We start from the raw sequence: 144,179 nt of genomic DNA on the forward strand, positions 1-144,179 counted from the left end.
GGCGCAGTGGTTAAGAATCCGCCTGCCAATGCAGGGGACACAGGTTTGAGCCCTGGTCCGGGAAGATCCCACATGCCGTGGAGCAACGAAGCCCGTGTGCCACAACTAATAAGCCTGCGAGTCACAACTACTGAGCCCGTGCACCTTGAGCCCATGCTCCGCAACAAGAGAAGCCCAGCACCACAACGAAGAGCAGCCCCCGCTCTCCGCAACTAGAGAAAGCCCACGCGCAGCAATGAAGACCCAAGGCAGCCAATAAATAAATAAAAAGAGTAACTATATTCCCAAACCACAAGGCCACGAAGTAGGTGGGCATGCAGGTCCCCTGAGTCCTGATCCAGCACTCTGGTTTCTGTACTATGCTGCCTCAACTTATCAAATCACTCCTAAATTAGTACCTCTCCTTGATTACTCCTTTCTACAAATCTTTCCTTCTCCACACGCTTGCTAGCTTTTTCTTTGAATGGAGTCCCCATTCTATACTAGGTTCTTTCTAGGTTCCTTCCACAAGAGGGACCTGACTGATGCAGGGTGTTCTAGAAAAAGTCCTGGAGACATCAGAAATTCACCTGTCAAACCAAGAACTAGTAGGGCCTCAACATTCAAACATGTCTCCATTTTGTCTGGTACCCACTTTGGTTACCCAGAAATAATACTTCCTCACATCCTTCTGAGAGAGAGGGAGAATATGAATATGAATCAAAAAATCATCCACACACAGGACAGATGAAAAAGATTAAAATCCTCCCAACAAGGACAAAAAACACGTATTAGGCTTTCCCCACCCATAGGCTGCTGTCCTCCACCACCGCCCCCATCTCCATTATCCAAACACTGTGGCTATACTGAAAATTTCTAGCAAAACAACATAAAAGGTAAGGTTTGGAGGTCCTCCACACATACGTGTTTAGAACCAGCCACTTGCTTAACTCTGGGGGGTTGACGTCTGAAAGCCAGTACATCTTATTTTTACAAAAATATCCTGTGCGTACATATGCACAGGGGCCAAAAAAACAAAACATAACAAACCCCCAAACCAACCTTAACTGAGTTTATCTCGGGAATCCTCACTCACTTCAGAGAGTGGAAGAGGGGATGTTTACTAAGGTGCTAGCCAAGGGTCAATAAACGACTCTCGTCCTACGCTTTTGGGCACTTTTGTTTTTACAAAGAGCCTGTATGATTCTCATACGAAAAGAGCATTTAACTTTTAAATCAACCCATCAGTCAGTAGGAGGCGGGTCCGCGGGGGCCGCACAGACGCTCGCGGCGAGAGGGGTAGGAGGAAACAGGGGGCTCCCGCGGCCCCAGGCCGACCTCTGGGCCGCAGCTCCGCAGTCGGGTGTTGAAGGGAAGGGGTGTCAGCAGCGGGGCGGCGGGGAGTCTTCGCGCCCCGACCGCCAGCCCGCCCGGGCCCCACTTCCTCCCAAGGCTGCGCGGCCTCCCTCCCGGCCGCGCCCCGGCTCGGCCCGCCGGGACCGCCCGGGAGGCGGAGGCACCGCCCAGCTCGGCCCTTCCGCCCCGCGCCGCGCTCACCCGCAGACCCGGCCGCTACTCTCTCCACCTGCGGTCGCATTCTTCCTCGCGCCTCGCCTCCCTTGCTGGCTCCTTCCGCCCCAGACACCGGTTCCGGCTCCAGGACAGTTTGAAAATGGCGCGGAGAGACTATCGGGGCCGGCGCGGAGGAGGCGCCGCGGTTGCCTCGGTAACGGGAGCGGCAGTCGTTTCGCCGCGCGCGGCGGGGACGCGCCCGACAGAGATGGCGGCGCTAGGCCCGGCCCGGAAACGCAACGGCCCGTACGGCGCGAGGCCGCGGCACCCCCTAGCGGCGGGCGAACCCCGAACCTCAGCGGGCGCCAGAAACTGTGTCATTCTCTCCGTCGTGTGCCTTAACCTTCTGGACGCGGGGTTAAAACCCTGCCCAGCCCTGGTCCCTGCTGCGGATTAGCCTTCACCTGCTAGGGGGACGCCTACTCACCACGTAAACTCCAGCTTAAATAGCCAGTTGTCTGTGCAACTTTCCCTGAGAACCACCCACACCCATGTCCCCGATGCGTAGACCCTTATATTATATTCATCCCATTATGATGAGTATAATATCACTATGTTTTAATCCCGTGAGTTATAACTCATCCCGTCAAAAGGTAATTATTTGTTTATATGTCTCTCCCTGCCTCCTCCAATTTTGAATTCCTTGAGTCAAGATTATTTTACTCAGCTAGTTTCTCTGGCACCGACCGCAGTAAACATGTGTGAATGAAATTACATTTAAATCAACTGGTTATAGAGAGCCTGCTCATATATAGAAAACACATGGTCAAATCCTAGAATTCCATTTCTCGCGTGAAAACTTCTAGATGATCAGAGAGAAGCTCATTTCCTCCTTTCTATTTACTACTCTCCCAAGTAGGACTTCCATTCTGAAAATGTACCTAATCTTTGGGTATCACCTAACTACTCTGTGGGTTGTGAATACTTTGTACTCATATTGCTTTAACCATTTTCATTGTGTGTGCCTTGTCTGTTTTCCCACGTGCTTTAATAAGTTGTTTTATGAATTGTGGGGCAATCCTGTTGGGGCCACCCTCAAAACTGATAACTGGGGGGAGGGAGAGCCAGATGCAGAGAGAAAAAAAATAACCTTTCACTGAAAGTGCGCTTACAAACCAAAAACAATGAAGAAATCTAATGCTAACAAGGATAGCCAACAAAATAAAACATCAAAACATGAATTCTCTCTAGATGAAAGAGTCTGATGAAGCCTTTAAAATGAATATGTGTAAGGTGATCTAGATCGAAGTTTCTCGACCTTGGCACTTTTGACATTTTGGGCTGAATAATTCTTTGTTTTAGAGGGCTTGTCCTGTGTATTGTAGAATGTTTAATAACATTCTTGGCTTCTACCCACTAGATGCCAGTAGCATCCCCCAAGTTATGACAACCAAAAATCTCTCCAGACATTGCCAGCTGTCCCTTGGGAGGATAAATCACTCCTGGTTGAGAAGCACTGGTCTAGACAGATAGAAGGAATAACAGCCATTAGAAAGAACAAGAATTGTTAAATGAAACAAGAACAGATGCATATGAAAGGGAGTCAATCAGAAAAATTGGAAATTAAAAATACAGTCATCAAATTTTTTTTTACATTACATGGAATGAACTGTAGATTAGATATAGTGAAAAGAATTAGAAAATTTACCTAGAGCCTAGTGCAAAGGAATATATTTAGAAAGCAATTAAGAAATACAAATAATAGCTTGAGAGACTCAAAGAAGGCCCCAGAGCTGTGAAAGGCAGACGCCCCCCGCAAAGGTGTCCACACCCAAATTCCTGGAACCTATGAATATTACATGGTAAGAGGGATTTTGCAGACATAATTGAGGTCGTTAAAGGCCTTAAAACCAGGAGATTGTCCTGGATATTCCAGGTGGGCCCAATGCATTTGCACAAACCCTTAAAAACAGACAAGTGTGAGCAGGACTTGACAGCTGTTGGGGGTTTGAAGATGGAGGGTGCAGTGTGATGAGGAATGCGGGGATCCTAGGACAGCTGAGGGAGGCTAAGAGCCTGCAGAGAATCATGAACCTCAGCCCTCCAGGAACAAGGAACGGAATTCCTGCCAACAACCTAAGTGAATGTGGAAGCAGATTTCCTCCTTTATTCTCCTACCTTGAGATAAAAGCCAGGCTACTGACACCTTGATTTTGGCAGCAGGGCCTACCTAGACTTCTGACCTACAGAACTATGAGATAATCAATTTGTATTGTCTTAAGCTGCTATGTTTATGGTGACTTGTTACAGTAGGAAGAGAAAAACTAATTCAGCAAAGAAGCACTGTTTGAAGAGATAATCGCTAAGAATTTTCCAGAACTGAATCAACATACAAATCTTCAGATAAAAATTTTGCATCACTTTAATTAAAGATGGCAGATTAAATGTACACATTAGCTTCAGCCTTCCTCTCGCCCTCCCTCCTTCATCCTTTTAAAATGACAGTAAAGATACTTTCATTAATTAATTAATTAATTTTTGGCTGTGTTGGGTCTTCGTTGCTGCGCATGGGCTTTCTCTAGTGGCGGCGAGCGGGGGCTACTCTTTGTTGCAGTGTGCGAGCTTCTCATTGCGGCCGGAGCACAGGCTCTAGGTGCGCAGGCTTCAGTAGTTGTTGCACACGGGCTCAGCAGTTGTGGCGCATGGGCTCAGTTGCTCCGCGGCATGTGGGATCTTCCTGGACCAGGGCTCGAACCCATTTCCCCTCATTGGCAGGCCGATTCGTTGTAGTGTGCGAGCTTCTCATTGCAGTGGTTTCTCTTGTGGAGCATGGGCTCTAGGTGCATGGGCTTCAGTAGTTGTGGCTCTTGGGCTCTAGAGCGCAGGCTCAGTAGTTGTGGCTCAAGGGCTTAGTTGCTCCGCGGCATGTGGGATCTTCCTGGACCAGAGACCGAACCCTTGTCCCCTGCATTGGCAGGTGGATTCTTAACCACTGTTAAGTCCAAAAGTACTTTTTAAAAGCCTTTAGAACCAAGAGAATAGTGGAGGAGACAAGATCAGTAAAATTTGGGGACTGGCAAGCAGTTGGACAGCAGAAAACAGACTTCTCAGCCTTGAAAAATCTGAATCCCAAACAGCAGTGGTAAAAGCTAAGAAGTAAGCTAACTGCTCTGCAGAAATCCCAAAGGCCCAGGAACTGGTAGTATCAGGTAGCCCTGAGGGCGCTAACAGCAGCAGACTTGTTCTTGGTAGTTTCCTACTGTCTTGCTCTGTAGGCAATCTGGAGCTAGTTCCATGTAGCTCCACCTTCATCAGGAGTAGATGCTTTGCCCCCTCACCTTCATTACTTCATTACAGGTCCCCCAGCAGGATGGATCAGATGCAGGCTGAGCAAACTCTGTGGGTACAGACAGGAATTATTCATGCCGGCCCTCAGCAAGCTATTTGCTGGCTGCTATCAATGTGGGGTGCTCTCCAGATAGTAATGAGAAAGGCAACTGAGAAAGCTCCTAGACACAGTGATATACACGCACAGCCTAACCTGTCTCCCAGAAGCTCCTTGGCACTTGCTTGTTCAGTGTGTGGGGCTGTGGAAGGCAGGGATTTCCTAGGCTCTGGGCTTTGATATTGACTCTATTAAGTCCATCTGATCCCTCCCCTACTTTTACTCCCTGTATTAGTTTCCCGGCTGCCATTATAAATGATCACAAACTGGGTGGCTTACCATGACAGAAATGTAACCTCTCACGGTTCTGGAGGCCAGAAGTCCATGTGTGTCTTTTATAAAGGCACTTATCATTGGATTTAGGGCCCACCCAGATAATCCAGATGATCTCTTCATCTCAAGGTCCTTAACTTTTCACATCTGCTAAGATCCTTTTTCCAAATAAGGTAACATTTGCTGGTCATGGGAATTAGGATGTAGACATGTCTCTTGGGGGGGCTACCATTCAACCCACCACACTCCCCTAGTTTTTGACATTTTTATTTAGTCTGGGTGAAGGGAAAGACAAAATACCATGTCATGTATTCTACAGAGCCTCACACTTCCATAAGGTTTTTCATCTTTTGTTTCCTTCCTTTCTTCCTCCCTCACTCTCTCCCTTTCTGTTTCACTTAAAAGCTGAGAACTTTCCATATTTGCTTATTTGTTTAGTTATGGCTGAGGTGGGAGAGGGATGGAGAGAACTGTCCAGGTAAAAGTGAAAGAATTCAGTGAAGTGTAAAAGCATTATTCTGTCATTGCTGTATAGTGAAATAGAGCAGCCCAGGAAAATAGGAGATAGCATCTCAATGGAAGTGAGATTATAAAGCCAGACTATAGGGCAAATATCACATATTATCAAATACATATTTTTAAACACTAGATCACATTCAGAGTGACTAGATGCTGACTCTCCAAGAAGCAAAACGAAATTGCATCTGACTGAGTGAATAGCAGAATCTCATCTTGCATCTCAATTTCCCCTGGGGAGCATAAAATAAAATAGTGGGTAAAGCTGCCTAGATTATTCAAATTGTGCTTTTCCTTTCTTCCTATTTTTATAGTTCTTGGCTGAGAGCATTTTGCTGAATTTAAACGAGTGCTTTGTGTTAGAACTTTATATATTGTTATGGGTTGAATTGTGTCCTCCCCAAAATTCATATATTGAAGTCCTAACCCCCTCAGAATGTGACCTTATTTGGAAATTGGGTCATTGCAGATATAATTGAATAAGATGAATTCATATTGGTGTAGGATGGGCCCCTAATCCAATATGCCTGGTGTCCTTATGAAAAGAACACACTATGTAAAGCGAAAGAGACACATACAGAGAAAAAACAATATGAAGACAGGGAGAATGCTGTCTACAAGGAATGCCGAATATTGCCAACAAACCACCACAAGTTAGGAGAGCAGCATGAAGCAGATCCTCCCTCACAGCCCTCAGAAGGAACCAACCCTGCCAACACATTTATCTCAGATTTCTAGCCTCCAGACAATAAATTTCTGTTGTTTGAGCAACCCAATTTGTGCTACTTTGTTACTGCAGTCTTAGCACACTAATACATATATGTTTAACTACCAGTTGATGGCACAGAATAAGTGTCTCAGGAATTCATAAAAGAAAAAAAATCCTTTGAGGAAAAGAACAACCAAAATTTTATGGATCAGATAGAACTTGGAGTTGAACCTTGAAACAGTTAGAACTTAGATGTATAGAGAACAGGAACAGACCACTTCCAAGCCCTCTCTTTGTGGCTGTTGGCAGCATGGCTTAGTTTCTTCCCATGTGGGTCTCTCTGTAGGGCAGCAGGAGTGTCCTCACACCATGGCAGCTGGCTTGCCGCCAGAGAGAGAGAGGTCAAGGAGGAATCTGCACTGCCTTTTATGACAGTCTCCGAAAGCACTCACGGTCACTTCTTCCATTTTCATCATCGTCGTCACCAACATCGTTGTCATCATCATCACATCATCATGTATTCCATGGTAGCAAGCCACTAAGCCAGCCTATACTCAAGAGGAGGGGAATTATACCCCACCTACTGAATGGAGCAGTGTCAAACAATTTGTGGATATATCTTAAAACCATCACATTCCCAATAGAGGATGAAACCAGGTCAACAGGGGTAGGTTTAAACCAGACGATACACTGAGAGATATGTTGGTACATCTGCCTGACTGCCAGCAGCCCGAAGATGCTTATTTGCTAGTCCTTGGCTTGGTGTCTCTGAGACTCAATTATTTGCTGTCTCCCTTAGAAGGAATTGACAAAGAAAGGGAATTGGATCCTTCTAGCTGAGCCACTAAAGCTGATTTAATTGGAGTAAGGATTTGTCAAGCAAAGGGAGTAAATGTGAATTAGATATTAGGTTACTGGGCTGAAGAAAAGTTCAGAGTTCAGATTCAGGGTGAAATAGATGATAGTATCTGGAAGTCAGGTCCCCACCAGAATCGATGCTGGGTACTTAATCCCTCCAACCACACTAGCTTAAACAGACTTGAGCAGGCTCTCCCATCCAAGAAGCCACTTCTCAATAAAGTAGGGAACATCTGGGAATTAGAAATGTCTGTCTGTGCTTGACCGCTCCTTTAAATCCAGTGTGCAGGTTAAGTCTATGGGGTCCCCTTGTCCTGGGCTTCCTGATGGAAATGTGTTCTTGAAGAGAACCAGTCCTGTCTTCACCCTCAGGAGAAACTTATATGAGGCTTGTCAGTTCAACACATTCTTAGTGAATGTCTACTGTATTTCTGGCACCCATGACCAACCAAGTTTTTAGAGCTTTCAGGCATCTTCAAGACGCAAATTTCTGTTTAGATTTATGCTCTGCCTCTTCCTACCATATTCTTATCTACAGCCTTGCTCGCTTTAGAATATACATGAATAAGAAGCATTGCTGCTGAGACAGCTTGTTCAAAAAAAAAAAAGTACTTCTTCCACAAGTCAAGAGCTCATCTTTAAAGCACCTTTAAATAAATTTTGTTTTTCCTTCTGATTTTGAGATGGAGTCAAAATAGATGGTCTTTTATTTATTTATTTATTTTAACTGTTTGGGTTACCAGTTTTTTGGGACTCTCAGAATTTACTGTCTCAGTTCAAACATTTCCATTAGAATGCAGCCTGCTAGCACTGTTTACAACAGCCAAGACATGGAAGCAACCTAAATGTCCATTGACAAATGAACGGATAAAGAAGATGTGGTACATATATACAATGGAATATTACTCGGCCAATAAAAAGAATGAAATAATGCCATCTGCAGCCACATGGATGGACCTAGAGATTGTCATACTGAGTGAAGTAAGTCAGACAGAGAAAGACAAATATTGTATGATATCGCTTATATGCAAATCTAAAAAAAAAGATACAAATGAACATATTTACAAAACAGAAACAGACTCACAGACATAGAAAACTTATGGTTACCAAAGGGGAGGGTGCGGGGATAAATTGGGGGTATAGGATGAATAAATGCACACTACCATATATAAAATAAACAAGGATTTACGGTATAGCACAGGGAACTATATTAAATATCTTGTAATAAACTATAATGGAAAAGAATCAAAAAATATAGATACATATATATGTATAACTGTATCACTTTGCTGTACACCTGAAACTAACACAATATTGTAAATCAACTATATTTCAATTAAAAAAAAAAACAAAAACTCTCACCCTGCCATCTTTCTAAGAGTGGGAGGCTGGCAGAGAGGAGCTGAAATGCTTGATAGTCATTTGGCCACACTGAGATTTCCAAAGGGAGCACTTGCCAGTGCTTGAAACCAAAATCCCTGGACACTTCAAACTTAGAGAATCCCATGAATCTAGCACAGAATATCCATTCTTGCTCCAATGTACCCACTTACTCTCTATCTTAATGTTAAAATAAAACAAAACAAAGCAAAACCTCTAGCACAGACCAAGGGTAATTTTACGGGAAACCAGGACAGCTGGGCAGGGACACTGTAGAGGTAAGGGGCAAGCAGTGTGGTGAGCCATCCTGCACCCATTGTCTGTATCCAAGTCACTGAGGACTGGGAGCCAGTGCCTCTCCTTCACCTGAAGATGGAGCTCATCTTTTTCCACCTGGGTGAGGAGACCCTCTGCTTCCCCAAGGATCAATCCGAAAGGTGTCCTGCAGAGCCTAGAGGACACTCATTTGCAGGTGTCCATTTAAAGCATCTTTTAAATATTTTATATATATATATATATATATATATATATATTTTGGCGGTATGCAGGCCTCTCACTGCTGTGGCCTCTCCCGCTGCGGAGCACAGGCTCCGGACACGCAGGCTCAGTGGCCATGGCTCACGGGCCCAGCCGCCCCGCGGCATGTGGGATCTTCCCGGACCGGGGCACGAACCCGTGTCCCCTGCATTGGCAGGCGGACTCTCAACCACTGCGCCACCAGGGAAGCCCCATAAATATTTTATATATTTTTAAACACCCTTTCCTGTCTTAGTGCCACCAGTGGCCCAGTTCCATCCATTCTGAATGGAAAAGCAGAGACTGCCAGTACTTTCCTTGGTCTTCTCTTCATCTCTGTTGATCTGGAAGTTCCCCTACCTGTCCCATTCATCTCTCTGTTGTGGACGGATAGCAGAGGGCACCAGGCAGTCCTGTGTGACTCCTCCATGATCAGTTTTTTTGTGTCTTGTTTTTGTAACTGTCCTTCAGAACCAGCAGGTGTTTGGAAATTAGGGAAAAAATTAAATTCTCACCAGTAGTTGCTGTTATAGTTAAATCAATAAAGATCTTGAGTATTAAAAAAAGAAGAGTGGGAGAGAGAGATTTGGAGAGGGGAGAAAAGGAGGAGAGGAGATAACATGATGAGAAAGATACTTATGGGGAAGATGACTATTTCAGTAATAACAAAGGCAGCAAACTGATGGGGGCAAGGACGGGCAGAGTGGCATAGATGACAACACTGGAAATGAAAAGTGATATCAGGTGGTGGTGGGATGAATTGGGAGATTGGGACTGACATATATACACTAATATGTATAAAACAGATAACTAATAAGAACCTGCTGTACAAATAAATAAAATAAAATTTAAAAAGACATGAAAATGAGCACTGAATTAAAAAAAAAAGTGACATCAAAAGACTAAAACAGTCACCGAATGTTAGATTTCAGAGCTTCAATTTTATCCAGTATATAATGGAGAATTACTGAACATCTTTAAACTGGAAAATTGCACAATGAAATTAGTTTGGGGAAGGTTAATTTGGGTAGTAGAAGGATGGAATGGTGAATGGTGCAGAAAGCAATATTATCTAGGACAAGAGATTATTTTAACGATGAGATAAAGACCTGAGGGAAATGTGAGAAATATTACAAAGGAAGAATGGGCAGGGCATAGTGAGGGGGCAGACTCTACAAGAGAAGGAGTGGAAGGAATCCAGGTAAATGTCAAGGTTTTGAGTTTCAGAGACTGAAGAATGTGCTGTCGTGCAGACCCCTGGGTGTATAATCAGGAGGCCATCTTGAAGTGTGCTGGGGCAGGAAGGGGACAAGGTGTGGATGGTAAGCGTGGCCTGTAAGATAAGGGGCTTGAGGTGATATTGCAGAAGTGTCTTGGGGTGGCATTATAGGAGAGATGTTTGGTCTTTTTCCTCAGTCCTGGAAGAGAGCATCTAAAGTCCTTGGAACTTCCTGAGTGACAAGGGTGAGAGGTACATCTTTTGTTCTAATGAGATGACTCTCAACAGGGCCCTGGATAGCTTCAGGATGGGGCTGGTCACCAGAAAGACCAAGCCTTGATTAGAAGCTTGGAATTTTCAGCCCCACCAACAATCTCTAAAGAGGACAGAGGGACTGGAGCTTGAGTTAATCACCAATGGCCAATGACTTAAACAATCATGACTACCTACCAGAACTCTGTAAAAAACCCTAAACTAAGGGGTGGGATCAGGAGGGTGGGAGGGAGGGAGACATAAGAGGGAAGAGATATGGGAACATATGTATATGTATAACTGATTCACTTTGTTATAAAGCAGAAATTAACACACCATTGTAAAGTAATTATACTCCAATAAAAATGTTAAAAAAAAAACAAAAACAAAAAAACCTCCCTAAGCTATGGGAATCAGAAAGCTTCCAGGTGGGTAAACACATCAGGTGCTTGGAAGGTGGTGCACCTGGTGAGGACTCAGAAGCTCTGTGCCCCTTCCCGCTTCCTTGCCCTGGGCATCTCTTCCATTTGGCTGTTCCTGAATTCTATCCTTTTTAATAAACTGGTAATAGTAAGTAAAGTGTCTTCCTGGGTTCTGTTCTAGTAAATTATCTAACCTGAGAGGGGGTTACGGGAACATCCAATATATAGCTGGTCAGTCAGAAATATGGGAGGCCTGGGACTTGTGACTGGCATCTGAAATAGGGACAGTCTTGTGGGACTGAGCCCTTAACCTGTGGGGTCTGTACTAACACAGTAGTAAGTAGTTAGTGTCAGAAATGAATTGAATTCTGGGGACTCCCCTGGTGGTCCAGTGGTAAAGCATCTGCCTTCCAACGCAGGAGACACGGGTTCAATCCCTGGTTGGGGAACTAAGATCCACATGCTGCGGGGCAACTAAGCCCGCACGCCACAGCTATTGAGCTTGCGTGCCCTGGAGCCCACACACCACAACTAGAGAAGAGAAAACCCACACGCTACAACTAGGGAGAAGCCCGCATGCCACAGCCCAAGGGCCGCGGTGAAGAGACCACATGCCCACATGCCGTAATGGAAGATCCTCTATGCCTCAGTGAAGATCCCGCATGCTGCAACTAAGACCTGAGTCAGCCAAAAAAATAAGGAAAATAAATAAATATTTTTTAAAAAGGAAATGAGGGGCTTCCCTGGTGGCGCAGTGGTTGAGAGTCTGCCTGCTGATGCAGGGGACGGGGATTCGTGCCCCGGTCCGGGAGGATCCTGCATGTTGTGGAGCGGCTGGGCCCGTGGGCCATGGCTGCTGAGCCTGCGTGTCCAGAGCCTGTGCTCCGCAACGGGAGAGGCCACGGCGGTGAGAGGCCCGCGTACCACAAAAAAAAAAAAAAAAAAAAAGGAAATGAGTTGAATTTGGACCAGTTGGTGTCCAAGAGAGTTGGAGAAGTGGTTTTGGAAAAGACACCACGTATTTGGGTGTCAGGAGGAAAAAATCCTCTCATTTGGTGTTTAAAGTGTTGTGAGTAAAGAAAATTCACCAGGAAACAGCTGGGTGTATGCAGATAACATCTAGGAGAAACTGAGAGATAACTTGAGGTTCCTTTTTCAGGTTTCTGCTCTGTGTATTCAAAACATATTCTGTGTATCTGGATGTTGCTAACTCACTCTACTGTAGTCACAGATTATCCTGTTTCCCCTTTTAGACTGTGAGCTCCTGACAGTACACAGAAGAGTAATGTGTTCTTTTTTGTGCCTATAACCCAGGCAGAGTGTCTGGCACTTAACAAAAGATCAGGATGTATGAACTGAATCGAATGGAACAGAACTGAACTGAATGAACCAGGCCTTCTGATACAAGTCCAGTACAACAGAGCTGCCTCCTTTCAGTGACTGGCCTAAAGATGGGGCTGAAATATCAACATTACTGTCAACGAATTCAGGTCCTTTTATTTAAACAGCAGGGACTCAATTTCCCTATTGCCAGAGGTGTATAGTTTGGCTGGCAAGTTCACTATTTACCGGCAGATAAGGATAATGGTTATGATAGTTCCAGTCTGTCTGCAGCCTTGCAGTGGAGCCTCTGTAGTGACTTGGCTACAAAATAATCAGGTGCTATGAAAAGCTATTCTTTAGCAGCAGAGACACTGGAAAATTATTGGCAAGAAAGGGCGAGTCCCTTTTAAAAGCACAGTGCTGAAGCATCTTGATGATGGAGTAGTTTATTTTGTGTGTCTACAAAGACATCAGAATGTTCATTTCATAATTTTAATGCAAGGAAGTACACCTTTAATCACCTTTTGGAGTCAGTAAGCATAGAGATAAGAGCGGGGGCTCTGCATGAATCAAAAGATTAATAAATACTAATATATATGTTAAAAACCTTCTACATGCTCTAACCTTCAAAGGAAACTTTAAAAGTTCTATGGCCAAAAGACAAAGGATAAGCTGGGGAAAATGTTACAACTATTATCATAGACCTAATATATAAAAAGCTCCTGCAAATTGCTAGTAAAATGACTAACACATGATAGAATATATCAGGAAATTAATTTTTAAATGAAAAAGGTATGAAAATGTAATTGCTCAAATAGCTCTTTATCATGTGACAAGAGACTCAAACTCACTGAAAATAAGAGACATATACATTAAAACCAACAGAGACTTGAAGGATGAGTAGGTAGCCAAGTGAAAGGTGGAGAAAGACAATAGTGAAGATGCTAAGAAACTAATAACAACCATTGGGTATTGAGTGCTTGTTAGGTTCTATTTTAAGTGCTGTGCATGCTGTACAGGTACTATTTCATTTAATCACCATACTAACCCTATGAAGTAGGAAGTACTGGTATCCCCATTTTACAGATGAGATTGAGTAATTTACCAGGAGTCACAAAGTAAGTGACAGAGCCTTGACTTTAACTCTGGAAGTTAAAACAACTCTGAATTTGGCAGACTATCAAGGAAGGGAACGCTATAGGACAACGGCTAAAAGGAGAATATTCAGATGATGATCAGTTAAACTTGGTGGAGACAGAGAGTTGTCAGGGTCCTAAAATGTCAATTAGACCAACTTCCCACATCAAACACAGATTTCTTCCGCAACGCCTCCAACAGATGGCCATCCCAGCTGCCACCTGACAATGACAAGAGGACTCACTACTTTTCAAAGCAGCTCATTTTATTGCTGAAATCTTTGTTAGAAAAAGACTTCTTTATATGATGCCAAAATCTGCCTCTCCTTGTGTGTGAGCAGTTTGTTCTGAGCAATCAAAAGAAAGTGAATCTTTTCCCTCATACGTGAGATGACCTTTCAGAATACTCATATCCTTCCACCTTTGCTCGCATGACAGGGTCTCCAAGCCCATCACTTATCTGGCTACTTCCTCTGGAGTAGAAACACTGTAGTTTCTCAGTTTTCTTATTGAGATTTATACCCAGAAATGGTTGCATCAGATTAGGACTGAAGCTTGGGATATATTTGTTTCCCTTGTGATATCTGCACAGTACATTCAACGTATCCTAATACTGTCTTAGTATCACAGTAGTCTTTTTAGCAACTGAGTCACATTCTCCAGTGAAGAACCATGCACGAGCCTCTTTCTACAGCTGACCGGTTTTTAATATCTATATTTATGTATATTATCCTGAATGCAAATATGAGGTTTCTGGTGCAGAGATCAGTTTTTATTACTTACATCAATAACTATCCTTGCCCAAGCCCCCAGGGCGAGGTGAAGGGAGTCAGATGCTGCCATATATGTACCGGGTTCTGTACTGCAGGAGAGGAACTCCCCCCGCAAATAAGAATCTGAGAGTTTATGTATGAGAGGAATAGCTCTCTTCCTTCCTCTCTTGAGAAAGGGAGAGAAAGCTTTGCTGCCTAGTTAACACCAATTTTCCTTGGGAAGATAAGGGAAAGGTCCTGGACTCTGACCTTCTGGAATATAAATAGATGTCTCGGGGAAGACAAGAGAAACCTCTCCTGGTTTACATATCCTGGGAGGTCTCCTTAGTTCCAGGTTTTGCCCCCATTTGAAATGTAAACACATACCTCCAGGGAGGTAACTCTTTCCAGAATTTTCTCACTATCTATTCTGTCATAGTCATAATTAAACTTCCAAGCCTTGTTCTTTAACCCGGGTTCTGGTAAATCTTACTCAGAAAGTCCTGACTGTGCAGAAACATGAAAATACTCACTTGCTGACTTGGGCTCCAAATCACTCTCTCTCTCTCTCACTTATCATGGGTTCCAGTGATTCACCCTGAGTGTCAGTCAACATGCATTTGGCTGCAAGTATCAGAATGCCTGACTAAGAACTGGTTAACTAATAAAAGCATTTCGTGGTCTCACTTGACAAAATACCCGACAGAAGTGAGTCCTGTCCTGGTTTGTCGTTCAATGGAGCCATCAAGGACCTGACCACTTTTCATGTTCCCACTCTCTCTCCTCAGTGGATAACTTTCATCCTCAGACCATTTGCCCCATGGTCACAGGATGGCTGCCACAAGTCTAAGTAACAGGTCCACATGCATCAGCACCCAAAACAAGAATCGAGGGCAGAGAGCAGGGATTTCATGGCAAGAAAATAAAAGGTTTTTCCTCATAGGCCTTTTTCTCATCAAAGAGAAATGTCTCCCAGAATCCACTGGTAAAGTTCCCTTTAACTGGCCAGAACCGGGTTCCAGGCCCCCTCCTAGAGCGGTCACTGGCAAAGGCCTGAATAATTTATGACCTATTCTCATACCAAATTAGGGTTCTATTAACAAGTGTAACCAAATGTTAGAAGTGATCCAGGAATTTTTGGAGGACTTCTCTCTTCATCTCAAATCAAGAGAGAGGGCACTTAAAGAGACCACTTAATTCGTGTCCCCTGAACAAAGGAGAGAATCCTGACTTAAGGGCACCCTCTCAGACTTTGCCGTATCTTTTCCACAATCAGGTATGAGCCTCATGTGAGAGATCTCTGTTCCTGTACCAGATCCTGTGAATTGGGTCCCTTGGCATCAACTCCAGGCTCCTGGCATGCCTTCCTGTCTGAGAGGCTGGAAAGCTGAGTGTTGTTTTTCCTGGATTGCCTGCAGCTGAAGTTCCACCATCATCTGCACTCATGTGAGACACATTAGGAATAGGATAAAGGAAGGAGAGTGGGGGACCGGAGGCATCCACTTGGCTGGGATGGGTCGTGGAGCAGGTAGCTTCAGGAGCTGCCGGGAGCATTGGTGGAAGCTTTCCTGACCACAAAGGAGATGTGATCTTGGGAGTGAGAGCTGTTTCTAGAAGCTTTGCCTAGACCCTGTTCCTCTATCCCTTCCAAACAATTCTGTAAGCCTCCTGCAACCTGGTTGGAAGTCCATTTCCATTGAAACAATCTAGAGGGGTTTCTCTAGTCTGCAACTAAACCCTAACAGAAGAAGGTCCTGTCTAGGAAGGCCCGCAGGAAGACGAGGCGTCTTCTGCTGAGGGGAGCTGGGGCTGGTGCCAGTTCGGGAGGCAGAGAAGAAGTAAGAGCCCGCTGGGAATTGAGATGCACTGACTCTTGGCAAATGAGCTGTAGGTGAGAAACCCACAGAGCAGGGACGAGGGTCTCCAAAGCATCTGCAGCAACAAAGAAAGAGTCAGGTTTAAACACCTGAGAGCAGACGTTGGAGGACAGAAACACTGGTCAATTAAGAACTTCCCTGCCTCTTCCCTCCTCTCCCTCCTGTAGCAATTTGGGTAGAGGAGGAATTGAAGTTGGAATGGGAAAAGAGGAAAACAAGGGACCACTTCCCTTTGTTTCTCTGCCAGCAGCGGACCCAAGCTGGAAAAGGGTGAGAACATTGACCACCAAACCACGTTTAATGTTCTGCTTATGACAGGGAACTGCTGTGGGTATTTTAATTACTAATCAAGGACTTCTTCTTCTTCAGAGACACCAAAAAAGTCATGGGATCTGCCTGAGTTATTATCCAGGGGCAAGAGGAAGAACTGGACGTGAGGAAATAAAACTTATGTTTGGAGCCATTCTGAGCAAACTATGCTTCCTATCTAAACCTCAAACATAAATAAACATGGTGGCTTCCTTTTTTCTCAAAGTAGGGGAAAAGCCATCTGAAGAGGAAGATGCTGATACACAGAGAACCTGCCTTGCCTCACTCTTCCTAACTCACCAAAATTGGGTGATGATGAACAGAACTTTCCAAAATAGCCTCTAAACAGAGATTTAAAGCCTCCAAGAAATGGTGCAGATGTATAAAAATGTTCAAGGAGAGTTGTAGAAATCACTGGATGCCAAACTGGTGATATTTTAAGGAATGCCCTTAAGTTTCCAGTTAATGAAATGCCGAGTCAAAATCAACCACACTCCCTCGCTCGGCCCCTCAGCCCATGTGCGCTGGTTCCCCTGGGAGGACCGAATCCTGGGTGGGATGCTCTATGGGTCTGATCTAATACATTAATTACTTCTGCTGCATAGAGCTCCCATAGCAGCTTCTTTTCATAGCATTTAATACCCTGAATTGTAATTGATTTTTAGACTGACTTAGCAGGATTGTGAATTTAACTCACACCACATCTCAGAAGTTTGGAGAAACTGTGGTCCCTTTGTTAACTGATCCAGCCTTCTTCCCTGGTCCGCACCTGCTGGTAAGGAGTAAAAACAATTAACGTTTAGATCTGACCCAGTAATTTAAACACTCCCTTTAAAGGGGGTTGTTAGTATGTCTAGGAAAATAAAAGCTCAGTCTGTCAGATTTCTCACCCTTTGGGCTCCAAGACGTGAACTGGGTGTATGCATGTGGGGAGGTGTGGAGTTGCCTCACCTTGTAGCTGAGGGAAGACTGTGGGCCTTGGGAACCTCTTCTACCCTTGTCTACCTGGTTGCTCTTACCATCGCCGGCATTGCAGCTGCCTGTGGCTGGTGTGAGGCATGGGTCTCTCTTTGTCTCCCTGGTGGCGCTCTCTCTCTGCCTCCCTGGGGCTCCTCCTAACACAACTTATTCCTCTGACTTCTGGCTGTGACTCGTCCCAGCCCACGTCGCAGCCCCTCACACACCTCACTGGCACTATGAGTCCCCAGCCAGATTCTTGGAGAGTCTTGGTCACAGGGGCGCCATGAAGAGAGTATAGCTGACTCTAAAGTTAAACCTCATGACCTCCCTCTGCCTGGTCATGCTGGCCCCACTAGGGTTGATATGAAGCAGGCTGGAATGAGGCCTCTTCTCCCAATCTCAAATGGGGAGTGGAGATAAGCGCCCCCTTCCGCCTTTGACGTCTTCCCCAGCTAATACTACATGCCAGGATGCTTGTCTGACCACTCTGTTCCTCTCTTGCTCTTTCCTTCCCACAATCCTGGGGCTGAAGGGGAATGGCTCCCCTTCCCATCCCTCTGTATCACACCTTCCTTCCACCATAATTAGACCCTCTCTAAGGGGTGTCTTCTCTACCCCAGGTGAGAACTCTCTGAGCCAAGGCATCCAGGCTTAGTACCTAATGGATAGGGGCTGAAGGTGAATAAAAGGATTTAGAATGTCCCCTCCCAATACAATAGCCTGGCTTTTGAACTATTGTTTGGCTGTGCAATCTTATTTTGAAGGCCAGAAGCTGAGTATTAATTCTTTCTCCTTGCATTACATGTAAACTGCTTACAGCAGTGTCTGGCACCCAGTAAGCAATCAGTGTTCTCATTCTGTAACAGATCTCTTTGTCTCCTTCTGAGACTGGTTGATATCTTGGGCCAACTAGAAAAATATGTGCTAGGAAAAGCAAAAGAGAGCCATTATGTTGATGATGTCTAAGATATTAACCTTATTCACATTTCATTTTACCATGTTTCAAATTTATCAACTAGTATATGCTTGTAGAGGAATTCAAACCATACAGGAGACTACAAATCAAAAGTCACAAGAGGGGCTTCCTTGGTGGCGCAGTGGTTGAGAGTCCGACTGCCGATGTAGGGGACGCGGGTTCGTGCCCCGGTCTGGGAGGATCCCACATGCTGTGGAGCGGCTGGGCCCGTGAGCCATGGCTGCTGAGCCTGCGCGTCCGGAGCCCGTGCTCCGCAACGGGACAGGCCACAGCAGTGATGAGGCCCGCATACCACAAAAAAAAAAAAAAAAAAAAAAAAAAAAAAAAAAAAGTCACAAGAAACTTCGAATATTTTCCCTGCTCTGGTCCCCCATTTTACTCTTTTCTCTAAAGATAATGACTGTAAGCATTTGGGTTGGATATTTTTACTTGCCCATCTCTACCATTACGCTATGCGCTTTTTGATCTTGTCTCTGTAGCCCCACAGGCCATTAGTAAGTGTTTGATGAATGAATAAATGATTGAATAATGAATTATCAAATAATATAAGTAAATGAAACGTCTTAAAATTTTGCTGTTATGTAAACTTGTTAAGATGCTAGTCTGGGCTTCCCTGGTGGCGCAGTGGTTGAGAATCTGCCTGCCAATGCAGGGGACACGGGGTCGAGCCCTGGTCTGGGAAGATCCCACATGCCGCAGAGCGACTAGGCCCGTGAGCCACAATTACTGAGCCTGCACATCTGGAGCCTGTGCTCCGCAACAAGAGAGGCCGCGATAGTGAGAGGCCCGTGCACCGTGATGAAGAGTGGCCCGCACTTGCCACAACTAGAGAAAGCCCTTGCACAGAAACGAAGACCCAACACAGCCATAAATAAATAAAATTAAAAAAAAAAAAAAAAAAAAAAAAAAGATGCTAGTTTAGTTACTTTTTGGGCTTTCTTCATAGGATTACATCTGATTAAAATAGAACAGCAATTAAATTATGATGCTTCATTTACAGTTTTCTTTTAAATGCTTCTCATTATACTTAAGGAACCTTACACTGAGTAATAGAATGAGGAGTTTGGATGATGACAAGGCAATTCATCAAGGCTTTTGGGTTTTTGTGTGAATACCTGATACCATAGCAGTAATGTCCACAGCTTCATGGTTTATTTTATTTTTGATGTGTTATAAAGTATAGCCAGTATATACTCTGCTATCTAATGTGCTCAAGTAAAATGAACTGTGGCGACTGATCAATTGGATTCATCAATGTTTTAAAAGGTAGTAATATAATTCTTTTTTAAATTAAAAAGGATGTAACTTTGGCGGTATGATTAAAATGGCAGAAGAGACATACCAATCTAGTGAATAGATTATTGGTGTAGGAATAAGAAACAGGACCCAGTTCACATCTAGTTTCCAGAATCTGTGAATGAACCTCTTTTCCATGTCACTGGGGGGAATTCGAAACCACTTTCTTGGTAGTCTGGTTGAAGCTAGAAACTTTCTCCTGTGCTTTGTCTCACAGGTTTGCGAAAGGCTAATGAAATAACATTAGCAAGTTACTGAAGACTTTGTGGGTAATGGCTTCACAGACAAAAGACTTGATGAGACTCCCTCTGTCCTGAGAACGTATGTGAGTGCGTCATCCACTCACCCTGGAGAGATGAGTCCGATTTCTCAACCATTGCAAAGAAATGCATGATTGATTTGTTTCTTTTTAAAATTGAATTTTTATTAGTACTGTGCTAAACATCTTACAAACATTATCTGGTTTAATCCTTACAATGAACCTATGAGAGGAGTACTACTCTTTCCATTTTACAAATAGGGATAATGAGGCACAAAGGCTGACTTACTTGAACAAGATCATACAGCCAGAGAGAGGAGGATTTGAGCCCAGTTCTCTCTGACTTCAGAGCCTGAGCTCTTAGCTCAGTGTTACACTGCTATTTATCTTCATGGGTGCTGCCCGATGGGTGGGTGAAGGTAACTCAGTGATGCATATCCCAATTTCTTTATAAAGTCTTTCTTGACTTTATCAGACCACAGATATATCTAAGTCCTCTGAGCTATTACAACACTTACTGTCTGTATCGTACATTTGGCATCTATCATTTATTGTCTTATATAGTTGATTTGATTTTGTGTACATACATGTTTCAGTCTGCATTAATTGGGGATCTTTGGTTGCAAGCTACAGAAACTAACTTCAGCTAACTTAAGGGCTCCCTACCACTCCCTGACTGCAATATGGAAAGAATATTGGGTGATTCACAGACTCAGAGGAAAACAGAACCACTTGATCTTGGGAGGAATAGAAACCAGGACAACTTTGGAGATCTTTATAGAAGACATTTATGGGTGGTCTCTTTTGGTGTGACCATTGGAATGATTTAACTCTAAGTGCCTTCATCCCACTCAGGGTCACTCTGCCCAAGATTCAGATTCCTGGCAGAGGAAGACAGCCTGATTGGTCCAGCTAATATAGTCATCTGCCTAATCTTTGCAGAGCATGGAGACTGTGATGGATAGTCTTACCAGGATCCAGAATGATTCTACTACGATATAGAAGGAGAAACAGTTCAATTCATTTCTAGATTATTTTGATAAATTGTACACCCCCTGATGAACAGCAATACTATAATATTTCAGGCAGGAAAAAAAAAATCTGTGGTCCAAAGACAAGGCTAAGAGGCAGGAAATTATTTAAAAGACAAGGGGCCCTGAGAATAAGAAGAGAAATCACAATTCTTAAGGTGATGCCCTAGGGAGAGGTGCATAATTTCAGGCTGCATCAGTAAAGGTTAAAGTATTCATCTATTACACTCATTAACTGTTGCCCCTCTCTCTTCTGCTTAGAGAACTGTTCCCTGTGCTAAATGTTATGGTTTGAGCAATCTTACAGCAGATTACTCCTCCTGAATAAACAAATATGGGAATGACTTTTTATGAGCACAAGTTAGATATAGTACATTTATAGCTGTAGTTAATAAGTAAACTTGGCTTAAAAAAAGTAAGTAAAATTATAATGAGTAAATTTTAATACAAACCACTTCAAGATTTTTTGTGTTTTCAAATTAAATTTAGGGCCTACCAACTGTCTTAGAAAAGCATGTGGTGTTTTGGATTAAATGTGGTATTATTCCACTACTTAGAAATCCTTTTAGAAAGTTCTCTTTCCCTAAGTGCTACAATATTGACTGTCAACCTGACCTCAAAGTAGTTGCAGAGAATCGATATTGGCTTAGTTACAGCTTGGCAAAGTCTGGGGGAGTAAAATGAGAACTGTTGGTCCAGAAAGATATCCAAAGATAAAGGGCTCTTTTAAACTATAGCAAATGAAAGAAATATTAAATTCTGATAAAACAACATAAAATTTCTTCCAAAGAACTCTCAGACCTGTTTGCAATACGATTATTTAAATCATCTACAAAGCTAAAAGGATCATGATTGTGCAGTGAAAATTAAATAGAAACCTCTAATGATTAATAGTAACATTTAGATAATCATTAAAGAAATTAAATTCAATACCCTAAAATTTCAAATAATTGTACCTACTCTCTCTACTGTTCATATACATATTATTTTTGGACATGTATCATTCCATGATTTACATTTTCTTTGATGGCTCAGGTAATCCTCCTACCTTCATGATCCTACCTCATGATCTCTTCATATCACAACATACCAAGAAGGAAGAAGACATAGAGGATAAAGACCCTGCATATCTTATGAACTTCCTCTTATGTCAGGGTGGAAAATCTTTTCTAGGACCCCTTAGCAGATTTTTCTCTTACATCTCACTGACCAGAACTGGGTCGCATAGATGCATATTCCTAAATTAACTACAGGCAAAGGAGAGCTGGATAGTCATGGCAGGCTTAGACCAGGGCAAACATGCTGCCCATTATAATCACCCGGGAGGTTTGTAAAAACTTGGGCTCCACCTTCAGAGATTCTTATTTATTTGGCCGGGGTGGGGTACAGATATCAGTATTTTTAAACGTTTCCCCAACAACTGTAATATGCAGCAGGTTGAGATCCAAGGGTTTACGCCAACCTTGATTTTTCACTTTTTCTGGCATGTTCCTACTCTGTAAAAAGCAGAGCTCTGTTAGCAAGGAAGAGTAGGCAGACGCCATAGCCCACAGTATCTATCAGAGGAATTGACAGTAGATCTAGAAAACCCTCCTCCCAAAAAGAGCATATCTGAAATCTACAGAAGACATTGTTTATTTAGGTCCTCCATGAATTTAATTCATCAAGTCTTTGTTGAATTTATATCACTGTGCAAGACCCTGTATAAAAACAGGGAGTAGGGCAGTTTTTCTTTTTGCTTTATCTTGTGGCTCAATTTCCTTATAACAGTTCCTTCACTCAGCACCTAGAATGAACATTATCTTCCACATCTAGTTACTGAGCACTTAAAGCAAGGTGGCACATTAAGTGCTGGGCTCAAGCAGTGAACACAGCAGGCAGAGCCTCTGCCCTAATGCAACTTACTTTCAAGGATATGGTCGTACTGTAAACATGGAAGAGAATCGTAAAGAAATACACGTGAAGGTTTCCTCCTTTCATGCATTAACAATTCAGGTCTCCCTGTTCACTTTTTACTTTTTTTTAATTTATTGTTTTGAAAATATTTTTTATCTGGCTGCATGGGGTCTTAGCTGCGGCACATGGGATCTTCGTTGCCGCATGTGGGATCTTCCTTGCGGCCTGTAGGATCCTTTTAGTTGTGGTGTGCGGGCTCTTTTTTTAGTTGTGGCATGTGAACTCTTAGTTGCGGCATGCGGGATCTAGTTCTCTGATCAGAGATCAAACCTGGGCCCCCTGCACTGGGAGCTCAGAGTCTTAGCCACTGGACCACCAGGGAAGTCCCACTTTTTACTTTTTAAATTCAACATTTATTAAGTACTTACGTGTGCTAGATAGATACTGGTAAACAGAACAATCTTGATTCTAGTCATAAAGACTGCAGGCTAAGTAGGGGAGATAAGACACTGAAGAAGTAGAAAGACAAATAAACATATTTCATGTTATGGTAACTGCCATGAAGTAGAAGAATAGGCTCTTAGGAGAGAATTACAGGGCAATGTAATTTACAGGGGATTCAGAAAGGCTAACTGTTTAAAATTAAATGGAGACAAGTATAAAATTCAGATTAGAGCACATTCCTTCAATTTCTTAATTTCTTTTCCACTACCTTCTCCTCTAGCTAACTAGGCTGGAACTTCTTGAAGGACTCACCATCTTGCAAGTGAAATTGATTGAGATGCTGATCTCACAGAAGCTGCTTTCTAAAGATTGTGGGGCAAGTGATTTGCTCATAGATCGACGTTGCTTTGTCTTGCTTGCTGTATTCTCCATTGTTAGCACCTGCTTTCCCTGCCTGTTTTCATATATACCTCTCCCCGTTTCCATCTACCCCACTGTCTTTTGAATGCTCCCCCTCCTAAGTGCATTTAGTACTATACTCAGTCAGGGATTAAGTGAGCATTATACCATGGTATCATGGTGCCACCAAATATTACAAACTGAGAACTCTTTTAAAACCACAAGCATAAATGTCAGCTATCTCCCAAAGGTGAAAAAACTCAAATTATCCTGATTTGTTCAGAGGTATGAATGATGTAACTCTACATCACTGTTAAGCTTTGCAACACAAACTGTGGGCTGTAGACCAGCGGCATTGATATTACCTGGGATCTTGCTAGAAATGCAGAATCTTGGACCACACAAAATCTGCTGGATCAGAAACTACATTTCAACAAGATTCCTGGTTGTTCCCTATGTACATTAACATTTATTTGAGAAGTGCCGATGTAGAGGATCCCAAAGCAGATAGTTATGAGAAAATAATCTTACTTCTTTGACACCACTCTAATATTGCATATTTAACCTTCCTGGCATAGCCATTTTTACTTTCTCAGCACTTTTTCATTTATTTATATTCTCTAAGTCAGCGGTCTCCAACATTTTTGGCACCAGGGACCGGTTTCGTGGAAGACAATTCTTCCATGGACTGGGGTATGGGGGGATGGTCCAGATGGTAATGCTAGTGATGGTTCTGGCAGTAATTCGAGCAACGGGGAGAGGCAGATGAAGCTTTGCTTGCTTGCCCACCGCTCACCTCCTGCTGGGCGGCCCGTTTCCTAACAGGCTGCAGACTGGTACCGGTCCACAGCCTGGGCGTTGGGGATCCCTGCTCTAAGTTATCATCTTCAGTAGTTTGTTTAAAAGTTCTCTGTTTCTCCTTCCCTATCCCATCTAGCATACAATAGTATAGATCTTTAAGATCCAGAAGACTATAGCTGATGGGAGTCATCCACTGCCTTTTCTTTCTTTTACCTGCCACACCACCTCAGGTAAAATTAACCTTTGCCTGTTAATGGAGATATTAGATAGCGTTTGGTCCTTAGATGTAAGCATATTTATACTTGTATCATTCCTGCTATCAACAGGGTAAAAGAAAGGCCAGCACTTTGAGAGGAAGGTTATTGTTGTGTGGAATATCAGCTCTGTTATTATTTGGCTTAGACCCTGAGCAAGTCACTCGATCTTCTTTGGCTCCAGATCACCATCTATAAATGTTCAAGTTTTATTATATATCAATAAAGATATATACACACATATATGTGAGTTTGATTTTATGTTTTTAAATTAAATGTTGAACTAATATAAGATTTATAAGATATATGTAAGGTATAAAGTGTCATGGTACAATGAAATCCATGTAGCCACTACCCAGTTAAGTAAAAGAACATAACAATATGCCTTTAACATCCTGTCCCCGGGGCTTCCCTGGTGGCGCAGCGGTTGAGAGTCCGCCTGCCGATGCAGGCGACACGGGTTCGTGACCCGGTCTGGGAAGATCCCACATGCCGTGGAACGGCTGGGCCCGTGAGGCATGGCCGCTGAGCCTGCGCGTCCAGAGCCTGTGTTCCCCAACGGGAGAGGCCACAACAGTGAGAGGCCCGCGTGCCGCAAAAAAAAAAAAAAAAAAAAAAAAAAAAATCCTGTCCCTGCTAGGTACCATAAACTTCCCTTCTTGGTCCCTAATCACTCTCCAGAATTTTATGATCATTTCCTTGCTTTTCTTCAGTTTTACCACATTTGCAACTCTAAACAACATATAGTTTAATTTTGGGTTTTGAACTTTTATAATAATAGAATCATACAGTATGTATTCTGTGATTTTTTTTTATCTGACATTATTTTCCTGGCATTTATCTGCACTGTTGTATGTAGATAAAATTCACTATTTTTCACTACTGTATTGCCATATAAAGAAGATACCTTAATTTATCCATCTACTGTTAATGGACATTTGGGGTATTTGCAATTTTTTGCTATTACAAACTGTACTGATAGGGTCTTTGTTAAGACTTTGTGCTAATGCCTAAGTACATGAGTCTCTTTATGGCAGTGATTCTCAATCCACACTGAGTACCAGAATCACTGGGGAGCTTTGAAAAACTATAGATGCCTGCCCTCCACCCTGGCTCAGCTGAAATTTAATGTCCCAGGCATCCGTATTACACAAGCACACCAGGTGATTCTAACATGTAGTTTGGATTCAGATTGACTGCGCTGGAGCACAGACTTAGGGGTGGAATTGCTGAGTCATAGGTTACACTCATCTTTAACTTTACTAGACAGTGTTAAATTGTTTAAGTGATTATACCAACTTATGCTTCCTCCAGAAGCATTTGTGTTCTGTTGACCTCACATCCTTTTAAATTTAATTTAAATTCAATCAGGGAAAACATTTCCCTAATGTCAAGTGAACACTTCATGTGCTTATTAGTCATACTGTCACTTTCTTCTGTGAAATGCCTGTACGTTTTTTTTTTTTTTTGTCCTTTTTGTCTATTGGTTTGTCTTTTTCTATTTTTGCGCACCGTGTGGCTTGCAGGATCTTACTTCCCGACCAGGGATGGAACCCTTCCCCCCTGCAGTGGAAGCTCGGAGTCCTAACCAGTAGACTGCCATGGAATTCCCTGGTTTGTCTTTTTTGTTTTAAACTGATTTTTAGGAGTTCCTTATAAGTTTTGGATGCTGATTGTCATATGTGTTGCAGTTATCATCTCTCAGTTTGTGGTCTGTTGTTTCATTTTCATGAAAGATGAACACAAGTTCCTAATTTGGACATAGTCAAATCTATCAACTTTTTTTCCCTTATGATTTGCATTTTTGCATCTTGTTTAACAAAATCTTTCCCATTCCTGAGGTAAAAAGATACTCTCTTAAGTTCTATAGTTTTACATTTCACAATTAGGAATCCAATCCATGTGGAATTCATTTTGTACATGGTGTGAGATAAGGGCTCGATTTTTACCTCTTCTCTTATGAACAACCTGTTCCAGCACTATTTATTCCAAGCCTATCTTTCCCCCATTGATTTGCCATGCCACATCTGTAATAAAGCAAGGGTCTCTATTTGTATGGGTCTGTTTCTGGACTCCTGGTTTTGTTCCACTTGTTTATTTATTTATCTTTGCACCAATACAATGCTGCTTTAATTATAATTCTTGATAAGGAAATTCCTTCTACCTCATTCTTCAGGAGTGTCTTGGCTATTAGCCTTTTGTTTCTCTGTATACATTTTAGAAACAGCTTGTTGGGTCCCACGAAAAGCAACCGAACCAAAACAGTTGTGACTTTGACTGGAACTGCATTGAGTCTTTAATCTCCAAATATTTTGGGGTTTTCCCGTTATCTTTCTGTTTTTGGTTTCTAGTTTAATTCCACTGTGATCTGAAAGCAGACATTAGATAATTTATATTCTTTCAAATTTATTCTGAACCATTTTTTATGGTCCAGAATGTGGTCTATCTTGGTGAATGTTCCATATGATCAGGAGAAGAATGTGTACTCTGCTGTTGTGGATGAAGTAGTCTATTGATGTCCATTATCTCCATTTGATTGATGGTACTGTTATGTCATGTCCTTACTGATTTTCTGTCTGTTGGATCTGTCCATTTCTGATAAAGGTAAACTGAAATCTCCAACTATAATAGTAGATTCGTTTATTTCTCCTTGCAATTCTATTAGTATTCGCCTCACATATTTCAGTGCTCTGTTGTTAGGCATATACCCATTAAGGATTGTTAGGTCTTGCTGGAGAATTAGCCTCTTTATCATTATGTAATGCCCTTCTTTATCCCTGATAACTTTCCTTACTCTGCAGTCTGCTCTGTCGAAAATTAATATATCTACTCCTGCTTTCTTTTGGTAAGTGTTAGCATGGTATATTGTTTTCCCATCCATTTGCTTTTATTCTGTATATGCCTTTATATTTAAAGTAGATTTCTTGAAAACATATGGTTGGTCTTGTTTTTTGATCCACTCTGACAATCTCTGTCTTTCAATTGGTGCATTTAGACCATTGACATTCAAAATGATTTTTGATATAGTTGGATTAATAGCTACCCATATATGTTACTGTTTTCTATTTGTTGCCTTTGTTCTTTGTTCCTAGTTTTGTCATTCTTTTTCTGTCTTTTGTAGTTTTAACTGTGCACTTTATATGATTCCATTTTCTCTCCTTTCTTAGCATATCAGTTATACTTCTTTTAAAACTTTTTTATTGTTTGCCCTAGAGTTTGCAATATACATTTACAACTAATCCAAGTCTTTCAAATAACCCTACAATGTGTCATGGATAGTAAGAGTAGCTTATAGTAATAAAATAATCCTAATTCCTCCCTCTCATCCTTTTTTATAACTGCTATGATTCATTTCACTTATACATAAGCATATTTATATATGCATACATAATTGAATATTGTTGCTATTGTTATTTTGAACAAACTGTTATCTGTTAGATCAATTAAGAATAAGAAAAATAAGTTTTAATTTTCCCTTCAATTATTCCTTCTCTGATGTTCTTCCTTTCTTCATGCAGATCTGAGTTTCTGAACTGTGTCATTTTCCTTCTAAAGTTCTTTTAATATTTCTTGCAAGGCAGTTCTACTGGCAGCAAATTCCCTCAATTTTTGTTTATCTGAGGAAGTCTTTCTCTCTCCTTCACTTTTGAAGAATAATTTCACAGGATACAGAATTCTAGGTTGGTTTTTTTCTCAACACTTTAAATATTGCACTCCACTTTCTTCTTGCTTGCATGGTTTCTGAGAAGTGGGATGTAATTATCTTTGTTCCTCTATAGCTAAGATGTTTTTTTCCCCTCTGGCTTCTTTCAGGAGTTTTTTATCTTTATCTTTCATTTTTCTGTAGCTTGAAAATGATATGCATAGGTATAGTTTTTCAGGCATTCATCCTGCTTGTAGTTCTCTGAGCTTCCTGGATCTGTGATTTGGTGGCAAACGTTGATTTGGGGTTAATTCTCAGTCATGATTTTTTCAAAGATTTCTTCTGTTCCTTTCTGTATTTCTTGTCCTCCTGGCATTCCCATTACAAGCACATTATACCCTTTGTAGTTGTCCCATAGTCCTTGGACATTGTTTGTTTTTTTTAAAAAAAATCTTTGTTCTCTTCGTGTTTCAGTTTTGGAGGTATCTATTGTGAGATCCTTAAGATCAGAGATTCTTTTCTCGACTGTGTCCAGTCTGCCAGTAAGCCTATCAAAGGCCTTCTTCATTTCTGTTCTTGCATGTTTTCTACTTTATCCATTAGACCCCTTAGCATGTTAATCATAGTTATTTTGAATTCCTGATCTGATAATTCCAACATTCCTGCCACATCTGAGTCTGTTCTAATGCTTGTTTTGTCTCTTCAAACTGTTTTTTGCCTTTTAGTATGTCTTATAATTTTTTCTTGGTAGTCAAATAATGATGTACTGGGTAAAAAGAACTGTTGTAAATAGGTCTTAGTAATGTGGTGGTGAGGTGTAGAGGGAGAGGAAGCGCTCTATAGCCCTAAGATAAGGTCTCAGTCTTTTAATGAGCCTGTACTCTTGACTGTGAACTTTACCTGTGCTTTTCAATGCCCTCTCCCCCTTTACGTGGAAAAGGATGACTAGAGTGGGCTGAAGTTGGGTATTTCTCTTCCATTCTATTTGGAAGGCTTGAGCCAACTGGATTTGGGTATTTCCCTTCTCCCAGATCAGTTAGGCTCTGGTTAAATAATTTCTCCTGACAGCAGACTTTGTTAAGAGTAGAATATTCTGGCATATTTCAAATTGGTTCCTTTTTCCCTCCCTTTGCTAGAAGCACAAGGGAATTTTTCTCCAGTATTCCATGTGAGAACTTGGTAGAGCTATAGGAGGTAAAACTCACAAAAGTTTTACCCCCAAAGACTGTGTTCCCCCAGAGTTTTTCTCTGACTTATCCACACTCATCTCCAGCAAGCTGTCAATTACAGTTCTTTTTCCTACTTTAGCACTGGTTCCTATGGAGGTTTCAATAAGTTGTAATTCTCCCTGTTCTCCTATTAATCTCTCCAACTGTGGCAGTGGTTTGCCCTGTGACCTTGCTTCTCTTACAGATCTAAGAAGTTGCTTTTAAGTTTTTTCAGCTTTTCACTTGTTGTTAGGATGGAGAGGTGACTTTCAAGCTTCTTACTTGCTGGACTGGAAACTGGAAGTTTGCACTGAATTTTTAAATTTGGGAATAACTCTCATTTCTACCAAGTTATGTGTTCTTACCTGGAAACACGAAATAATCCTCTACTTATTTAAGCCTTTTAAAATATCTTTTAATAATTTCATAATTTTCTCCATAAAGGTCTTATACTCATCTTGTGTTAGTCAGCTCAGGCTGCCATAACAAGATACCAGAGATCAGGTGATTTAAACAACAGAAATTTATTTTCTCATGGTTTTGGAGGCTGGAAGTTTGAGATCAGGGTGCCAGAATGGCTGTGTTCTGGTGGTCTCTCTCTTCCTGCCTTGCAGATGGCTGCATTCTTGCTGTGTCCTCACATTGTAGAGAGAGGGCTCTGGTGTCTCTTCTCATAAGGGTACCAGTTCTACTGGATCAGGGTCCACCCTTATGACCTCATTTAACCTCAATCACCCCCTTAAAGGCCTTATCTCTAATACAGTCACACGGCAGGGCATGGTTAGGGCCTCCATATAGCAATTTTGAGGGGACACAGTTCAGTCCACAGCACATGTTTCATTAGACTTAGTCCTAAATACTAAATGTTTTTAATGCTATTATAAATGCCTTTATTTTTCTTATTATTATACTTTTAAGTGGTTTATGGTAAATGGACATGTAATTCATTTTTATATACTGATTTTATAAGAACTTGCTTTTATACAAATGATAGCATGATAGATCTAAGAATAATACTACCAAATTTTAATTTTTTTGAAAACTTCTGTATTTTAGATTCACTGCTACACAGAGTCACATAATCCTCAAATTCCAAGTTTACAACTGATCATCACAAGATCCCTATCCATATATACATTAGTTAGAGGGAAAAAGTTCTATACAAAATTTTAGTAGTTACATTTGTAAGCAATACTGAATTAGTGAAAGCTGAAGAACTCCCAATGCATTACACATAGGATAACCACTCTTTTTTTTTTTTTTTTTTTTTTTTTTTTTTTTTTGCGGTACGCGGGCCTCTCACTGTTGTGGCCTCTCCTGTTGCGGAGCACAGGCTCTGGATGCACAGGCTCAGCGGCCATGGCTCATGGGCCCAGCCACTCTGCGGCATGTGGGATCTTCCTGGACCGGGTCACGAACCCGTGTCCCCTGCATCGGCAGGCGGACTCTCAACCACTGCGCCACCAGGGAAGCCCAGGATAACCACTCTTAAATATAAGAAGCGAGGCAATACAGGAAAATTTCCTGGACAGTCTGGAAAAATGATAAAGGCATTTATGATGAGATAAATGCTTTAATTAATTAATTTATTTTTGGCTGCGTTGGGTCTTCGCTGCTGCATGTGGGCTTTCTCTAGTTGCAGCGAACAGGGTCTACTCTTCGTTGTGGTGCACAGGCTTCTCATTGAAGTGGCTTCTCTTGTCGCAGAGCATGGGTTCTAGGGTGTGCGGACTTCAGTAGTTGTGGGAAACGTGCTTAGTTGCTCCACGGCATGTGGGATCTTCCTGGACCAGGGCTTGAATCCACGTCTCCTGCATTGGCAGGCGGATTCTTAACCATTGCACCACCAGGGAAGCCCGAGATAATGCTTTTAGTACACAACCTATTGGGCAAATTAAACTGCCACATAGATTGGTACTTTCGCTTTTGAATATTTGTGGTATGGTATTACCCATTTATCTGACATTCATACATAAAATTTTAAGTCTGGTTCTCAAAACGGTTGCTTGATGTTTTTGAATAGTGTCTGGTGTACTCAGAGTGCTTTTTTCATTTATCTTTTCTTCTTTTATAAGGTTTAGTGGGACTGCGCAATGCTGGAGCAATAGTCCAGAATGTCCTGAATAGTGAATTCCATTGTAACACCAGATCCAGGATAACAGCGAGCTATCAAACCTTCAAAATGCTTGTACTGGCGTATAAATTCATCCTGCATGGAGTGCCACACCACCTATAATAAAAATGAAAATAAGAGTCGTTAAACTATGAATGGAAATAATACAGTCAAGTATGTAGAAATAATGTCAGGATATATTCTAAGGATTTAGAATAATAGTTAAGAACATACATTCTGGAGATAGAAACTGGTTCCTTCCACTTATAAGCTTTGTGACCTTGAGTACATTACATCATTGCTCTGTGCCTCAAGTTCCTTATCTGTAAACTGGGGTAATGATAATAATACCTTCCTCACAAGCTGCAGGTGAGGTTAAATGAGTGGATACACGTAAAGTGCTCAGAACAGTGTGACACAGTAAGCACTCATTACGTTTAGCTGTTATTATATTTACTCCAATATCCAACACCGATGAGGATATGCACAACTATGTATGAAACTAAGACTAATGATTAAATGAAATGCAACACTGAATGCCTAAATTTCATTTCATATGAAAGTTTAACAATTTCTTTATCTAAAATTGATGATGCAAAACACTGCTTGATGCCATGGAGGACACCAAGATGAGTCAGACCAATCATCTGCAATCAAAGGAATTTATAATCTGGAAGTGGAAATCACGATGCAGACAACTATCAAGACAGAATCTGATACACACATTGACATAATAGCTAATATTAATAGGTTATATTTATTGACTTATTTCATATCAGCACAGTACAAAGTGCTTTATGTATACATTATCCTTTTTAAGTCTCATGACAACCTGGTGAGGGTGGGTACCATGAAATCATCCCTATCTGCCAGTTGAGGGGATTTTTCCTTATAAACCCTAAATCTCATAAACCCTGAATTCCTAATAGACAACTTAAGACTATTTACTAAAGTTTTACTTACACTTTTTTGCTTCTCATCTTTTAGCTCATGGTATTTCATCCACCTGGAAGGCCACTTCTCCTACTTTATCTGTTAAGTTAGTATCTGACTTTCAGAGGCTAACACAAATGCTTTCCTTCATGAAGCCTTCCATGGTGTTAAAATCAGAATTATTCTCACTCATCTCTGGGCCTTTTAGTATGGCTTATAAAGAATGATGGCTCAGTTGGCAGTTTAAATCTGACTCTACCATTCATTAGCTATAGGATCATGGTCATATTACTCCACCTCTCTAAGCTTTGATTTTCTCATGTATAAAATGGCAATGACAGTAATAGTAGTGCCCAGTATACAGGAGAGGTATTATTTTTACTTTTCAAATAAGGAAATTGAGGCTCAGAGATGTGAAGTAATTTGCCCCAAACCATGAAGCTTTATCTGGAGCCAGATTATGAAACCATTTCCAGCTCCAACCCCTATGCTCAGAATCACTCCACTGTACTATACACCATTCCATTTCCTTGCCACCCTCAAAACTAAAACAAAACAAAAAAGCAACGAAAAAACCCATCCCCAAACAAAAGAAAAACAACTTAATGCCTCAAAACAATAAAAAAGAAATACAAAATAAACAGGAATAGTCATATAAACTTATATAAATATTATTCCTTTCTTCCCCTCACAATTCATTAATCTGGTCTGTACCTTGTGGAACTTTCCTCCTACACTAAAATTAGAAAATGCATAGTATTTCTAGAGGAATATTTTGGAGAAAAGCGACATATGTAAGGATGTGCAATCTAGGATGGTTCAAAGAACTAAAGCATACCTGAAGTAAATTCTCCTCTTCACATAAATGTTTGTCAACCTTCTTGTAGAGGTTATCTAGACCTTTCTTTACTTCCTTTCCAGGATACTCTTTAATAACTTTTCGGAGTTCTTGTTTGTTAAATGCAAGTTGATAGCTTACTTCCTCTTCTCTTATACCCTGTGCTACCCGAGCTTCAACGCCTTCAAAGAAATGCTTTGAGGAAATGGAAAGAAATAATGGCTAAGAACTGCTTTCATTACCACTTAAATTAAAAAAAAAATCTGATTATAAAATAGTATATATTCATTATGTAAAAATCAGACAATGTGTGAAAATATAAAGGATCAAATAATAATCAGCTATTATCATGCCACTCAGAGATAACCACTATCAACATTTTAGATTTCCTGCTAGTCTTTTGATGTGAGTACATAAATGAGATTATAATTTTGCACGCTGCTTTTCCACTTAATATTTTATATGTTTTCCCAAAGTATACATTTTAATGGCTGCATAATGTTCCATCCAATGACTGAACTACAATTTGTTTATTCATTCCTCCAGTATTGGGTATTTAATATTTTTCACTCTTTTTTCTTGGAGTTGGAAAAATCTACTCATCAAAAAAAAAAACAAACTCTTATAAATACAGTTGTCACAAATAACTTTTATACGTATTTACCCACATTACTGATTACTACCCAGCATAAATTTCTACACTATAATTCTAGAAATTATAGAGTATAATTGTTAAGCATTCTGAAGACTCTTCATATACATACACAAATTGCTTCCCAGAAAAGTTTATATTTATATATCAATCAGTTTATATTTCTGTCAACAGTAATATGAGACTTTTATCTTACCATACTATCATCAGCATTAGCACAATTAAAAAACAAATCTTTGCCACTTTAAAAAGTGAAAAAAGTTTGTCATTTTATTTCACAATTCTTTGGCTATAAATGAAGTTAACCTGCTTTTCAGATGCTTAGTGGTACATTCAGAACCCTTGCCCATTTATATGTTGAGGTCTTAGTGCTTTCCTCATTGATTTTAAAAAGATCTTTTAGATTAAATATACTGGCATGGTGTTACAAATATTCTCCTCAGGTTGTCTTTTAATTATAATTGGTCTTTTAATATGCATATTGATTGGCAAGTCTTTATTTGAGCACAATATGACTTAATACCGACAAGCCAAATCCAGTCATTACTTTTCTCTAAAATTTTCTTAGCAATTATTAATTACTTATTCTTATAAATTATTAATTTTTTGACAGTAATTTTTGACAAGTCTATCCCTGGTACTTTTAAAATTTTGTTTCTACAGAGACTTTTAATTGGTTATTATAACATACAGGAAATAAACTATTTTTTGATATATTTATCTTGAATCCTATTACTTTACCAGATAAAATAATTCCAACATATTATATACAGGTAATTATAACCTTGACTCTCCTTTGTATATCTTTATGTTTCGGTCTTATTGCATTGGCTAGATCTTCCATAACGATGTTAAATAATAAGGGGTCTATCAATGTTTCTGCTTTAAATTTGATTTCAAAGGAAGTGCCTCTATGTTGCAGGTAAGTATTATGCAGGCTTTAGGTCTGAGACCAACCTTCTACCCTAAAGGAATATCTGTCTGTTCTTAAGTTTTAGAAAGAACTGGTTCTGCATCTGATTAAATGTCTTTTAATCAAAACAATTATTTGAATTATTGACAACAGATACATAATTTTTATTTGACTCATTTCAAGTTAAAAACTTACAGAAGATGACTAATCATACTGTGGACAAAGTTAGTTAGAAGGGTCTATTTAAGCTTCTACTATGTTGCACAATTCTCTAAAACTATCATTTCTCACTTTTTAAATATGTTTATTTTGTTTATTTATTATTTTTTGGCTGTGTTGGGTCTTATTTGTGATACGCGGGCTCTTTTGTTGTGGCGCACAGGCTCCAGAGCGCGTGGGCTCTTGTAATTTGCGGCACTCGGGCTCTCTAGTTGAGGTGCACGAGCTCAGTAATTGTGGCATGCGGGCTCAGTTGCCCCGTGGCATGTGGGATCTTAGTTCCCTGATCCCATGACCCCTGCATTGGAAGGCGGATTCTTTACCACTGGACCACCAGGGAAGTCCCTCATTTCTCACTTTTAATGATCAGACTTGCTCTGGGGAATGAGAAGTCAAGAAAAGAAGCGAAAAGAAAAGGCAACGAACCAAACAATTTTTGGTTTTCCTTTTATCTTGATAAAGTTTTCAAAATCTTCATGTGAACTAGGGATAAAGGTTAGCCATTTATGAGGTAAGAAATAAGAGTCTGGTATAATGGAAAAGCCTAAATCTACGGTTCACCCCCCAGCTTTGCTACTTTCCAGTTATTATAACTTTTCATTTACTTTCAGTTTCTTTGTTTGTAAAATGGGGATAATACCATCTTACTCCACATCACTGTTCATAGGAATTAAAAGAAATAATGTATATAAAACATCTAGCAGTGTCTTGGCACACTGGCAGCTTAAGTATCTGAGTCTCTCCTTCCTTATCCTCCCGCATCAATATATGAGCAAATTTAAAACATATGTCTATTGTGTTATTCATATGTACACATGTTCAAAACCAGGAAATATATACTGAATGAAAATATACTTACATTTAGTTTTTCAAGAGGTTGTCCTAAAGAGTAAATGACGTAAGACTGAAGGTGATCTGTGTATTTTTGTTTGGCTTCTTTTTTTTCAGCTTCTAGACATGAGATTTTCAAACGAGAAAGTGTTGCAAAAATATGGTGGAAGTTTTCCATCATGACTACATCCCTGGGCGTCTTCTGGCTTTCGTTAGCTACTTTCTCCACTAAAATGAAAACAGAAAAAACATATAACATCCTGATATAAGTATAACCATATTTAGCTAGGAAAAATTTACAGGATTTTTTTCATTTGTAAGTTTAAGAAGTAAGCACATTTCTGGACTTAATAGAATAAAATATACTGTATTGAAGGATTTTCACATCTACCTAAACCTAATGAAAAATCATTCTAAAACAGTCCCAAATATATATATATATATGGAAACTTAGTATAGAATAAAGGTGGCTTTTCAAATCAGTGGGGAAATGATGAATTATTCAAAATGTTTAGGACAACTAGCTGGTCCTTTTGAATATACTAAATTTGGATTCTTATTTCACATCTTTCAGACAAACAAATTCTAAATTGCTCAAGTACTTAAAATGTTAAAAGCAAGTAAATAAATGAATATAATCGTAAGTACTAAGAAAAATAAAGTAAATTAAAGAAATAATTTTGTGATAGTATGAACTTTCTAATAATGGCACAAAACTTAGGATCATAAAGAGAAAGACAAATAAATATGATGAATAAATATTTCAAATAAAATTTGAAAGCTCTTGCATGGTAAAACATACCATAAACAAAACTGATTTATAGTCTTTCAGGTTTACAAAGAATAAAAAGATTGATAATACCTAGTAATATTGGGCTTTGATGCAGATGTGATAGAAACTTTCACCAAATGCTCAAAGCACTAAACTGGTATAATCTTTCTGTGTGGCTATTTGGCAAAAGCCTCAACACAGACCCAAAATTTTTGACCCAGTAATTCCATTTCTAATAATTGATCCTAAGGAAATTATTGGACAAGTATACAGAAATCTATGGAGGAAACTGGAAACAAACTAAATGCCTATTAACAAAAGATCTGGTAAATAAATAATGCTACATGGAATACTATGCGATCATTAAAAATGATTATGGTTATCTATATTAATAGACAAGGAAAGACACTAGAAGTACAGAGTCTAGTAGGTTCCAAAACAGTGTGTAAGGTATGATAAAACTTTTTAAATTAGAGAACACACACACACACACAATATGTACATATACACCAGTGAGAGAGATATACTCAAAAGTTTAGCAGGGAAAAAATTAAATGTTATCTTTGCATGATTAGATTACAAATTATCCTTATTTTCTTCTTGATTTTTAAAATCAGTTTGCTGATATTTGGGGGTATGTAATGAGCATATATTACTTTACAATTAGAAAAAGCAAAGCTACTTTGAATTTTAAACGAACTATCAACCATACAAACATTCAATCATATAATTTATCTATCTTTCCCCTAAACCTGTTTCCACTGAAAATATGTTATCTATAACTGGTGAGATCATTCCATTTCCTGTCAATCTTTTAGCTTTAAAAATTCCTGAATAGATGCAGTCAGATCATTTATTTCAAATTAAACAACACATCCACACTGTTTCTGTAACTTAATTGTGTGATCTGACATAGGAAGACGGTGAATTATAGTATTTTAGCATTAATCTACCTTATGTGACACATATGAAAACAAGCCTAAAGAAGTGAATTGATTTGTTTAAGGTTACACAGACATCACTGCTGATCATCTCTGGAAGACTCTTGCTAAAAAGCAATGTAATCCGGGAGATCACTTTTTGTGTTTAAACAATGAATTTCAATTTTGCATAGTGATAAGCACATATGAACCCTAAAATATAAGTGGTTCCTGGTGAATACAAATGGGTTTTATGTATTGTTTATTTTTCAAATTTAAGAAATCTTTAATTTCAGAAAACTTTTAAAAAAGACTATAGAACATGGAAAATAATGAACATATCTGTCCCCAACTTCTAACTTACCAGAAATAATGAAAACCAACCAAAAAATTCTTTAGAATGTAACAAAAGCTTACCATTAACAAACACTCCTCTGATAAGTTTAGTATATGCTTTATCTAGATCTCCACGACGCTCAGCATTTTTAAAGATTGATTCTGCAAGTCCAGCAAACTCTTCAAATTCAGCAACAAATGGGAGAATTCCTACTTTACTCTTCTTTGAGATCTTTACTTCCTCCATTTGCCTTATTTGGTTACTCTAAAGATAGGCAGAACGCAAGGGAGAAAAATAGCCAAGCAACTTAGAAACAGCATATAATTTAAAGCAAATGTATACATCATAGAGACAGGACATAATTTAATACCTAGAACATTTTGAATGTTTACTAAATAAAGATGAATACAATACGGATAACTAAGAAAAACTATTTCTACAGATTAAAAAGTACATATATTTTACATAAGAAAATAAAGTCAAAAAAATATACAAATTATTTAAAACAAGATGCAATCAAAGCTTGTGAACCTCAGGTCTTTGTTTAAAGTAAAAACAACCAATAAACATTTTTATCATTTACAAAAGATAAGTATACAGTGATTGCCCATTCTGGGGCAGAGCAGATATCAGAGCACACACGGGATTTCTCAAGATTATTTCTGGTTGGTGGCTATGCAGTCAAGTTTGAGAACCATAGCTTACTTCCAAATCATAGCAGCCTAAAACTTGTTTGGATAGAGAAGTTCTGTATTTTTGGGGTATGAGGACAGAGAAGGAGAACAGGCATTTCTACCATGGATTTGCATTATATCATTTTCCATGTATCTATTAGTTACTTATTCTAAATTTGTAAGCAAAGTGCTTCTGTATGATGGTGACAAAGTGCAAAAGGGATGTTTCATATAGACAGAATCTAGACACTTGGGTTCAAAATGATCCCTGGGTTCAATTACGGTTCTGTGCACTTCTCAGGTTATCTAGATCTATTCACAGTAAGAATTACATTGCCAAGTGGTGTTGGATCATTTTCAACTCTTACCTAAAATTTCACTGTGTTGAGGTTTTGGGGGTAAAACCTGAAAACCATACGACATGTGGATTAGAAAAGTAATTGTTCTTTTATTCAATATGTTATTGCAAGTCCCAGTCACAGCAATCAGGTAAGTAAAAGAAATAAAAGGAATCTAAATTGGAAAGGAAGATGTAAAACTCTCACTATTTGCAGATGACATGATAGTATACATAGAAAATCCTACAGATGCCACCAAAAAACTATTAGAATAAATGAATTCAGCAAGATTGCAGATAACAAAGAAATCTTGTTTCTGTATATTAATAAGGAACCATCAGAAAGAGAAATTAAGAAAACAATCCCATTTATAGTTGTAACAAAAAGAATAAAATACCTACGAATAAATCTAACTATGGAGGTAAAAGACTTGTACTCTGAAAACTGTAAGACACTGGTGAAAAAAACTGAAGACAACACAAACAAATGGAAAGATAAACCCTGCTCAACAACTGGAAGAATTAATATTGTTAAAATGACCATACTTCCCAAGGCAATCAAGGGAGTCAATGCAATCCCTATCAAAATACCAACGGCATTTTTCACAGAACTAGGACAAATAATTCTAAAACTGGTATGGAAACACAAAAGACCATAATAGTCAAAGCAATCTGGAGAAAGAAGAACAAAGCCAGAGGTATTATGCTCCTTGGTTTCAAACTATACTACAAAACTATAGTCATCAAAACAGTATGGTACTGGCACAGAAACACATACATAGATTTATGGAACAGAACAGAGAGCCCAGAAATAAACCTGTGCTTATATGGTTAATTAATCTATGACAAAGAAGGCAAGAATAAACAATGATGAGACAGCCAAATCTTATCATTTTCAAAGGTTTAAGAGTGCAAATCCACGTCACTATAGTGTGAGGAATCCTGAAAAGCAAACTAAATGCAGCTAAGAAATGTACCGGATTGCAAAGTCCAGCTTGGTAGTACTTGATGTGTCAGTTACTTTCTAATTTTATCTCTGGTTCTTGCTAGGCTAACATTTTTAGCACTGTTCCTTGAAGAATAGTTTGGGCTTGGCCACCAGATGAAAGTGCCAAACTCAGGTGCTATCTATTCCACTTTCTGCAGTCATCTGACATTCATGTTTCTGTCTTAATACACAAAGACCCATTCATTACCCATTCATTATGCCCTAGGTTCTGATCTTGTCCCATGTACCAAAACATGTAACACTGAGCAAACACAATCAACCAGACACTGAGAAGATGTGAGTTAAAATAAGAAACAGAGAGTGATGACAGTCAGCAGAAGGAACCATCCTTCTCCCTTTGGTGATAAGAGGTATATCCTTTAGAAATACACGCAATTTAGGAGAAAATGAGTTTATACGTTTGTCTAGGTTAATTTTGCTTAATTTCTTCACTTCCCGCTCTTGAGAGTAACATGAACATTCTTTAATAAACTATTATTAATTACTAGTACTATTATCACCACCACCATTGTAAGTGATCCATTAGTAAGCTCTTATTCTGTGCCAGGCAATGTGCTAAGCACTTCTTTTGAACCCATGTCTACATCTACCTGATACTACATCTTATGCTTTCAACAACTATGTTCTATTGGGTTGAGAGGTATTATATAAAGTTATATTTTCCTGATAAAAGCAGCAGAACCTTCATATTCTGTAAATATATAGTATCCTCATGATTCAGTGTTCCAGTTATGTTAAATGGGACTCATTATCTTAGCCTTTGGTAGTTCTTCCTTTTCCTTTTGGCTATCAGCTTGCAATCAGACCTTCCAGGTTTATCATCACCTCTGGAGAAGGCAGGGTAGGGAAGAGGATAAGCCTTAAATGGTTAAATTTCATAATACTTCAAATGCCAAGTGAAATCACTTGGTAGGGAAGGAGGATTAACAAGACTGTTGAGGTGACATTTAAGGTTCTACAGTGGACACAGACTGTTTTTAAACTTTTAGAATCTCAATAAATATTTTTAGAAAGTATAAAAAATAATATGGATTTTAACTGCCCTTAATATTTTTATTATTCTCCCATTCTTCTATGGCTATTCAAAAGCTGGATTTAACTTAGAGGTTACATAGTAGAAAATTTCAGATAATAAATATCCACTTTTATATACTAAATATATTAATAAAATTAAACTTTCTTTTTAGAAACTGGCCCAGTCCAGTTCATACCTACAAGCTTACCAAAACCTAACAGAAAAAAAAAGTTAATGATCTTTTTTCCCTATTAGAAGGAGGAAAATGGTGATTGCCAAAAGTTAACATAAGAACAATTCTTAAAATAAAGTAACATGATTATTAATTAAAGCTATTAAACTAATAAACTAATTTAAATAAGCAATTAAAATAATCCAGTTATTAATTATCTTATTGGAGTATATTAAAAGAAGCAAAACAATAAATTCAAGTGATAGTTTCAATTGTTTCATTAAATCTATGGTCATTAATAGTCAACTGAAATTTCAGTTACTTAGTGGATCTCTTATGCAGCTGCTGCCTCTATGCCACCTACTCCAGAACTTGCCAAGATTCACAGTGTGGATGGGAAACTAGATGGCACAGCACCATCCAACTAGCTCTGTTCATGTAAATTGTAGCCAACACTCTGCTTCAAGGCTTTGGGCAGTAGATCCCACAGTGGAAAGCTGGAAATCTCTTGGTTTAAATACATTTTTTTTGCAACGATTAGAATTCTAAGTTATTAAAAAACAAACAAAAAAAAGAACTTACAATACATTTATCAAAGTTCCTTTTGACAGTCACCAAAACATTTCCCAATGTAGTACTTAGAAAAGAAGCAGGGTCCACATTTTGTGCAGTCCACACATGATGACTCATTTTGACTAGCATGTAAAGGGAGTTAAAGCTATCAATTTTGTCTCCTAACGCAATCAGGTTGTTCAGTTCTGGCTCAATGCAGCGAAATATTTTAATCATCATTTGGCGAATCATATCTTTCCTGTTCAGAAAACATACAAAATATAGAAAAGTTATTACAAGCTTCAGGTGTATTCATCTTCAACTTTATCCCCTGGGTATACATAAAATGACTAAAATTTGGTATTTCAACTAACACTGTCCAAATATGATGAACTAATTATCCTATAGTGGTTTCCAATATAAACATATTTTTTTGAAGTGAAGTTTTATCACTCAAAGTAACTTGGTCATTTGTAAAACTGGGTTCTGAAATGTACTTTGTGAGTTCTGAGAAATACACTGCAATTCAAATGCTACTTCCTACCAGCAAATATCAAAATTGATTGCATTTCTGTGATTGCTATAGCAAAAAGAGCCGAAGAGCCATAAATAGGACCAATTTTACTTCAGTAAGATGTTCGATAAGACACTGGGCACACAGGCTGATGCTCTGAGTGCTGTCAGTTATGGAGAGTCATGTGAACTCTTCACTGAGCAGCACTCCTTTCTGCTCAATTTAAAGTTTATTTTTTTCCAAAATAAACAACAGATAGTAACAAACACATACTCAGATGAAACAGGCAGTGGTGTGCCAACATTATGTTGCCGTGACGACGTTCCTCCATCTAGGTCCTCTGCTTCAGTCTGCAAAAATTATTCAGGTACTTTACATAATAAAAGACCAACAATTTGACTAGTTTATATAGCAATAGCCTGCTCAGTCTTAAAATTCCTAGGAGAGAATATATTATGAGAAATAATGATTTTTAAAGGCAATATTACCGACAAAACTATACAATTTAGGATGCTGTTTAAGAATGTTCAGGAAGTGCTATGTTCTTAGATTTTATCTTAGAATTACTGTGGCATGAGAAGTTGTCTTTGTGTGTGTGCAATGAGGGGAAAGGAGAGAGAAGGTTGAGGAGGCTCAGAGGAAGCATGGGAATGGAAAGGCAGCTCAACAAAAACATCCAGAAACAACTTTCAAGAGAGAATTTTAAAAATTAAAGAAATCTCAATGATCATTTTAATAAAATTTTGGTATTAAAAAATGCTATCGAAAGTTCTTACAGAAGCTAACGAGTAAACATATTAACTACCTGGACCACCTACAACAACAAATCCCTAACCATTTAAAATAATTAATTTGTTATTCATTTTAGGCCTGCTTTTGATATGTTGGTTCTCTTTTTTAAGATGACCTTAATCTAAAAAAAAAACTCACTCAATTTGCACTGTGCTTTTAAGTTCTTCAAAATATTCTTACAAATCTCTCATTTTACTTTCTTACACTTATGCCATCAGAGAGGCATGATGAGTAGGTACTATTATACCTATTGCACAGATGAGGAAAAACAGGGATTAAATAATTGCTTTAAGGACTCATAGCTAGTTAGTAACAAAGCCATAAGATTCAGATTTGAGGCCTCCACATTTTTTTTTCTTTCTTACTTTCTTTTTTATAAAGACCATGGTATATATATGCAAACATCTTTTTTATTTTTTTAATCCTATTTTTTCTTGATGATTACTAAAACTGTTTTTTAAATAATGTTTTGTTGTGGGAACTGCCTGGCAGTCCAGTGGTTAGGACTCCACACTACCACTGCACGGGGCCTGGGTTCCATCCCTGTTCCGGGAAGATCCTGCATGCCACACAGCACAGCCAAAAAAAAAAAAAAAGTTTTTGGCAAAGTAAATTCAGACATTCTCCCCCCTTACTAATTTAGACAATGCTTAGGCCTAAAATAGTCTGGAATATTAGATTAGATGCCCAAACTGTATCACTGTTTTTAGTATCTTGTATGGCAAAATGTATTTTAAAAATCCTTAATTATAAATTTTGTCTTTTTCTGTTCTGACATTGAAATTGTGGCAATATATTAATTAGGCTAATTATGCTACAGGTCATAAATACTAGCCAATAAATAAATGTGAGCCATACCATAGTTCCAGGCATGCTTTGATGTTGCTGTAGTTTGAAAAATTTACTTATGAAGTCCTGTTCTGCCAGACACAGGGGCTCCAGTTCACTTAGTACCTGTTCAAAGATCTGAAGAAAACCAAAATGATCCTACAAAGAACTGAACAAAAGTGCTTAAAATAACATTCCACATTTAATTACTTTTCTGCAGGGACCAGGGATGCTTCATCTATAATCTCAATAGAATCCCCAAAGCAAACACTTTCAAGATCAAAAGGACAATACAGTATTATCAAGGCATAACAGGGCCAGAACACACTTAAAATAAAACTCACAACAATTATTTACTCAAAATCTGGAAAGAGGAACACAGAGATAAACTTTTTTTTTTAACATCTTTATTGGAGTATAATTGCTTTACGAGATAAACTTTTTAAACTTATTTAATGCATTGCAGAGAACAGTTTAGCTTCATAACAGCTATTTCCTCTTTACTCTGTAGTTGCTCAAATAACTGGATTTATGATTGCAAGCACTTTATGATTTATAACAAACTTTAATAAAACTGTTATGTCATTTAATTGATAAATCACATTTCAGTTGACATGTGACAATATTTTTTTCAGATTCAGAACTGTAAAGTAAGATATGGTTAATTAAAAGAGCCAACGGAGCCCAAATCTTTGAACACAATTAAAGGAATAACAAACTGATGCTAGAAAACTAATAGTAATGTTTAAGAAGTACTTGTTATTTTATTTTACCTTATCAAATTTGGTTCTGTCGGCAACATCAAGATCAGAGGCTGACATGTTTCCCATATCCAACAAGGAAGATGACTGAGATCTGCGATTCCCTGAACTCTGAACACTGAGTTTATTTAGACTAGAAGTAGATCCAGTTAATTTCCCGGAACTTCCATGAAGACCTAAGAAATAATACAACTTTAAAAGTTGTGAACTTCATGAATAAAAGATCCATAGCATAAATCAGGGCTATCTTCTACTGTCTTGGTCTTCTGGGGCTCACACTAGTTAGGGCACGAATCTACCACAGAGGAGAGATTGTAGGCTGTCCTTCTCTTTCATTAACATTTGTGTCCTATTCCTGAATATACTGTAAAGAGTAGTGAAACTATACAGAATCACAGAATAGGACTGAACAAGATCTTAAAGATCACATTATGCCCCGTCCAGTCTCACCATAAAGATTAAGCTGCCTGATGATTTCTCTAGACTAAAGTAGATGAGGATTTCTTTCCCACTCAAACGACATGACTATGGATGAAAGTCACTGGCCCCCTAGTGTACTAGTTAACATGACAGTTGTATTTCCAAAAAACACTGCCATATCCCAAAATTACTCACCTCCACATCAAATCAACACATTAGGTGGAACTATATCAAATTAATCTTGCCCTACCAAAAAAGTCAATTACACACGATTCAACTTAATACACTCCTGAACCCAGAAACTCTGCTTTTACAGTAAGTAAACTGATTAAAGTTCTTTAAAAACTAAACAAAATGAAGAGAAAAAAAAAACACCCTGAAAATTTGTTATATTTAAAATACAACTAAAATATAATACATACATCATTAACTACAGATATACATTTTAATTTTTTAATTTGATTTTTTATGCAGCAGGTTCTTATTAGTCATCCATTTTATACACATCAGGGTATACATGTCAATCCCAATCGCCCAATTCAGCACACCACCATCCCACCCCCACCCCGCCACAGCTTTCCCCACTTGGTGCCCATACGTTTGTTCTCCACATCTGTGTCTCAACTGCTGCCCTGAAAACTGGTTCATCTGTACTATTTTTCTAGGTTCCACATATATGCATTAATATACAATATTTGTTTCTCTCTTTCTGACTTACTTCAATCTGTATGACAGTCTCTAGATCCATCCACATCTCAACAAATGACCCAATTTCATTCCTTTTTATGGCTGAGTAATATTCCATTGGAATATATGTACCACATCTTTATCCATTCGTCTCTCGATGGGCATTTAGGTTGCTTCCATGACCTGGCTATTGCAATGAACATTGGGGTGCATGTGTCCTTTTGAATTATGGTTTTCTCTGGGTATATGCCCAGTAGTGGGATTGCTGGATCATAAGGTAATTCTATTTTTAGTTTTTTTAAGGAATCTCCATACTGTTCTCCATAGTGGTTGTATCCATTTATATTCCCATCAACAGCGCAAAAGGGTTCCCTTTTCTCCACACCTGCTCCAGCATTTGTTTGCAGATTTTCTGATGATGCCCATTCTAACTGGTGTGAGGTGATAACTCATTGTAGTTTAGATTTGCATTTCCCTAATGATTAGTGATGCTGAGCAGCTTTTCATGTGCTTCTTGGCCAGCTGTATGTCTTCTTTGGAGAAATGTCTATTTAGGTCTTCTGCTCATTTTTGGATTGGGTTGTTTGTTTTTTTAATATTGAGCTGCATGAGCTGTTTATAAATTTTGGAGATTAATCCTTTGTTGATTTGTTTGCAAATATTTTCTCCCATTCTGAGGGTTGTCTTTTGGTCTTGTTTATGGTTTCCTTTGCTGTGCAAAAGCTTTGAAGTTTCATTAGGTCCCATTTGTTTACTTTTGTTTTTATTTCCATTACTCTAGGAGGTAGATCAAAAAAGATCTTGCTGTGATTTATGTCAAGCAGTGTTCTTCCCATGTTTTCCTCTAAGAGTTTTATAAGTGTCCGGTCTTACGTTTAGGTCTTTAGTCCATTTTGAGTTTATTTTTGCGTATGGTGTTAGGGAGTATTTTAACTTCATTCTTTTACATGTAGCTGTCCAGTTTTCCCAGCACCACTTATTGAAGAGACTGTCTTCCCTTCATTGAATATCCTTGCCTCCTTTGTCATAGACTAGTTGACCATAGGTGCATGGGTTTATCTCTGGGCTTTGTATCCTGTGCCATTGATCTATATTTCTGTTTTTGTGCCAGTACCATATTGTTTTGATTACTGTAGCTTTGTAGTCTAGTCTGAAGTCAAGAGTCTGACTCCTCCAGCTCTGGTTTTTTTCCTCAAGACTGCTTTGGCTATTAGGGGTCTTTTGTGTCTCCATACAAACTTTAAGATTTTTTGTTCTAGTTCCGTTAAAAGTGCCATTGATAATTTGACAGGGATTGCACTGAATCTGTAGATTGCTTTGGGTAGTACAGTCATTTTCACAATATTGATACTTCCAATCCAAGAAAATGGTAAATCTCTCCATCTGTCGGCATCATCCTTAATTTCTTTTATCAGTGTCTTACAGTTATCTGCATACAGGTCTTTTGCCTCCCTAGGAAGGTTTATTCCTAGGTATTTTATTATTTTGTTGCAACGGTAAACGGAAGTGTTTCCTTAATTTCTCTTTCAGATTTTTCATCATTAGTGTATAGGAATGCAAGAGATTTCTGTGCATTAATTTTGTATCCTGAAACTTTACCAAATTCATTGATTAGCTCTGGTAGTTTTCTGGGGGCATGTTTAGGATTCTCTATGTATAGTATCATGTCATCTGCAAACAGTGACAGTTTTACTTCTTCTTTTCCAATTTGTATTCCTTTTATTTCTTTTTCTTCTCTGATTGCCATGGCTAGGACTTCCAAAACTATGTTAAATAATAGTGGTGAGAGTGGACATCCTTGTATTTTCCTGATCTTAGAGGAAATGCTTTCAGTTTTTCACCATTGAGAATGATGTTTGCTGTGGGTCTGGTGTATATGGCCTTTATTACGTTGAGGTAGGTTCCCTCTATGCCCATTGTGTGGAGAGTTTTTATCATAAATGGGTGTTGAATTTTGTCAAAAGCTTTTTCTGCATCTATTGACATGATCATATGGTTTTTATTCTTCAATTTGTTAACATGGTGTATCACATTGATTGATTTGCATATATTGAAGAATCCTTGCATCCCTGGAATAAATCCCACTTGATCATGGTTTATGATCCTTTTTTTTTTTTTTTTTTTTTTGTGGTATGCGGGCCTTTCATTGCTGTGGCCTCTCCCGTTGTGGAGCACAGGCTCCGGACGCGCAGGCTCAGCAGCCATGGCTCACAGGCCCAGGTGCTCCGCGGCATGTGGGATCTTCCCAGAACGGGCACGAACTCGTGTCCCCTGCATCGGCAGGCGGACTCTCAACCACTGCGCCACCAGGAAAGCCCTATACGATCCTTTTAATGTGTTGCTGGATTCTGTCTGCTAGTATTTTGTTGAGGATTTTTGCATCTATATTCATCAGTGATACTGGTCTGTAATTTTCTTTTTTTGTAGTATCTTTGTCTGGTTTTGGTATCAGGGTGATGGTGGCCTCACAGAATGAGTTTGGGAGTGCTCCTTCCTCTGCAATTTTGTGGAAGAGTTTGAGAAGGATGGGTGTTAGCTCTTCTCTAAATGTTTGATAGAATTAACCTGTGAAGCCATCTGGTCCTGGACTTTTGTTTGTTGGTAGATATTTAATCACAGTTTCAATTCCATTACTTGTTGATCTGTTCATATTTTCTGTTTCTTCCTGGTTCAGTCTTGGAAGGTTATACCTTTCTAAGAATTTGTCCATTTCTTCCAGGTTGTCCAGTTTATTGGCATAGAGTTGCTGGTAGTAGTCTCTAAGGATGCTTTGTATTTCTGCGGTGTCTGTTGTAACTTCTCTGTTTTCATTTCTAATTTTATTGATTTGAATCCTCTCCCTCTTTTTCTTGATGAGTCTGGCTAATGGTTTATCTATTTTGTTTATCTTCTCAAAGAACCAGCTTTTAGTTTTATTGATCTTTGCTATTGTTTTGTTTCTATTTCATTTATTTCTGCTCTGATCTTTATGATTTCCTTCCGTCTGCTAAGTTTGGGTTTTGTTTGCTGTTCTTTCTCTAGTTCCTTTAGGTTTAAGGTTACATTGTTTATTTGAGGTTTTTCTTGTTTCTTGAGGTATGCCTGTATAGCTATAAACTTCCCTCTTAGAACTGCTTTTGCTGCATCCCATTGTTTTGAATCGTCGTGTTTTCATTGTCATTTGTGTCTAGGTATTTTTTGATTTCCTCTCTGATTTCTTCAGTGATCTCTTGGTTATTTAGTAACTTAGTGTTTAGCCTCCACGTGTTTTTCACGTTTCTTCCTCTGTAATTCATTTCTAATCTCATAGCGTTGTGCTCAGAAAAGATGCTTCATATGATTTCAATTTTCTTAAATTTACTGAGGCTTGATTTGTGACCCAAGATGTGATCTATCCCGGAGAACGTTCCATACGCACTTGAGAAGAAAGTGTAATCTGCTGTTTTTGGATGGAATGTCCTATAAAAATCAATTAAATCTATCTGGTCTACTGTGTCATTTAAAGCTTTTGTTTCCTTATTTATTTTCATTTTGGATGATCTGTCCATTGGTGTAAGTGAGGTGCTAAAGTCCCCCACTATTATTGTGCTACTGTCAATTTCCTCTTTTACAGCTGTTCGTAGTTGCCTTATATATTGAGGTGCTCCTACGTTGGGTGCATATATATTAATAATTGTTGCATCATCTTCTTGGATTGATCCCTTGATCATTGTGTAGTGTCCTTCCTTGTCTCTTGTAACATTCTTTAAAGTCTGTTTTATCATATATGAGTATTGCTACTCCAGCTTTCTTTTGATTTCCATTTGCATGGAATATCCTTTTCCATCCCCTCACTTTCAGTCTGTCTGTGTCCCTAGGACTGAAGTGGGTCTCTTGTAGACAGTATATATATGGGTCTTGTTTTTGTATCCATTCAGCAAGCCTGTGTCTTTTGGTTGGAGCATTTAATCCATTCACGTTTAAGGTAATTATCGATATGTATGTTCCTATGACCATTTTAAAAATTGTTTTGGGTTTGTTTTTGTAGGTTCTTTTCTTCTCTTGTGTTTCCCACCTAGAGAAGTTCTTTTAGCATTTGCTATATAGCTGGTTTGGTGGTGCTGAATTCTCTTAGCTTTTGTGTGTCTGTAAAGCTTTTGATTTCTCCATCGAATCTGAATGAGATCCTTGCCGGGTAGAGTAATCTTGGTTGCACGTTCTTCCCTTTCATCACTTTAAGTATATCATGCCACTCCCTTCTGGCTTGTAGAGTTTCTGCTGGGAAATCAGCTGTTAACCTTATGGGAGTTCCCTTGTATGTTATTTGTCGTTTTTCCCTTGCTGCTTTCAATAATTTCTCTGTCTTTAATTTTTGCCAATTTGAGTACTATGTGTCTTGGCGTGTTTCTCCTTCGGTTTATCCTATGTGGGACTTGCTGTAGTTCCTGGACTTGGGTGGTTATTTCCTTTCCCACGTTAGGGAAGTTTTCGACTATAATCTCTTCAAATATTTTCTCGGGTCCTTTCTCTCTCTCTTCTCCTTCTGGGACCCCTGTAATGCGAATGTTGTGTTTAATGTTGTCCCAGAGGTCTCTTAGGCTGTCTTCATTTCTTTTCATTTTTTTTTCTTTATTCTGTTCTGCAGCAGTGAATTCCACCATTCTGTCTTCCAGGTCACTTATCCGTTCTTCTGCCTCAGTTATTCTGCTATTGATTCCTTCTAGTGTAGTTTTCATTTCACTTATTGTATTGTTCATCTCTGTTTGTTTGTTCTTTAATTCTTCTACATCTTTGTTAAACATTTCTTGCATCTTCTAGATCTTTGCCTCCATTCTTTGTCCGAGGTCCTGGTTTATCTTCACTATCATTATTCTGAATTCTTTTTCTGGAAGGTTTCCTCTCTCCACTTCATTTGGTTGTTTTTCTGGGCTTTTATCTTGTTCCTTTATCTGGTACATAGCTCTCTGCCTTTTCATCTTGTCTATCTTTCTGTGAATGTGGTTTTTGTTTCACAGGCTGCAGGACTGTAGTTCTTCTTGCTTCTGCTGTCTCTCCTCTGGTGGATGAGGCTATCTAAGAGGCTTGTGCAGGTTTCCTCCACCGTTAACTATATTAATATGGGACATGTGAGTTTAGGTATAAAGAAAGATATCTATCGTAGCCATGGGGAAAAATGATAACAATGTGTCTGGACAATATCCTACATACATAAAAGAATTAAAAGATTCCATTTATAAGAAAATGCGATGTTTTTACTGTAATTAAATTTAAACAATAAAAACATTTTATTCTTCTTGAATATTTCTCAGCTAACCTGCATTATCTACTTATGGTCAGGAGGGACAAATGATATATTAAGTGATAAAAAGGTATAAGGACAATTAGAGATAAACTTTGGTTTCATTATGCAAAATCTGACCATACCTACAAGAATTTTTATAGTTTCTAAACACAGCCTGAAAACAAAACTATAATGGTTAAGACTTTTATAAATTTCTGACTACCCACCAAATATTTTTGATTATATTATGTATTTCTTGGATGTAGTCATACCACTACCATTATGTTGTTTTTCTTTCACCAATACCTGACAACTCAGAGAAATCAGTATTTTTGGTGTAACTTTTTTCAAGAAAAATAACTAATTTCTAGACAAACAAACATGCATTGAGAATACCTACTAATACACTAAGCATACTCACTCTCTGTTTCCTGTTTGACAGCACTTTCTTTTCGAGGCAGTGTAGCTGTGATGGATTAGGTTGCAAGCATCAAAGACAAAGACAAGTTAATAAACTGCAATTTGCACAAACCATGCACAAGAGGAAGTTAAAGCTCTAGTTTTAAAGACACATGCAAAGAACCATGAGCATCAAGTAACGAGAGATGCAACGTATGTTTAGTTGGTCAGCTATTGTTTGAAAAATTATATGAGAGAAAATACTTTACTAGTCTTTTAATGTACTGTTTTATGCAAATATTCAGGTAACAATATCTACATCTGTAAGCCTCCCCCACACTTTTAAAGGATTTTTTTTAAGTTTATTGAGCTGATGTACTTAAATTTAAAGACTATATTTGCAAGTATTGTTTTCTGAAGAAAACAGAGTTCAAGTAAATAATTTAATACAGTGAAAATTTATCAGAATGAAGTTGTAGATTTAGACTTTAAGTGCATTAACCCTCTTGTATTCACTGAAAGCTCCTGAAAGGAATCTCCACTGTACTAAATAATTGTATACTCCATCTGACAGAACATTATACGAGTGGGGCTTTAAAACCATTTTAGAATAACAACCTGAACTACTAAGAAACTTAAACTGGCTTTGTGAACACCTAGAATGAAAGGTATGTATAAAAATACTAATTATTAGGAGATGGGTAGATGGAAGGGTAAAGCTGAGGGAACAGGTTTAATGGAGGAACTGGAGCTCTTTTAGGGTCATCTGGCATTTCTTTTAACTAAAATCTCTCTCTAATATTTATTACATCAATTGTAGAGATCATCTTGTGAAACATTCTAAACCCAAATTAGAAATTAATTTGAAAGGCAAAGAAAGAAATTACAGAATGAAACAGAAAATTAAAGAATATAACTCTAATCTAGAAATATTTAAAAAATAGAAAACAATGTGTCAACTGTCACTATTCCTGCCAAACTTCAAGGCAAAATCCCAAGTATGAACTACTAACTTGCCACACCAGAGACATGTGAATGTTCCCAGCCTTGGCTACCCGAAGCTCAAGGGAATATGAAACAATAAGGCTGGACATTAAAGTGGCAAGCAAGGAGGGATGTGCTGGAGCTACTAGTTGGCCGTCCTGAATAGTACCTTCTGGTGGTCTTAAGTTGTCACTCTACTAAGTTCACCAATTCCAGAGCAAAGCCTAATGCTTAATATATCCACACACACATACATATTTTAGTAGTCAATAAAGAATACAGAGTTACTAGTAGTGCCCCATTTGGGGCTCATAAAAACTGTATATTATCACCAAAAAGCAACAATATGCTGGTAAACTTTTAAATATCTTTAAATAATTCCTGCTAGACTATAAGCTTCAAGAGGGTAGGGTCTTTGCTCATTGCTGGATTCTCAGTACCTAGCAGTGCTTATTACATAACAGGTAATTAATAAACATTTATTGAATGAATCTTCCAGTCAGGACTAAATTCAGTCTTTCATTCAAGACTCCCTTTGGAATCAACAAGATTTCTTAATTTAGTGGAGAAACAATGAAAAAATGTTTCAGGCATATCAATTTAAAATTTTGCATTATAAATATGAGGAAGTAATTATGTAAATGTATATGTTAATGGGCTTAAATAATGTATGTATCTGTGTCTATTTCAGCTGCAGAAAGAAAAAAACAAGCAAATTAAAAAATAATTACTAAATTTCGTTTTCCTGACTTTTCATTAAGTACATCTGTAGAATACAAAGGGAAAACAAAACACCAAAGTATCAATCTTGGGGGGAAAATTCACCTTTGAGGAAATCAAAGTAAACCTACAGATCAAAAAATGCAGACCTACAAAAAGTCCTTATCACAAAGAAAAAGTACTTTACTGGCATTTTAACATTATTTTAAATTATTTGAACTAAGTAGATGTTAAAGACTTGAGTCAAGAGTGATTGAAAAAGAGAGAATTCCCCTGAATCTCCATGACTATACTGACTACAATTTCCTTTTGTAAAACACATTCAATCTGACTTCCTACTCTTATTAGTATCTGTGACCCAGCATTTTCACAGCAAGTCAAAAACAAAACAAATTAAAATTTTACTCATAATTACTTAATTTTAATTCATTGAAAAGTTATCTTCCCAAAGTTTTAGATGTTCCTTTTAATTATAATTACTACTAAAAACTAATTTAAACATAATTTATATCACTGAAAAGATACCTTTAGAAAGTTTACATTCTACCTATTTAAGAACTTCTTAAGCCATTTATATTTAACTGGGAATTTATTTTTAAATGTTGACTAACAAGTTAGATCTTCAAAGATGAACAAAACCGTTTTTATCTTCTGAATTGTTTATTATTTAGTTTTTCTTCTCTTGTAACTGATAATATCAAAGTAAAAGAAACTATAATTTTTTGATTACATCAACTGTTACAAATTACTCTCCTATTCTTTATTATTTAATACATAGAAGAGATATAATTTTAATGCTGTTTTAAAACTATAAAAGTATCTTCTGTATCTTGTATTAGGTTAATTTAAAAAAATTTTTAACAAGATAATTAAAGAACTTCTCAAGGGGTAAGAAAAGTAAAAACGTAATGTTTCAGGTTAATGCAATGATACCATTAAGATACTACTGTACTTGATTTAAATTAGATTTCTATTATGTCATTTATCTCAATGAGAATCTTAGGCTTGATAAACTATTATGATATCGGCATTAATGACCTCCTGAGGAGATAATTTTAGAAAGATTTCTCTTTTACTTCAGTTTTCACTGTAGAAGAGTTCTCTCAAAATAAAATGGTTCACTAACAAGTGGTGACAAATATACTAAATGAAAACATTAAACATGTAACTGTATTAATATGTCATTTACTAAAAAAAAAAGTATAACATACCCATGGTGAAACATTAACAAGGATATAAACACACTGCTTTTTAAGAACAATTAACCTTTAGGATGAGTTAGCATTTCTGTTTCCAAAAGCCTATTGTCCCAAGATTCTTATCAGTGTCTTTACCAAGTGTAATTAATGCATTTGTACACAGATTCAAACCATTTAAAGAATCTGGACTAGTATCATCAATATATTAGTGTTGGATTTAAAAAACAACCACAGGGCTTCCCTGGTGGCGCAGTGGTTGAGAGTCCACCTGCCGATGCAGGGGACATGGGTTCGTTCCCCGGTCCGGGAAGATCCCACATGCCGTGGAGTGGCTAGGCCTGTGAGCCATGGCCGCTGAGCCTGCGCATCCAGAGCCTGTGCTCCACAACGGGAGAGGCCACAACAGTGAGAGGCCCGCATACCGCAAAAAAAACCCACCACAAATCAGTGTGATTCACACGAAATAATTACCCACTAAAGATAGTCTTCTTTGTCCTAAAGAAAAGAATGGAAAGATGAGCTATCAATTTCAATCCTATCTCCTGATTACGGAAGTTGCTTAGGGCATAGGCTCCTTTCAACAAGCAAATGCTAAACTCATGGTTCTAAAGGGGAGCTATGCAGACACACTGAGTACACACTGTAGCCATTTAAGGCCAGGTTTTGACTTGAGTAGGCACAGAACTCCATCCAAAAGGAAGTCCAGAGATGGGTACATGCAAGAGCAGAATGTGGCCTCGGCAAATCACTTCCTCGCAACTTGATACTTTCACTGGTTATCCTTTTAAATCATATTTTTGATTGTTTTAACATATTTAGAAGCAACAAAAACCAACTTGTTTCAAAAATATCTCTTTGGAAAAATAAGGTATAATTACAGGAGAAATTTTGGTGACATTTTTATAGCCCCTTGGCAGGGGAGAAAACACTTAAAACCTTCTTTTTGATTCAAAATAGCCAGTGAGAAGTAAGAAGCCAGGAATCACTTTCACTTCCCTGTGGAGAGCAATGACTTAAGAGATCACAGACTTGCCTCCAACTGTTATGAAAGGTCTTTTAGGAAATCAGAAACTGAACTTTCAATATGTGTCTCTTAGTTTAGTTCTTTTCTCTACCAGACTGCACTTCGTTTTCTGGTCAACTGCTTCTCCTATGAATATACACAGTTATCCCTTGGTTACTGTGCAGGATTGGTTCCAGCACCCGTCGTGGATATCAAAATCCATGGATGCTCAAGTCCCATAGGTGGTCCTCCATATCTATGGGTTGCACAGCTGCGGATATGAGGCTAATTGTACTTTTAAACATAGCATGAATACACAATTGCTGTCAGATTCACATACTGCAGAATTTTAATTAGTAAAAAAACGTATTTACAGACATAAATATTTTTTCTATGAAATACCTATAAATTAAACCAATGCATTAGATTTACTCTTTCATTAATTCTACTGTATCTCCTTCCACCTTGCCTAAAAAGTCTCAGAATTATTTGTCATAAATAAAAATAAAACCATTTTTAATAGAATAGAAAACAAGGGACTGAGGTGCCTAAGCTTACCAAACTTCTTGCTTTCTTTAGTTGTGCCAGTCATCTTGATCTTTGCAACTTCAAAGAAATCTTTAATTTCTCTCTCATAGAGTCGTGATAAATAATCCATGTAATTCTTAAAAAGAAAAGTAAGACGTACTTATTAATAAAACAAACATAACAATTTCCATTTTCCACCCCCCTCCACCAAGTCCTTTGTGCTTATTCTGAATTTTGTGGTCTTAAAATTTTTTTTTGAATTTTATTTTATTTTTTTTAATACACCAAGTTCTTAGTAATACATATTAGTGTATATATGTCAATCCTGATCTCCCAATTCATCAACCCCCCACCGCATCCCGGCTTTCCCCACTTGGTGTCCCTACGTTTTTTTCTCTACATGTGCTCTTAAAATTTTGATGCATTTCATAGGATATAAAAAGAAGGCTATTTTCTGTCCTTTAAAAAAGTTAAACACATAACATTAAGAATTTACAAAAATATGAAGTTGAACATAACCACACTTACATTTTCATTTTTACGTATTACCTTTCACATACTTTAAATATAATTGCAATCATACTGTATAGGGTATTTGGGTTACAGCAATTATGTTTCTCCAGTCTCACACTCTAATGACTGCACAGTATTACGCTTTGTTGATGTGCCACAATTTAGTAAACCAATCTCCTAACACAGGTCACTTAAGTGGTTTCAATGTTTTGCTATGATAGACAATGTTACAATAAGCTTTTCATCTCTAATGAATTGTTTCCTTGGAATCATTTCCTAAGGGTGGAATTACAGTGCCAAAGAATAAGGGAATCTTTATAACTCTTCCTCCATACTGCCATGTTGCTTTAAAAACAATTATACCAATAGACAGTGTCAATGGCAATGAAGGAGTACACTGAGTTTTACCATACCTTGCCAGCATGGGGTATTACATTACCCCCAAATAGGTTACTTTCAACAAGAATTTAATTAATACATCTTACAGTTTTCATAATTAAATAATTTATTTTTTAAAAAGCAAATTTAATTTATTCTAGTTCAAATAAAAAAATTATTATTTAACATGAAAACTCATTTCTTCACCATATTTGCTTATCATCACATAAAAACATCTTATACCCTTACGAAAGATTCTTCAACAGTGGGAGACCATGTATTTTTCCAAGTCCTAAGTTAAATGCCATATGTAGAGTTTCACTAAATTTAAATAAATCTACAGCAGAAAAACTGTTGTACCTAGCTATTCTTTTAAATTTATTATGGAATCTACGCTTCAACTTCCTTTATTATTTCAAATTAACATACCCAGTTTTAGAGCAGGTTTACTTTGCTTTAAACATCAGATGCACCTTTCAAAAGTATACATTATTTAAATATTTGTATACTGATTCATAGTCCACCACTGATTTTTTTAGATATTTTATAGATATATCCTTATAAAACAATTTTTGGATAAAACATAATATAGATCCTGCTTTTGTCTATCTGTAGGCCATATACATTCTCACAGTCTCTGTAAGAAAATTAGTCAAACAGGAAATTCTTTCCTGTGGTCTTTGTGTAACTTTAAACGGAAATATAAATTAAAATATACCGTAAAATTATTCCTATTTCATTGGGCTGTTTCACATTTTCAGCATCTCATTTTTTCAAGTTTAAATTCTCATAAAAATATTGATCACTGCAAATAATTGTAAAGGACTGACAAATGGGAAATTGGCTTCTTACAATTCATAAAATCTTCATTAGTGGTTTCTACTCAAATCACTCAATATTACAGACTGCATTCCAATACCCCAATTGTTTAAAGAGCAAATTATGACCCAAGCAATTTAAACAGTTTCAAAACAGCTATTTTGGTATTTTGAAAACAGTGATTTGAGCAGACTACTGAAAATCATCTTCGTTTTCAATGCAATTCAAATGACTGAATAGCTTCCCCCAGGTCCTCAACAGAATTCACTGGTGGGAAAGGCCACAGACAGTGTGACTCTCAGTTCATTCATTTACCAAATTCTGACAGATATCTCTCACTGTGAGTACGTATTCTTCTTAGCACCTTGTATACAGCACCTTGCTTAAAATTTAACTATTATGAGTATAAATACTGTTATTTCAGGTAGTGTTTTCAACTTTATTTTGTGCTGACTGTAGAGCCTTACAGATAACTCCGTGTTTTACTTTCTCTTTACACAAAAAGAAAATTCCACAAATGTAAAACTCAGGTTAAGAGAAGATGTCTGAGCAATCTTCAAGACTGACTGCCAACCTCAGGGGGCTAATTAGGAGAGGAAAGCTCATTTCCTACCTAAGCATGGATGGACCATCTCCATTATGAATTGCCCTACATGCATAACCCAGAGCCACCATTGGCGAGGAAGGACTCTGACAGCAGAGCTCATTACATGACCAAGGCACCTCTATTTTCCTTAAGTTCTAATTATGTATACCAAAAATCAGGGCTTTGTTTAGATTCAGCCATAAGTAGAGTTGGGGCAGGGTCTAGTGATTCTTATCCCTCAAGAATTTAAAACAGGTATTTCCTGGTCCTGCCAGAAAGTGTGAGCTGTGTACACCCAACCAAGTGCAAATAGTACCTGGATTTAATTATTTCTTACTAAAGAAACACTGGTTTAGTCTGTTTCCTTCTTTCATTCCTTTCTTCCTTCTTTCTTTTTAATAAAATCCTGTTTAGGAAAACACTTCAGCTACCAAATTAGATTATGAGGCATAAAATACATGGTCTGTCAAAAGTTCAGAACACAGGATCAAGTAATATTCCTAGGAAATAAGTCAATTTCATTTAAAAAATCATATTAATATTGTCAGTTAAAAATATTCTGTGAGCAGAAAATGATTCCATAATTCAGTGCTAGATTGGCTATCGTCATGTTTCTTCACTTTAAATTACATTCATGAATACATTATATATAAAGATAGGGCAATAATACTCACTGAGAACACAATTAGGCAAAAAAGCTTACTGAGTATTTTACTCATTTGAATACTCACTAGGGGACAAAGCACTTGTTGGCACCAAACTCTTAAGGAGATGTAACCATGTTTAATTATCCAAAATATTAATCCTCTTACAACTTCAAAAGGCAAAGATTCCAGTAATGCAAATATTTTTCTTTAAGCTATCTACATATCAGAACTCTGCTGAATCAAAACAAAACAAAACAACACGCAACAGTAGAGTACTGAACCCATGGGTTCCTGCTACGATGGCCATGTATCTAAGTCAGATCGTGTCATTCCACTACTCAAAGCCCACCAACACCACTCCCCCATCTCCCTCAAAGTAAAAGCCAAATCCTTACAATGGTGCACAGTCTCTTCCAGATCTGCCCTGCCACACCCACCTTACCTCTCCCACCTGCCCTTCTAATCCTGAACCTGGCTCACTGTGCTCCAACTACACTGGCCTCCTCGGGCTCCTCAAGTGCTCCAGGCTGCTCTTGCCTTGGGGCACTTGCACTGTGCTGGGAAAGCTTTCCCTAGGAACTCCTGCTGCTCACCCCTCCTTGTTTTTAAAATCTGTGCTCAAATGTTGCCTTCTCATGACACCTTCTGTGACCATCCTTTTTGAAACTGCAAACCTTTCTGACATCCTGGCATTCCCTGCTTTATTTTCTCTAGAGTCCTCAGCAGTACCTTCCAACAGGCTATACAACTGACCTTTGTGTCAGTCCTTCTCCACCGGCATATGCACTCTGAACAGGCAAGTGTTCACCTACTTCCTTCAGCGCTGCATCTCTAGAGCTTACCACAGTGTTAGCACATAACAGGTGCTCAATTCATTTGCTTAATGAATGTATGAATGACTCTTATCTTGTCCACTTGCTGATATTTAGTCAGTGGTATATACCACTGTTCTTCTAATCTCCAAGTCTAGCAAGTTTGGCATCATCCTGTCCGTCCCTTGTCTTTGGATTTTCTCTCTTTCGGTTTATATTCTCTATTCCTATTATCATCTTTCTGGTTCAAGATTTCATTTCATTTCAGTTATTACATTAAGTTCTAAATTAGTTTCCCCCATCTAGGCTTTTCCCATGTGTGAAGAATGCTGTTAGGTCTCAAGGCTCAGATTCTTTAACCTAACTTCTCACTCTTCCAGAATACGGAATTTCCGCTTTAATCAGGCTTGCCTTCTTATAGTCCTGGGAAAAGGGCATATTTTCCCACTTTTGTCTGCACATCTTGCTCCTCATCCCTGGAATGCCCTTCCTCTTATTTCTGGCTAATTTAATTCCACTCATTACTTAAAAGTCAATTCAAGTCCAATGTTTTCCATTAAGTTTTCCCCCGTGGCTTCCGTTCACGGATTTCCCTTCTCTAAACTGCCACATATTTAAACTCATTTCCAGTTTAGCACTTAATTTTTTGCTGATTGTTTTAATTATAATTGCTCTTCCCAGTTGTCCCACAACCAGGAATAGAAATACCATGTTTCTGTGTGCCTAGAAGAGTGGAATGTTTGCTTAATAAAGAGGCACACTGCACTTGCTTAAAAGAACAGATTATAGATTCTTAGAGGGCAAATGTCTCACAGCATCTTCATACTCCCTAGTTTCTATATTGTATATAAAGAAATTCAGGAAATAATTATAGCATTTAACTAAACTGAATGATGCTTCAGGCTACAGTATGGCCTAAAACTACATTATATTGGAAGTTCAAAATCTAGCTCTTCTCCACCCAAGTAAATAAAATAAATGTTCTCCCTGGCTAATGAGCACTTAGAAATTCAATTATTTCCTACTTTGCCAAGAATATACAATAGTATTTCAAATGTCACCTGGGGAACTGAACACATGGCCTCTTGATTCTAAAAGATTATGCTCTATACTCAGTAATTGGCATCAAATCCATACCTTTGTTAGTCCCTCATATTTTCCATAATCGGTACTCTTTAGCCACTCCATCAGCTTGGCATATCGGAGCAAGTCTCTATGAAATGGATGATGATTAGGTAAAGTCAGTTCAACAGAGTGCTGAGCAAGAGTTGAACTCTGATCATGGCCCTAGAATGAGTAAGTAAGTAAATAAATATCATAGACAGTATAAAGAAACACTGTTGTAACTAAAAATTCTAAACAGTGATCAAATATGGCCAAGCAAAACCAACAGCACATAGAAAAATAAGAACTGAGTACTTACTTGGCTTCTTTTATCATCCTGTGTATGTGAACTGAACACCACCACCATTAACAGTCATAAACACACAAGAGTGGTTCTCTGATAAATCAACTATTTGTTTTATCTTCTAAAGGAGTTGAGAATGAATGTTTTAATCAAGCTTGCCTGTCCCATATCATTTTACAATTTACTAAGCAAATAAATATCATGATACAAACAGTATTAAGAAACACAGCAAATAAGGAAGTCATTCAAAACAAACTGTCTACATCTATGGTATTTCCATTGGAGTCTACAATATTTAAAGCAACAAATGAAAATATATAGGATATAGGATTTCGGAACTAGGAAGGACTACAGATGACTATAACCTGGGCTTTCCAGGATAACCCCTAATCATAATGTAATTTTAATTTTCCCAATGATCTGTTAAGCAAATAAATATATGATTTTGTTTTTCATCCTTGACATGACTTATATAAATTAATAAGTTTTCAAACAGCCTGAGACAGATAATGCTTTCTGACTTTTGTTTTAGAGTATATGGAACTAGTAGATCATCTGATCCAACAGAAAAATTGAAGAACAAATTGAAACTCAAAGAGTTAAGTGATTTGCACAGGTCACACAGGAGGAAAGCTAGAATCTGAACCTTAGTCATCTGAGTCTTCTGTTTTCTTTTAAAAACATGTCAAACAAAATCATTTTAACCAGACTCAAAAATTGCCAAAGGTCAATACAAATATTACATTACAGAAATGTTTTCTAATGGCCACATCAGAAGGATGACTGGGATTCCATTAAATCACAGATATTAGACACTAAGCATAAGTAGATATTATAGTTTTAAGTCTGCTAAGGTCTCCAAATTGTCTTAACTAGTTACACTGACTAAAAGCAAAGAACATTTGACAAAACTGTTATAGCTTATAAATGTTTTTCAAACATTGTCTTTATTAATAACAATATTAGATATCTTTTCATTATCCCAATCTTCCTCATTAATTTTTCTCAATGACTTAAGACTCAAAATCATTGTTTATGTTCTTCTACAACTGTGTACTCAGACCATTACATGTTAAGTTATATTATTTAATTTAATATCAGGAAAGCTCTTCAATTAAAAACCTTCACTTCTCCTGCAAAATGGAAGAGTTAACATTTATAGAGGATTTTACAGTTTACAAAGATCTTTCACATATATTACTATTCAAAGCTTTCTTTTGCAACAGCATTTTAAAGATCACCATCATTTGAAAATTCACTGATATAAAGAACATCATTACCTTCAAACTATTACTATTAAGAATAGATTAAATGTTATTAGTGTTAACAGAAAGATTTTAGAGAAAATGGTTCCAAAATACCTATAGGAAACAGGAAAATCAAATACTTAAATTGTTTAGTTCAATCAATAATATAGAGGGACTTCCCCCGTGGTCCAGTGGTAAAGAATCCACCTTCCAATGCAGGGGACAGGGGTTCAGTCCCTGGTAGGGAAACTAAGATCCCACACGCCGCTGGGCAACTAAGCCAGTGTGCCGCAACTACTGAGCTTGTCCGCCTCAACAAGAGAGCCCATGTGCCACAAACTACAGAGCCTGCACGCCACAACTACAGAGCCCATGTGCGCTGGAGCCCGTGAGCCATAACTAGAGAGAGAAAACCCACAGGCCACAACTACAGAGAAGCCTGCGTGCCACAATGAAGAGCCCGTATGCCTCAACAAAGACCTCACGTGCCACAACTAAGACCCGACGTGGCCAAAAAAAATAAAGAAAATAAATTAAAAAAAAAATAGAAAACGATCACATCTAGAACTCAAATGTGCTAAGAATTTTATTCTTTATATATTTTTAAAATTAAGACATCGTTTAAAGTTTCTTATTATAAATAAGTAAATTAGTAACAATAACAATACCATGCTAGGTTCTTTATATATATAAATTCTAATCCTTATAATAACTCTGCAGACTACTTTTCTCCTCATTTAAAAAACAGCAAAACCCTATTATTAACATACTTTTAAAATAATATACTAGATTTTTTCCAAATTAAGCTAAAACAAATATGTTTTCTAGGAACTTAGTGAATTATAAATTTTCATTAGTGTGTATGTATATATAATATATATTATACTATAACAATATGTATTATTATAATATATATTAATATAATATGTAATGTATATATAATATATATACATATACTTAGAATTTATAATAAAATTAGCTAATTTTGAACACTTTACTAAAACCAAGCACTGTTCTAAGTGCTGACCATATAACAACACATTAATCCTCATACCAACCCTATGAAGTAGGTATTTTTTTTTTTCGAAGTAGGTATTTTTATTACCCCCATTCATTTGATAGGGCAACTAAGATGGCACAAAGAGGTTCACTTGCCCAAGGTCACCCAGGCAGCAGAATCAGGATTTGGAATCCAGGAAACTTGGCTCCAGCATCCATACTCTTAACCACTTTGCTTTACTGACCTTCTAACAGAAATGACACATTCATGTTAAATACTGAGCAAATTTTCAAGATTTGGGAACTCCTTCTATGTTATGGCATGTGTATTTTTATTTTCTTAAAGGAAAAAGAAAATATGAGCAAAGTTTCAACAAACATGATAACCGATCTTAAGTAATCACAGTCCTTTCTAAGTTTTTAACCACATCAACCTATGTTTAGAAGATTGTGAAATGTGCTTAAGGAAATAATTTTTGTGGCATGAACTGAATATTGTTGGTTTATTACACAGGTTTTATTTTGCTATATGATGTTTCTGTAAATATATGTTGAAAGAAAAATTTCCAAATTTAAGCATATAGCAAAACCTCCCACAACTTCAGTTTTTTCCTGGCTGTACTTTTAGCTCAGTGCATAATTGGTCTTATCATGTTGCTAAAAGTGGAGCACAGAATCATGAGGTCTCTGTAGAAACAAAGGGGGAAAAGGGGCAGAGAGTTATCCTTTCAAGACAAATCTTTCAAAAAACCAAAAAATTTTTTTACAATGACATATCCCTTCTGCAAATATTTCCTCAATTTTATTAGCCTTAATTTGATTGCCTGCTTCCAATATCAGAATCCTAATTAGTGTAACTGGTCTGATTCCCCCAGATGAATATATTTCTAGATACATGAATCCCTAGTAAATGTGTAAGTTATGGGTAAGAGTCTATCATTTCAATGGAATCTGAGTATGTAAAAAGATCTAAAAGAGCCCAAAAATCTGCCAGTTGTTAAAAATATTACTCTTATATTACAGTAAGAAGTGAATATTAAAAACACATTTCAAGTTTCATTAAAATATAGCTACGTGGACGTATTACTGTGAAAGTTGCATCACAGAGAGTGTGTTCTGAATCAGTGATTCCCAAATATGAAGATGTTCTCACTGGCCCGCAGCAATAAGAAAACAAGAAAAGGATGGAAGCCAGTTTCTCATAAAGGTAAATGTATTAATTTAGAAAGTCTGAAATTATGTTCTTCCTTTTCTTTTAGTACCAAATGTCATTTTAAAAATAAAACGATAGTGAAAGCAGATGGAGATATTTCTTTTTTAAGGTTTTTACTTGGTAAAATAAATTGGTGACTTGGTCAGTCTCCAAATTTAATTTTATTGATGTGTGAATTTTTAAAAAGACCAGAAATCAGTGCTCTTAAACCGCTGTTATGTTGTGGTCATTAGATTATTTCCACCAGATTCTTCTGTACAGTAGTTATAATATTATACCTATACATTTGCTATAAATTGCATTGCAAGAACTCTGTTCAAGACTTGTCTTAATCTGTGATGCCATATCTGACTATTTAAATCCTCAGTAAACTCACTTTTGATTAAACCTCTTTAGCACTTATACATATGAATATTATGTATATGTGGCTATACAATTAGCAATTTAATATACAAGCGTATCTCATTTTATTGTGCTTTTACTGCGCTTTGCAGAAATTGCATGTTTTACAAATTGAAGGTTTATGGCAACGCTGTGTCAAGCAAGTGTACTGGCGCCATTTTTCTAAGAGCATTTACTCACTCCATGTCTCTGTGTCACATTTTTTTTCTTTTTGCGGTACGCGGGCCTTCACTGTTGTGGCCTCTCTCGTTGCGGAACACAGGCTCCGACGTGCAGGCTCAGCGGCCATGGCTCACGGGCCCAGCCACTCCGCGGCATGTGGGATCTTCCCAGACTGGGGCACGAACCCGTGTCCCCTGCATCAGCAGGCGGACTCTCAACCACTGCACCACTAGGGAAGCCCCTTAAGTCTTATTATTTAAGAAATAACATTTTGTAAGGCCACAGCTGCCATGGATATAGTGATTCCTCTGACAGACCTGGGTAAAGACCACTGAAAACCTGTTGGAAAGGATTCACCACTCTAGATGCCATTAAGAACATTCGTGATTTATGAGAAGAGATCAAAATATCAACATTAACAGGAGTTTTGGAAGAAGCTGATTCCAACCCTCATGAATGACTTTGAGGGGTTCAAGACTTCAGTAGAGGAAGTAACTACAGATGTGGTAGAAATAGCAAGAGAACTAGAATTAGAAGTGGAGCCTGAAGATGTGACTGAATTGCTATAATCTCACTTAATGGATTTTAACGGATGAGGAGTTGCTTCTTATGGCTGAGCAAAGAAAGTGGTTTCGTGAGATGGAATCTACTCCTGGTGAAGATGCTGTGAAGACTACTGAAATGACAACAAAGGATTTAGGCTATTACATAAACTTAGTTGATAAAACAGCAGCAGGATTTGAGAGGACTGACTCCAGTTTTGAAAGAAGTTCTACTGTGGGTAAAATGCTATCACCAGCATTGCATGCCCCAGAGAAATTGTTTGAGAATGGAAAAGTCAATCATTATAGCAAACTTCATTGTCTTATTTTTTTAAATTGCCATAGCCACCCCACTCTTCAGCAACCACCACCTTGATCCCTCAGTGCCGTCAACATCGAGGAAAGACCCCCCACCAGCAAAAATATTATGACTCATTGAAGGCTCAGATGATGGTTAGCAATTTTTAGAAATAAAGTATTTTTTAAATTAAGGTGTGTACATTTTGTTAGACATAATGCTATTGTACACTTAATAGGCTACAATATAGTGTAAACATAAATTTTACATGCACTGGGAAACAAAAAAATTTGTGTGACTTGCTTTATTGAGATATTCACTTTATTGTGGTGGTCTGGAACTGAACCTTCAATGTCTCCAAGGTACTCTGTACACACACTGCTGTAGAGCTTTAAGTACATTACTTTTAACACCTCCTCACAAGCATCTTGAGGGTGGGAGTCATTTCTTATTCTTATATATGGATGACAGTGAGTACAAAACAGGCATGCAATAAAAATCTGGTGACTGACAAAGAGATAAACCATAATACAGTAATCAAATTTTCCCAGCTAGTGTGTCCCACAACCAGGAATAGAAATACCCATGTTTCCCAACTCTTTTGCTAGGTGACCCAATGCATTAAATTTAACACACAGAAAATCTCTTTCCTATACTTGGGACATTGTCCTCCACCTTCTTCAGCACATGCTAGGTTGTTGCAACATTCTGGTTTTCAACATGCATTACTCACATGTAACAATACATATTAGATTTTCAGAACTCGGAAGCATTCACTTTAAACAAAGCCATTAGTTTATAAGGCAAGGAAGCAAAATCATAAACAGTAGCATGTTACAACAAACAATTAAGGGTACAGAAAGGATTATCGTTTACTGACTAGTATTTTCAGTACCATCTACAAGTGTGGCCTGTATCACTGTCAACAGGATTATTTTTAAAAACTAGGGAACTGTGTAGAAATAGATATTATTGAAATAATAGTTTAAGTAAAATGTGCATTAGTATTTCCTACGTGATTTCTAGGTTTACTTTTTTCTTGATGCTTTTCACGTCAAGTAAAATGTTAAGAGAGTCTTCCCCAATTTCCCCCTTGCATGCTTAGTTAGATGGTCTTCCTTTATGCTCCCACAGTACCACTATCTTAACATATACCCCCCCTCAGTCCATCAGTCTATTATATCTCCCTTCTCTAGACTGTGAGTGACCTGAGGGCAGAATCAGCCTCTCATCTATTCCAAGTGAATGTCTGGTATGCATCTCTAATCACTTGGCAAATGATTTCTAAATATATGAAGGAGAAAGTGAGTGACTAATAGAATGACAGGAAGAAAGGCAAGCAGACTGAGATTAAATGCTTTTTTGGCCTAAATAAACTTTTTGTTATGGGACATTAAAAAACTGCTATAAATATGGTTAACAGGTAGCTTAAATCAGTAAATTATAATCTATAAAGATTCTGCTGCTGTTAAGTTTAGTAAACTTTACAGAAAAAAGAAAAGAATCAACGAAGCTGGAGCCAAAGTTGATGTACTCACAGGCACCGAAAGAAAGTAGGACCTGTTATAGAGTTGAAGAAGGGCCTGAGTAAACTAATCAGAAATAAAATATAGTAAATACAATTGTTTTAGAATACTACAAAGTGAAAACAAAATAAGAATCTAGTATTTCAGACAGCATTTCCTGATGAACAGAATTTCCCTCAATTTTTTTTTTGCCCAATAACCCTATTAAAATAAAGGAGATGAAAAATATACGAAACCTAATTTATTAAAATGCCCAGATATTAAAATGCCTTCTATTCAAATCCCTCTAAGGTACCCTTAATAATATTATTAGCATTATTATCATTGCCACAACCTTAATTATAACATCCCTTTCCATATAAAAATGCAAAGGGTTTATATAAGATTAAATCAACTGGAATTTACAACTGACTTAGTCATTTTTCTCATATATGTAAGTACATGAAGCCAATGAAACACTTCAAACATGGAATCAAGTCCTAGTTCTCAGTATTCAAAATACTGAAAAATAAAACAAGCCAAACAGTAAACATGTTAACAGGTTTGGACTTATTTTTATAAATAAGAATGTCTAAATGGTATATGCAACATGTAAGCATAGTTATTTAAAACTCAGGGAGTTTTAGCTAAAAGGAACTAGACTGTCTTCCTAAGGAGGCCACTGAGGCCCCAAATACATCTACGAGAAAATATGTGCATATTTGTTCGTAGATGTACTTAAAAATATTAAAATCAAAGAAATGTGTGCAGGAATATACTGTGATCCCAATTAAACACACTAAAATTTTTTCTGGGAATTTAGTTTTAAGCTAATATATATTAATTTTAAGTTAATATATATATAAACAGGTTACAGGAACATGCCAGTATTAATAATAAAATAAAATTACCTGTTGAACAAAAACATTGTTGAGGTGACTGGCTAGTCTCCGGGCAAAATGCTCTCGCAAATCACTGAAACGCTGCTGTTGCTGTTTGACTGCCAGAAGCATGTCATGGCCTGAAATCATAACATTTTTTGACTTATTTAATGCGTAAAAAGAGTTCCTCAATGTTTAATGAATACCTTTATAACAGTATCCATATTTCAGTTTTGAAGAACCCAAAGTTTTACTGGTTTATTCGTATGCTTTGTAAAAGAAAGGTAAAGGGAAAAAAATAGTATAGCACAGTGTGGTCCTGCCTCAGCATCATCTGGGAACTGTTAGAAATATGGATTCCAAGGTCTCAGCCCAGACCTACTGATTCTGGAGGTGGCACCTGGCAATCTGTATTTTCGTAAGCCTTCTAGGTCAGTGGTCCCCAACCTTTTTGGCACCAGGGACCAGTTTCGTGGAAGACAATTTCTCCACAGATGGTGGTAGCGGGGATGGTTCAGGCGGAATGCGAGCGATGGGGAGCGGCAGATGAAGCTTCGCTCACTCGTCCGCCACTCACCTCCTGCTGCGCGGCCCAGTTCCTAACAGGCCGCGGCCCAGTACCAGTCGCAGCCCCAGGGGTTGGGGACCCCTGCTCTAGGTGATTCTAATGCAAACTCAAGTTTTGGAACTGCTGGCATAGCAAAACCTTATGTCATCTACTTTGTGCTAGGTTCTATGGACAGTACTGAAGAAAAATCCTGGTGTTAACCAGTCATTGATGGTCAATCAGAAGGAACTGAAATGAAAAATTTCTTAGTGCTAATATGAATTATGTTTGATAATAAGTGAAACTTGTTTTAATAGCTAAGAATGTAACCCTAAACCACTTGCCCCATGCACTTCTTGTCAAAAGCTTTATACTAAGTCACAGGCTTAGTCTCAGGTTCTTGGGCAGATTTTGTTGTCATACCTGGTCGAAGAGCCACATTCATGCACTGCAGAAGGGCATCCGCGGCGTTGGTACAGGCCTCGATGCCCCTGGAGGAAGCAAGATCTCCTTCCTGAAGGGCCTTTATATGACCTTTGGCCAAGTCCATGTGGTTCTGGAATATATATAAATACACCGTTTGTACATGTACTCTTCAGGAAATTTACAGGTAAGATGCTTACTCAATCCTATTACTAGGTCTTTGGAATTTCAGTATTTTTAAATCTTGCTCTCCTAAGGAAATTAGAAAATGTTTACAAATGGGCTTTACATATTATCATTAGATTTTTTAAATTGTTGTTGGTAATTTATAATCATGCTTACCACAAGGAACTCTATCTCTGATAGGAGTTTTACATTATTAGTGTTACTAAGATGAATTAGGTGGTTGCTCTCAGAGATCTGATCCATTTGTTCTTTTACACTTTGGAGCATTTCCTCATAACTGCTCAGTTTCAATTCAATCTGATCCACCTCCTTTAGAGCCTCGTCCAGCAAGTTCATTAGGATGTTTACTTGCTTTTCGGAGGCCATGATTGACTGGATGTTGGCCTACAAAGTTAAAAAGATAAGTAATACTTTGTATTCTTCAAATGTGTAAAAGAGGTATAAAAATGAAATACTGATAAATCTCTTTGACAGCAGAGTAACAAAGGTTGACATACACATTTAAACATCTAATTTATCATTTTGTGTTTACATTCCACTTTTTTACACAGTATTTCAGGAAAGTACACTTTCCCTTATATCAAGGTTAGGGACCATACCTCAGTATTGCATATTTCTGTAGACTGAACAAGTAGGGCTCTGCCCCACGATGTATCATCAGTAATGGTATATTCTCATTTCCATAAGTTAAGTGGCATTACACTATGTCATCTCTGATACTTCTTCCAACTCTATTAGCTATAAAAATTTTCTATACTCTGTAATATTTACATAAAACCCTAAACAAAAGCAGAATCATCTGTTAATACCTTAGTCAAGAGGGTAGCAGTAGTATGCCAGTCTTTGAAGAATTCATGGAACTAATTTATAACTGTTGTATGATTTCTACTAACAGGATGTGGAAGAGCCTGTTGCCATAAGACAGCTCCTTCTATGGTATTCTTTCTTTTCTCTTTCATTTGCGACTATTTTTTTTTTCGAGGCAAAGCAGTAACAAACCACCATCCCTTTATTAATGTTTTCTAAACGATTCTGACTATTGATTCTGAATTGCCTGAAATATGGAAGCTTTCAAATCCAAAATTAAACTGCAAAGTAATATGATGACTTGCAACACAGATGCAATATTAACTAGAAAAGATAATACAAATCACTAAGCCACATTAAGAAGGCAGATAACACAATATGAGGAAAAAATTTGGACAAGGAATTCAAAGAGTATCATTGTACAGTTGATGCTATAATTTCACATGTGTTATTTTATACACTATTCATAATAACTCAATTGTAGGTGCAGCCCAACTGTAAAGGCAGCAGGGCTCAGACTCACTGACATCAAGCAGCAGAGGTGGGCTTGAAGTGACCCAGGACAATTTCTACTTTAACATCTTGAAGTCTCTTCTAGGCTTTACTTCCAGAGGGTTTTATAGATTTGTAAGCTTGGACTGTTCGTGTAATCTCTGGGCCTGAGTTCAATCACATAACTTCTGTACCTTTCATGTACCTTAACATTCTTTAAGTCTTTAAATATTTTTTATTCTCTGAGGATTTTTCTTAAATGCATACCTTGTCTAAACAAAACAAAAAACTCCCAAATGTTCCCATTTTAGGCTTTTCTCACAACAGAGGTGCTACCTGCAGCTTTTTACTTTCTAAAAAAAAGTAAATAAATAAAGATGTGCATTTAGATACAAACTTAGAAATTTGCATACAAATGAATAGAGTCTATTCCAAAACATTTCAGCAGGGGAGTCAAACATCCTTTTCCCCTGGCTCTCTGTTTTCACCACACTATCTTGCTCTCTTTGGGTACATGATTCACTTCTTTCAGCCCAATTTCTCTCTTTCTAACCTGTACCTTTTTTTTCTTTCCTTCAAACCACAAAAATGCTATTCTTTTGCATTGAACTATTCTGAGGTATTTCAGAGGCTGAGGAAATCAACCCTCAAGTTGGTTTCAAGCTGGCTACTTTTTACTTCCATCACTTCAAATCAAGAAGCTCCCCAAATCAAGAAGCTCCCCAAATCCAGAACCTCAGCCAACTGGCTTCATTGGCCTATTAGGCATGGTTGTCTTTTGAACAAGAACAGTGAAAGACTGATGGCAGCTGGTAATGCACTTATAGAGAAAGACAGCAATAATCACACTACCCAGGCTTAAGTGCTCAGGCAGTAAAATATGAACATCACCAGTCTCCTCAATTCACTACACACACATCACTAATCATAGATTACAAGAAAGGCTTACCCCATCTAGCACCTGCAGCTCTCTGGACAACCTTTCTGCAAAGGCCTCGGCATTTGAAATTGCATACTCACAGCCTTCCATCATTATCTCAATATCCTGCTCTTCTCTTGCATTTAACTCTTGGTATTCATCCACTGCTTCTTCATCGCCTCCTGTCACACTCTGATTTTCCCCACTTGGAACAGATTCTTAAAGAGGATAAAAATTAAAAATAAAGTAGTAAAAAAAAGTAGGATGGAAAATAGCACTGTACTTATAGGTAAGGTCAGTTATAAGCACAGGTCACATTTAGTGGCTGAAAAATAGGAAAAATGATTCAAAATCTATGAAAAAAAACCCTTATTATTATGAAGAACTGCATGTGTTAACATAATTATTATAACAAAAGCATGCAGTCTAATTCACTGACTTGTGTTAAAATAGGCTTTAGTCACAGTTTCCCAAAACATAAACTATAAAACAAATACAAAACCAGAAACAAAGCATGTGTGCAAGACTAACCTTTCCCCCTACCTGAAGTGACTGTCGCTCTAACAAAACAATGATTATGAGTTCAGGACACATGAAAAATAATTTGCTTCCCTTTTTTTCCCCAGGTAACATTTTCTTCTGTTATCTTTGTTCTTTTTGTCTTTGTTATGTTTTGTTTTTTTCTCCAAATAACTTTCAATTGAAATTTTAAAAAAGCATCTACAATTCACAATTTATTTTGGGCACTGAAAATATTAACTGAATTTTCCATTTCTATCTTTAAAAATTTTTCACATGTGTTAATAAAATTTCTAAAGATCAGCTAATAGAAACTTTCTCAGTAACTGTATACTGTAATTAAGAAGAGCAACAACTACACGGCTGAGTGAAATTACAAAAATTTAAACTGTTTTCCTGCTTCAAAACAAAACACCATGAGGTCAAATCTGAGATGCTTTCTGGGTAAATGTCTCAGTTCAGTTTTTTGAGAGAATACACTCAGCATGTGGGATTTATATAAATCTTGAGGTTAAGAGAGGTAAAATGAAAAAAATAATTTTTACCCCTAAATAAACCTCAAAACAAAGTCATTGATTTTCATCAACTCATGTGACATGTTAAAATCACAAACACTAGATGTTTGAAATATTCATTATTTTGTATGAAAATGAATATTTGCATTCAGTGTGACGTGACATATGTTCATTTGTCCTAGAACAAAAAACACCTAATTCAAAGTAACAAACGGTTTACTCTTAAGAATGGCAATTAGGCCGATTTAGATAATGTCCCAGAAAAAAAAGGAGGGGGATAAAACTTTTGGTACAGGCAATTACAGATTACAGTATATAAATACAAGTTCCTTACAGTAGCATCACCGAGCTCCTAGTCCTTTGAAACAGTCACTGTGGAAATGTTAAACTGTCATGTGTGACAGCTTCTTAGCCACTAGGGGGCAGGGAATACCTAAACCATTCTGTACAGCTCCTTGCACAAGTAAATATTTAAAAGTAAACAAATATTTTAAGTGATCATAACTGCTTCAGAAGTATTTTCTCTTCCATAAAACAGCCCTTTGGAAGTCAATAATGAATACTATCATCGATTTTTATTACGATATGGATTTTGTAGTAATATACTTTTCCCTGCACACAATTTCATAAAGTATGCAACCAACAGTACATAACAACGTCAAGTAATAAAAATCTATGGAATAGAATAAGAAGAAAAGGTGTTACGCACCTTCTGTAACTTTAGGCAGTTCTGGAGAGTAAAAAGGTATGAAAAAAGCAGAGGAAAGTAAGCAAAGAATATTAGCTGGCTAGAAACGTACACAGGTTTAAATTTTAAAAATACTACCCATATTTCATTCGAACTTCATGCTACATTGAAGCTTAAAAGACAATGTCAAATACAACTACAAACTGGAAATATCCACAAGAAGCTAAATTTCCAGTGTTCATTTTTTTAATTCATTTTCTGACAGTGACTAAAAATACATTTATCTTTCTATTTTCTCTTAGTCGTTTATGAAACAGTACTGCCAAGTCCTTGGAGGAGAAAACTGGGAAACAGATCACTTCCTGGGGATTGCTTATGGGTCAGTTGTGACTCATGCGTTTAGTCTAGTTATTTTCACTCAAGGCCCAAACCTTTACCCAGACACTCTCTCACAATGGATTAGTCATAAAACATTGTTAGAAAGGACAAGATGGAAGCAGTTTAAAAAAACACACACGATTATCAGTTCAAGCTGGCTTTTAAGGATTCAAGTCAAAGATTTAAAAAAAAAATCTGGCTGCAAGAATGAAAAAGAAAAGGCCAAACAAAAATTTCACTCTACTTCAACTGCTAACAAAGTCCTGTTTTAAGAACCTTATTCTACTAAGAAGCCCCAATTATTAGCACGAACATTCAATTGTCACCAATAAAAACTACTAAAGCTGCTACTGCTAACATTCCCAATGAACAGTCTTACTTACTTGAACGATTACTTAGCTCTTAAAAGGAGATGTTGATAATTTCTCATTTGTTTTCTAACATAACCCAAAGCTTAGAGACTTTTTTTTAAAAATGGGAGTTAGTGGCCATGATTTTAAAGTCCAGTAAAACATTAAACAAGTTTATGGACATTAATAAAGCTACTATATGAACTCTATTAAACCAAAGCCACAGTTACTAATTTATAGAAAGTGATTTTCAAAATGAGCTCCTTAAGGATCTCAGTATTCTTAAAATTGATCTCAATTAGGTAATATTTATAAAAATAAAAATGTCTACACCTTCATTTAAGGCCCTGAAAAATTAAATGTCTTGTCTTTTTTTAAAGCTAGTCACCTCATTCTCAAAAAACAGCAATACTCTTCTCATTGATTTTGGTAATATTCCTTAATGAGGTAAATACAGGTAGGTATGTACTTGCCCATATTGTTGACTGAATGAAATATATTGGTTTAAAATACATCTTAGGCAATAAGTAACATCTGGAAACACATCATATTCAAAAACAGAACAGAAAGCTTATGAATCATTCACTGATCAGAATGTTCAACCCTGAAATGGTTAAAAAAAAAAAAAAAGAAAGCTACTCAGAACAAATTAAGCCACTATTCAAAGCATGGAAAATTACCAAAAATTTCTTAAAGGTTATTCCCTCAACACACTCAACCACCAAGACACTGGAGGCTAATGTTGGCGAGACGGCAACCCTGAGGGCTCCGACACAAGGCCAGCCCCACTGCAGGGAGAAGCATGTGGCCTGAGAGATGTGACTTGCCTCTGCCAGTTCCAAGCATCAAGCCTGAAACCAGTAATGGCCTCACTAATTAATAAGTGATGGACAAGAATACTACATTTAGGGAGAGAAAGATAGATAACCAAACAGCAAAGGAATTAAGTAAAACAAAATGGAGAAAGGACAGAGGCAAGTGACTAAGTCAAGGAATAGTCTGAAGCATCTGAAATTGCCATTTTTATAGGTCAAAATGGTTGAATATTGGCAATTTCAGATGTTTCACTTGACAGAACAGAAGCTTCTATTTTGAAATGCTAATATACAACTTAGGACAAATCTAAGTTTTCTTTCTAATATATAATTTAGAACAAATCTACTTTTTTTTTTTTCTCAATAAAGGGGCAACAACTCTGTCCACCTGCTGTTACTTCAATTGCTTTCTTTGAGATAAAGAATACAACAAAAATTGCATCCCCAAGGCACACAGAACCCATCTTCTCACAATGTGTATGTCTTCATAAAAGATATTTTAAAAGAAAAAAACCTCATTGTATGTTTTCAACAATTAACAGTAGAGTTTTTGTCTTATAACACAAAATAATCCCTAGTAATATTCCTGAAGACATACTGATCTAAAATACCCTAATTAACCTCACATCTTAGGACTTTATCCTGATAATAGAATAATAATTGTTAATATATAATTGAGTTCTTACTATATATCTGGCATTGTTCTCATCATGTTCATATATTAATTTAATCCTTAAAACAATCCTATGGAGTTGATACTATTATTATCTCTGTTTCGGACATATGAGAAACTGAAACATAGAGTAACCCAAGGTCACACAGCTATAGTAAGTGACAAAGCCAGTATTTGAACCCAGGCAGTCTGACTCCAGAGTTGTTTCTTAAACACTACACCTACACTCTACACAAAAGTACAGCTACAAGGATATTCATCTCAGAGCTGTTTAAGATAAGCAAAGATTGGAAAAATTTTTTAAAGTGATTAGTTAAAAAATTATAGTATATCCAATACAATGGAATACTATGGTGCCATTAAAAATAATGTTGGGGTAAGTGTTTAATAACATGGAAAATGTTCATGAAACATTATATGAAAAGGCATGTTAGGTAGCAACATAAATTTCTTTATTTAAAAAAAAGCATTTCAGTATGCATAGAAATGCATAGTTATCTCCAAGGATTAAGTTTATGAGTGATTTTCATTTAATTTAATGAATCAGTTTTCTATAATGAACAAGCATCACTTCTGCAATAAGAAAAATTATCTTAAAATTCCTTTACAAAAAAGATAATTCAGAGTTTTAAATACTTTGAGTAATGCCAAATTATATATTCACTTACAGACATACCTGATTTTACATATACATTTTTATTTAACTTTACCTTCCAAAAGCTGTGAGCTAACATTGACAAAATCAATTTTCTTCCGGAGATATCGCTGATTCAGTTTCCAAATGCATGAAATAAATGCATTCTTTTCAGCAGTGCTGCTGGCAACCCATTTATATATTTTTTCAAAATGTAAATCAAATTCAGGATTTTCCTGAAATAAAAATATACAAAAGATATTGTTTTTGATCATATTCTCTTTTCATTATTGTAAAATATATATTTCAATAAAACAAAAAGAAGTTGAAGCTGTTGTTGGAAAAAAAAATCACCATTACAAATCTACTAAAAGGGGGACTTCCCTGGTGGCACAGTGGTCAAGAATCCGCCTGCCAGTGCAGGGGACACAGGTTCAAGCCCTGGTCCAGGAAGATCCCACATGCTGCACAGCAACTAAGCCCATGCACCACAGCTATTAAGCCTGCGCTCTAGAGCCCGCGAGCCACAACTACTGAGCCCATGTGCCACAACTACTGAAGGCCTCATGCCTAGAGCCCGTGCTCCACAACAAGAGAAGCCACTGCATTGAGAAGCCCATGCACTGCAATGAAGAGTAGCCCCCGCTCGCTGCAACTAGAGAAAGTGCACGCATAGCAACGAAGACCCAACGCAGCAAAAAAAAAAAAAAAAAAAAAAAAAACCGACTAAAATGTTTTTTCCCTCACTGAAACTGGTAATGTCAGCACAAGCAAAACTAAGTTATGTCTATATAATGTCATACCTAAATATCTACACAAAGAGATAGTCTCTAATAACTATAAATAAATCAAAATGAAATTCTACTCAAAATAGATGAGATGGAGAATAGATTAGTGGTTGTCAGGAGTCAGGGATTGTTGAGGGGAGGAAAGAGGATGGGTGTGCTATAAAGAGGTAGCTGAGGGAGCTCTTTAAGGTGTTGTAATACTTCTGTATCTTGATTGTAGCAGTGGTTACATGGACCCGCACATAATAAAATGGCAAGGAATGTGCACACGCACACACACACACAAAATCGACTAAGTGACTTGCAGAGAATGGTTCGGAGAATTCAATTTATAGGACAAATTTTGTGTACCTCTCAAAAGAAGCTGGATTAAAAACAACACAGTGTTCTGGTAATTTCCTTTCTATGCCCCTTAGGTCTATGAGTGAAAGTATAGGATGTCTAATGGCCTGTGTCTCAGCTTCCTAGTTTATAAGATGGCAATGGTTTCTGGTTTTGATGTGGACCTAATTTTTCTTTTTAAATTGCCTATGGGGTTTTAGAGTTATACTTTTTCTTTGATAATGTGCTATTATTCACAGCTGTGAATCTTCTCATTATAACATGTGAGAAAAAATACAATCTATACCCTAGTGTGATTTCCAAGAACAAATGAGGTGAAAAGCAGGGACTGCTCCTGTTTACAATTCTGAAAATACAGAACAATTAAAGGTGTCTCAAAAGTAAAAAAATACAGGCCTTTTAAGGTCATTTCAAATGAAAAAGAAGTTCAACTGGTGTGAGAGAACTGCACTATGCTTTCTACATGTCTCTTAAGCCACATTACAGAAATATTTTCATGCCTTGATATTCTCCCTTGAATTCAGAACTACTTGACTACCGTATAAAATATGAAAACATATGGATGTATACTTTCCTTCACATCCAAGGAATTAAAAATAGGCTCAAATGTTTTTAATGTTCTATAGAAGGCTAAACATGTGTTCAATTAATTTAAAGTGTTATTTAGGGGGAATAAAATGTAATAAAGACCATAAGTAGGCAAGGAAAGTGATATGACTTTCACTGTGAAGATCTGGGATAATTTAGGGATCAAGACTTACCTATGGTACAATCATATTACAGTAGCATGGATGTACTAATGAATTTATAGCTCAATAAGCAGAATTAAAGTGACAAAAGATTAAAAACTTTCACTTACAACGAAAAGGTAATTGCATCATAAGTTGGTGCAGCCACTACGGAAAACAGTATGGAGGTTCCTCAAAGAACTAAAAATAGAGTTGCCATATGATCCAGCAATCCCATTCCTGGGCATATACCTGGACAAAACTATAATTTGAAAAGATAAATGCACCCCAATGTTCACTGCAGCACTATTTACAACAGCCACGACAGAAAAACAACCTATATGTGCATCGACAGATGAATGGATAAAGATGATGTGGTGCATATATACAATGAAATACTACTTAGCCATAAAAAAGAATGAAATAATGCCATTTGCAGCAACATGGATGCTACTAGAGAGTATCATACTAAGTGAAGTTAGTCAGACGGAGGACAAATACATATGATATCACTTATACGTGGAATCTAAAATGTGACACAAATGAACTTATCTGTGAAACAGAAACAGACACACTGACATAGAGACCAGACTTGTGATGGCCAAGGGGGAGGAGAGGTGGGGAAGGGATGTACTGGGAGTTTGGGATTAGCAGATCCAAACTATTATACATAGAAGAGATAAACAAGGTCCTACTGTATAGCACAGGGAACTATATTCAATATTCTGTGATAAACCACAATAGAAAAGAATATGAAAAAGAATGTATATATATATGTATAACTGAATCACTTTTCTGTACAGCAGAAATTAACACAACATTGTAAATCAACTATACTTAATAAGTTTTTTTTAAAAAAAGGTAATTGTGGACAAGGATGTCCACTCTCACCACTATTCAAAATAGCTTCGGAAGTCCTAGCCACAGCAGAGAACAAAAAGAAATAAGAGGAATACAAATTGGAAAAGAAGAAGTAAAACTGTCACTGTTTGCAGATGACATGATACTATACATAGAAAATCCTAAAGATGCTACCAGAAAACTACTAGAGCTAATCAATGAATTTGGTAAAGTTGCAGGATACAAAATTAATGCACAGAAATCTCTTGCATTCCTATACACTAACAATGAAAGATCAGAAAGAGAAAGTAAGGAAACAATCCCATTCACCATTGCAACAAAAAGAATAAAATACCTAGGAAAAAATCTACTGAGGGAGACAAAAGACCTCTATGCAGAAAACTATAAGACACCGATGAAAGAAATTAAAGATGATACCAACAGATGGAGAGATACCATGTTCTTGGATTGGAAGGATCAATATTGTGAAAATGACTATACTACTGAAAGAAAACTACAGATTCAATGCAATCCCTATCAAATTACCAATGGCATTTTTTACAGAACTAGAACAAAAAATCTTAAAGTTTGTATGGAGACACAAAAGACGCCAAATAGGCAAAGCAGTCTTGAGGGAAAAACACAAACTGGAGGAATGAGACTCCCTGACTTCAGACTATACTACAAAGCTACAGTAATCAAGACAATATGGTACTGGCACAAAAACAGAAATATGGATCAATGGAACAGGATAGAAAGCCCAGAGATAAACTCACGCACCTATGATCAACTAATCTATGACAAACGAGGCAAGGATATACAATGGAGAAGACAGTCTCTTCAGTAAGTGGTGTCGGGAAAATTGGACAGCTACATGTAAAAGAATAAAATTAGAACACTGCCTAACACCATACACAAAAATAAACTCAAAATAGATTAGAGACCTAAATATAAGACTGGACACTGTAAGTCTCTTAGAGGAAAACATAGGAAGAACACCCTTTGACATAAATCACAGCAAGATCTTTTCTGATCCACCTCCTAGAGTAATGGAAATAAAAACAAAAGTAAACAAATGGGACCTAATGAAACTTCAAAGCTTTTGCACAGCAAAGGAAACCATAAAAAAGACAAAAAACAACCCTCAAAATGGGAGAAAATATTTGCAAACAAATCAATGGACAAAGGATTCATCTCCAAAATATATAAACAGCTCATGCAGCTCAATATTAAAAAAACAAACAACCCAATTCAAAAATGGGCAGAAGACCTAAATAGACGTTTCTATAAAGAAGACATACAGATGGCCAAGAAGCACATGAAAAGCTGCTCAACATCACTAATTATTAGAGAAATGCAAATTAAAACTACAATGAGGTATCACCTCACACCAGTTAGAATGGGCATCATCAGAAAATCTACAAACAACAAATGCTGGAGAGGGTGTGGAGAAAAGGGAACCCTCTTGCACTGTTGGTGGGAATGTAAACTGATACAGCCACTATGTAGAACAGTATAGAGGTTCCTTAAAAAACTAAAAATAGAATTACCATATACCCAACAATCCCACTACTGGGCATATACCCAGAGAAAACCATAATTCAAAAGGACACATGCACCCCAATGTTCATTGCAGCACTATTTACAATAGCCAGGTCATGGAAGCAACCTAAATGCCCATTGACAGACGAATGGATAGAGAAGATGTGGTACATATATACAATGGAATATTACTCAGCCATAAAAAGGAACAAAACTGGGTCAGTGGATGGATCTAGAGACTGTCATACAGAGAAGTAAGTCAGAAAGAGAAAAACAAATATATTAACGCATATATGTGGAACCTAGAAAAATAGTACAGATGAACTGGTTTGCAGGGCAGAAACTGAGACACAAATGTAGAGAACAAACGTATGGACACCAAGGGGGGAAAGCAGTGGAGGGGCGTGGTGGTGGTGGTGTGATGAATTGGAAGATTGGGATTGACATGTATACACTGATGTGTATAAAATGGATGACTAATAAGAACCTGCTGTATAAAAAATAAAATAAAATTCAAAATTTCAAAAAAAATAATTGCATTAGTATTTATAAAGAAATCTAAGAGTCTTGGCAACTCATATGAAGCTTGATGGGAAATGATCTCTTCCCTGGGAATATTTCACATAATGCCATAAAAGAGGCTGACTGCTCCAGCAGCAACACTCACACAAATCAATGCGTGATGCAGGGACTTCCCTGGTGGCGCAGTGGTTAAGAATCCGCTTGCCAATGCAGGGGACATGGGTTCGAGCTCTGGTCTGGGAAGATGCCACATGCCTCAGAGTAACTAAGCCCAGGAGCCATGACTACTGAGCCTGTGTGCCACAACTACTGAAGCCTGTGTGCCTAGATTCCGTGCTTCGCAACAAGAGAAGCCACGACAATGAGAAGCCCATGCAGCGCAATTAAGAGGAGCCCCCGCTCACTGCAACTAGAGAAAGCCTGCGCGCAGCAATGAAGATGCAACACAGCCAAAAATAAATAAATAAATAATATTTTTTAAAAAATTATTAATGTGTGATGCAAAATGGCTAATGTTAGGCTATGTATAAAAATTTTATGTTTTATATCCATATGTAGCGTATACAGACCAAGGTGCCTGCATAAAATGAAAAAAAATCCATTAAGCAAGTCAGCAATGAGGTGTCAGCTGAGGAAAGCATTCAAATAAGCATTCAGCAATGTTAGTGAATTACAGAAGTCAATGGGGTTATGAAGTGTGGAACTACTGAAGAGAAAAAGGCTTTTTAATAAAGGTGAATTTCTAAAAAGCCTTTCAAGTATTTTGTCTTAGAAAATCTCTACTCTTCATCCTTCCCATAATAACAGAAATTATTAAATAATTGAAGTGTTTTTTAAAATCTCATTTTCATGTTCTTTCCAAATACATATACATGCACCCACATTCAAAGCACCTGTCAGACCCCGTTTTCCACATCCCACGTTTTTCTAAAAACTGGGTGCTTTTTAGGAATAAAGCAAAGGCCCAGTTTGCCTAAAATATTTAAAGAACAGGCATTCTCTACATTTTGGAAGAAATCTCAACTATACAGATATGCAGGACTCTCCTAAAGCTGTTTCTGCTTCATTAAAAAAAATCTTCTTGCACCTGACTCAACTGCCTGTCATGCTGTCCAGCTTTTAGTTCCTCAGAGGTTTGTACCAGGTCAGCATAAAACCAGACTTTTATTTTATCAGACTGCTCTACAAAGGTAGTTTTCACTTCTTTGTTCCTTTTTAATCACTGTATGAGACTTGTAGAGTTCAGTCAATGGACACATGTAGTTACAGTACTGTAAGCCTTGCTATCAGCCCCATCCACAGTACAGTAGATGTACAGTACAGTACAAGGCATTCCCTAGAGCTCTGGAGGTGCCTCTGGGCTGCAGAGGAAGATGAGGGGGAGGGTTAGAGAGGCTGAAGAGGAAGAAGCACCTACTTTAACCTGAGGGGGTCTACTTTATTTCCTTTTTTTTTTTTTTTTTTTTTGTGTTATGCGGGCCTCTCACTGTTGTGGCCTCTCCCATTGCGGAGCACAGGCTCCGGACGCGCAGGCTCAGCGGCCATGGGTCACGGGCCCAGCCGCTCCGCGGCATGTGGGATCTTCCCGGACCGGGGCACGAACCCGTGTCCCCTGCATTGGCAGGCGGACTCTCAACCACTGCGCCACCAGGGAAGCCCTATTTCTTTTTTTTTTTTTTTAAAAAGGGTATTGCTGTGAAAAGTCTTGAAATGTCAGGAATAAACGTGGCCCTTTATCATGATTATTGTATTATTCAACTTTCCTGGAGTTTGAGTGTGACTTAAAGTGTAAGGTATCTTATTAATATCTTATTTAATATCTTATTTAATGTCTCATATCTTATTCTTCAAAGTCCTTAAAATAAGGGGTGAAACTCACTATCACTGCCATCACTTGAGCCACAATATTCAAACCACAGCTTCAGAGGGCCAGCTTGGCTGCCTCAGCTGGTGATTCTACATTATTTTTAAGGACTACCTAAGGAAGATTCACTTTGGTTATATTTTCTGTGATTTCTGAACTAGGTTTTACCATTATATTTTCTGTGATTTCTGAACTAGGTTTTACCAAAACAATGATTTTCTTTTAAAAACTACTCACACAACACACCACTTTAAAATCCATACTAATTTATGGGTTTTATACTAAGTATACCTAATCTAAATACAGAAATGTACAGTCAAGGTTATTTTGCTCTAGTTATGTAGCCTGTGAACAAACATAATTGTAGCTCAAAAAAAAAAAAAGCACAAACAATGAAACAAGCTTACATACATACTTATTTTAAGTGGCCTGCGAATGAGAAGTGAGAGAATGGAAGGTTGGATAATACACTTTAGACTAATTGCTGGTTAGGTGGTGAACTACTGGGTCACAAAACAAGTTTAGATCATCTTAGAAGACAACATACTATGTTACAAAATGAAAGACACTTTCTGAATTCATGTCAAAGAACTAACAAAAACATACTTTAATAGCATCCTTGGCATCTACCACAGCAAGGTCTCGAAGGGCCCAAGCAATCTGCCTTTTGTAGAAATCTCCTTTATCAGATTTCTTGACTTTGACCACCTTCACCTGCACGGGGCGTTCAGTTGTCACTGTTGAATAAAACACACACTTTCATTAGAGACATCATTCATTTCCTCATTCTTCATTAATTCATTGCAAACACAGCTGTCAGGTGTCTGTACACAATACTAAAGCAGGAATAGTATTTCATAACAAATGCTATGACTGAGGAATACACAGAATACCTGTGTACACTGGCAGACAAGGACAAACATGCTCACAGAAGTGCTGCCCGAATAGCAAAATCTGGAAACAAACCTCCTGGTCATCACTGGTAGAACGGGTAAGTAAACAGCAGTACTCTCTGAGTAGAATACTACACAGCAGTGGAAATGAAAGAATTACAGCTATGGGAGAAAAACAAGACATAACATTCACAAACATACTGTTGAGTGGAAAAAGTCACAAATGAATACCTGTGCTATGATTCAATTTATGTAAAGTTCAAAGACACGCAAATATAACAGTGTATATTCGAGATTACAAACACATATGGTAAAATGATAAAGAAAAGCAAAGGAAGAGTAAATCAAAACTCAGGATACTAGTTACCTCTTAATGAGGGAGGGAAGGGAATGGGAGCAGGGCAGGGCACACAGGAGACTTCAAAGGTGACGGTAAAATTCTTCTTATTCTGGACAGTGGTATACACAAGTGTTCACACCTTGTATGTATGTTACAGAAATACTTTTGTGGGACTTCCCTGGTGGTGTAGTGGTTAAGAATCTGCCTGCCAGTGCAGGGAACACGAGTCTGATCCCTGGTCTGGGAAGATCCCACATGCCACGGAGCAACTAAGCCTGTGCATCACAACTACTGAGCCTGTGCTCTAGAGTCCTGAGCCACAACTACTGAGCCCGCGTGCCGCAACTACTGAAGCCCAATCACCTAGAGCCCGTGCTCCACAACAAGAGAAGCCACTGCAATGAGAAGCCTGCGCACGGCAACTAGAGAAAGCCCACGTGCAGCAACAAAGACCCAACGCAGCCAAAAGTAAATAAATAAATATTTTTAAAAAAGAAATACTTTTGTATCTACTCAAGATTTAATTAAAGACAATTGAAAAAAAACGAATTTGTTGGCCCGATTTTCCAATCACAGAAACAATGAGAATATTTTATTTTATTTATTTATTTTTGAAATTGAATTTCTTTTTTTTTTAAAGTGATACATGGTCATTCTTTTATTTTTTAAATTTATTTATTTGGCTGCATCAGGTCTTAGTTGCAGTTCACAGGATCTTCTTTGTGGGATGCAGGATCTTTCACTGCAGCACACAGGCTTCTCTAGTTGTGGTGCGCAGGCTTAGCTGCCCCGTGGCACGTGGGATCTTAGTTCCCTGACCAGAGATCGAAGGCATGTCCCCTGCATTGGAAGGCAGATTCTTAACCACTGGACCACCAGGGAAGTCCAAGAATATTTTAAACAATGAGGAAATGACCCCTAGGGAATAAAAGAATGCCAAACAAGAACCTTGACTTACTAAATACCCACCTGTGGCACACAAAAAACAGTTCTTTTTCTTTTTTCCTGCTTTGCAGACATTGACAATACTCAGCAGGCGTTCGTCATTTGGTGTAAAAATGTCTCTTTGTAATGCGTGCTTGATTGCTGTCATCTTCACTCAACTGAAAAAATTCAGAGTATAGATATTATACTCATTCTCAAAATCATTCTATCTTACATTGTTCCACTTAGCATTAAAAAAATGATCTTATTTATGGCAAATAAGTGTAGGATGAATGATTTAATACATTAGTACACCTACATCATAAAAATAAAAAGCTGTATGTTTGGAAAAGAAATTAGAGAACCAGTGATATCAAACTCTAAAATCTTTGCAAGTGTTCACCAAATATTATAATATTTTTTTAAAATTTAGGAAAAAATTAAAAAAAAAAAAATTTAGGAAAAAATTAAAAAACCCAGGCCCAATCCTCAAATATACATTTCCTATATAAAGAACTCTTACAACTCAACAATAAAAAGACAAGTAACCCAGTTAAAAACTGAGCAAAGGATCTGAACAGACATTTCTCCAAGAAGAGATACAAATGGCCAATAAGCACACGGAAAGATGTGCAACATTAGCCATTAGGGAAATGCAAATCAAACCACATTGAGATACCTACCACTTTACACCGCTAGGATGGCTAAAAATTAAAAAGACAACTGTTGGTAAAGGTGTGGAGAAAAAGGAAGTCTCATATATTGCTGGTGATTATAAAATGCTGCAGCCACTTCAGAAAACAGCTTGGTGGTTCCTCAAAAAGTTAAACATGGTTTACCATATGACCCAGCAATTCCACTCCTAGGTATATACTCAAGAGAACTGCTAAACATATGTCCACAGAAAATCATGTACCTAAATGTCCACAGCAGTATTGTTCACCATAGTCAAAATGTGGAAACATCTCAAATGTCCTGATGAACAGCAAAATGAAATATATCCATACAGTAGAATATTTGGCCATAAAAAAGGAACAAAGTACTGATACATACTACAACATCAGTGAATCCTGAAAACATGATGCTAAGTGAAAGAAGCCAGTTACAAAGAACTACATATTTTATGATTCCATTTATGTGAAATGTCCAGAGTAGACAAATCCATACAGATGGATTGATTTATGGTTGCCAGGGGCTGAGGGCAAGGAGGAATGGGGAGTGACTGCTAATGTGTATGGGGCTTCTTTTTGGGGTGATGAAAATGTCCTTGAATTAGATAGTAGTGATGCTTTTATAACCCTTTGAATATACTGGAAACCGCTGAATTATATACTGAAAAAAGGTGAATTTTATGGTATATTAATCATCTTTTTTCAAATATAACTTAAGTTACATATTTCAAAAAAACTCACTGCAACTTTATTTTTTGAATATACTGTATATATATATTTGTGTGTATATACATTATTATTTCCAATGCAGATGTATAGTATTTCATACGTGTGAGCTTGCTTAGGAAATTAACTCCTAGTTCTAACACTGCTTCTATGGGAAAATGAAGAAATTATGAGTTTTAAATAAATGACTTAGAGTGAATTTTTATAACACACGGACACTTTTGTAAACTATAGGTATCTCCTATATTTTACTCAATCTGTAAAACTTCTATCTCTGCTCCAACTCAAAAATTGCTTTTCTCCCAAAACTCACACTTCTATCCCTCTTTCACCTCATCTCTGCCTCTAGTCTCCTGACCGCCCCCTCCTTCCTGTTCTCCTAGTCCATCTGGCCTCTCCAAGCTTAATTTCTTTTCCAACCTAGCCTAGAGGCAGTGTTCATTTCCCTACGCCCACACTATCCCCTTCAACATCTTGCTCCATTTGTAGACCAGTTCACTCTGTTCACCAATCTCCATAAACTGTCTTTTTTCTCTACCTCTCTTGGCTACCATATGCCATTTAAGAAGGCCTCATATCCATGTTCACTGCACTCATTACAAATATTTAAATCCAATTAAAGCTAAACTTTCAAAGTTGCTCAGCAATTCCTTAATACCTTTTTTGATGATTCCTCTTCCTACTCCCCATCAGTATTGCAAATCCTTATTTCTCTCCTTCAACCCCCAATTCTAGTGTCAGCCACCTCCCTTTCTGCAAATGGCTTCACTATCTACCCTGCAGAGAATATAGAAGCTATGAAGAGCAAGTTTCCCCAACTGCTTTCTTCTTCATCTCTCTACATTTTTACCCATCCTAACTTCCATTCCACCTATTATAAAATGTCCATGTTACTATCCCTTAATACGTTCTAGGGCCTACACACTGTGTTAAAAGCTCAACTCTATCCTACGCCCAAGCCACGCTGGATACTGACCAGTTTGCTTTTCTGTCTCTAGGCTCTTGTTTCTGCAATTTCTTTTTCCTGAAATTCTTTTCTCCCTGGGAAATTCCAATCCATCCTTAAGATCCTGCTGAAATGTCACCTCTTCTGTGAAGTAGTCACACACTCAAAGAAAAAAAAATTCCTTTCCCACTTCTCTAATATTTCCCCTCTATTCTGCTACCATAGCGCTTACAAACCATATTGTCTAGCTAGTTGTATTCTCTCCCCCCTTAAAAGTATTTCCTTGCAGGCAAGACCACGTCTTATTCATCTTTGTATTCCAAGAACTTGGCAAAGACATACCAGGCATTTAATAAATTAACCAAAATGACAGCACCAAATAACATGACAACTAAAGCATTCTGCTGATTTTCCTTCATCTACACATAATTTATCCTTTCTGCTCCTGCTGCCAACACACTAACCCAGGTTCACATCAACCACATCTATTAAACACCACAGCATCTGGTTACCTCTTTGCAAGCTTCTACAACCCCAAAACTCTCGACAAATAATATTAAAACATAGCTTTCATCACGATATAACCTTGCTCAACATTTTCCTAATGTTCCCAAATACAAACCTTCCACTCCAAGCTCTCTGTTCATTCTGGTCTTTAAATCTTTGCTTAGGAGCTTTTCCATGCAGGGAGTATCATGTATCCAAACCCTAATTACACTCCATAATTTATATGAAGTTGATTCAATAAAGATCTTAATCCAAACTGATCTCTCCTCTCAACTGCTACAGCACTTATTGCATTTACTAAACAATCAAGCACTTGCTGTCCAACTGGTTCGTAAAATCACAAGCTCCTGGATCTCAACAACTCTCTTGAAAGAAAGGAGGGATGGGGGGTGTTTTAGCATAGTTCTGTGTCCTTTATTAGTGGGTACTCAACAAATATCTCTTGCGGTAACTTGAACTGAATAGTAAAAACTGGTTAAATGAATGACTAATAGTGGTCAGCATCTACCACCCAGACCCTCTTTGGTCAAAAGCAAAGGACTGACTGTATGGTAAGTGGTAAAACAAGACTGGACTGGGCAGAGTTCATAAAGGAGCTAGTCATAATGAAAAGCACTATGCGACTCTCATTCATTTGGCAAATATCGATGCCTGCGAAGTGCCAGGCACAATTCTAGGTTACAGTGGTGTATATGACAGATATGTCCATGAAGACAGGAAGAGCCATGCCTCCAATGGCATCTACATCCTCAGGGTGAAGTGATTAACTCTCCAGTCTTTACAGTACATTTTTTGTAAGTCAGTGAATGAACCATTAGAGGTCCTCCAAAACTATTTCTCCTGTTTAAGAACCCATGTATGACCATGTTCCAGTAACAGGCAGCCACAATACTCTACACGCTGGTTCTTGTTTCCTTAAATTCAGCTGGATCATTACAAGGTGTGGCAGGTAACTTGTCTGTAGGAGTGCCATGTCAGTGAGTGAGTGTGGGCTGGGCCCTGTATGCTCTCGAGACACCTTAGCGCGTGGAGCACTGTCCTCCAGAAAAGAACAAGGTGCCTGAAGCCAGGGAAATGCACTTAAAAGATTTAGAAGGAAATGTGGATTTGGACCCCTCCTGGTTCACGCCAGAGAGCAAACGGATCAGGGCCGTGTTTTACAGTGAAATCGGGTTTTCATGGGCGGAACCGGAAAGGGGTGTCAGGATTGCACTCCCAGCCCCCCGGGGCGGGGGATGCTCCTACTGGACTCTGCGTCTTACCCAGACAGGCAGGAAGAGAAGAGGGTCCTGACGGCGGAGGGAGCGGCACCCGACCCCCCGGTGCTGGGCCAGCAGCGGAACTGAGGAGCCGCCTCAGACCCTGGCGTCCACCCGTCCGCTCGTCGGTGCGCCGCCGCCAGGACTGCCCGGCAGCCGCGGCCGAAGGCTTACCGCAAGGCCGGACCGAGCCCGCCTGTGCCGAGGCGGGTCCTCCACGACAGAGATGGGACGGGGCTGGAGGGGCCACGGCTACAAGGATGCGCTCCTCTGTCGGGCGGCCAACCGGAAGCGGCCGTTTGGCCCCACCTCCCATATCCGGGCACGTGACCAGCCTCCACGCCGGAAGTCGGTCTGGTAGAGCCGGAAGGAGTCGCGGCAGAGGGCTTGGCGAGGGCTAGGGGTCAGGTCTCGCCGTAGGGGAGTGTCTAAGACAGGCAGGGGCGGGACCCCGTCGCTCGGAGACTGACTCGGGAGCTGAGGCGTTTGGTACTGCGTGTTAGTTTCTCTTGAAGAGTTATTTATTCAGCTGTTTTCAGCAGTTCATTTAAGAAGATATGCGATTACTTGTTTTCTTTCTTGCACACGTAAAGCTTTGTTAACTCTAGATACTTGCTGCTTATGGCATGGAGAGCTTAAATGAGTTAAATCAGAATTTTGGGGGGGGGACGCTGGGGACCAAGACACCAGCACTTTAAAAATTTTTTTTTTTTTACTTTCTTAGGCCCGCAGCACGCGTGATATTAGTTCCCCCACCAGCAATCGCACTCGCACCCCCTGCAATGGAAGGGGGGAGTCTTAACCACTGGACCGCCAGGGAAGTTCCCACCAGCACTTTTCACATCTTTGGGGAAAATTCTAATATGCAGCTATGGTGGAGAACCATTGATACAGTGACGTTGGTATTTTAAAATGTGGTCTGTGGACCAGCTGCTTGGGCATCATCTGGGGGTTCTTTAGAAAATGCAGCCTTTCAGGCTTACTTCAGATCTACTGAATGGTAATCTACACCTTAACGAGATGACGCCTGAGCACGTTTAAGTTTGAGAAGCACAGGTGATGCCAGTGTTGCTGGTTGCAAGGCAAGTGATTTATTTATTCCATATGTTTGGCACCTGTTTTATGCCAGGCACTTTGATCGAGGTGCAGAGGTGATTCAGACATGAATCTCAACCTGAAGATGTTCCTGGTATGGTAGGGCCAAACAAGGTATACATTAAAATACATATAAAATAAGACAAAATAAATGACCAAAGAGAGATACAGGTCCGATAAATGTGCTGGTAATTCAGAGGAGCGACTTCTTTGCTCTAGCTCAACACCGTCCTTTGCATGGGTTCTGCAGGGACCCATTCAATGTAAGCATTCATTCATTTGAAAACAGAGACACCTCAATGCTGGACACTGTATTAGGTGCTGGAGATGCAAAGACAGGGATCCCACTAAGAAGGGGACACACCGTCATTGGAGAGACAGAATTAAATAGAGGGATAAATTACAGTCTAGTGTGGTAAAGTAAACAACAAAAGTAGAAAAAAAGAGATGTAGTGCCATAGGAATGCAAAAGAGGGTGTAACTCACTCTGTCAAGATGGATTCACTGAGAAAGGGACAAATGAGCTGTGCAAAGTATCTTTCAGTGTTTAGCTGAAGATATAATTTGGTGGAAAAATCAGCAGACAGTAGGGACCTGTTTGCTACTGAGATTAATATGCTCTAGTCAATGCTACTTGAAATGCTTTTCAGTTTCATTGAATGACTTCCCTTTTAAGAGCAGGATCTGATCTGATCTTTAGAAAGACCTCTTGGGTCCTTCCTGCTCAGTCCCAGAATGCTTACTGTGGACACTCTTTATATGACAGTTGCATGTGCTATTTTGTCCTTTTTTTTTCCTTTTTCTTTTCTTCCTTTTTTTTTTTTTTTTAACCTGTATGTTTACAGCCCTCTTCAAAGTTAGGAAGTGAATTGCTTTTCAGAAGCCTGGACTTCTTCCCCGAACTCTAGATTTGTTGTTGTTGTTCTCTAGTTTTTTGGTTTTTTTAATTAATATTTACTGCAGTATAGTTGCTTTACAATGTGAGTTCCAGATTTGTGTATCCACTGCCTCCCCAACATTTCCACTCGGATGTCCATTAGGCATCTCAAACTAAATTTTAAAACTTTCTGGGCTTCCCTGGTGGCGCAGTGGTTGGGAATCCACCTGCCGATGCAGGGGACGCGGGTTCACGCCCCGGTCCGGGAGGATCCCACGTGCCACGGAGCGGCTGGGCCCATGAGCCGTGGCCGCTGAGCCTGCGCGTCCGGAGCCTATGCTCCGCAATGGGAGAGGCCACAGCAGTGAGAGGCCACAGCAGTGAGAGGCCCGTGTACCGTAAAAAAAAAAAAAAATTCTAAAAATTAAATTCTCCTTTCTTCCCTCCCTTTGGATTCTCCTCAAAGTAGAGGCTGAAACAAAGGCTTACGTGCAGTATTTTATTTGCGGCTTTGATAGCAGGGAGCAAGAGTGAGAGAAGAGGGAGGGGAAGTAAAACAAGGAAGAGGGAGAGGCAGTATAAGGATGTATTATTGAGTTCGTTGTCACCATATCTGAATGTTTTCTTGATCCCTTAGGACTTTCTGGGAAGCTTCGTGAGATGATTCGCAAAACTGTCCACTGAAAGCCAGAATGGAAGAGGCATTTATCTGTCAGCTCCTGTCTCCCTTTGATCAAAGGTTAATGCCCCTGGCCATTAACTACTCCACACTTCCCAAATGCACAATTGTGAATGCCGAGCTGACTTCCCCATCAGAGAAGTCCTGAGGAAGAAGAGAGGTGCAGTCATGTCGTACTTGCCCAAAGTTCATCAAACTCTCTTCAGAAAAGTTTGCTGCAGCAGTGGTTGGAATAAGTGGCTGAAAGGATTTGAGGTGGTGACAGAAGATACACAGATGCTGTCCATTTCAGTCCACTCTTTGTACCACTCACATCTGCTTGGTCTTTTGTTACGTCTGGTCTTTTACAGAGTCCCCTTCAAGGTGATGGCCACCTACTATCTCTGCGAAGACTTAATATAAGAGAGTTGGTGGAATAAGCTTCAGTCCCTGCTGCTACACTGATGCCAAGACCATGCTTGTTTTCATTAACTCCCTCCTCTACTATCCATCCTAACTTCCCTTCACCCTGGACCAGCACATCAGCTGATCTAGGTTGTTTCCTCAGCGAGGTAACTGGAACCTTCAGCCTTTGTTTACCTTGCTCTGGTTGGGCCATGATTGTGTAATTGCCTGTTCAACTTATCCCGGGGTACAGAAACACTGTAAGGTAAGCCTCAGTTGAATTCCTTCCAGATTTATTCCTCCCTACTGCTATTGTATAGCAACAATCCCAGATTTTTTGCCAGCCGCAGTTGAGTACTTCCACTACTATAGTAACTCTTTCCGTTGCTACGTTGACTACTGCCATGAGAAACCAAGTAACCAAATGATAGTGAGGGAGTTTCAAGTTCAGTGAAGCATCCTCCACCCAACTCATGGAGAGCTAATTATTGTAATCTAGCAAAGCCTAAATTTGGGAGGCAGGAAACACAAATTCTGTGAGTGCGTCACTGGAAGTGATGATAAAATGGGCCAATCCTGCTCCCTTTCTGGGGTTTCCAGAGCTATGTCTTTAGCTGTTGGGGACACTCTTTATTGTTTGGTTTTAAGCATTTACCACATCAGAAGCTGGCTACTTCTGAGTGATGAGGGATATGGCAATATCAGTGGAGTCTCTGGTCATGTGTATATTGTCACCTTTTTTTTTAGGAGGAGGCTGTAAAGTGGATTCCTTGGCTAAAGTAGCATTGATCAGGATACTATAATTCTGGTGTTATGGATGTTGGCAGAGTCACTTCAGGCAGGAAAGACAAACCTAGGAGTCTGTAAATATTTGTACTTCGGGCCACTTCTCTCTATAAACAAAGCTAATAATAAAGAATACTGCTCCCAGCTCTACCAACTGGCAAGATTTCACTTCACCTTTGTTCTTTAAAGCCATCCCTGAGTGGGGCTATGTGCAACAGCAGTCCAGTTTAGTGTCCAGCAGTCTCTGGTTTAGTGCTCTAAATATTCACTCTTACAAATAACCCCCTGGTTTCTATTAGACAGTTTTGCAATTCTTTTTGAGTTCATCTGTAGTTCAGTGGTCTCACCTGGGATGATTTTGACTCCCAGGGAACGTTTGGTAATGTCTGGAGACATTTTTGGTTGTCATTACCAAGGGGGTTCTACTAACATCTAGTGAGTAGAGGGCAGGGATGCTGCTGAACAGCCTGCAATACACAGGACAGCTCCCACAGTAAAGAATTATCCAGCCCCAAATGTCACTAGTGCCAAGGTTGAGGAACTCTGGTCTGGTTCTCCCTGGAGCAGGGGTTGCAATCCCCACATAGGTTTGCTGAGCTCTGACCCTGGTTACAGGCTTGAGGCAGTGGTCGTTGGGGGAAGATATTGGGAAAATTAAGGTAATAAATTAGGCTCTTGCCTCAGATATATTCTTTGAAGTAGTTCCAGACGAGAAGAGGCTGCTTTCCTTTATCAAGAGAAAGGAGTCTGTTGGCACAGAGGATGACAAAAAATCTGGGGGTTTAAGATTATAAGACACGTGCACACAAATGTCCCCATTCTAGATCTCAAGGTTTCATTATTTTCCTATCAGGGCCCTAGGTTTGACACGGGTAATATTTTAAGCCTGTGCATTTAGACACCTTTGCCGCTCTGCCACCCTTTTGATTATATGTCGGAGCTGATTTTTAGCACGGCTCAGTGGCTACTCTGCCCTAGAGGCTTCTGGCTTTCACAGTGTGCCATGATTTGATTGTTGGCTGAATAGAGCCTGTCATTTTCTTTTGTTAAGATCGCCAAAGCAGTTAACAGATGTCAGCCCACTTTATGACTATCATTGCTCCATAACGCTCAAGTACCATAGCCACATGTAATTCAATGTTTCATCTTCTGTCTGCACCTCATTCTAATCTATAACAGTAGAGAGTCTTGGTAATTAGCAATCCTACTGTATGCCAGGGGTTGTCACCACTTGCAATTTACCACCAACTACTTAACCATCAGCAGGGGTCCTTATTGTCTTGTGATCAGTGCTGTAGGATCAGCCTCCAAAATCCCATACTGAGGCTTTACAATCTGGAGTCACCTTTTTTTTAAATCGGATTATAGTTGCTTTACACCGTTGTGTTAGTTTCTGCTGTACAGCAAAGTGAATCGGCTATGTGTATACATATATCCCCTCGTTTTTGGATTTCCTTCCCATTTAGGTCACCACAGAAGACTGAGTAGAGTTCCTCTGGGCTATACAGTAGGGTCTCTGGAGTCAATTTTGATGCCCAGTGTTCCCCTTAAAGCAGAGCGCCAAACAAAGGCTTAGGTGCTAGTAGTTTATTTGAGAAAATGAGTTCAGGGAATAGACTAAGGGGCCCAGGGGAAACAAAATAGAGAAAGCGGAAAAGCCAATACAAGGATGCATTATTGAGTTGACAAATGCAGTGGGCGATTTGTTGATTGATACCGTGGAACCTTCTGAGAAGACTTAGTGAAATGGGTCTCAGAATTCTGTACTGAAGTGAAGAAGAAGAAAGAGGATGCACTTATCTATCGGCTCCTGTCTGCCATTGGTTAAGCTTGCACCACATGCTTCTAATTGCGTATGTGCACTGTGGGCTGGTTTCTGCAGTATCCCACGCAAGAAGCAGGGAGTGAGAGAGGCAAGGTGCTGGAATATTGTTCTTGGGAGATGATCTTGAGGTTGAGGCCTGCACAGAATTGGTCACTGCAGCAACACCTGGAATAAGAGGTGAGGCTGAAAGGATTTAAAATAATGCATGAAAGATTTCTAAACATGGCTTCTCCCTGAATTTTCTCCATTTGAGTTAATGGTATCTCTACCTTCTCAGCTGCTCAGGCCGGTCCTTGACCTCTCTCTTTCTCTCATATTCTACATCCAATCTCTCAAGAAGTCTCATGGGTTCTACCTCTAAAGTATTTCCAGAATCTGACCACTTCTCCCCATCTCCATTGCTACCCTTTCCTTGATTATTGCCATTATCTTGTCTCTCCTGAATGACTGCTTATCTCCCTACAGTGTATTATTAACACAGCTGCCAGAGGGATCCTTTTTTAAAACATGAGCCATATCATGTTACTCTTTGCTCAGAACCCTCCAGTAGCTTCGGAGTGAAAGTCAAAGTTCTTACAATGACCTACAAGATCCTGCACAATCTCCCCATTTCCCCACCCACCAGGACTTCATCTTCTACTGCCCACCTTGGTCACTCTACTCCAGTTCCTTCGACCTCCTTGTTGTTCCTTGAAAAGTCTAGGCAAGCTGGACTTTTGCTCTTGCTTTTCCCTCTGCTTTTCCATTAAATATCTGCATGGCTCACTACTGCATCCCTTTCATGTCTTTGCTCAAAGGTTACCTCAATGAGGCCTTCCATGATAGCCCTATTTAAAATAGTGCCCCAACCTAGCACTCTTTATCTTTCATTTTTGCTTTGTTTTTCTTCATGGTTCTTATTAAATCCTGCAATACTATGGCATTATATCTGATATATATATATATCAGATATAACTTCGGTCCTATGAGGTGGGAATCTTTATTATCCTTATTCTAAAGATTAGAAAACAGCACAGATTATTTAGCCCAAAGACACATAGTAGGCACATAGTAGTATTTCAGTGAATATCTCTTTATATTACTATAGATCTCTGCATAAAGTACACTTGGGAAGCAACATAAGACAGTGGAAAGAACATGGTTGCTGGGGTCATGCAGACCTGTGTTCAAATCTGGTCTTTACTGGTTCAATGATCACACGGAAGATTACTTAACTCTTCTGAGCTTGAGTTTCCTCATCTGTAAATTCAAAATTATAAATGCCATCTTTTGGGACTGTCCCGGAATTCGCTGAGATACATTTGTTGTAAAGCACTTGCACATTACTTGGCACATAGTAAGCACTCAATAAATTGTAGCTATTATTTATATGCAGGTTGGTTAGAAGTTTAAATTGGGTAGATTTATGTTCTCAAAAGATGTGAAACAGTCACTAAAGCCCTGCAGTCCTGCTTCCCTTTCTTTTTTTTTTTTCATTTTAACATTTTTATTGGAGTATAACTGCTTTACAATGGTATGTTAGTTTCAGCCTCACAACAAAATGAATCAGTTATATATATACATATGTTCCCATATCTCTTCCCACTTGCGTCTCCCTCCCTGCCACCCTCCCTATCCCACCCCTCCAGGCGGTCACAAAGCACCGAGCAGATATCCCTGTGCTATGTGGCTGCTTCCCACTAGCTATCTACCTTACGTTTGGTAGTGTATACATGTCCATGCCTCTCTCTCGCTTTGTCACAGTTTACCCTTCCCCCTCCCCATAGCCTCAAGTCCATTCTCTAGTAAGTCTGTGTCTTTATTCCTGTTTCACCCCTAGGTTTTTCATGACATTTTTTTCCCTTTAAATTCCATATATATATGTTAGCATATGGTATTTGTCTCTCTCTTTCTGACTTACTTCACTCTGTATGACAGACTCTAGGTCTATCCACCTCATTACAAATAGCTCAATTTCGTTTCTTTTTATGGCTGAGTAATATTCCATTGTATATATGTGCCATATCTTCTTTATCCATTCATCCGATGATGGACACATAGGTTGTTTCCGTCTCCGGGCTATTGTAAATAGAGCTGCAATGAACATTTTGGTACATGACTCTTTTTGAATTATGGTTTTCTCAGGGTATATGCCCAGTAGTGGGATTGCTGGGTCATGTGTAGTTCTATTTGTAGTTTTTTAAGGAACCTCCATACTGTTCTCCACAGTGGCTGTATCAATTTACATTCCCACCAACAGTGTAAGAGGGTTCCCTTTTCTCCACACCCTCTCCAGCATTTATTCTTTCTAGATTTTTTGATGATGGCCATTCTGACTGGTGTGAGATGATATCTCATTGTAGGTTTGATTTGAATTTCTCTAATGATTAGTGATGTTGAGCATTCTTTCATGTGTTTGTTGGCAGTCTGTATATCTTCTTTGGAGAAATGTCTGTTTAGGTCTTCTGCCCATTTTTGGATTGGGTTGTTTGTTTTTTTGTTATTAAGCTGCATGAGCTGCTTATAAATTTTGGAGATTAATCCTTTGTCAGTTGCTTCATTTGCAAATATTTTCTCCCATTCTGAGGGTTGTCTTTTGGTCTTGTTTATGGTTTCCTTTGCTGCACAAAAGCTTTTAAGTTTCATTAGGTCCCATTTGTTTATTTTTGTATTTCTTTCCATTTCTCTAGGAGGTGGGTCAAAAAGGGCCTTGCTGAGATTTATGTCATAGAGTGTCCTGCCTATGTCTTCTTCTAAGAGTTTGATAGTTTCTGGCCTTACATTTAGGTCTTTAATCCATTTTGAGCTTATTTTTGTGTATGGTGTTAGGGAGTGATCTAATCTCATACTTTTACATGTAGCTGTCCAGTTTTCCCAGCACCACTTATTGAAGAGGCTGTCCTTTCTCCCCTGTACATTCCTGTGTATAGTATCATGTCCTCTGCAAAGAGTGACAGCTTTACTTCTTCTTTCCCAATTCGGATTCCTTTTATTTCCTTTTCTTCTCTGATTGCTGTGGCTAAAACTTCCAAAACTATGTTGAATAAGAGTGGTGAGAGTGGGCAACCTTGTCTTGTTCCTGACCTTAGTGGAAATGCATTCAGTTTTTCACCATTGAGGACGATGTTGGCTGTGGGTTTGTCATATATGGCCTTTATTATGTTGAGGAAAGTTCCCTCTATGCCTACTTTCTGCAGGGTTTATATCATAAATGGGTGTTGAATTTTGTCAAAAGCTTTCTCTGCATCTATTGAGATGATCATATGGTTTTTCTCCTTCAATTTGTTAATATGGTGTATCACATTGATTGATTTGCGTATATTGAAGAATCCTTGCATTCCTGGAATAAACCCCACTTGATCATGGTGTATGATCCGTTTAATGTGCTATTGGATTCTGTTTGCTAGTATTTTGTTGAGGATTTTTGCATCTATGTTCGCCAGTGATATTGGCCTGTTGTTTTCTTTCTTTGTGACATCCTTGTCTGGTTTTGGTATCAGGGTGATGGTGGCCTCGTAGAATGAGTTTGGGAGTGTTCCTCCCTCTGCTATAATTTGGAAGAGTTTGAGAAGGATAGGTGATAGCTCTTCTCTAAATGTTTGAGAGAATTCACCTGTGAAGCCATCTGGTCCTGGGATTTTGCTTGTTGGAAGATTTTTAATCACAGTTTCAATTTCAGTGCTTGTGATTGGTCTGTTCATATTTTCTATTTCTTCCTGATTCAGTCTTGGCAGGTTGTGCCTTTCTAAGAATTTGTCCATTTCTTCCAGGTTGTCCATTTTATTGGTATAGAGTTGCTTGTAGTAATCTCTCATGATCTTTTGTATTTCTGCAGTGTCAGTTGTTACTTCTCCTTTTTCATTTCTACTTCTATTGATTTCAGTCTTCTCCCTTTTTTTCTTGATGAGTCTGGCTAATGGTTTATCAATTTTGTTTATCCTTTCAAAGAACCAGCTTTTAGTTTTATTGATCTTTGCTATCGTTTCCTTCATTTCTTTTTCATTTATTTCTGATTTGATTTTTATGATTTCTTTCCTTCTGCTAACTTTGGGGTTTTTTTGTTCTTCTTTTTCTAATTGCTTTAGGTGCAAGGTTAGGTTGTTTATTCGAGATGTTTCCTGTTTCTTAAGGTAGGATTGTATTGCTATAAACTTCCCTCTTAGAACTGCTTTTGCTGCATCCCATAGATTTTGAGTTGTGTCTCCATTATCATTTGTTTCTAGGTATTTTTTGATTTCCTCTTTGATTTCTTCAGTGATCACTTCGTTATTAAGTAGTGTATTGTTTAGCCTCCATGTGTTTGTATTTTTTACAGATCTTTTCCTGTAATTGATATCTAGTCTCATAGCGTTGTGGTCGGAAAAGATACTTGATACAATTTCAATTTTCTTAAATTTACCAAGGCTTGATTTGTGACCCAAGATGTGATCTATCCTGGAGAATGTTCCATGAGCACTTGAGAAAAATGTGTATTTTGTTCTTTTTGGATGGAATGTCCTATAAATATCAATTAAGTCCATCTTGTTTAATGTATCATTTAAAGCTTGTGTTTCCTTATTTATTTTCATGTTGGATGATCTGTCCATTGGTGAAAGTGAGGTGTTAAAGTCCCCTAATATGAATGTGTTACTGTCGATTTCCCCTTTTATGGCTGTTAGTATTTGCCTTATGTATTGAGGTGCTCCTATGTTGGGTGCATAAATATTTACAATTGTTATATCTTCTTCTTGGATTGATCCCTTGATCATTAGGTAGTGTCCTTCTTTGTCTCTTCTAATAGTCTTTATTTTAAAGTCTATTTTGTCTGATATGAGAATTGCTACTCCAGCTTTCTTTTGGTTTCCATTTGCATGAAATACCTTTTTCCATCCCCTTACTTTCAGTCTGTATGTGTCTCCAGGTCTGAAGTGGGTCTCTTGTAGACAGCAAATATATGCGTCTTGTTTTTGTATCCATTCAGCTAATCTGTGTCTTTTGGTGGGAGCTTTTAGTCCATTTACATTTAAGGTAATTATCGATATGTATGTTCCCATTCCCATTTTCTTAATTGTTTTGGGTTTGTTATTGTAGGTCTTTTCTTTCTTTTGTGTTTCTTGCCTACAGAAGTTCCTTTAGCAGTTGTTGTAGAGCTGGTTTGGTGGTGCTGAACTCTCTCAGCTTTTGCTTGTCTGTAAAGGTTTTAATTTCTCCATCAAATCTGAATGAGATCCTTGCTGGGTAGAGTAATCTTGGTTGCAGTTTCTTCTCCTTCAACACTTTCAATATGTCCTGCCACTCCCTTCTGGCTTGCAGAGTTTCTGCTGAAAGATCAGCTGTTAACCTTATGGGGATTCCCTTGTGTGTTATTTGTTGTTTTTCCCTTGCTGCTTTTAATATGCTTTCTTTGTATTTAATTTTTGACAGTTTGATTAATATGTGTCTTGGCATATTTCTCCTTGGTTTTATCCTGTATGGGACTCTCTGTGCTTCCTGGACTTGATTAACTATTTCCTTTCCCACATTAGGGAAGTTTTCAACTATAATCTCTTCAAATATTTTCTCAGTCCCTTTCTTTTTCTCTTCTGCTTCTGGAACCCCTATAATTCGAATGTTGGTATGTTCAGTGTTGTCCCAGAGGTCTCTGAGACTGTCCTCAGTTCTTTTCATTCTTTTTTCTTTATTCTGCTCTGCATTAGTTGTTTCCACTATTTTACCTTCCAGGTCACTTATCCGTCCTTCTGCCTCGGTTATTCTGCTATTGATCCCATCTAGAGTATTTTTCATTTCATTTATTGTGTTGTTCATCATTGTTTGTTTCATCTTTAGTTCTTCTAGGTCCTTGTTAACTGTTTCTTGCATTTTGTCTATTCTATTTACAAGATTTTGGATCATCTTTACTGTCATTATTCTGAATTCTTTTTCAGGTAGACTGCCTATTTCCTCTTCATTTGTTAGGTCTGGTGGGTTTTTATCTTGCTCCTTCATCTGCTGTGTGTTTTTCTGTCTTTTCATTTTGCTCATCTTACCGTGTTTGGGGTCTCCTTTTTGCAGGCTGAAGGTTCATAGTTCCTGTTTTTAGTGTCTGTCCCCAGTGGCTAAGGTTGGTTCAGTGGGTTGTGTAGGCTTTCTGGTGGAGGGTACTAGTGCCTGTGTTCTGGTGGATGAGGCTGGATCTTGTCTTTCTGGTGGGCAGGTCCACACCTGGTGGTGTGTTTTCGGGTGTCTGTAGACTTATTATTATTTTGGGCAGCCTCTCTGCTAACGGGTGGGGTTGTGTTCCTGTCTTGCTAGTTGTTTGGCATAGGATGTCCAGCACTGTAGATGGCTGGTCGTTGCGTGAAGCTGGGTGCTGGCGTTGATATGGAGATCTCTGGGAGATTTTCACCGTTTGAAATTATGTGCAGCTGGGAGGCCTCTTGTGGACCAGTGTCCTGAAGTTGGCTCTCCCACCTCAGAGGCACAGCACTAACTCCTGGCTGCAGCACCAAGAGCCTTTCATCCACACGGCTCCTTATTTTGGGATGATTCGTTGTCTATTCATGTATTCCAGAGATGCAGGGTACATCAAGTTGATTGTGGAGCTTTAATCCGCTGCTTCTGAGGCTGCTGGGAGAGATTTCCCTTTCTCTTCTTTGTTCTCACAGCTCCCAGGGGCTCAGTTTTGGATTTGGCCCCGCCTGTGTGTGTAGGTTACCGGAGGGCGTCTGTTCTTTGCTCAGACAGGACGGGGTTAAAGGAGCCGCTGATTCGGAGGCTCTGGCTCACTCAGGCTAGGGGTAGGGAGGGTCACGGAGTGCGGGGCTGGCCTGCAGCGCCAGAGGCCGGTGTGACATTGCCAGCCTGAGCCGCGCCGTGCGTTCTCCTGGGGGAGTTGTCCCTGGATCCCGGGACCCTGGCAGTGGCGGGCTGCACAGGCTCCCCGGAAGGGGAGTGTGGATAGTGACCTGTGTTCGCACACAGGCTTCTTGGTGGCGGCAGCAGCAGCCTTAGCGTCTCCTGCCCGTCTCTGGGGTCCGTGCTTTTAGCCGCGGCTCGCACCCGTCTCTGGAGCTGCTTTAAGCAGCGTTCTTATTCCCCTCTCCTCGCGCACCAGGAAATAAAGAGGGAAGAAAAAGTCTCTTGCCTCCTCGGCAGGTCCAGACTTTTCCCTGGCCTCCCTCCTGGTTAGCCGCGGTGTACTAACGCCCTGCAGGCTGTGTTCTGGCCGCCAACCCCAGTCCTCTCCCAGCGCTCCAACTGAAGCTGGAGCCTCAGCTCCCAGTCCCGCCCGCCCCGGCGGGTGAGCAGACAAGCCTCTCAGCTGGTGAGTGCCGGTCGGCCATGATCCTCTATGCAGGAATCTCTCCGCTTTGCCCTCCGCACCCCTGTCGCTGTGCTCTCCTCCGCGGCTTCGAAGCTCCCCCACTCTGCCACCCACAGTCTCCGCCCGCGAAGGGGCTTCCTAGTGTGTGGACACTTTTCCTCCTTCACAGCTCCGTCCCGCTGGTGCAGGACCCATCCCTATCCTTTTGTCTCTGTTTATTTTTTTCTTTTGCCCTAACCAGGTACGTGGGGGGTTTCTTGCCTTTTGGGAGGTCTGGGGTCTTCTGCCAGCGTTCAGTAGGTGCTCTGTCCTGCTTGCCTTTCATAGGCAGAAGGCCACATATATTAACATATATCATATATGAGGCAATCTTATATTTGGATAGCATGGAATAAATTTTTCATTGTTAGTGAGCTCCAAGGGAAAAGTTTCTTCCAAATGGCCAGGAGTAGTGAGTATTGATGTTTGAACAATATTGGTAAAATTGAAATTGGTTCAAGATGGTGGAGTAGAAGGATGTGCTCTCACTCCCTCTTGCAAGAGCACCAGAATCACAACTAACCGCTGAACAATCATCAACAGGAAGACCCTGGAACTCACCAAAAAAGATACCCCACCTCCAAAGACACAGGAGAAGCCTCAATGAAATGGTAGGAGGGGTGCAATCACAATAAAATCAAATCCCATAATTGCTGGTGGGTGACTCACAAACTGGAGAACAATTATACCACAGAAGTCCACACACTGGATTGAAGGTTCTGAGCCCCATGTCAGCCTTCCCATCCTGGGGTCCGGCAATGTGAGGAGGAATTCCCAGAGATTCAGACTTTGTAGGCTAGCAGGATTTGATTGCAGGACTTCAACAGGACAGGGGGAAACAGAGACTCCACTCTTGGAGGGCACACTCAAAGTAGGGTGCACATCAGAACCCAAGGGGAAGGAGCAGTGATCCCATAGGAGACTGAACCAGACCTACCAGCTAGAGTGTTGGAGGGTCTCCTGCAGAGGCGGGGGGTGTCTGTGGCTCACCACAGGGACAAGGACATTGACAGCAGAAGCTCTGGGAAGTACTTCTTGGCATGAGCCCTCCTGTAGTCCACCATTAGTCCCACCAAAGAGCCTGTAGCCTCCAGTGCTGGGTTGCCTCAGGCCAAACAACCAATAGGGAGGGAACTCAGCCCCACCCATCAGCAGACAAGGGGATTAAAGTTTTACTGAGCTCTGCCCACCAGAGCAACAGCCAGCTCTATCCACCACCAGTCCCTCCCATCAGGAAGCTGGCACAAGCCTCTTAGATAACCTCATCCACTAGAGAGAAGACAGCAGAAACAAGAAGAACTAAATCCTGCAGCCTGTGGAACGAAAACCACAGTTACAGAAAGGTAGACAAAATGAAAAGGCAGAGGACTATGTACCAGATGAAGGAACAAGACAAAACCCCAGAAAAAAAACTAAATGAAGTGGAGATAAGCAACCTTCCAGAAAAAGAATTCATTATAATGATAGTGAAGATGATCCAGGACCTCAGAAAAAGAATGGAAGAAAAGACTGAGAAGATGCAAGAAATATTTAACAAAGACCTAGAAGAATTAAAGAACATACAACTAGATAGGAATTAAAGAACAAACAGAGATAAGCAATACAATAACTGAAATGAAATATACACTAGAAGGAATCAATAGCAAATAACTGAGGCAGAAGAACGGATAAGTGACCTGGAAGACAGATGGTGGAATTCACTACTGCGGAACAGAATAAAGAAAGAAAAATGAAAAGAAATGAAGACAGACTAAGAGACCTCTGGGACAACATTAAATGCTCCAACATGTGCATTATAGGGGTCCCAGAAGGAGAAGAGAGAGAGAAAGGACCTGAGAAAATATTTGAAGACATTATAGTCAAAAACTTCCTTAACATGGGAAGGGAAATAGCCACCCAAGTCCAGGAAGCACAGAGAGACCCAGGCAGGATAAACCCAAGGAGAAATACGCCGAGACACATACTAATCAAATTGACAAAAATTAAAGACAAAGAAAAATTATTAAAAACAACAAGGGAAAACGACAAATAACATACAAGGGAACTCCCATAAGGTCAACAGCTGATTTCTCAGCAGAAACTCTACAAGCCAGAAAGGAGTGGCATGATATATATAAAGTGACAAAAGGGAAGAAACTACAACCAAGATTACTCTACCTGGCAAGGATCTCATTCTGATTTCATGGAGAAATCAAAAGCTTTACAGATAAGCAAAAGCTAAGAGAATTCAGCACCACCCATCCAGCTCTCCAACAAATGCTAAAGGAAATTCTCTAAGTGGGAAACACAACAGAAGAAAAGGATCTACAAAAACAAACCCAAAACAGTTCAGAAAATGGTAATAGGAACATACGTATTGATAATTATCTTAAATGTGAATGGATTAAATGCTCCAACCAAAAGACACAGGCTCACTGAACGGATACAAAAACAAGACTACAAGAGACCCACTTCAAACCTAGGGACACATACAGACTGAAAGTGAGAGGATAGAAAAAGATATTCCATGCAAATGGAAATCAAAAGAAAGCTGGAGGGCTTCCCTGGTGGCGCAGTGGTTGAAAGTCTGCCTGCCGATGCAGAGGACACGGGTTCATGCCCTGGTCCAGGAAGATCCCACATGCCGCAGAGCTGCTGGGCCCATGAGCCATGGCCGCTGGGCCTGCGCATCCGGAGCCTGTGCTCCACGACGGGAGAGGCCACAACAGTGAGAGGCCCGTGTACCACAAAAAAAAAAAAAAAAAAAAAAAAAGCTGGAATAGCAATACTCATATCAGATAAAATAGACTTTAAAATAAAGAATGTTATAAGAGACAAGGAAGGACACTAAACAATGATCAAGGGATCAATCCAAGAAGAGGATATAACATTTACAAATACATATGCACCCAACATAGGAGCACCTCAATACATAAGGCAAATGCTAACAGCTATAAAAGAGGATATTGACAGTAACACAATAATAGTGGGAGACGTTAACACCTAACTTACACCAATGGACAGACCATCCAGACAGAAAATTAATAAGGAAACACAAGCTGTAAATAATGACACAATAGACCAGACAGATTTAATTGATATTTATAGGACATTTCATCTAAAAACAGCAGATTACACTTTCTTCTCAAGTGCACATGGAACATTCTCCAGGATAGATCACATCTTGGGTCACAAATCAAGCCTTGGTAAATTTAAGAAAATTGAAATCATATCAAGCATCTTTTCTGATCACAATGCTATGAGATTAGAAATGAATTACAGGGAAAAAAACGTAAAATACACAAACACATGGAGGCTAAACAGTACGTTACTAAATAACCAAGAGATCACTGAAGAAATCAAAGAGGAAAACAAAAAATACCTAGAGAGAAATGACAATGAAAATACGACGATCCAAAACCTATGGGATGCAGCAAAAGCAGTTCTAAGCAGGAAGTTTATAGCTATACAGGCATACCTCAAGAAACAAGAAAAGTCTCAAATAAACAATCTAACCTTACACCTAAAGGAACTAGAGAAAGGAGAACAAACAAAACCCAAAGTTAGCAGAAGGAAAGAAATCATAAAGATCAGAGCAGAAATAAATGAAATAGAAACAATGAAAACAGTGGCAAAGATCAATAAAACTAAAAGCTGGTTCTTTGAGAAGATAAACAAAATTGATAAAACATTAGCCAGACTCATCAAGAAAAAGAGGGAGAGGACTCAAATGCTTCATTCTATTATAGTCATTTTCCTGTTATGTTCAAATTGTCTCGTCTTAGGCCAGTGGGAGTTACTTCAAGTTGGCTCCTGTGTCCTTGGACTGACCCCAGTTGACTTTGATAGCTTCCTTTCTTCCTGGTACATCAAGATGTCCCATGTTCATCTTGTACATTTTCTGTCCCAGACCTGGAATCAGTAATTTCTTTAAATAGACTCCAGTCTTTTCAGTGGGAGATGGTATTGGCAGAACACTCTTGCATGCTAAGATGCTCATGCCTCACGATGTCTTTGCTTCACGGTTTCAGTAGACAAATCTAGAAAATGCATGCTTTTTTTTTTTTAAAGAAAGATGGGTTTATATTAGTAAGTTTATATTACCATTTCCAGTTAAATTTACTGTTACTGGGCTTTAATTTCTTTGATTTTTTTTACTTGTATATTCCCTCTGTTAGGCTTAAAAATCTCGGTTTCTAATGACATTAACGTGATAACATGTGTTTAATCTTACAGTACTCACACTCCTATGATACTGTCAAAATAACACTACCAATATTACTAACAATTAAGCTTCTGGATATGGTTTTAGGTTCGATGGATTTTGACAAGTGTATACAGTCATGTAACCATCACCATAAACAAGATATTTCTGAATATACAAATGGACAATGGCCAGATTATATATAAAAATAGAACTCTGCCCCACCACCTGCAGCAACCAGCTGAGGAAGCCATTACTAGTATGTTCAGTAACCAGTCCAGGAAGTCAAACTACTATCTGTAGCAACCAATCTAGAAAGCCTAATAATAGCCCCTGTAGTAATGGGCCCCAAATGACCAGGACTTGATTAATAACCCAGCTTCCCTGATTTTGGCCCCCACTTCTGACTTAGGACCAACTATAGAGAAAGCCATATACATATCTTTAACCAATCACCTAGTATGCTTGGCTTCTTGTTAGCCCGCCAACACCTCCCCCATGCCAATGACCTCCAATCAGGACTCTTCCTCTAAAGATGGATATTCGGACTATTTGAAATATTTCACTCTTGCAAACAATGTCACATGCCTTATGCATTTGTCATTCTGTATCTTTGCCAAAGTACCTTTGGGATGCCTTTGAGTCCTAGAAATAAAATTTCCATATCAAAGAGTAAATGTATACGTAGTTCTGCAAGATATTCTCAAATTCCTCTCCTATCAGATTTGTACTCTCTTGCATTTCCAATAGCCGCGAATGAGGTGAACTGTTTTCCCATTCCCGATGGGATATTGTCAAAGTTTTGAATTTTTTCCAATAGAGAGGTAAGAAACAGGATATTTAATTTGTATATTTAATTTGTATTTCTCCTATTATGGGCAAGGTTAAGCATCTTATCATATGTTTAAGTGTCATTTGCAATTCTTTTTCTATGTATGTATCTTTTACTAATTTTTCAGCAAATTGCAGTTAGTTTTTTTAACTCTTCAATTTTAGGAGCAATCTGTATATGAAAGGTATAAACGTATTGCTACATAACTTGCGCTTTTTCCAGTTTGTCATTTGTCGTTTGATAGAATATAGTTTTTCTTTTCATGCAAAGGCTTCTTATATTGATGTAGTTAAATTAATCATTTTTCTTCATTGTTTCTAGATTTGAGTGATAGCTAGGAGTTTTCCCCACTCTTAGTTTATAAAAAAATTCACCCATGTTTTCTTCTAGTAGATTTAAAGTAGTCCTTTTTTTCTTTTAAACATTTTTATTGATGTATAATTCACACACCATGCAATTCACCAATTTAAAGTGTACAATTCAATTATTTTTAACATATTACATTATTTTTAAAAATTATGGTATAATATATATAACATTAAATTTGCCATTTTAACCATTTAAAAATGTATAATTCAGCAGCGTTAATTACATTCACAGTGTTGTGCAACCATCACCACCATCTGTTTCCAAAACTTTTTCGTAACCCCAAACAGAAACTCTACAACCATTCAGTAATAACTCCCCATTTTTTCTTCCTCCCAGCCCCTGGTAACTGCTAATCTACTTTCTGTCTCTGATTTTGCCTAGTCTATATATTTCGTATAAGTGAAAGCATACAATATTTGTCCTTCTGTATCTGGTTTATTTTACTTCACGTATTTTTGATGTTCATCCATGTTGTAGCATGTATCAGAACTTCATTGCTTTTTATGGCAGAATAATATTCCACTGTATGGATATATCACATTTTGTATATCCATTCATCTGTTGATGGACACTTGCATTGTTTCCATATTTCGGCTACTGGGAATAATGCTGCAATGATTATTGGTGTACAAACATCTATTCAACTCCTTGCTTTCAATTCCTCTGGGTATATACCTAGGAGTGAAATTGCTGGGTTGTTTGGTAATTCCATGTTTAGCTTTTTGAGGACACGTCAAACTGTTTTCCACCATGCTATACCATTTTACATTTCCATAAGCAATGTATCAGGGTTTCAGTTTCTCCACATCTTTGCCAACACTTCTTGTTTTCTGTATTTTTAAAAAATAGCCATCCTAGTAGGTGTGAAGGGGGTTACATTTTGGTTTTGATTTGCATTTCCCTAATGACTAATGATGCTGAGTTTCTTTTCTTGTGCTTACTGTATACTTTGCAGAGATGTCTATTCAAATTTCTTGTCTATCTTTGAATTAGGTGTTTGTCTTTTTGTTACTGAGTTGTAGGAGTTCTTTACATTAAACCTTTATCAGATATACAATTTGCAAATGTTTTCTTTCATTCTGTAGGTCTGTTTTTCACTTTCTTGATAATGTTCTTTGATGCAAAAGTAACTCTGTTGAAGTCCAATTTATCTAATTTTTCTTTTGTTGCTCTTCCTTTTGATGTCATAAAAATCCATTGCCAAATCTAAGGTCCCAAAGATTTACCCCTATGTTTTCTTCTAGGAGTTTAATGCTTTCAGGTTTTACATTCACACCTTTAATCCATTTTAAGGATATTTGTGTATGCTGTAAGAAAGGGGTTCAGTTTCTTTCTTTTGCATGTAGATATCCACTTGTCCCAGCACTATCTGTTGAAGAGATTATTTTTTCTCCTTTGAATGAACTTGGCATCCTTTCCAAAAATCAGTTGACCATAGATGTATGAGTTTGTTTCTGAACTCTCAGTTCTATTCCATTCATCTGTATGTCTATCTTTATGCCAGTACTATACTGCTTTGATCATTATACCTTTGTAGTAAGTTTTGAAATTGGGAGGTGTGAGTCCTCAAACTTTGTACTTCTTTTTCAAGATCGTTTGTCTATGTGGGGTCCCTTGCAGCTCCATATGAATTTGACTATTGACTTTTCCATTACTACAAAAAAAGCCATTGGAATTTTGATAGGGATTAGATTGATCTGCAGATCACTTTGGGTAGTACTGACATCTTGACAATATTAAATCTTCCTGTCCGTGGAAACAGGATGTATTTCCACTTATTTAGACCTTTCAAGATAATTTTTGATACCCCTTAGTAGAATATTAGTTTAGGCAAAACCATCCAACTCCTTCCAAAGTTACCAGAGGCAAAAGTCCAGAATATTGAATGAATGCATCGAAACACATTTCACTGCAATTCACAAAGCATCACTTTATTTTCATATGAATAGTAGTCACTGATAAAGGGAAAAAAACAAAATCATGACTATCAATATTTACTTAGGGAACCATTTTCATAGAACACTGATGAAGGAACATGGTATACATATTCAGAGTCGCAGGGGACACAGGGACAAGCACACTAGATTGAAAGCATAAAAGCATATTCTCATAAGGACCAAGCAATCCTTGTTGTTGGAGGACCAAATGAAATCATCATTAATGTAAGTAGAATCAAAGTTCACGATCCGTAAGTCCTTCTTAAGGTATGCATGATTCAGCTTGTTTACAGTTCGAACAAAGGCATATTTGGAAGCACAACTATATGCTTCCAAACTGTACACTTTCTTGAAGTGCAGATCAAAAAATGGATTGTCCTAGAAGAAAAAGAGAGACATGATTCAGTTTGTAGCCAGGAAAGTAGCTAGATTTCCTGGATTCTCTCATATTGATTGTTGTATTGATTGTAAAGTATCAGTATCAAACATTTTCCCAAAATCTACAAATGAGCTTTCCAAAACTACCCATTTCAAACATGTTGCTTCTATAAAGAACAATAAGAAAGATTATTTTTGAAGCATCTGTGATTTTTCAATTATGCAAATAAATATGTGTCAAAATGTGCAGTTACCAAGTCTTCCCAGGGTAGTGAATTTGAGAGGATGGATGGGGATGGAAGAAAAGGATAAACCCAATTATAGACTTCCACAGGAGAGAAAAGGTTTCTCCTTTTCTCTACTAGGAGGTCGGTCCCTTGTGCTATTTCAGTAGTAGAAGGGGGAAATACAGAATGGCTAAGCAGCCTTTGGCATACAACAGATCACCAACTTGCTGGCTTTGAAGTTAATAGCAAGGATCGTTAAATCATTTGACTGAAACTGACAATTTACTAAAGACTGACTCACTGGATTGCTCTAGGCTGTATACTTCTAGTGGAGATGTTTCAGGGAAAAGTAGGCATCAAACCCAACCTAGGTCCTACATGTTAAAATAATAATCATTGCTACTGTTACTAATAGCAGTAACAACTATGCATTGCATTTATAAAGTGATTTTCAATTTACAAAATGCTTTCGCATTCATTATCTGCCTGACTCCTAACTCTCTTTGAGGGCAGAGGTTTTCAGTTATTTATCTTTTGTGTATCCACTCAACAAATGTGTGTTGAGCTGATCTGAAGTCATCCTATAAAAAGAGAAGTGGAGGTAAACATTGCCCTAAGTGATAAAGAGGCAGAGAGACCAGACCAAGCAAAAGTATTAATGACTTTTTACCATGAGGTGTGTAAAGTTTGTATATAAGAACGTATGTATTCGCAATTTCTTTTTCAAATAGGAAAATTCTTAGAGGAGACAGGAAAAAGAACAAGGGTTTTGGAGTTAGCCAACCATTTTGACTCTGATGTAACCATGGGCAGGGCACTTATTATATTTGGCCTTCACTTTTTGGATAGGGTTGCTATGAAGTTTGTATGAGATTAATCATTTAAACTGTGATACTAGTATGGAGCTTAATGAATGATAATTCCTTTTCCCAAATCTGTCCCCAAAGATTGTGATACCGGTGTTAATATCACCTTGCTTTACACTATTAAAATTTTTAAAAAACAAAACAATACTTTAAGAAAAAGAATGTACAAGGGTGTTGTGATTTTAAGTACAATGTTCTCTAGTCACACCTTGCAAAATGTTTCCTAGCTGTCATGATTGCAGATTGAAATCACACTCATTCCATCACCAGATACCAAGCATACTCCTTATGTAGTTTCCTCACAGAAACATTTACTCCTTATCATGTAGAAAATATCCTTTGTTCTTTTGAGATACTTGGAGAGGATTAAGTTTTTCCATTAGCCTGATAATTGAAGCCTAAGCAGGTATGAACATAGAATACAAGTTCGTCCATCTGTCCCTTCTTTCCTTCCTCCCTCCCACCCTCCCTCCCTTCCTTCCTTCCTTCCTTCCTTCCTCTCTCCCTCTGTCTCCCCCTTCTTCTCTCTTTCTTTCTTTTGATAGAGCTAAAAGGGAATCTCATTGTTCATTCAGTAATCCCTTGTTTATAGTAGATCAAATATAATATAATATAATGTAATGTAATAGTGAAAAATAGTTTCCAGAGGGGTGAAGCCCAGGTCACACATGTAGTTATTGACAGAGCCAAGACAAGGACTAAGCTCTCACTCAGCCCAACCCCATTTCCTGCTACATCATTCTCTCTTCTGTTGCACTACGTCAGTCTCCAAATCTCCAGTCATTCTGATTTCTCCTTTATAAATTGACTTCAATTTCAATTCCATTCCATTTTAAAGTTGACAACTTTTGGCTTGAAATAGCTCTATTTAAAACTGTATCATTGCTATCGAGAAAAATATAATATATGCTGACTCCTGAGGATTCAATTACAAGAGGGAGGACAAGTGGAAATTCCCAGAACAACTGAGATATTTTTACTTCATCCACAGAAAAGAAATATTTAAAAGAACTACTCTTTGGATATTATAGGTTTTCTTCTGGCAGTTTAATATTTTAGGCCCTAAAGTGATCAGAAAAATAGAAATACTCAATTTCCCTTTTGTATCTAGTTCACTATGAAAGATAACAATCTTCAAATGGGAAAGGGAATAATTAAGAACATAGAGATGGAATTAAAGGCCAGAAAGGTGAGGAGAAAATAGAGCAGAGCTAGCTGCTTCCAATGAATCTAAGCTGACAGGCTTGATTAATACATCCCTGGGCACTGACCAAGCTTATAGAAAATAATTATGACATTAGTAACAATTGGGGTATTACTCTTGGGGTTGGTATAAAAGATGGGGTCTGTAAAAATCTTTCTTTCTTAGAAATTTATTTCCTAGTTCTGTAGAAATGGTTGTATTAGATGTTCTCTATCATTTAATAATATACTTGCAGACTAAAAGATATAAGTGCTGTATAATTGGCTGTATAAAATCAGCCAATTATGTTAAACTAGCATATCTACCTTTATTCATATTCATATTCATTTGAATATGAATAACATATTCAAATATGTTATTATGAATAACATAATTCAGGCTGTCATTAGCCTGAATAGAAAGGCCTTTAAAATTGATTTTTTTTAGAAAGCATTTGAATGCATTTTGTTTGGCATTATATTTATTCAATAAAGTATTTAATTAGTGCTAAGTTGGACCCTGTTGCTAAGCCCCAGCAAGCAATCATCCTAGATAGGGTTAAACCCCCAGTAAAATTGCCATATTGCACATGTCTTAATGAAGTTTGAATGTTAAATAAATTGTATATTCACTTGACGACTTGAGAAAAAATTAAGAAAATGGTCAAAAAAAGAGGTGGGCATGATTAATTCTTGAAACTACAGGTTAGTGAACTTGACACTGACTTGTGATAAAATTCAATGCAGTATAGAAATTTTGGCAAATACCTAAAAGTATATAGAAGAAAATACTTTAAAAATTTGTACCCCTATGACACAGAGATAATTATTGTTAAAGTACTGGTTAGTTTCATATATACATTTACATACCCACATACATTTTTTTGTATTAAAATTTAAGGTTCAGCTTTCAATTTTCAATACTATGATAAATTAAGTATGTAAAATGAGATAATATTATAGAAAAGTTTTGTATTCAGCTGACTTTTAAAAAACGTATTAAGTGGTGAACAATTGTGTTCTGAGGTATTCTTTTGGAAACATGACTTTTAATGACCATGTAATGTTCCAGCATAATGACATGAAAAAATATATTTAACTATTTCCTAAGTGTTGAACATTTAGGTAGAATATAATGTCAGAAAAAATGCTATGTGATTACTTAGGAAAGAAAGCAATGAAATCCAGCATGCCTTCACCAAGAAGTCATGCCAAACACACCAAATTTTAAAAATAGGATTCCTAGGTGATAAGATAATAGCAGATAACATATATTGATTTCAGTAAAGATCTTAAGGGAAAAATTTAGATAGTCAGACTAGATAATTAATAAGGCAGAATTAAGTGGCAGAATTAAGAGCTTGTGTCCATCTAACTTACCACTGTATCCTCAGAGCCTAACAGAGCCTGGTATACCATAAATTCTCTGTGAGTGACTGAATACACAAATTTGTAGAGATGATGAACAACCAGTCCAAAGAAGACAAATTGATAGATTTGGAGGTAAAGTCTAGTTCCATCTCTAGAGTAGTTATTTGACCTTAGGCAAGTCAGTTAATCTCTTTATGTCTCATTTTCCTCATCTGTAAATCAGGAGTAATGATAGAATCTAATTCATGGAATTTTTGTGACAATTATGTGAAGTTACATATGGAAAGAGCTTTTTGTGGTTCCTGTCATCTGGTAAGAGTTTACTGAGTGTGAGATGGTAGCAGGTAGCAGTACTACTAGTAGTGGTAATAATAGTAGTAGTAATGATAACCTGTCAATTACCTAGAGGTATGCACTTAGCCCTGCCTGCTTCATCATTTTTATTATTGACTTGAATGAAGTCCTAAATGCTGTGTGCATTAAATCTGCATCATACTATAGTGAATATTAAAAAATCAAAATATTAGAAGATTTGATAGGTAGGAACAATAGGCCAACCTAAGAATATGGCATTTAATCAGATTAAGAATAAATGAGCTTAAATTCTAATTCATCCAACAATAACAGAAATATTTATTGAGTCCCTGATAACTGCCAGGCAGAAGGCTACAATAAAAGATGAAAAGGAATGGTTACAGTTTTTTTATCCAGAGGGGAGACAGAGTAAGCCAACAGTTGCAGTTTGTTGGATTATTTACATCCACTGTGCAATGGGGTTATAGGGCAGGGGGACATGAGTAGGACTTTCCTCCATGGGGAATCTGAGAATGGGGTGAGGGATGGAGGTGACTGAGCTTTCTAAGCCCCAAGAGTATTAAAGCACCTTTGCTGTATAAAGTTTTAGGAGAAATGACCAGATATAAAGAAGCCAGATCATGAAGGGCTTTTATCTAGATTTTATTCCATGTGCGTAGAAGGTGCGGCAGATCAGGTTAAATGGCAATTCATGCCCAAAAGACCTGAGGTCTCAGTTGAGTGTTTACTAGAAATAAGAATCCAGATCAAAGGAAATAGAAACTGGTCACGCTAATTCTAAAGTATTGTATTTAATTCTGGAAAAGCTGAAACATTCCAGAGGAGAAGAGATTACATAGTGAAGGGTGTTGCAGCAATGCCATGGGAGAAAATAACAACAGCGCTATGACCTCTTAGTGTTTGTATAACCTGTCATATTAACTTATTTGATCTTCATATGAACATTATTTAAAGAATGAAATGGTTACATTTAACCCAGAAAAGAGAAAACTTGAGGGAACCTTATTAGTGTCTTCAAACATTGGAAAGGCTGCTATGTGAAAGAAGGATTGGGTTTGTTCTGGTTGGTTCAAATGACGATGCTAGGACTGATGGGTGGATGTTATAGTGAAGGAGATTTTAGTTAAACATAAGTGGGACATGTAAAAATAAAGGATGTTAATTTGGAAGTAGAATGGATTTACTCATGTGGTAATGAGTTCTCCATCAGTAGAAGAGTTCAAGGAGAGACTGGGAAAACCACTTTCAAGTGGTCACACAAGAGATTAAAGTACACACCCTTTCCCCACTTTCAACACTGAGGTTGTAGGATTTCCAAGGGTTATTGATCCTTCCAGAGGATCATGCAGCTGACAGTAAAATCTGAAGAAGATGAGGAAAGGAATCCCCACAAATTATGGAGGAAACTGGGCTGGGAAGAGAGTGGTGGTGGAAGCATCAGATATTTAAAGTTTCATAACTGGCTAGAAGATTGTGTTTAACCTGTTAAGAAGACCTTGGGAAAGATGCTTTAAATCTAATCGAAAAAATTCAAATTTAAACTCATAAAAACAGAACAAACAAACCAGTAGATCATCCCAGTAGAGTAAACTGTACCACTTAAGAATAATATGTCATTTTAACTCTCAGTACATGCCAAAAATATATGAAGTAAGATATTAACCATAGAGGTCTCCAGCATATTGATCCCATATCTCCCTTACAAAACATAACACTTACTGTATCTGCTTCTTTTCCATCGATCATCCGCAGATCGTTCAAAGACCACTTTTTGGTTACTTCATATTTTTCATCTAAGCCTATTCTGTAGTGTTTCACCATAATTATTTTTACTTCTTCATTTTTGGTCACTGTAGGACAGAAAAACACTTCGTTTACCTAGACTCTTAGAAGATAATAAATTATTCATCATCATACTTTTCAGTATTTATGAATCTCCTTTTCCTATAATAAGCTTGAACGTACATTGTATCTGCACCCCAGTTATGAACCCTGAGGTATCTGAAGCTTCATGAGTATGCCCTCAAATTTCCTCAGTGTGTTAACTTTATTTTTGCTGCAATTGTGGTCACGTACAGCCGCGGTAGTGTCTGTCAGATAGAACACCGAGCTCTGTGCTTTCAGCTCTGAGCTTTGTGGTGGAGGATAGAGTTCAACTCAGGGCAGGAAATAGGAGGCTTAGTGTGAGCATACAGTCAGTGCCAAAGTGTTTACCAGAACAAGTTGGAATTTTAATTTATGACAATATAAGAAAATGAGCACAGGAAAGTAAACAGTTCTGCTCACACAGCAACCCACTGTTGAAGACTGACCATGCAAATACTTGTGCACACTTTTTTTTTAAGTTGCTGTGAGATTTTTGATGTAAGAGTGCTTGCAAAACAGCAACTACTGACCTATTTGGTATCGTTTGAGATTTTTAATCCTCCGTAGTGTGTATCCAAAATCCTAGTATTCAAAATGTGCCATTGAGACAAAAAACTTTAGTACTATACTTTGAAAGGTATGGGAAAATCATTGCTTATTTTATGTGAACAACATGAGGGAAATAATTTCCTGGTCTTAAAATCATAGTGTTTGGTCTCATATGAACACATTAGAAGAATCAACATTTGATGTTAGAGTTCCTGGACTGAAAGTTATCAATGAATTCCCAAGGGAGTATTTACTGGGTATCCACTATTTGCCTGATAGAACTATTACAAATGCCACAGGGAGTAAAAGTATGAGACATGGTCCCTGCCCTCTGGAAACTTATGGTTTTGTTGAAGAGACAAGGCTAACACACATGTGTCACATAAAATATATAATATGAAGGTATACAGGTATATTATAAAGAGGTGGCAGTGGGAATTGAATATCTTAAACTTTCAAGATGGATGATGTCACTTGGAGAGTTACAAGCTGGTTCTGTCTTCTAAGAATGAGACTGGAATTTGTCTTTGGGGAAGACTCTCTTCTGGTTCTGGAAAGCATCACTTTGGCATGACCTCCTAGTTAAGAAGATTAAAACAATATATTACAATATAATCATAGGGATAGATAAGCAATATGGAACAGACTATATGTTCAACAGAAGTTCTAAGAAGGGAGAGGATTTGAATAAAGGAAATAATTATGGAAGAAATAGAATTGGAGATAGAGCTTTAAAATTAGTAAAGGCAAGGATGATACTGACGGCATTTCTAGGTGAAGGACAGTATGACAAAATGAGTAGACAACAGACCCTGAACTTCACCAGGTAGGATTAGAGACAGTGTATTGTATAGATTGATTGGTGTTAGGATATGGTGGACAACAAGGTTAACCAGGTTGTGAAAATGTTTTGAAAAATGACAGAAACCACTGTGGACTCATGGGGTCTCAACCCCCCTCTGATGGGAGGCATTGGAATCTGGCCTGGACAGTAAGGGCTCCAGAGTTGGGACTGGTGAAGGGAGTAGTTATCCTCTGTAAGTGCAGGTGATACTGAAATTAAGGCCAACAGTTGAGCTTAGACTTCATGATGGAGCTGAGCTCAGTCTCCCAGAGAAGGGAGTCTGAGCAGGTTGACAAATCTAAGAAGAGGGCACTATGTCAGTTCAGTGAAAGCTCATACTGTAATACATATTCAGTAAGTCTCTTTCCTCCTTGCACAGGAGACTAATACAGTGGTGCCCTGTTGAAGGAGTATTTTTCTGGAATCAGTGATGCCCAGGATACACTGAAGAAGAAAAGGAAGAAGAACCGGAGGTCCCTAGAAGAGGCAGTGTGTCTTAGTGGGCTCTGGCATTAAACATTCCGGATTCAAATCTTGACACCACTTCTTACAGTGTGGTCTGTAATCTCATTATTTAATCTCTAGAGAGATTAAACCTCAGTTTTCTCATGTTGTAAAGTGGACATCAGAGTGATACAAACCCATAGGGTATAAAGATTAAAGTATATAAATGACTTAGAGTAGTGCCTGGTTTATAGTAATTGTTTCCGTTTTTTGTTTTGTTTTGTTTATGAGGCTGTTGTTGGAATCTAGGCATAGGATGTAGGCAATGGAAATAGAGGTGGTAAATCTAAGTTAGATTTTAAATGAGGCATTCACAACACTGGATGGAAACCAAATACATAAGCATGGTTGGGCGGAATTGTGAATTTAGTCTTTGATGTACAGATGAGCTCCATAAACTATCTCAGAAGAGAAGGAGATGACGGAAGTTTATAGTTTAGGAATGAAGATACAGACTTGGGATTTTTCTGTGGGGACAGGTTTCCAAAACTAGGTTTATAAGGAAAAGAGCAAAGGAAAGAGGTGAAACAGAGTAGAGAAAAAAAAGGTGCCAGCAGAGAGGTCTAAGAAGGGGCCAGCAGAAAAGAGACAAGCCCAACAGTACAATGCTATGGAAATCAAGAGGACAGAGAATTTCAAGAGCTGGAGACAATCCCATGAAGTTACTTTGTTGGGTAATTTTGTTCAGTCCTGGCACGGAATCTGACTTGGGGAAGATCATTGATTTCTTCCCTGAGGGCAGTTTCTCTAGAATGGGGAGGGCAGAAAACAGCTTGTAGAGGGCTCCTTCATGGACTAACTATACTGAGTGCGTACTATGCACCAGTTCTTATGTTAGGTAGGGTTTAGAAAGAGAGATAAGAGAATAAAGGCTATGATTTAGATCACATATTCCAAGAGTCTGGAAGAGGAGTGATTGCATATTTTGAGGACAAAAGGAGTGATTGAGGGGCACGTCCTGGAGGGGACCTAGTGTGGAAGATCTTAACCCTGGGTAAGAAAACTGGCTCAGAGACTGTGAGTCTCCTGAAACTGTGCAACATTTGGTGGGTTTCTGCCCGTGTATACTCCTCCAACCCTAAAAAAGGTCCACTTCCGGTCTAGATGTTAGCTTTGGGAAGAGGAAAGGAAAAGAGAAAAGAAGCCATTAGGCTGGTGTGTTGAAGTGGAACCAAGCATGGTTAATTCTGTCATACTTACTAAGGGCAAGATTTTGGAGGCAGTTCCTTCCACTAGGAGGTAATTGTCTGTCCAGACAAAGGCTCTACCTCAGAACCAAATAATAATGTTCTTGTTGGCTAGCTGTCTCACTGGTGACTTAGGAAGTGGGAGAGGATGGGGAGAAATAACTGGATACTGTATAAAAATATCATTTGAAGCAAATTTCACTGCCTTATCCACTATGATAACCAGCTAATTGACTGTAGACCCACTGATTTGTTTCATTAATTTGATAAGTATTTGAGTGCCCCTTTTGTACAAAGCCCTGGGCTAGGCATTGAAAAAGTGCATTCCCCTATGGTACCATTCCTGCTCTTGCTGAGATTACAGAGAGTGGGATTTCAGAGAGAAAACACACGATCAAGTGCTGTGGATGAGGCATGGACAGGGTCTTATAAGAACATGGAGAAGGGATATCTTCATTCCACTAGGGGTCAGGGAGAGCTTCTTTTTTTTTTTTTTTTTTTTTTTTTTGTGGTACGCGGGCCTCTCACTGTTGTGGCCTCTCCCGTTGCGGAGCACAGGCTCCGGACGCTCAGGCTCAGTGGCCATGGCTCAGCGGCCATGGCTCACGGGCGCAGCCGCTCCGCGGCATATGGGATCTTCCCGGACCGGGGCATGAACCCGTGTCACCTGCATCGGCAGGCGGACTCCCAACCACTGCGCCACCAGGGAAGCCCCAGAGAGAGCTTCTTGAAGGAGGTTATCCGAGTTGTAAAGGACCATGGGAGTTAGCAGAATGAAGAAAGGGGTAAAGGGAGTTCTGGAACAGCATGTGTACAAAAGCGTAAAATACTTGAATCTTTTGAGTCCTTACAGGCATTTAGTATTGCTGGCATGAAGGGTAGGGGTGAATAGGTGGTAGGAAGCAGGGTAGGCAGGAGCTGGTTCCTGAATGGTCTAGAATGCTACGCTAAGGAGTTCAAATATTATCCTGAAAGCTCTGTTTTCGGGGAGATTGATGAGGGTGAGGAGTGTTGTCGCTGAAGGACTTTAGGTGAATGGTCAGGCTGAGCTTTACATTTTAGAAAGTTTTCTCGGGCAGTTCTGTAAAGGATGGGTGGGAGGGAGGGAATGAAGAAAGAGATGTTAAGAAGTTAGGATCTACCAGTCATCGAGTTTTCTTACATTAATGGTCACTGTCCCACTAATAACAAACTAAGAAAATGCACGCTTTAAAAGTTAACCTTTTGGGCTTCCCTGGTGGCGCAGTGGTTGAGAGTCCGCCTGCCGATGCAGGGGACACGGGTTCGTGCCCCGGTCTGGGAAGATCCCACATGCCGCGGAGCGGCTGGGCCCGTGAGCCATGGCCGCTGAGCCTGCGCGTCCGGAGCCTGTCCTCCGCAACGGGAGAGGCCACAACAGTGAGAGGCCCGCGTAACGCATAAAAAAAAAAAAAAAAAAAAAAAAAAAGTTAACCTTTTGATACAATGATGCAGCACAGAGACGGTACAACCTCCTCCATTTGGCAAAGTCGTCTCCTCTGTAGCCAAGGAGGTTCCAAGAACTGTCTTTAGCCAAGAGTCAAGTCTGATCAGGCTGGAGTGGACCCAATCCCTAAGTTCCATACTTGAGTTCTGCTGCTAGCTAAAATTAAATGGCCGTATTCACAGCAAAGTGGAAACATCACATTGTCTTAAAACAGAAATGTGTTTATATAGTCAAAATGTTAACAGAGTTGGTTTCCGTAACATCAGATGTGCCGCTATCTAATTATGATTTAGTGATAGCTATAGACCCAGGGACTTTCAGAATGAACCTGCTCCAGTTTCACTCTTTTAGTTAGTATTTTCAGAACAACCATCTTAATTTCACGCTAACAACTTATCTTCACTTTTAATTTCAAAATAAACATTGTTGTTAATAACTGCCTCTATTATCACGGTGAAATAGTCACTATTATTCATGAGGCTAAGTGGAAAGAAGATTGGCCAAGTGAACCAATATAATTTGGCAGAACAGGAAAAACAGTAGCTCATGAGTAAACTGCACAGAAAAACTTTAAATACATAAACCACTGTCATTTTACAATCCCAGTGTTACATAATTGTTTTCATCATTGAAGTTAAGTAATAGGGAAAAACTACCATGAGATATCAAAGACAAGAAGCCTCAGTGAAAATGTTTCAGTGTATTGGTGATGTCTTGGGGTTGTTGAGAATGCTATTACTGATTTCATCAAAAAAGTAACTTTCAAATAATTTTTCTAGAAATATTTTAATCAAATCGATTTTGGGGCAATACTGGGTACTCTAGGTTTAATGTTTGTCCCTCCTTCCCCTCAATTCCTATGTTGAAATCCTAACCCCCAAGGTTATGGTAGTAGGAAGTGGGGTCTTTCAGAGGTGATTAGGTCATGAGGGTAGAGCCCTCATGAATGGGATTAGTGTCCCTCTAAAAAGACCCCAGAGAGCTCCCTTGCCCTTTCCACCCTGCAAGGTTAGAGGGAGAAAAAGGTGGTCTATGAGGACGCAGATCCCCACCAGACACCGAATCTGCAGGCACCATGTTCTTGGACTTCCCAGACTCCAGAACTGTGAGAACTAAATGTTTGTTGTTTATAAGCCACCCAGTCTCTAGTATTTTGTTTCCTTTTCTTGTTAACTTATTTAACACTCTTTTTGTGAACAGTATAAATGATTTCACAAAATTATTCAATTCTCTGGTTCACAGAGAAGAAGTTCTTTTTTGGCATCAACATGTAATAGGTATGGAGAATTTATGCATACCATCTTCATAATTCTAGCAAATGCCATTTATTTTCAAATGAATTACCTGTGAGTGGAGAATGTTTTTCTAAATATATGTGAATACTTAAATCTGTATCTGAATATGTATACAATTTTAATTTATAAAATATAAATACTTCCATATGTTTACTGTATATTTTATTTTTATTATAAATATTTATTTACAGCATATACTATTTATACATAAATACTTCAGCATGTTTTCACAATAGATACATTCTTTTCTGTAATTTTAACAATATAACCCCACCTTCCAATTTGGAATAAAATTCTAGCCCTATTTGAAGTAGAATTTATCATTTTTTCCCCCTAGTTAGGATTTAAGAGGAGCATACTATATGTAGATGTAAATGTTATTATTTCTGGTTCAGAGAGGCCAACACCGAGGCCACAGCATTGCCCCATATATCACAGCTGGCAGGTGGGCAAAGCAGAGTCATGTTTCACACCAGCTGTGTCGGACTCCTAGCCTTCCAAGGTCCATTCCACCATGCCCTGCTACTTCCCATCCAATCAGCCATAATCACTTTACATGCGATTTCAAGTCCTTCAGAATTTCTTTAACTCATTTGCATTCTCATCACTGCACAACTGACTTGTCCGTTTCTTTTTCTGTACTTTATAGAGCTCCTCCCTCCTTCCTAAGAAGTTGCCGCTTTTAACAGCCAGGGATAATGATGGTCTAGGCTAGGGGAAGCTAATTTCAAGGGGAAATGACCATGTAAACCCTGATGTGGGAGGAGACAGAGGTGCCAGGAAATCCCCAATGTAAATCCTAGCAAACTTCAGAGAGGGAGACAGGATTTAAGACATCTGCTTTTTGACATTGACCAAGTAAGTTATCAAGGCAACAGTAAATCACAATCATCTGGTTGTGAGACCCCTGCAAAAGCCAGACTCTGATTGGATAAATAGAAAGTTTAATTTATTTAAACATATCTTCTTTAATTTGAGAAATGCATGATGGGATTTAACTACTCTAGACTTGACTCTCACAAATTTAGAACTGCTGGATTGTAGGATATAAAGAGGAAATCATAACTATATGTCTCCCTACTCCCAGAAGGTGGCCAACATTCAAAACCTGGAGTTACCTGCCTCAACAGTTGAGATATGGCCTGCTTGATTCCTATCAATGGAGATTTTCTGAGTAAAGCATAGTCAAAGATTTAGGACTAGCAAGCATCACCTTGACTTTATTTTAAATTACTGTTCTGTCTAATTGCATTTGAAATGGTCATAAAGAGATGCCACATTTGGGGAAAGTGCTCTCAAGTTGATGGATGTGATATGTAGAAGAGTCATAAAGTTCATGAATGAACATGACTTATAATGTTAACTTTTACCTGGAATATCACAATATTGTCTTCTCTTTCTCACATCTAAGAGAACCTTGTTTTTCCTTTGCTTCTAACATGACAGAATCATTGAATTTTACTAATGAAAGTGATCACCTACTTTATGTGGCCATTGTCCAGGTGAAAACATTGAACCCTAAAGAGGTTGCCTTCACACATGTTAACAATGCCAACCCCTTGTTGTTCCAATCCTGGTTAAAAGGATTCACGTCATTTATGAAAACAGACAGCAGGTGACCCCAGCTCAGTGTCTTTCTCAGAACTTGAGGATATTGGGGAAAAAATTACATCCATTTACAAAAATTTAATTCTAGGGGTGTTTTTTTTTTCCATGCCAGATAGAACGAGTTAATTATATAGTTGGAGGCAGGCATTAAGATACATGTGGTAAATTAGATGTAAATAATGCCTGGTAAATAAATATGCATTATTGATCTATTTTTTATAAGTTTCTTAAAAAACACATATACACTAATGTTACGTGATGAGTAATTAGCTTTATAAAGTAGGATTATAATAGGTATAAAATTATTAAATTTTAATGTTGGAATAAGCATATTCTCTAATATATTAAGTCAAGATACTTTGAGATATAGTGTTCTGATCGTTGGAATATAATACAGTGTCTAAAATTGTTTCATTTGAACTTTTTCCATTTGATTTCTTTCTTTTTCCTGGACTGATTTTAAGTTTTGTACCTTGCTGATATGCTAAGCCTTACACTTTTTATTTATTTGGCAAAATATGCTAGGTAACGTATTAGATAAATGTTAGTATTCTTATTATTAAGTAGATATTTGTATACTTATTAGGAATTACAGAATTTTAAAGAGTTCTTAGCACTTTCTCTAAAGATGTTCTACTTCCCTTATAGTAGCCCCTCTTGCCAACTTTTGAAAGTTCTTCTATGCAAATTATCAGGAAAGGAATTATAACAAATTTTCCGAAAATGCTGAACTGTGTGCCTTAAAAAGCAAAGTCTACAATGAAAACTTAGAGTTTCTAAGCTCTTTCCTCCAAAGCCCCTGAAAACTATTAAAAAGCATGGATTGGGAAAAGGAAATGCTTATATTAAATTCAATAATGGCACAAGAATTTCTGTCTAAATTCAGCACAAAAATTACTGGTTAGGTAAATCATAATTAAGTGCAAAAGCTTATTCCTACCTTTGGACAATTTTCATGAATTTTTAAAATATGAGGGAAAATATTTTAATTAGTTTAGAGAACATTTCCTTAAAGTTCCATCTTCATGAGCTAATTTCTATCATTAAAATAGTGTTTCTGTGAGCATACTGTGAGAAAGAATTTTTAAAAGATCATTTCTCTTTTCAAAATAAGCCACCAGGAAGTCTAAATAAGCCTCAGAAGAAAATCTAAGGTCTTTTTTTCTTTTTCTTTCCTAGCATGAAAAGAGAGAACCCTAGTTGTCCAGATTGGTTGGAAATAGAGCTGTATAACTCAATTCTCCAATATGTTTAAAAATATATAGAGAGCTCTCTGTTGAATTTTTTAAAACAAGCTCTTACACAAGAAAACTGCATGCCATGCAAGTGAATTAAATAAAAGACTGGAGACTAAATAAATCAGCAAAAGCACATACCCAGTTTCATTTCTGAACAATTAACCAAAATATTCTTAATACAATATTTTTTTGTCTTCCATTTTAGCACTTAAAAAAATTCTGTAGAATCCACATTCTTAATCTTCGCATAGTTAAGTTCTATCACAAGAAGATACATCTGCTGTTATTGCATAGGAAAATAAACACCCAAAAATGTCCTTCTATCACCCAAGCATCTTGGGGTTATTTACGTTTTGAAATGATAACAGAAAGAACAGATTACCTGACACACAGAGGTAATACCTGTCCTGGACCGAGAACTCTATTTCAATAAACTCGTACAGATTCTGCGAGAGTGGCTTAAACAGTTTCTTCTCCAAGTCCTCCTTTACCAATGATGACATTTCCTCCAGTTCCACTTGGCCTGAGGTTCTGGCTCCAGCTCACTCTTTCTCTCCTTCTGCTCCCTAGATTTCTTGTTTTGGTTTGCAGCTCCTATGTGAGTCCTTCCCACCTCCCAACCCTCACTTTCAACTTCTCATTCCTAGCCAGACCCAGGCTCCTGAGAGCACTCAGCGCGGTCAGACCCCTCAATGCAGTATCTGCCCAGTGGCAGCAGCGACGGCAGCCAAAATACAGCAGCGGCATCAGCCCCGCTGTCACTCTCCAGCATCCAGGCTCAAGGAGGCTGCTCTCTGGAGCTCTCCTGTGGTTTGGGGATGGGCAACATATTTATGAACACCAGCAGATACACTTGTGGAGTCCCCTGGTCTCCCTAGTCTAGTAACCTTTTCCGCTTTCACATCACTCTGCAGAAGAAGACCACTACTTCAGCTTGATTCCGTTACATAAATCAGCTGTCTGGCTCTATCGATTGGGATCATCTTCCATTAAGAACTTTGCTGTCATCGGCAAGAGAAAAAGCACCCGTGCTTTCTCCTGACACTTCCAACAAGTCTCTTTCCCTCCTTACTTTCCCCTCCTGCAATTCATTCAGACCTTTGTTTTCAAGAGAGTCAGCATCCATTCCTGCGTCCAAATTATTTTTTAAATGGGCTTACTTTAATATTCTTCATTTCTTTACTCACAAAGAGAAATTTACTAGGTACCTACTGGAGCAAAGCATGGTATCTGTTTCTTGGGAGGGTGGATTTCCTATCCTCAAGAAGCTTATAATCTAATAGAGATGAGTACACCAAATAATTATCATAAATGTTTAAAAGTGATAAATGGCACAAGAGAAAGGAAATATAGAAAAGTTATTTGTACCTGGAGAGTGTCAGAGACAGTGCTGTAGGGGAAGATCTGGAACTTGAAGGGTGAGAGGGAAGTATCCAAGTGGAGGAGGGGGAGATGCATATTCTGTGGAAGGAATGTTGGAACGAAAGCTCTGATCAGTAAGCCGCAGGGGGTGCTTGGGAGGACAGGAAGCAGTCCGGTTTGCTTAAATTATATAATTTGTGGAAGTAAAATATAAGGGTGGAAAGGTAAATTGAGTGGGACCGGCTCATGAAGGGCCTTGAATGCCAGAATAATCCTTTGGATTTTATTCTATGGAAGTAGAGAACCAATGAAGATTTGGGGGCATTCATTCGACAAATATTTTTCAAGGGCTGATTTTTGTGCCAGGCTCTGCTCTAGGACTGGGAATATGGCAATGAAGAAAATAGGTCCATTCCTTGCTCTTCTGGTAGATGGAAAATAAATAAACAAAGCAGGAGTCCATCCAAGGTATACTCAGCTGCAAGTAACAGAATACATGACATCAAGTTGTAAATAAGAAAGACGTTAAACGATCTCTCATAATAAGAGGTCTGCAAGTAGGCAGTCCCAAATTTAGCTCAGGACTCATAGGTGAGGGTCCCAAGTGCTTGCCATTTTCTGATCTTCCATCCTCAGAGGCTGGCTTTTTATCCTTAGGCCACTGTTGTTCAGCTCCAAAGACAGGAAGAAAGAGGAGTGGTGGTTGCTGTCCTTGACTTCTCTTTTTGTCAGAAGCAAACTCTTTCTCAGAAACCAGCCAACAGGCTTTCTTTTACATCTTGGTGGCCATGACTGGGTCACATGGCCATCCCTAGGAAAGCCAGAATTTGTCATTTTTGGTTTCTATCACGGGAAGACAGATTTTCTAGCAAGGAAGAAGGGCTGGGAATGACTGCAAGCAGGCAGCCAAAAATGTCGTCCGTGGCTCCCCTAAGAAACATTAATGGCATGTGTGACTAGGCTGAATCGTGGGGTCCTGGGTGAGACATTTGCCTTTCTGAGCCTGTTTCCTTATCTGAAGAATGATCTCTAGGCTCTTTTCCTACTTTAATATCTCCTATTCTGTTTGTGATTCTGGGAATCTATTAAAATAATTTGGGTAAGAGGACCAGAGAACTGGTACTCTGCTTTTGGGTATGGAAAATGGAGAAGAAGGAATGAATATAAGATATATTTGGATGACAAAATCAATAAGCTGTGGCACCTAATTGGATGTGAAAGGAGGAAGGTGGAGTCAATATGACACAACTACTTTCCACTTTCATCCAGAGAATGAGTAAATGGGTTTACATCACAGGAGGTAGGTTTTCAGAGAATTATTTTCAGCTTTCACTTAAAAAATTATTTTCCTATGAAGGAAAAAAAGACTGGAACAACTCATCAGCAATACTGTCATAAATATTTGATTAGATATTTATTTATGTGATTCTTTGTTTTATGTTTTTCTCCCCTCCTAGACTGTAAGTTTCATGAGGGCGGGAACCCATGTTTTTCCCACTTGCTATACAACCAGGGTATGTGATACACAGTACCTAGCACATCATAGGCATTCTTGCATTCATTTATTCACTCAATTTATTTGTAACAATTTACTAAAAGAACAAATAAGAATCAAATAGTCTTCTAATGACAAATTTTTTTTGCAAAGTTGATTTTGCAGTGAAATATCTTCACAGCTGGAGCAGACAGCTGTTAGTGCTGGGGAGGGGGGAAATTTCCCTTTACCCCTCTTGAATTCTTCTGGCTGGTCTAATAATTAAATTGATGCAAGACAGATTAACAGGAGAAAAAAAACTATTTAATTCGTACACACGGAGGTCTCATAGAAATGGGACTCCTGAAGTGGCCAAAGCAGGCTGTATACATATCATTTTTAGATAAAGAAACAATTATTTGTGAAGATTTAACAAAACAAAGAGGATTGTGCTTGGGGTAGCAGACTAATGGAGAAGTAATAGGGTTTTTCTATACAGCTTTCTTAACCTTGAATTCCCTAACAGTGATAAGGATGCTTTCTATCCTCTTGGTATAGGGAAAATAACTTCACATGGGAAATTTATTTCCTGCTTTCAGGGGGAAAGAAAGGGGTCAGAGTTGGTTTTTTTAACACCATTTTTTTCCACTGGCTGTTTCTCAAGTAACTTTAATTCAAAATAATCAATATGTCATTGAGGCACATTTTGGGGCAGCCTGTCTTGGGCTCCAACATTAGTCTTACCAATCACTTATCCTGTATCAATATGCATTTGCTCCTGTTGCCATGAACACATGGACTTTAGCTGTGAGACTCAAATACACTTCTGAAGGAAATAAATGCTAAAACTTTCTCTGGACGTTCTTAAGAAAAGAGTGGCTGTGCCGAGATAAACCCATGCACCTATGGTCAACTAATCTATGACAAAGGAGGCAAGGATATACAATGGAGAAAAGACAGTCTCTTCAGTAAGTGGTGCTGGGAAAACTGGACAGCTACATGTAAAAGAATGAAATTATAACACTCCCTAACACCATACACAAAAATAAACTCAAAATGGGTTAAAGACCTAAACGTAAGACCGGACACTACAAAACTCTTAGAGGAAACATAGGAAGAACACTCTTTGACATAAATCACAGCAAGATCTTTTTTGATCCACCTCTTAGAGTAATGGAAATAAAAACAAAAATAAACAAATGGGACCTAATGAAACTTCAAAGCTTTTGCACAGCAAAGGAAACTACAAACAAGACGAAAAGACAACCCTCAGAATGGGAGAAAATATTTGCAAACCAATCAACAGACAAAGGATTAATCTCCAAAATATATAAACAGCTCATGCAGCTCAATATTAAAAAAACAAACAACCCAATCCAAAAATGAGCAGAAGACCTAAATAGATGTTTTTCCAAAGAAGACATACAGATGGCCAAGAAGCACATGAAAAGCTGCTCAAGATCACTAATTATTAGAGAAATGCAAATCAAAACTACAATGAGGTATCACCTCACACCGGTCAGAATGGGCTTCATCAGAAAATCTACGAACAACAAATGCTGGAGAGGGTGTGGAGAAAAGGGAACCCTCTTGCACTGCTGGTGAGAATGTAAATTGATACAGCCACTATGGAGAACAGTATGGAGGTTCCTTAAAAAACTAAAAATAGAATTATCATATAACCCAGCAATCCCACTACTGGGCATATACCCAGAGAAAACCATAATTCAAAAACACATGTGCACCCCAATGTTCATTGCAGCACTATTTACAATAGTCAGGTCATGGAAGCAACCTAAACGCCCATCGACAGATGAATGGATAAAGAAGATGTGGTACATATATACAGTGGGATATTAGCCATAGAAAGGAACGAAAATGGGTCATTTGTAGAGACGTGGATGGATCTAGAGACTGTCATACAGAGTGAAGTAAGTCAGAAAGAGAAAAACAAATATCGTATATTAACATATATATGTGGAATCTAGAAAAATGGTACAGATGAACCGGTTTGCAAGGCAGAAATAGAGACACAGATCTAGAGAACAAACATATGGACGCCAAGCAGGGAAAGCGGGGTGGGTGGTGGTGGTGTGATGAATTGGGAGATTGGGATTGACATATATATACTAATATGTATAAAATAGATAACTAATAAAAAATAAAAAGAGAGTGGCTGTGTATTCCAGTGTGGTCTCAAGTAACATTGAAATTAGAGGCTCAGGAACCGACATAGTGAGCTTTCAGTTCCAAAATGAAATGTTTGCTATCAACTAAGTGTGTTTGGAAATGATTCGCCAGCTGGTTTGAATATTCTTAAAGTATCAATTTGGTTGACAGGGGAAAATCCTGTTAAAATGATAATAAATGTCTTTTTTAAGGTTTTAAATCTATAAGAACGATCTATCAAAGCATTATCTACATTATAAAGAATCAAAAGAGTCAACCTTAAAAGAAATGCAAATAACAATTCATTAAAAGTGGAAATAAGGAAGATCTTTAGAGACCCTAATTTCTTTGTCATTTAAGAGGAGTACAGTACTAACCCTTTGGAAACATCAACAGAAGAGATAATAGAAAAAAAAAACAAATAGACCCTCCCAAAGGTGTTCATTAAGATACTTAATAGAGATATTAAAACATTCTTTTCTCATAGCCAAAGATTATTCTAGTCTCTAAATTTATTTTCTGAAATGCTATAGAATTGTCAATGAGATGAGGGGAAAACCATAACAAAATGGCATATTTCTGGAAACACTTATTTTTAAAACTCCAACATTCCCTAAATATATTTCCAACCGGGAAAGAATTTTTAAAAATCCATTGATTCACTAATGAGGCCCTGATAGTCCACAATCCTGGGTAAAGTAATGAAGCTCATGTGTATGTCGATATAGCCCAGCTGGTGTACAGGGAGGCCAATTACTCAGAAGAATTTCCTTGCATATAAGACTCATAGATTAATGAACTGTTGTGTTAACTGAGGAACGGAAGCCTGGATTCTAAAAGACCCACAACTATAAGAGTGGACTATAATTTCTAAGTCTATAAACAGTCCAGGTCTATTTTATTCTTACTATTCTTTTTCAGAGACCAAGGAACTCTTTTTCTTTTAATTTTCAGTTTTGGAATCTTGCTTTAATCACTTTCCAACACAGTCTTTAAAAATTTTACATTCTCTTGCAACCACAGAATGATTTATTTGCTGAAGAAATCAGGGAGCAAGTGTCCTACCTGTCCATAAGTAACAGGATCACAGTGTTCAAATGGTAATATGATTCTCCCTTTTGCACATTCACAAATTAAAGGAGGGTAGGTCTCCACAGAGCTCAAGGCTAAGGCAGCTCATTGATCTTCAGGAATTACACATTTTGACTAGTTGGGAGTATGTTGACCAAAGTTCTGTTCTTAGCGTGCCTGAGGAAGTAGTGGTAAACACTATAAATACAGGCTGGGCCCCAACTCTGTGTCTTCTTTCAGACTCACATCCCACATCCCTTTTGCTTCAGCAAAATGTTTTGGTTGTGTCCACCCTCATGTGAGTAAGTCCTGGAGTGGCCTCCAGGAGAGGAGGGAAAATCCTATTTGTCAGCAGAAATCATTGCCAGACTCTGTGTGTTGGCCTTTGCAATACATGTGGTTTAATCTTCCAACAAAGCTAAGAGATAGATATGATTGTCCCCATTTTTCCTCTTAGGAAACAGAGTATTCTGTGGAAGCGTGGTAGCCCCCCTCAAAGCTTGACGAGGAAGATGATGCACCTGTGTCCCACATTTATAGCTTCTACCTTTGGTAAGAATATCTTCAGTAGTAAAATGTTTTGTAAATCTTCATTCATAGATCGTGAACTTGATACCTTTTTATGTGTGATTCTATACCAGATTGAAAAACGCCAGTTCTATGTTGTATTTGTTAAACTTTTATTGCAGGAATCAGGATCGTGTTGGTATCAAAACATTTAACCTTCTTTATACACAAAAAATTCTATTACTGTACCATACCATATTTTACTTAATCCAGCAAATATTTGTTCTTTAATCAAGGTATTCCTTGGTAATTCTAGTTTAGGGACATTGTGTGTGTGTGTGTGTGTGTGTGTGTGTGTGTGTGTGAGTGTGTGCAATGGGCTGAATATTTATGCCCCCTCAAATTCATATGTTGAAACCCTAACCCCTAGTGTGATGGTATTAGGAGGTGAGGCCTTTGGGAGGTGATTAGGTCATGAGAGTGGAGCCCTCATGAATGGGATTAGTGTCCTTGTAAAAGAGACCCCAGAGAGCTCCCTTGCCCCTTCCGTAAGGAGGACACAGGGAAAAGAAGCAGGAAGCAGGCCCTCACCAGAAACTGAATCTGTTGGCACCTTGAACTTAAACTTCCCAGCCTCCAGAACAATGAGAAATAAATTCTGTTGTTTAAGCCACTCAGTCTATAGTATTGTTACGGCCGCCCAAACAGACTAAGCATGAGTGTGTGTGTGTGTGTGTGTGTGTGTGTGTGTACACACTTTGATGATTTAGAATAGATTCCAAATGGACGTACTTTGTAAGGTGTTTTCTTTTGTTTCTATTTGTTTTCTTCCAGGTATGGATACTCCATATAGTCCCATAACTCTGACTGTTGTTAAGAGTTAGAGAGCACAGCCCTATCCCTGAGGAGAAGGAATGCAGTTCCTTCTTTTCATGCCCATTCTTCCCCGACATCTTAACATTCACCGACGAGGCCTTGCTGAGAGACTCAGTATCTGAGACTTCAGCTTATCACTAATGTTGCAGAATGTGTCACTGTTGGAAGGCTTCAGTGGTTCACAGTCAGTGCCAGAGTCCTCATTAGGAAAGGGTTTCTCTGCCTCAGCCAGAGAAGGAGTACATTTCTCGCTCGGAATACTCAGAGGCAGTTTCCTTTTAAAAACAAAAAAAGAAGTTCTAAAAGTACTCTGTGAAAAAATGTTCTTTTGACAAGATATATACACAAATCCATTTTCAGGGAAGAGTTTTTCTTTTCATACAATTTTATAAACATTTGAAGAGAGACGATAAAGGAAAGGTTTGTATTTTCTTCCATATGCTGTAGAATAACACGAAGAACCAGTTTTTGTTTGCTTTTACTTGGTTCCATGGGATACATGATTTAAGTTCATAAAGAGACAGAAGGTAGTGAAAAGAATAAAATTATTTTTATAGAATGGCCTCTTTTGGGGCTTCCCTCGTGGCACAGTGGTTGAGAGTCTGCCTGACAATGCAGGGGACGTGGGTTCGTGCCCCGGTCCGGGAAGATCCCACATGCCGCGGAGCGGCTGGGTCCGTGAGCCATGGCCGCTGAGCCTGCGCGTCCAGAGCCTGTGCTCCGCAACGGGAGAGGCCACAGCAGTGAGAAGCCCACGTACCGCAAAAAAAAACCGAATGGCCTCTTTTGTGGGTTCTAAAATATACATAGCAGTTAGATACTTCTAAACAAAAAAAATTTTTCTTTTCTTATTTTGAAGATAAAAGCATTTCAAATTAGTTAATGGAGAGAAAGTCGCATTACTTGATATCCAGCTAATAATGGCAAATTCATAATAAGTGCTTATGGTCATATAGTACTTACTTACTATGTGACAAGAGCTATTCTAAGAGCTTTACAGATGTTAGCTTTTTAATCTTCCCACCAATCCTAGGAGGTAGGTATTATTGTTATTCAAATTTTGTATGTGAGAAAACTTTCATACAAGTTACCACTTCCCTGCCCCATGTCACATTGTAGTGAGACTGGATTTGAGTTCCTGCATCCTGCTCTACAATCTGTGCTCTCAACCATGCGGTCATACTGCCTTGTTCTCATTTGACCATGAGTAGTATTTTAAAACTTTGCTACAAAAGTGTAGATACATCTCTTAGGACATTTAATCTGTAAATAAAGGTACCATTTTCTTGTCTCAGCCTTTTTTCCAACTGCCTTTTCATTTTTAGACCTTTTAATTCAACCTGTGTCCACAAAGATACCAGCGGTCCAGGACTAGTGAGGATGAGCTCCTCTTATAGTAGGTGCTTAATAAACATCTCTTGAATGAATTAAAATGCAGTTATCATTCTTAAAGGAAGGCTTTAATTTTTCCTTTCCTATATGAACAAATCCAAATAAAACCAGATGTTTTAAGGTCAATATACAACATACAAAGGATAGCTATTGTTTTCATTTGCCTAGCACTCTCCTTTCTTCTGGTTGAAGAATCCATCTGTTCTACGGAGAAGCCACTCCATGCGTAGTGGTGGGGCTGCTCCTCCTACCACTTGGTTGGTCACAGCACAGGTATGAGCACATGACCCTGGCCTGCTGTTCACAGGGGAATCTATGACCTGAACCTGGTTGGTTCAGGACTGTGTGGTGATCTAAGTAGGATGGTGTCTAACCTATTGTCTCTCCAAATCCACCCTTCTTTGCCTTGCTTTTTGATCTTAAAGCTGGGCCCTTTACCTGCTAATGGAATACTAAACTTCATCAATAGAAGACAATAGAATGACCCTGCACGGCAATAGCAGGAGGAAGATACTTCCCTTCCGGCTTCTGGTCCTCCATCATCACTACTATTTAGGATGGGAGCCTAGCAAGTACACAGGAGAATTCTAGCTGTGCCCTCAGGCCATGCTCTCCTCAACAGCAGCCACCTATCCCCTCTGGCAACAGTTGACTCTTGTACAGATCAGCTGCAGCCTGTCCACACCCTCTCTCAAGGGCAAGCTGCTTCTATAGCTTGGCCCTGGCTGGTGCCCTGTGGCAAGTTTCTTGGCCAGCAGCAAGCTTCTGGCCCTTGTGTTAGTTCTGCCCTCTTCAAAGAGGCCTGAATCTCATCCTGGGTGGAGAGGGGTCTCCTTTGGTCCTTAGTCTTTTATTGTTCAGTCATCCTTAATCTAAAGTAAATAACTGCTGTTTTGTACCTGTTCCCTGATCCAATATCCAATGTGGTTTTTATCTCCAGACTGGATACTGACTGATGTAAACGTCCATCAGTTTCCTCTCTGAAATTTTACATAGGGAATCTGGGGGAAAAGAGATGGCTTCTCTCCTTACAGAATCGAGAGCTATAAGTATAAAGTAAGCTGGAGCTGCTTGAGGCCATTGTCCCCAAACACAGAGAAGCTATTTGGAGTTAAAAAAAAAAAAAAGATGAGGTCATGAATAGAGATAAATAGATGTGAGAGACAAATGAAGATGGAGAGAATTCTGATGACATCATTTGACCCCTTAGACCCAGCCATGCCTGAAGACAGTTTTCCAGTCATATTATCAGTAAATTCTATTTAAAAAAACATTTTATTGGAGTATAGTTGATTTACAATGTTGTGTTAGTTTCTGCTGTACAGCAAAGTGAATCAGTTATACATATATATATATCCGCTCTTTTTTAGATCTTTTTTTCCATATAGGTCATTACAGAGTATTGAATAGAGTTCCCTGTGCTATACAGTAGGTCCTTATTATCTATTTTATATATACTAGTGTGTATATGTCAATCCCAATCTCCCAATTATCCCTCTCCCTGCCTTTCCCCCTCCATTTTTTTTCTTAAGCAAGTTTGAGTTAGATTTCTGTCTCTTGAAATTGAAAGAACACTAATTATGATACAAAGTAGTTTTGCCATAAAAGAAGTAACCAGTCTTATTCATTTTTCATTTTTTGTTTTAATAGTATCTTTAATTTTTAAAAGGATCACTTATCTAATTTTTGTTCACAATCTCCCAAAGGCAGACTCAGAAGGCTGTCTGCTGTCAGCTCTCCTTCACTGAAGGGGGATTGGGGCCATGCGTTGCAGTGTCCACCTCAGGGATGCCTACCTTAGTCTGAGGGCCTCCCTGAGAGAGTGACCACCACTGAAATGACACACAATCATATATGAGAGTTGTCCAACTCCAGCAAAGTTTAAGAGTCAAAGAGAGGATGTATTAACCTGTCACTCAACAAACCTTTACTGAGTCTCTCCATATTATGTACAAAGGATCGTGATGGGTGTTAGGGACACAAAACTAAATAAACTCCCTCCCATACTTTTTTTTTTTGCGGTACGCGGCCTCTCCCGTTGCGGAGCACAGGCTCCGGACGTGCAGGCTCAGCGGCCATGGCTCACGGGCCCAGCCACTCCGCAGCATGTGGGATCTTCCCAGACCGCAGCACGAACCCATGTCCCCTGCATGGGCAGGCGGACTCGCAACCACCGCGCCACCAGGGAAGCCCCCTCCCATACTTTTAAGGAGATTGTATCAATATTAACCGTGTGTTTTATTTTCTGTACTCTGTTGGTTTAACATCTGCGGGCTTGCTGACCCTGGAAGGGTCACACCACATCACCTTCTTTATCAGGTTCTCATACTCTGGGCCACTTGTCATAATCACCGCAGAGCCATGTAGTAGACAAACAGGGACAGCCCCTAGCCCCAGAGCCTGCTGAACTTAATCAAGCTAGCCAATCCTAAGCCTGCTTACCGTACCTTGCTTTTTCCTTCCCTTTCCTTCTGGTGGAAACCACAATAAAGACACTTGCCCATGATTTCCCCCTCTCCCTCTGCCTCCTGACAGACCCTGGTGCTCCCCTTGTGGTCCCCTGTGGTGTGGCATGGCATGCCCCCTCCTCTTGGGATCTGTGAATTTAACAAACCATCTCTTCAGTGACAATTGTCTCCTGAACTTTTGATCTTATCAAACCTCCAATATCCTGTTTCTATACTATATTTAAAAACAGAGACCATATTAGGGAAATTAAAAAAATTTTTTCCTACTCCCAGCTAATCTAAAGCTCATTGAAAACAGAGGCTGTGCCCACCTGTCCACTGTTGTATCCTTACAAGTAACTCAGTTACTATTATAATTATCACCACTGAATTTCCAAGCGTTGTTCATCTCGTATCACTTATACTCATTTCTTCTGTGTGATTTCTACTGATTCCACTCCACTCCAGGCTCTTATTGGCAGCTAACTAGGCTCGCTCTTCTGGTCATTCCCTGCATCTTTCCTTCTTTCAGGTTTTTGTTCACTGTCAGTTCAAATAGCACTAGACCCACAAAGCCTCTTCTGACTCTCTCAACTACGTGTATGCCTTGTGTTTCATTAACTGCCACGCTGACTTCTTTCCAATTTAATTGCATATTCTACCACTTGTTCTAGTTATCTGTGGCCTTGTTTTAACTCTATCAGATTGTGAGCCCCTTGAATGAGAGAGCCATATTTTTAGACATCTCTGTATTCTTAACTCCTGGCACAGTGCCTGGAAGGAGGTGCTCCATTACTGTTGAATGCATAGAAAAATACTGGAGTATAAATTCCTTGAAGCCAGGGACCATGTTTTACTTCTCTTTGTATATCTTGGAATACCTACCTATAGATGATCTATAAATACTTAGTGAATTGAGTAAGCCTGTAAGATACATGGAATAAGTAGTATTAATAATCCCATTTGACAGATAAGGAAACTGAGGCTCAGAGAAGTTAATGCTTTTCCCAAGGTCACCAAGTTAGTATGAAGTAGTATAGCTGGATTAGAACCCAGGTACTTTGCCATCTACCAGAGTACTTCTCACTACCCACCATCACAGTAATAGCTGGCATGCCTGAGTCATTCTTGCATACTAGAAGATAAGGATGTCCTCTCAAAGGGCAAGATCTTGTTCTCTATTATATATGTTGTTGTGGACTGAATGTTTATGTCTCCCCCAAATTCGTATGTTAAATCCTAACTCCCAATGTGATGGTATTACGAGGTGGGGCCTTTGAGAGGTAATTAGGTCAGGAGGGTAGAGCCCTCATAATGGGATTATAAGAAGAGGCTAACAGCTAGCTTACTCTCTTTCCTTCATATGAGGATACAAGGAGAAACCAGCTGTCTGCAACCCAGAAGAGGGTTCTCACCAGAACCCGACCATACTGGCACTGATCTCAGACTCCCAGCCTACAGAACTATGAGAGATAAATGTTTGTTGATAAGCCACCCAGCTTATGGTACTTTGTTATAATGGCCCAAATTGACAATGACATAAGTTTCTGAAATCTTCTTGATTTTCATAAGATTAGAAATGTATCATGACCTTTATTGACAACAAATACTTGGATATGTCTCCAGTATTGATCTAATAAAATGTGAAGATGTAGAATAGCATTTCTGCATAAGATGAGGAATTGGCAGGTATGAGGAATTTAGCATTATTTTCTCGAGAATGACACATTGTAAATTGATCTGAATCTCTTTGATTTCCCAGAATTTTTACTGGCTGAGTGTATTCCACACACCACCCCTTCTACCTTGGCAATATCTCATGAGCTATTGATAAATTATTAAGCTCTGATGCAAACCCAAGTGCCAGCATTAACCATAAAATTGTGTATTCATCAGGGTCTAGTCAAGAGGCAGAAAACACAATAGTTATTTTGACAGAGAAAAATTAATATGAAGACGATATAATGAGTCTTTATTGAAAAGGTAAAAGAAGCACTCAGTGTCATGGAGGTAGCAGGAAGCTACCACCACCTTAGGACTAGGGAAACAAAGGAAAGAAGTTGAAATTATTAAGACTTAGAAACTAAGAGGAGAAGCCCCCTGGAGCTGAAAGTCAGGTCTCTGAGGAGAGGTGCTGTTAGGCTGGTGTGTTGAGAAATGTACTTGGGATTGTTTTTAATCAGGTATGGAGGGCTTTCCTGGTGACAGTGGTTAAGAATCCGCCTGCCAATGCAGGGGACACGGGTTCAAGCCCTGGTCCAGGAAGATCCCACATGCCACAGAACAGCTAAGCCCATGTGCCGCAACTACTGAGCCTGTGCTCTAGAGCCCATGACCCACAACTACTGAGCCCGTGCACCTATAGCCCATGCTCTGCAACAAGAGAAGACACCACAATGAGAAGCCTGCACACCGCAATGAAGGGTAGCCCCTGCTCACCGCAACTAGAGAAAACCCGTGCGCAGCAACGAAGACCCAACGCAGCCAAAAATAAATAAATAAATTTATATTAAAAAAATTAGGTGTGGTAAGACATGCAGACAGAAATGATTTTCATGCAGGAGGAAATTTATACTCATAGATGTCTGGAAACAGGAGGTACAACATTCCACCCAGGGCTGCATAGGGAAGCACCAGGGTGGGTCAGGAGGCAGAAGGAAGAGGAGAAAGCATGGGCACAAGCTTTACTGTGATCTCTTCAGGAAAGGCAAAGCAGGGCACGTTAAACAGTTTAGGATTGGGTAGTTTGAATAATTTCTTCAGGTTCTGGGCTATAGTAGTGGTTCCTAGCTATCTAGTACCTGGCTCTGGAGTGATTTAGGGCAGGGGGAATATTGGCTTGGTGTGTGAGAGTTTGATAAAAGAGGTGGTTGGAGTATGGGCTCTGGATTGGTTGATTTGCATATAAAGGCATGCTCATGACAAGTTGTTTCCATCTCTAGAAACTAGCCAATCCTGGGAGGGGCAGCCCTCCAGGGTCTGCAAGGCCCCCACAATGTCAAAGTATCATAAAATATAGAAAATAAAAACCATGATTAATAGAGCTGGGCTGGTGTTTCTAAGTTCCGAGGGCTGCCACCTGCTTTCCTAGGCCTCTCTTCCTATAAATTAAACCTCCTCCCTCCTTCAGGATCTGAGAGGGTAGCTAACATATACCTTTCAGAGGGAAGAGAGTTTCTGCCCTAATCATTGAACTTAATGGCAATTCAAGGAGTCTATACTAGAAGTGACTACCTAAGTATTCTAGATATCCTAGAAGAATATACACACCCATCTCCTCACCTTACTTGAAGACTTTCTCTTCTAGATTCTCTGTTTATTACTAAACATCAAATATCTGCAGAGAGCAGTGATGTTAAACTGCTTTTTAAACTGGAGACAAAAGTGGGGGCCTGTGATGAACATTAAGTTACCTTCTATCTCTTCTGTGCTTCCTCCTATATGTCCCATCTCCCCATTACCAGGACTCAGGAGATTTCAGGGAAAAAAAATTTCTTTTCTAAGATAATTGCCAGCTGAGTTTGTGAAAGGATATTTTTAATCTGTAAGAATTTTATTTCTCCAAAATGGAAACTTTTATGGTATGAGTTGACTGAAAAACAGAGCCCAAGACAAAGCCTTCATGTGAATGTTTTATTGGGGGATGCAATCCCAGGACAGCAAGAGTGAGGAAAAAGGGAGTGTGAGGCAGAGAAGGGTGGACCACTCCTGCACTGGCCACAGCTTCAAAAGAAAACACAGCTGGACCTTTGCTCACACAAGATGTCTCCAGATAGGCCATATGGAACCACTGCATGTTGAAGCAGTTCATTGTGGGAAAGAAACGAAATGAATTTACCTGTTGGTTCCCTCCTTATGACTCTCATCAGTCAAAATTTGCCCCATTTTTGTTGTGCTACTTGACCCCTTTGGACATCTGATGGGAAATTCATATCCCATGCTTCGCAGCCCAGAGCCCTGTGGGTCTGTAAGAGCTGCCATGGCTTCTGCTACGGTGGGTCATGCCAGCCTCCAGTCTTCCCCCCGTAGAAGAAGGAGACTTCAGCAGTGTTCGGTGGAGCGGTAATGGTGGCAGTAGGCAGAGCTCTCAAGTTGCAAGTGGCAAAGAGTCCATGTGAGGATGCACATAAATTGCATCTGATATAGATAGTAATAGGTAAGGAATAAATCAGAGGTTGGAAATATCTGTAAATACAAATGAAATTAATTGGAGAGATGAAAAGTCCCAGAACGATATGTCTGGACTATGCGTTTACAGAACATCGGAACCAGAGGTCTCTATCAACGCATGGAAACAGCGCGTGGCTGGGGGTGGGGCAGCCCTGCCTCAGGAGGGCAGGAGACCTCATCCCAGTTCCCTGTCTTCCCTTAGCTGTGGCAGGATCTTAAATTAGTTTCTTCTCTCTGAGCCTCTGCTGCCTTATTTAAGAAATGAAAGAGAATCAAAGCTGACGTTTTTCCGTTCTAAGATACATGTTTCAGAGAAACAATTTTGCAGAAGTAATCTACATGTACAGTCTTTTCAAATTTCATTATATGAAAATGAGGAATTATAATCAAGGGCATCACAAGACAGAAACACATTTTTAAAAAAATCTCTATTGGAGTGTAATCTCTTTACAATGGTGTGTTAGTTTCTGCTTTATAACAAAGTGAATCAGCTATACACATACATATATCCCCATACCTCCTCCCTCTTGAGCCTCCCTCCCACCCTCCCTACCCCACCCCTCTAGGTGGTCACAGAGCACCTAGCTGATCTCCCTGTGCTATGCGGCTGCTTCCCACTAGCTATCTATTTTACACTTGGTAGTATATCTAAGTCCATGCCACTCTCTGACTTCGTCCCAGCTTACCCTTCCCCCTCCCCGTGTCCTCAAGTCCATTCTCTAGTAGGTCTGCATCTTTATTCCCGTCTTGCCCCTAGGTTCTTCATGACAAATTTTTTTTCTTTTTTTTAGTTTCCATATATATGTGTTAGCATATGGTATTTGATTTTCTCTTTCTGACTTACTTCACTCTGTATGACAGACTCTAGGTCTATCCACCTCATTACAAATAGCTCAATTTCGTTTCTTTTTATGGCTGAGTAATATTCCATTGTATATATGTGCCACATCTTCTTTATCCATTCATCCGATGATGGACACATAGGTTGTTTCCGTCTCCGGGCTATTGTAAATAGAGCTGCAATGAACATTTTGGTACATGACTCTTTTTGAATTATGGTTTTCTCAGGGTATATGCCCAGTAGTGGGATTTCTGGGTCATATGGTAGTTCTATTTGTAGATTTTTAAGGAACCTCCATACTGTTCTTCACAGTGGCTGTATCAATTTACATTCCCACCAACAGTGCAAGAGGGTTCCCTTTTCTCCACACCCTCTCCAGCATTTATTGTTTCTAGATTTTTTGATGATGGCCATTCTGACTGGTGTTAGATGATATCTCATTGTAGTTTTGATTTGCATTTCTCTAATGATTAATGATGTTGAGCATTCTTTCATGTGTTTGTTGGCAGTCTGTATATCTTCTTTGGAGAAATGTCTATTTAGGTCTTCTGCCCATTTCTGGATTGGGTTGTTTGTTTTTTTAATATTGAGCTGCATGAGCTGCTTATAAATTTTGGAGATTAATCCTTTGTCAGTTGCTTCATTTGCAAATATTTTCTCCCATTTAGTCTTTTGGTCCTGTTTATGGTTTCCTTTGCTGTGCAAAAGCTTTGAAGTTTCATTAGGTCCCGCTTGTTTATTTTTATTTCCATTTCTCCAGGAGGTGGGTCAAAAAGGATCTTGCTGTGATTTATGTCATAGAACGTTCTGCCTATGTTTTCCTCTAAGAGTTTGATAGTTCCTGGCCTTACATTTAGGTCTTTAATCCATTTTGAGCTTATTTTTGTGTATGGTGTTAGGGAGTGATCCAATCTCATACTTTTACATGTACCTGTCCAGTTTTCCCAGCACCACTTATTGAAGAGGCTGTCCTTTCTCCACTGTACATCCTGCCTCCTTTATCAAAGATAAGGTGACCATATGTGTGTGGGTTTATCTCTGGGCTTTCTATCCTGTTCCATTGATCTATATATCTTTTTCTCTGCCAGTACCATACTGTCTTGATTACTGTAGCTTTGTAGTATAGTCTGAAGCCAGGGAGTCTCATTCCTCCAGCTCCATTTTTCGTTCTCAAGATTGCTTTGGCTATTCGGGGTCTTTTGTGTTTCCATACAAATTGTGAAATTTTTTATTCTAGTTCTGTGAAAAATGCCAGTGGTAGTTTGATAGGGATTGCATTGAATCTGTAGATTGCTTTGGGTAGTAGAGCCATTTTCACAACGTTGATTCTTCCAATCCAAGAACATGGTATATCTCTCCATCTATTTGTATCACCTTTAATTTCCTTCATCAGTGTCTTATAATTTTCTGCATACAGGTCTTCTGTCTCCTTAGGTAGCTTTATTCCTAGATATTTTATTCTTTTTGTTGCAAAGGTAAGTGGGAGTGTTTTCTTGATTTCACTTTCAGATTTTTCATCATTAGTGTATAGGAATGCCAGAGATTTCTGTGCATTAATTTTGTATCCTGCTACTTTACCAGATTAGCTCTAGTAGTTTTCTGGTAGCATCTTTAGGATTCTCTATGTATAGTACCATGTCATCTGCAAACAGTGACAGCTTAACTTCTTCTTTTCCAATTTGGATTCCTTTTATTTCCTTTCCTTCTCTGATTGCTGTGGCTAAAACTTTCAAAACTATGTTGAATAAGAGTGGTGAGAGTGGGCATCCTTGTCTTGTTCCTGATCTTAGTGGAAATGCTTTCAGTTTTTCACCATTGAGGACGATGCTGGCTGTGGGTTTGTCATATATGGCCTTTATTATGTTGAGGAAAGTTCCATCTATGCCTACTTTCTGCAGGGTTTTTATCATAAATGGGTGTTGAATTTTGTCAAAAGCTTTCTCTGCATCTATTGAGATGATCATATGGTTTTTCTCCTTCAATTTGTTAATATGGTGTATCACGTTGATTGATTTGTGTATATTGAAGAATCCTTGCATTCCTGGAATGAACCCCATTTGATCATGGTGTATGATCCGTTTAATGTGCTGTTGGATTCTCTTTGCTAGTATTTTGTTGAGGATTTTTGCATCTGTGTTAATCAGTGATATTGGCCTGTAGTTTCCTTTCTTTGTGACATCCTTGTCTGGTTTTGGTAGCAGGGTGATGGTGGCCTTGGAGAATGAGTTTGGGAGTGTTCCTCCCTCTGCTATATTTTGGAAGAGTTTGAGAAGGATAGGTGTTAGCTCTTCTCTAAATGTTTGATAGAATTCGCCTGTGAAGCCATCTGGTCTTGGGCTTTTGTTTGTTGGAAGAGTTTTAATCACAGTTTCAATTTCAGTGCTTGTGATTGGTCTGTTCATATTTTCTATTTCTTCCTGATTCAGTTTTGGCAGGTTGTGCATATCTAAGAATTTGTCCATTTCTTCCAGGTTGTCCATTTTATTGCCATAGAGTTGCTTGTAGTAATCTCTCCTGATCTTTTGTATTTCTGCAGTGTCAGTTGTTACTTCTCCTTTTTCATTTCTAATTCAATTGATTTGAGTCTTCTCCCTTTTGTTCTTGATGAGTCTGGCTAATGGTTTATCAATTTTGTTTATCTTCTAAAGGAACCAGCTTTTAGTTTTACTGATCTTTGCTATCATTTCCTTCATTTCTTTTTCATTTATTTCTGATCTGATTTTTATGATTTCTTTCCTTCTGCTAACTTTGGGGTTTTTTTTTCTTCTTTCTCTAATTGCTTTAGGTGCAAGGTTAGGTTGTTTATTCAAGATGTTTCCTGTTTCTTAAGGTAGGATTGTCTTCCTATAAACTTCCCTCTTAGAACTGCTTTTGCTGCATCCCATAGATTTTGGGTCGTCGTGTCTCCATTGTCATTTGTTTCTAGGTATTTTTTTATTACCTCTTTGATTTCTTCAGTGATAACTTTGTTATGAAGTAGTGTATTGTTTAGCCTCCATGTGTTTGTAGTTTTTACAGATCGTTTCCTGTAATTGAGATCTAGTCTCATAGCATTGTTGTCGGAAAAGATACTTGATAAAATTTCAATTTTCTTAAATTTACCAAGGCTTGATTTGTGATCCAAGATATGATCTATCCTGGAGAATGTTCCATGAGCACTTGAGAAAAATGTGTATTCTGTTCTTTTTGGATGGAATGTCCTATAAATATCAATTAAGTCCATCTTATTTAATGTATCATTTAAAGCTTGTGTTTCCTTATTTTCATGTTGGATGATCTGTCCATTGGTGAAAGTGAGGTGTTAAAGTCCCCTACTATGAATGTGTTACTGTCGATTTCCCCTTTTATGGCTGTTAGTATTTGCCTTATGTATTGAGGTGCTCCTATGTTGGGTGCATAAATATTTACAACTGTTATATCTTCTTCTTGGATTGATCCCTTGATCCATCATG

At 38.6% G+C, this 144,179-nt stretch overlaps 2 protein-coding genes across 3 annotated transcripts; both read right to left on the bottom strand.

The window, feature by feature from the left end:
- Nucleotides 1-31,722: 31,722 nt before the first annotated feature.
- Nucleotides 31,723-89,524, bottom strand: EXOC1 (exocyst complex component 1). Of its 2 annotated transcripts, XM_065877431.1 has the most exons (19): nucleotides 89,431-89,524; nucleotides 85,193-85,326; nucleotides 83,597-83,727; nucleotides 76,441-76,600; nucleotides 71,823-72,010; nucleotides 69,731-69,958; nucleotides 69,389-69,521; nucleotides 68,449-68,558; nucleotides 60,899-61,048; nucleotides 56,037-56,142; nucleotides 51,595-51,639; nucleotides 44,840-45,003; nucleotides 44,097-44,204; nucleotides 42,720-42,796; nucleotides 41,963-42,191; nucleotides 38,254-38,437; nucleotides 36,173-36,372; nucleotides 33,530-33,724; nucleotides 31,723-31,875 (listed from the first exon to the last, which is right to left on the bottom strand). In XM_065877431.1, exons 2-19 carry the CDS (start codon nucleotides 85,314-85,316, stop codon nucleotides 31,723-31,725), a joined length of 2,685 nt encoding a protein of 894 aa, XP_065733503.1. In that variant the 5' UTR covers nucleotides 85,317-85,326; nucleotides 89,431-89,524. The 2 variants fall into 2 exon arrangements, with proteins under 2 accessions (XP_065733503.1, XP_065733504.1); XM_065877432.1 differs by lacking the exons at nucleotides 51,595-51,639; nucleotides 89,431-89,524 and having other exon boundaries at nucleotides 85,193-85,316.
- A 20,110-nt stretch (nucleotides 89,525-109,634) lies between these two features.
- Nucleotides 109,635-124,921, bottom strand: EXOC1L (exocyst complex component 1 like). Its single transcript, XM_065878326.1, has 3 exons — nucleotides 124,801-124,921; nucleotides 115,582-115,712; nucleotides 109,635-109,901 (listed from the first exon to the last, which is right to left on the bottom strand). Exons 1-3 carry the CDS (start codon nucleotides 124,919-124,921, stop codon nucleotides 109,635-109,637), a joined length of 519 nt encoding a protein of 172 aa, XP_065734398.1.
- Between the last annotated feature and the right edge of the window lie 19,258 nt (nucleotides 124,922-144,179).

This window comes from Phocoena phocoena, chromosome 5 (genome assembly GCF_963924675.1).
Source record: "Phocoena phocoena chromosome 5, mPhoPho1.1, whole genome shotgun sequence".
Lineage (NCBI taxonomy): Eukaryota > Metazoa > Chordata > Mammalia > Artiodactyla > Phocoenidae > Phocoena > Phocoena phocoena.

Excerpts from the sequence above, each read along its gene's own strand:
- EXOC1 (XM_065877431.1), bottom strand. The coding sequence starts at position 85,316 with ATGACAGCAATCAAGCACGCATTACAAAGAGACATTTTTACACCAAAT. Across the intron at positions 68,559-69,388 it reads GAATGTGGCTCTTCGACCAG|GCCATGACATGCTTCTGGCA; the intron begins GTATGACAACAA and ends TTATGATTTCAG. Across the intron at positions 42,192-42,719 it reads CCACTGCCTGTTTCATCTGA|GAAAGATATGATTCGCCAAA; the intron begins GTATGTGTTTGT and ends TTTTCTGAACAG.
- EXOC1L (XM_065878326.1), bottom strand. The coding sequence starts at position 124,921 with ATGTCATCATTGGTAAAGGAGGACTTGGAGAAGAAACTGTTTAAGCCA. Across the intron at positions 115,713-124,800 it reads GTATTACCTCTGTGTGTCAG|TGACCAAAAATGAAGAAGTA; the intron begins GTAATCTGTTCT and ends TCTGTCCTACAG. Across the intron at positions 109,902-115,581 it reads ATGGAAAAGAAGCAGATACA|GACAATCCATTTTTTGATCT; the intron begins GTAAGTGTTATG and ends TTTTTCTTCTAG.